This window comes from Sphaerodactylus townsendi, linkage group LG09 (assembly GCF_021028975.2).
Source record: "Sphaerodactylus townsendi isolate TG3544 linkage group LG09, MPM_Stown_v2.3, whole genome shotgun sequence".
Classification (NCBI taxonomy): domain Eukaryota; kingdom Metazoa; phylum Chordata; class Lepidosauria; order Squamata; family Sphaerodactylidae; genus Sphaerodactylus; species Sphaerodactylus townsendi.
The window spans coordinates 88,561,758-88,683,653 of NC_059433.1; the positions used below are offsets into that span (position 1 = coordinate 88,561,758).

At 44.5% G+C, this 121,896-nt stretch overlaps 4 protein-coding genes across 5 annotated transcripts in view; 2 read left to right on the forward strand and 2 right to left on the reverse strand.

Moving 5' to 3' along the window:
* NDUFAF6 (NADH:ubiquinone oxidoreductase complex assembly factor 6) overlaps window positions 1–6,450 on the reverse strand; it is a 19,345-nt gene extending 12,895 nt beyond the window's left edge. The window contains exons 1-2 of the mRNA XM_048507979.1: window positions 6,244–6,450; window positions 1,494–1,593 (exon numbers count right to left, since the gene is read on the reverse strand). Of these exons, the coding sequence (XP_048363936.1) occupies window positions 1,494–1,593; window positions 6,244–6,440 (297 nt within the window). The 5' untranslated portion in view covers window positions 6,441–6,450. The remainder of the gene's footprint in view (window positions 1–1,493; window positions 1,594–6,243) is intronic.
* A 43,409-nt stretch (window positions 6,451–49,859) lies between these two features.
* Window positions 49,860–67,725, forward strand: TP53INP1 (tumor protein p53 inducible nuclear protein 1). The gene is made up of 4 exons (XM_048508198.1): window positions 49,860–50,013; window positions 59,286–59,563; window positions 60,971–61,349; window positions 63,991–67,725. Exons 2-4 carry the CDS (start codon window positions 59,452–59,454, stop codon window positions 64,238–64,240), a joined length of 741 nt encoding a protein of 246 aa, XP_048364155.1. The 5' UTR covers window positions 49,860–50,013; window positions 59,286–59,451; the 3' UTR covers window positions 64,241–67,725.
* Window positions 67,726–74,540: 6,815 nt separating this feature from the next.
* Window positions 74,541–94,507, forward strand: CCNE2 (cyclin E2). 2 transcript variants are annotated; one of them, XM_048507858.1, is made up of 12 exons: window positions 74,541–74,611; window positions 77,450–77,487; window positions 77,581–77,683; window positions 81,303–81,356; window positions 82,727–82,878; window positions 84,354–84,489; window positions 85,429–85,575; window positions 87,090–87,185; window positions 88,553–88,687; window positions 89,671–89,782; window positions 91,828–91,982; window positions 93,001–94,507. In XM_048507858.1, the coding sequence occupies exons 2-12, from the start codon at window positions 77,474–77,476 to the stop codon at window positions 93,100–93,102; spliced, it is 1,206 nt and encodes a 401-aa protein (XP_048363815.1). In that variant the 5' UTR covers window positions 74,541–74,611; window positions 77,450–77,473; the 3' UTR covers window positions 93,103–94,507. The 2 variants fall into 2 exon arrangements, with proteins under 2 accessions (XP_048363815.1, XP_048363816.1); XM_048507859.1 differs by having other exon boundaries at window positions 77,584–77,683.
* INTS8 (integrator complex subunit 8) lies at window positions 94,423–121,666 on the reverse strand. Its single transcript, XM_048507857.1, has 28 exons — window positions 121,550–121,666; window positions 120,656–120,853; window positions 119,765–119,939; window positions 118,961–119,101; window positions 117,537–117,608; window positions 116,249–116,300; window positions 115,369–115,551; window positions 114,934–115,041; window positions 113,919–114,071; window positions 111,262–111,362; window positions 109,825–109,966; window positions 107,125–107,195; window positions 106,164–106,339; window positions 105,370–105,503; window positions 104,928–105,038; window positions 104,152–104,353; window positions 103,248–103,369; window positions 101,724–101,908; window positions 101,247–101,280; window positions 98,950–99,006; window positions 98,795–98,856; window positions 97,923–98,041; window positions 97,402–97,505; window positions 95,596–95,646; window positions 95,361–95,434; window positions 95,194–95,258; window positions 94,810–94,853; window positions 94,423–94,634 (listed from the first exon to the last, which is right to left on the reverse strand). The coding sequence occupies exons 2-28, from the start codon at window positions 120,783–120,785 to the stop codon at window positions 94,518–94,520; spliced, it is 2,985 nt and encodes a 994-aa protein (XP_048363814.1). The 5' UTR covers window positions 120,786–120,853; window positions 121,550–121,666; the 3' UTR covers window positions 94,423–94,517.
* Between the last annotated feature and the right edge of the window lie 230 nt (window positions 121,667–121,896).

Genomic DNA, 121,896 nt, shown 5'->3' on the forward strand with positions numbered 1-121,896 from the left:
AAATAAAGCTATAAAAGTTTCCTCTAAAAAGTGCAAACCTTGTTCAAATGGGAAAAAATAAATGTCCCAAATCCACCAAAGTGTCATATAATTTACAATAAAGCCACCCAAGAAGGAGAGCAATTCAGAAACTTTGATGGAGAGTCCTGCCACAACAGGATAGAGGAACAAAGAAATAGCAGAAAAGCTGAATGGATTTTTAACACAAAGTTTTCATCAATGGTGAAGTATGTGAACAACTATGTCAAAGGAGATAAATAATTAAGTTTCAATTGAACACATGAATTAAAAAGTAACAACTCTGACCATCATCCGCCTGGGAACACTTTAAAAACAAGACTTAACTGAGAAACAGTTAAACTATTAACCAGAATATGTAACTTATGAATGAAACCAGCCTACTTATGAGCAAACTGGAAGGCAGCCAAGGTGACATCAGGTTTTTTTAAAGTGATAAAGGTAAAGTTTCCCCTTCAGTCGTGTCTGACCCTGGGGTACCACTGCAAGCAGTGATTTCAAAGGCAAGCCTCTTTTGTGGGGTAGTTTGCCACTGCTTTCCCCGGCTATTCTTTACCCCCTAGCTATGAGCTAAGTACTCATTTACAGACCAAGAAATGGAAGAATGGCTGAGTTGACCATGAGCGACCTGCCAGGATATCTGACCCACAGGGGGCTCGAACTCCTGACCGTGTGAGTGGCAGTGCAAGCACTTAACCACTACACTACGCGGCTCCTTTTTAAGTGATATGGGGAAGTAAATTGCAGATCAATCAGACACCATTCAGGTGAACCAGTGAAAATTATTATTTATGCTAGAATTATTAAACTTATGAAAAAACAAGCCTTGCTGAGAAAAAAATAATCATCAGCTGTTTAATCAATGGGGTGATCCAATACTTGGCAAGTTGGCACATTGAAAAAGCGATTGCCAAAGGTTGCCATCGGTTGCCATCAAAGGCTTCTACACAAGCAGTCATGGGACAAGAGAACATGTCCTGTCATGGATCAGTACCTGGTCAAAATCCCAGCATTAAAAAAAAATCAAGAATAAGTAAACTAATTCAGCACAGTGCAAACAAACAGTGGAATACTCCACAGCTAGATATCGCGATAACTACTGCTGACCTTATAAATGTGCTGGAGCTAGAACCAATTAGGTAGCCAAATTCATAAATGATGCCTGATTATCCAGGGTGGTAAAATCTCAACCAACCTGAAGTTTTCCTTAAAGATCTCTCCAAAAAAGATTACTGTGTAACGGCTGGACATGAGAAGTCAATTAAGTTAATATGCATAAGAAATATCTGCACCCACACTCCAGTTTCACAAATAAATGTTATTGGTTGTAAGTATTTAAGAAAGAAGCAGGAGTACAAAGAAGAAATCCATAACTGAATAGGTAGGCATACTGTGGCTCAGAAAAAGGCAGAATCCAGGTTAAGGAACAAAAGTCTTCCATTCAAAGTTTCACCATGGAATATTTTAATACCTGCCTGAGCCAGTTCTACATTGAAAGCTCTCAGGGCAAAAACAGAAGAGCGCGATTCTGCTGGCAGTAGTAACGAACAGAGGAAGCCTTCATAGTCACGTTTCCTGGACAGGACAAACAAAAATAGAGGCAAGGTTAAGATTGTGTCACAAGCTCATGTAACAAAAGCCAAATTAAGTAAACAAAGTGTCTCCAGTTCAAGAAATACAGGATGTAATTTCAAGGTTCCCCATCACACAAACAAAAACACTCTGTGGTAGATGTTATGATGAAATACTTGAACTTCTATGGGAATGTTTGGAATTACGTAATCCCTAAGTGGAAACAAAAAATACCAATTGCTACAAGTAAGTGGTAAGACACCACTGAATTGTATTTATCACATCCAGTTTGGGATTTCAAACACCAAACTGTAACTATTTCCAGACAATTTCTAACAAGTATCAGAACATGTACCAGCTTCCTCTCTTAATTCACGAATTTTTAGAAAAAGTCACACTGCTAGTATGTCTCTCTCTCATTTAAATACTGTGCTCATATGGAACAGTAGAATCCTGTACTAGCTATCCTTGAACTTTGCCAGCTATCCTACACAGAGTCAGGCACACCTAGGACTCCTCATTACTTGTGGACTGTGTCCAGCCATTGTGAACTGTAACCTATTCCTATAGCGGCCTTCTGCAATCCTAAAAAGGCATCGCTGGAGGTCACAGGATCCCTATGTCCAAAATATCACTGGGGCGGCTACACTGAAGAATAGGATGCAATTACTGCACTCCCTCCTCCAGCTGAGGTCTTGCTGTGCCATTTTTCCTCTGCCAAGCTTTCTTTGGGTGGTAGACTGAGGTGGGAAAATTTCACTTAATCGCACCTTCCCACTGTGTCCCCTCCCATGCCTAGGGGCCTTTTGTCCTGCAACCCAGCAACCCCAGATCCAACATCATAAGTGCCTTCCAATTGCATTATTATGGGAGCCAAGCCATTTAAACCAAGATTACAACAATAATTTACAAAACTGACTGAAATATGAAAATTCAGTTCCTTGTACTACAGCTATGACCAACACACGGGATTAAGAGAAAGAAAAGACAGCTAGGTATGTACACACACTGTCACAGATACACCAGTTCATCAGAACACTATTACTCATGCTGATAAAAGTTTACCAAGGTGATTCCCTACACCAAATGAATTTCGTAAGCCACAAAGTCTATGGAAGTAGAGATTAAATTCAGCATTTATCACTGTCTGATCTGAAAAAAATGTCAGCATTTTCCTTCAAATTATTTTCATCATAACCTTAGGACACACAATATTCACCACTCCTGGTCAAGACAGAATGTACCACCATTATTTCATATCAGCATTGTCTCATGTACAGCACAGACATGAGGGAGACGAACACAGAAATACTGAAACAGTGTTGTGCAGAGTATCAGGTCCAGAATCCTTAAAAGAAGACAGCTAGTCAGAAAGAAACTGCCTGGTGGTAAGCCCATGAAAAATAAATAGTCGTACCCTCGTGTCCACACCAGGGATCCCCAACCTTTTTTGAGAATGTGGACATATTTAGAACTCTGACAAAGTGTAGATGCAAAATGGCTGCCACAGCTTACCCTCAGTCACACAGGGAAGAGGTGTGGTGGCAGCTATTGTCAAAAAATCTGCATAGCCGATCAAATGTCCAGGAGCACCAAACAACCAGGTTGGTGTGCAACATCTGGGACAGCAGCATTTTTTGCTTTAAGACTACATTCACACAAACATTTAAAAACAAAGGAACCCCCACCCCCCCCCGAGTTAGCTAATAGGATCTGAGAAAGAACTCATGTTCCACCCTGCAAATGGATAAGAGCAACAATTTCTCACACCTGAGTATCCCCAGTTGTGGCTTCCACAATGTGGAACAGTCTACCTGCCATGATCAGGAATGCTCCCACACTTTTATCATTCCACTGAACTGTTCAGGATGGCATTTGTTCTAGGGAACAGAAATGTACTATAAGGAAACGGTGGAAGAGGGCGCTTTTTATAGTGGAGACAGGGTTGTTGTTTAAATTGTCTGTGGAAATTTTAAGCCATTTTTCTTCTTTTTTCCTCCTTCTCCCTTTAGCTATGTTTAGAATAATGTTTACAATATATGACAGCTTTTATCCCGTTCTCCTCTAATGATGTGATCCAACTTTACTGCGTTGTTTACTGCTTAAATGCATAATCCAGTTTTATTGTACGTCTTATTATGGTATTTATTGCATTGTTTTTATAATTCTGTCGTTTGCCACATGTCTCACTGGGGAAGGTGGATTGTAAATTATGTAAACTAAAAAAATTAAACATTGTCTGTTTAGCTGTGTTCTATTTTATTGCTAATAAATATAACCGATCCTTTTTAAATCTCTTAACATGTTGATAATGACAACTGTGCTGAATTCCAGAGCCAACACTGTCTATCTGTCCATAGATATAAAAATAGATATAAAAATGCTTATGTTTTAATGGTGTCAAGCAAAAATTGGCACACGTATATTTTAAGTCTGACAATATTTGTTGATGGAAATATCACTACAACTCAGAACTCAAGTACAAGGGGGAAATGGGCACAATTTACCAGGGTCAGGCTGGCTGTAAATTCAAGGAATAACATAGAGGTTTCTTTCTTTCACAACATATGAGCCTGTACACTCTGCGTATTGGAATCAGGCAAGGCATGGGTTACAACAGCTCCCCCTTACACTTGAGCACAAATAGAAGATCTACTGCTGGAGACAGAAGAGGACTACTCCCTTTCTGGCAAGCACAGTGGCATTCCAGATTCAAATGAATATACGCCTTGAGTCTCAGTGATAAAGGCAAACTATAAATAAACAAAAGAGTAGAAATATGAACTATATGAACTATACTGAAGCAATAACTTCCCACTGCTATCAATAAGGCCATCAGAGAAAGGGAAGAAGGGAGGTGAGAATGTTTTTTTTATCATGCCTGGATCCAGCTTCACCTTCCAACTACCCATGAACAGATCCATCAGGAGAAGTGCAGGATAGAAATGCCACTCCACTATATCTGGAAACAACTCAGATTAGAATTTTCTTTCCATGAACATTAACATCATTTGTATTGGATTTTCTTTTAAGTTATTATTCTTGTGGCCCTGACCTGGATAGCCCAGGATAGCTTGATCTTGTCAGATCACAAAAGCTAAGAAGGGTCAGCACTGGCTAGTATTTCGATGAGACCAAAGGCAGAGACCAGAGGCAGGCTGAAAATGGCAAATTATCTCTTTCCTTGAAACCTCTATGAGACTGCCATGTCAGTTGTGACATGATGGCAAAAAAAATTCTTGTTTGCTACTTTGGGAGACAACTGTGGGCTGAAAAGGAGAACTAAAAATATGATGAACAATCCTATGCAGGTCCTTCCCCTGAAAGGGCTATAGCAAGCCTTTCTCACTAGATGGGGCTGCAACTTTTCCAGGTAAACCCCAACCCAGCTCCAGATGAAAGAGAGTATCAACATCATAGCTCAGTGGTGGCGAACCTATGGCACGGGTGCCAGAGGTGACACTCAGAGCCCTCTCTGTGGGCACACGCACATAGAGTTCATCATGTGGGGGGGAAATCGTGGCCCCCCCCCCTCACCAATCACACACATCTAGGCTGGCCTGGGCAGCTGGACTTGATGTGCGTGCACCTCAGCAAGCAGGGAGGACTCGGCTGCCTGGCCTGGTGCCTGTGCTCCAGGTGGCTGATGCTGGGGGGGGGGGGGGCGGCGAGGCGGCAGAGATGCTAGAGAGGCGCAGAGTGGCACATGTGGGACTTGCTGGAGGCTACAGCAGGCTGGCCCCTGCTTGAGTGTTATTCAGGTTAAATTGCTGGGTTGGCACTTTGCGATAAATAAGTGGGTTTTGGGTTGCAATTTGGGCACTCGGTCTCTAAAAGGTTCGCCATCACTGCCATAGCTGAAGGGGTCTGGACTCCCAAGGTTGAAGACGATGACCATCCCTTCATAAGTTACTCGTTACTAATTTAAGTACCTTGGCATACTGGCAGCCAAAATAGCTCAACAGACATTATTTAAAACCTGGAGTTTACCTGAAACCAAACTCCCATTCTTTAAATGAGAAACTATTACAAATTAAAAGCCCAGCTTTTGGAAAACAAAAATAGTTTTGGAGTTAAGAAAATTTTACTCCTGCATAGGTTTGCACTTCTTCAGACAGTGGATCGGGCATTTTATGCATTTTATGCAGGAATAAAAGGAGGAGCAGGTTCAACCAACGCAGAAAATACAGGGTTGAACATAATGACGCAAAAGTCAAACCCCAGATAATATGCACCAGTTTTGTAAGCTGGTTAACAACTGTACTTGGTAGGGAGTCCCAAACTCTAAAAAGATAAACGCATATAATGAGCCAGAAACTCAAAGTCTTTGTTCAAACGAGGCGACCCAACAAAACCGCCTCCTTTCAATATGGCCCCTTCTGTACATGCAGAATGCACTTTCAATGCACTTTGAAGGTGGATTTTACTGTGCAGAATAGAAAAAATCACCTTGCAAACAATTGTGAAAGTGGACTGAAAGTGCATTATTCTGCATGTGCAGAAGGGGCCTAGAAAGTCTCTGGCTCCTGCATTAGGAGTATTTTAAAAAGATGCAAATAAGGAGAAGCCATGCCCTGCCGGCGGATGCAGCTCCAGGCCAGGAAGCATCCGTCGCCCACCTGCCCTGAGCGCCAGCAAGGACGGAGGACTCACCGCACCAGCTCCATGCAGTAGCGCTCCTCTTCTGCGCGGCCCGGCAAGCTGGATGCGGCCGCGACTGCCGGCGCGCCGCCTCCACACATCACCGGGCTCAGCAGCCTCCCTCCGGCGCGCGACCCTGGAGGCTGCCCGGAACAGGGAGCCGACCGCAGCCCTCGGCCCACCATCGCTGCAGCTACGGTGGCAGCCATTTTGCCGAATCCCCACCCCCTCTCTTCGAAGAAACGCCCCCTGCTTGTCAATCCCCGCTTCGTTTCTGGTCTTAGCCAATCGCGTTATCATTTCTGTCCGCTCTCTGGTGTCAATCAGTGGCAGCCCAGGCCATAGAGGTAAAAAGTCACCTTGTGTGATAATGTCTTGTTTCTTCCGGCTTATGACGACTCAATGTCCTTCAAAGTGCCCTATCGCTAGCAGCCATCGCTTCAAGCGATTCGCTTGCAAACTGTGGCTTCCTTTATAGGGTTTCTAGAACAACACAAGCCCGCCTTTCCCTGACTTATTGGTTGGAAGGGAGAAATTCTTCTCAATGTTCAGAAAGGACTTATCAATATCATACCCCTACTTGCATTCTTTTGGCATAATTTCGACGTGGCAGTTTAATTAAATATGCTCATGGTTGCAACGCGAGGTTTGCTTTGTGGGAGATTTATTTTGCTGTGCTGCGTGTTTGCAATGTGATTTCTAATTTCCAGTAATGTATAGATACATTTCCAATATGTATCCTGTGTGATTGTTCCTCTTTGCCTATGTGTGTGCATGCCATCAAGTCACAGCTGATTTATAACGAGTCTGTAGAGTTTTCAGGGCAAGAGATGTTCAGAGGGGGTTTGCCATTGCCTGGCTCTGCATGGGCTGAGAGAGTTTGGAGAGAACTGTGACTAGTTCAAGGTCACCAGAAGGCTAGGTGTGGAGAAGTGAGGAAACAAATCTTGTTCTTAAGAATATAGTCCACTGGAGAATCGAACCTGATTTTCCAGATTAGAGCCTGCCTCTCTTAACGTGTTAGCTGAGCTCCTGATTTTATTCTTCATCTCATAAATTTTCTATTTCACTATTCATTGGTATGTCCAAGTACAGTTTCTGTCTGTCAGTCTATTAAAAATTCTGTGAATCTTCAGACTTCTACAGGTCTATTTTACTGAAAGCAGGACTGTGAATTAAAAAAACAGTATTATGGCTGACAGTCTATTTGTAATCAGACAACTCAGCAAGACTGGCAGTTTTACTTATAGCACTAACTAAACATGCCATGGCAAAGCTGGAGAAAGATGCCTCCCTGTAATACCTCACTTTTCTCCCCAATGGAGACCCAAACTGGATTACAACATGCTCCCCATCTTCATTTTATCCGCACAACAACCCTGTGAGGTAACATAGGCTGAGAGTGCCTAAGGTCACCCAGCAAGCTTTCATGGCAGAGTAGGGATGCAACCCCCAGTCTCCCGGATGTTAGTCGGAACTGTAGCCACTACACTGCACCATGCTGTATACCATAAAGTACTAAACAGAAGTAAAAACGGAAGAAGAAAAAGCACAGGTTGTCTTGGGAGTTTGGGGGCGGGGGGGGGGGTGATCACTGCTGCTTTGGAGTGACAATTGCTGTTTCCCTCCCCCTACTGATCTTGCTCATTAATTTTTATGATGATCAACAGATATAGGAAACATTCTCTTTGTGTGAATTGCAGATATACTTCCAAAAGCATCACAGTCACAACAAAAATTAAAAACTGCCATGTTTGTATATACCTGTAATGACAAAAATAAATGACTTCATTTTTAATCCTGTCTACATTCACAGAATTAGTGAAGGGCCTATGGCTCTGGGATAGAGCTACTCATGGGCAAACCCTGCAGATATTTTGATAGCGAAGGCTGGGAAAGATGTCTGCCTGATTCTTTGGAGAACTATTGCAGACTAGACCAATAGTGCACTTGAGCTGATCAGATGGGCTCAGTATAAATGTGGTATAGTGGCATTGTTGCTTTAAGGACAACTCCCAGGGGCAGCCTGGGATGTGCAAGATTCTATTGTGCCCTATGCTTGGTCAGGTTGTGGCTCAGAGACTGTTGCTCTCAGTCTGCACGTGCAATGGAGTCTGTTGGGGGTACTGAATTGACCCTCCGGTGCCTTCCGTTATGCCATTACTGTCTTGTTGGTGTTTCAGTATAATAGGACCATGGCTCTGGGCGTGGCTCCTGCTCCAGAGACTGTCAGATATAGGTGAGAAGGTTGCTCCCACCTTCTCCAATTTTCAGCAAGGTTCCCAAGCAAGGATAGGGGTGGGGGTGGTGCACAGCCTTCCGTAGGAAACAGAATGCAGTTTTCTGGTGAAGCTGCTTTACTTTCAGGCTAGACTAGAGCATATTTTATTGAGTACTCACTGCAGCATGTCTATGATGCCTGCAAACATGTGCCAACTTCTGACACCATTTTATTATGCCTTTGTGAAGGGAAAAGATTAGTTCTGGAGACAGTAGTGGTTAAGAACTGTGTTATTTGGAACACAACAGCCAAGTAACTGACCAAGCCACAACTATACTCTTTTCCACCAAAAGCTGAAAGAGCAGTCAGTAGTGTTGCAGCAGAAGAGAAAGTTGTGTGCTTCTGCAGTCGAAAATAGTCACCAATGTCTATGAACATTAAAGTTCATTTTTAAGCACAGCCTTCCTCAAAACCATAATTCTTTGTATTATTAAATGTGGTACAGCCCTCCCACAGAGGCTCCTGCACCCCCCATCAGTTGCTGCTCGCCTGCTGCTTCTGTTGCCCTCTCTCGCCGCGTCTGCCACTGCTTGCCCGCTGCTTCTGCCGCCTTGCCAGCCGCATCTGCCACCTCACCTCCCCTGTTTTCACCACCTCGCCTGCTGTTTCTGCCACCTTACCTGCCCCCTGCCTCTTCTGCTGTCATGGCTGCCGCTTCTGCCTGCATTTTTCAAGTTGTTAATCTTTTATCATATATATAGCAAAAGTACAAATTATTTTTTCAAATTCTGGTAGCTTAAATGTTGATCTAAGTTTAATTTTTTTCCCATTGAAAGTCATTAAAGATTGGAACTTTAAATATCATTTTCTCAAAACATCACACATTCAAAAGTTTGAGTTCTTGTCACATTTATTCCAATCTCTTTGCAGAACACTGTTTGGGAACCACTGCTCTATGACAATATACCGTAGCCCACTGAGTTCCCCTCCCCAAATTCTAGATTCCCCAGGCTCTACTACCAAATCAGGAATGACAAGCCTAGGACAACCGTATAAAGATTTGAGATGCTCAGGAAATTAGAAGGCATGTAAATGTTGGACTTTTTATCATTTAACCCCTCATCCTTGTTAGTGGAGAAAAAATGAAGGTTTTGCTTTCTTGTTGCCTGGAGTAACCCCAGCACAAACAGCAGACGGAATTAAAAGATAGTGTTTGCCATATTTCTGCCTTGTAGGAACATGAGATAAGAACACAAGTGTACTAATTCTAAATGCTGTTATTATATGTTCCCCTTATCTTGCACCTGTTACTGTTTATTATAAAAGGTTTCACGAAATGCTCAAAGGTGATCCTACCATCTTCTGGTTTCAGAGAATGTTGCAAAGTACATATGCATTGCAATATGTAGAAGGATCATTTTAATCCACTACAGAGGAGCAGATGCCAGGCAACCTCCTGCAGGTGGGATGCCATAACAGAAAATGTTATTTGAGATCTTTACGTTGCTTTTATCTTTATGTTTGATGCAGCAGCCCCTTGTTAGCCTAAGCTCTTTGGGCTGAAAATAACATAAATGGAATATGGTAAAAGCTTGGGGTGTTTACAAAAACACATACCTCACACACATACTGAGGCTTCAGCTTTCTGATAAATAATTTCCCCAAACTTCTCCTCCTTTCCCCAAACTCAGTTTGTTTCCCTACTCCACATGAACCCAGCTGGCTGACCTTGGGCTAGTCACAGTTCTCTCAGAACTCTCTCAGCCCCACCTACCTCACAAGATGTCTGTTCTGGGGAGAGGAATGGAAAGGAGTTTGTAAGCCTCTTTGAGATTCCTTACAGGAGAGGAAGGGGGTACAAATTCAAACTCTTTTTCTTCTTTTAAATGGGGGTATGGATAAGGACCAGGTGTTTGGTGGGTCGGATAAATAAATACAATTTCAACATGATTGCACAGTTAAGGGAAGCTGGCTCACAAACAGATCAGAAAATAACATAATGGAAAAAATGCTTGGAGAAAGAGAGGAAAGGGAGAAAAGTCCAGAACCAAACAGGAAAAAAGTGCAGAGTTAAAATTTTAAAAAAGTATTTGGTGGTAAGATATACTGTATAAACTTGTGCAGAAAAGGCCACAGTCATCGGCTAACTGATGTTTTCAAAAACCTTTCCCAGCATCATTAAAAGTATCCATACAAGAATCCAAGCATTGTCTTGTATTCACTAAGTGTTGTGGATGAACAGCCCTCCGAACTGCATGGAGTTAAAACATGGGGAAGGGAGGAGACGCTCAATAATAACCTAAATACATTGATGATAAAACATCCTTAGGGAGCGCAGTGGGGGAAGAAAGCATTCAAGTGAATGGTGATTTATGGTGTCTCTGGGGGGGGCTGAAACAAACAAATTATTGAACAGCCTTCAATGGGGAAAAGAGGTCTGACTGAAGATTGACGACTCAGAGCCACAGGGAAGTAATTCTTTCTTCTCCAGAATGGCAAAGTGTGCTTTTAGTCCCAGGAAACAGGTCAATACAGGTCAAGGATTGAACTGGAAATGCAGAACCAGGGAACGCCTGCGTCTCTCAGCCTCCTTCCTTGGCCATATTCTCAACTGACTGACATCAGTTTATTGTTCTGAGGGATGGTGGTATCCAGCCACAGGCGATGTTTATTATTCTCTGAGCCAAGCATAAGCTTTTCTAGACGGAAGCAAAAAAGACATCATTAAACCACAAACATATGTTTAACTTATGGTACTGGATTCCATATGCGTTGCTAGAAATTATAGGGTAACTTAATGAGGCAAAGAGCAATGATGGACAAAATGATCAAAAGGTGGCTTGCAATCTTCCCCTGTAAGTGGTACCTAACCCAGAGCATGCTGGGCACATTCTAGGATGTATTCTCAGTCTTGTTGTTTGAGTATCTTCTGCTGGCTGCAGTACCATTGACTCCTTCCCTTGGACCAGGGGTAGGGAACCTGCAGCTCTCCAGATGTTCAGGAACTACAATTCCCATCAGCCCCTACCAGCATGGCCAATTGGCCATGCTGGTAGGGGCTGATGGGAATTGTAGTTCCTGAACATCTGGAGAGCCTCAGGTTCCCTACCCCTGCCTTGGACCTTTCCCCATGGGCACATGCATCATACCCTTTGACTCCAGAGATCTCCATTCCTTGATCCTCATTGTCTCCTTTTAGCACATTGATCTAGGGGCAGAGGATCAGTATTTTGAAAACTACAGAGTGTTGGGCCAGTGACCTGTAGTTACAAATAGCAGATGGTGTCCCTTCCCAGGAACTTGGTCTGGGAATACCATCACACAAGTTGAAGCTGCCCTCAGCAATTTACACCCTGGATAAGCTGCTGGTGGAATCATCTGCTGGTGACCCCAGAAGACCAGAACCCAGTTACTTTGGATCCAGCGATGGAAGCACCTGGGACATACAAAGATAACAAAGCAAATCACTTACCCCTTAGCATCTTCTTTTAACAACCAAGGCCTGTGAAGACATTATGTTCATAAAACTGGGAGTCTCAGGAGTGTGCAGTCTTCACTATATACCCAGTATGCTTGATAATGTCCAAAATGGACAACATATGGATTTTTCATTGGTGTACTCCCCAGTGCAATATAGGCATTGCTTGCATCCCCAGTGTGTGTAGATGGTGAGATCTATACATTTCACCTGCCAAAAATGCACCAAAGTCCTCTTGCTTTTCCTTCTTCCTTTCCAATTAATGCCTGGTCTCCCACCAGCTGAAAAAGACCTGATCATTAAAGAACATCACATTTCCGTACCCTTGTGAGTGAAGCTGAATGCAGAATTAGCTTTCATTCTAAAATTACATCAGATCTAAATTACATTTCTTTCTTCTTCTTTAATTGCATGCATGTCCCAAAGAAAGCAGTGAACAAGACAGAACAAGATATGGTACCATTCAGATAAATATCAACTGAAGGTCTCTCTGCAATTAATACGGTATGTCCTTGGTGTACTTTAATTTCCTCAAGGATGAAGGGAGCCGTTATGAAGCTTTATTGTTATATGACTGTGTACTCTGTGTATGAGTCAGTAGGTCTTTTTTTTAGTTAGCTTCTTTGTTCCGAGATGTTCTCGCCAGCAACAACACCATATTCCAAAGAATTAAAATTGCTGCCCTTTACAGAGCAATCCTGAGCAGCTACACCCTTCTAAGCCCATTGACGTCAATGGACTTAGAAAACTGCTCTGTCTCCAAGATAATATTAGGAAGTCCAGCATGATATAATGTCAGTTATAAAATAATAATTTGATGTCTGGAGGGCTTAGAATTTTGGTAACCTGGTTTACTTAGGTGTAAGAGTGTGAGTGACTGAAATTCAGATTTGGGGGTTTGAGGACACTCTGGAAAACATTGGCCCAGTTCTGCAAACCAAGAACAGCCACGGATTGGTTAGACAACCAACACAGCCCTATCATAAGTAAAACAACCAAGTGCCTTTTTTCAATATTTTTTTCTCTCTCTGCATCGCACTCCTCCGCAAAATAGACAAGGCGCCTTGCCATTTAGACTAAATTGAGGATTTAGCTTTAGCTGAGTTGTTGGCTGAAGTTTAAAAGAAAAGAAAAACAGTTTCAAAACTGTTCCTACCAGTGCACATGCTTTTCTTTTTGCTCATGCTATTGACGTTATTTTAATATGGCCAACCCAGGTTTTTAGACATGGAAAATAAATTTGTTTGTTTTTTAACAAAGCACCTTCAACATTTTGCCATAATTAAGACAGGATGTTGTTTACAATAAAAGCATTAGGCTTGAGCACTAATAGAAAAATATTGGTAAATTTTGGGCTTGGGGTTTTTTTAGCCCAATTTTTTTTGGTAAAGCTGAATAAAGCCAATATACCATTGACTTTATTCAGCTATTACAGGGGCTTGGGAAATGGCAAGGGGGAGAGGACTGCCCCTGCTGGCACTTCTCAAGTCCCACAGGCAGGGGATAGATCTGCATGCAGGGCTGATGCAGGATCTGGCAGGCTCTTGCGCTGCCGGCACTTCTCAAACCCCACAGGGCTTGAAAAACACCAGCAGGGGACAGATTCTGCATACAGTGCTGAGCTTGCTCAGTGCCACATGGAGATCTCTCTCTCTCTCCCTCCCATCCCCCTCCACTGGATCCCAAGCCCACCTGGCCAAGGAGAATGGCAGAGGAGGGAGATTTAAAAGGGCAAAAAAGACAACTGTTGTTCTGCTTTTTTTGGACCCAGGTGTATTTTTTATTGGTAAAAGGAAAAACCTGAAAGGCCAATATAGCTTTTTTTCTGGGTGTTTCTGTGATTCAGCTTTAGTGAATCAGCAAGCCTTACTGTTACTTGCTAAAAACTGTTTCCTTGGCTAGTCAGAAGAGTTGTTGAATCTGTGGCATGGCCTCTTGCAGAGACTCATATGTAGTTGTGTGCTAAGTCTTCAGATGCAAAGTGAAGGTACCAACCAATACCTGGCTGGAGAGGAAATCCTGCAGAGTCATTGTTACCACTTTTCCTTCTGCCTTTCTCAGTGAACTCTGGAAACTCAAACAAGTGGCTTTGTAATGGATCAGCCAGTTTGGAATGGGGAAACCAAAATCAGTTTCTATCATCCTAGAAACCCTGGCTGATACAGGTCTTTAGCTCTGCCCAGTCCCACATGTGGTCAAACTCTGAGCAAGGGACTGTGGACTGAACGCCTACTGTTCTGCAGCTGTTTCACAATAAACACTTGGCTCCAACAAGCATCTGGTTGTTGCTGGGAATTTTTTCTCCATCTGGAACAAACACAAGAGATGGGGTGTACGTGACTGTTGACTTGAAATACAACACAATGTACAGCTTTGTAGCCTGTTCGTGAACATGCCAGAGTTCTGCAGTCCGCTTGACACATTCATAAATTGAAAATTAATGGCAAACACACATGGAAATCATAATGTGTGACTAGGAACTTTTTATTGTCTGTTCAGCAGGGAAATAGCCATTCCTATCATGAAAAGCACGTATATATAATCAGTCTATTATCAGAAAATTCCACATTATTCCCACCTAACATGGCCCAAAGTTCAAAGAGACTTACTTGCTGATAAGTATTCATGACAGACTTAAAATATTAATAATTAAACTAGCAATTAAACCAGCTGCTTTTAGAAACAAATGCAATTATGACTAATTAGGGCCTACCTGCACAATACCTTGTTCCTGGGTCCACCTCCAAAGCCACTTGACGGATGTATTCTGGGAACTCCAGGATCACAGAGGACCAATTTGGATCAGGAGGGAGAGGGGGCTTAGGCTTCCTGCTGTGCCCTTCCCTGACCTGAAAGGGCCCCACAGGACCAGTCCCTTGCCCTTCTGCGTAAACGTACAGGAATGCATCCTTCAGTACATACAAGTTTTCCCTGTGGGTTTTTTTTTCCTTCCCAGACTTACTTTAGCTTAAGAAAGTGGTGTATGCCATCATACATGAGGAACTCTCTCTCCTGCTACGTCCCCTGAAGAGCATTTCAATCTGGAAGCAGTAATCTACTGGTGACCCCTGACCTGAAAGAGGCACAATTAGCCCCAACCCGCCATTTTTTCAGCCCAGCCCCAGCCTGGTGAAACTCTATGGCCCCTTCTGCAAGGGCCAATAAATCCAGGCTGGGGATGGGATAAAACCCATTTGGGGCGGAGGGATTTTGCATGGCTCTTCCCCCTAAAACGAGGCTGCCCCATGCTATCTCCCCCAAAATGGGTTATTTGACAATTGCTCTATCCGTGATTCTCTTGTTTTAATGCAGGTTGCAGTCGCTCGCAAATGAACAGCTGCCCCGGGAAGCACTGTACACAGCCACGCTTCCCGTTTTTTAAAGGTCCCCACCTCGCAGCTGCGTAGCCATGCGGGGTTGCAGGGACGGCAGCATGGCTGTGAGGGCCTGTGCCAGCCTGCCCGTGCGGCTACGCAGTGAAGATTATAAGGGGGGGGGGGGAGAACCCGCGCTTTCATGCGAAGGCACGATAGCAACCTGCATTGTGTCCACGGGCTCTGGTCCTTGCCTGCATCAAGGCATGCAAATGGGAAAACAGGACAGCAGGTTACTTTATCCAGCTTGCAACCCGCTCTCCCTGTGCTGTGCGGAAGAACCCACAGTGTCTGAGGCCAGTCTCTAGATTTTAGTAGGAAACAGTGACCATGACTAATGAGTACAGAACATGGCAATTATTGCCTAAGAAAGTTGGGCAGTTTTTTTTAAAAAAAAATGAGAGTGGGGTTTTCCTTCTGCCAGCCTTTTTGTCATTAAAATACCCTCATATAAGCCTAATTGACACAGTTAAAAGAGCCCTTGCTCACAGATGTCTGTTGCTATAGTAGTGGGGAGAAAGGCAGAATGCTCTTCACACTTAGGGAAAGAATACACATTATCATATGTAAAGGCATTGTGTCTTTTTTGTAAGACTCCTCTTCAGAAGCAAAGCACTTGGTACACGTTGTAACAAGGACGAACCCTCATTAAACAGTTCATATAATTTTTTTTAATAATGCTGAAATTATACAGAGGCGGAATGAATTTAAATGTAAAGCATTATGTTCCTTCCAGGGCATGTCTTTGAATGCAGTGATCTCAACTTTGTTTCTTATTTAACACTGATGACATTTTAGGAAATTAGTACTCACTGGAAGTGAGAGGGGAGTCCAACTTTCCAGAGGGTAGCAATGAGGACATGTATTAGGTTCTCCTCCTGCTCTAAGTTCAGGGCAGCACACACACACCCTTTTAAATCCTCCCAGCCCCTGTGTGAGAGAATAACTGGATGGCAGTTAGTCATGGCAGAAGAGGAATTTAACTTGGGTCTTCCCAATTACAGCCTGACACACTAACCCAGGGGTAGGGAACCTGCGGCTCGAGAGCCGCATGCGGCTCTTCTGCTCTTGCACTGTGGCTCCACGAGCCGAGCCGCCGGCTTCATCCTCGCCTGCCCTGCAGGCAGCAGGGCGGGAGCACCAACTGCCCACGGTCAGCTGGGCCACGCCGCGGGCTTCCCCTCTTGCCTGCCCCGTTGGAGCAGGGCGGGCGCTTTCATGGTGGCCGGTGAGGCCGAGCCACCGGCTTCATCCTTGCCCACCCTGCAGGCAACAGGGTGGGCGCATCCATTCACTTCTCAGAATGAGCGGAGTAAAAGGTAAAAAAAACCCCCTATATATATAGTGTTATCTTTATTTTAAATGTCAAAAATTATTTGCGGCTCCAAGTGTTTTCTTTTCCCGCGGAAAACAGGTCCAAATGGCTCTTTGAGTGTTAAAGGTTCCCTACCCCTGCACTAACCAATACACCACACAGACTTTCTTACTGTGTTATCTTTATTACTTATGATATTTCAATCCTACCCTTTCTTCTAGGAATCCCAGGGTAGTATTCATAGACTTCCACACATTTTATGTTCACAATGACCCTAAGAGGCAGGTTTGACTCAGAGATAGTGGGCCATTCACTGAACCACATGACTGAATTGAGGCCCGTGTGGAGCAATGGTTAGAATGTTGTATTAGGATCTGGGAGACCCAGGTTCAAATCCTCCCCCGCAAAAAAATTTGCCATGGAAGTTTATTGGGTGATCATGAGCTAGTCATACACTCTCAGCCTAGCCTACCTCACAGAGTTGTTGTGAGGATAAAACAGAGGAGAATGATATAAGCCACTTTCTTGTCTCCTCTGGGGGGGTATAAATGAGGTAAATGATAATGAGCTGTTTCTCATGCTACAGAACCTTCAGGTCCTCCATGGGTCCCATTGACCAGGCACACTGTGAGAGTTCTGTACTCAGAAGTTAATTCTCAGATGTGGGCAGGCCCATAGCCAGACAATTTTTATTAGGGGGCAAATTAGTGCATCCGGGGAGGGGGGGCATCCATTACTATTTACTATATTTATAGAACCATTTTCTACTTGAGACTCAAGGTTGGTTACATAGTATAAAGGGGGGTTACCGACCTTTTTTCACCTGCGTACACCCTGGCAACCATAAATGGCCTCAGCCTCAACCCAGGCAAGTATTTGGATGGGACAAGGAATACCAGGGGTATAACACAGAGCCAAGCAATGGCAAACCACTTCTGAATGTTTCTTGTTTTGAAAACCTTACAGGGGCACCATAAGTCAGTTGTGACTTGAGGGCAAAATACACACTGTCTTATAAATTAATGCCTTAAGACATTTACCAATGCCTTGAGACATTTGCATTTAAAATGCCTTGAGACATCTGCATTTAAAATTGGAATCTGCATTTTCTTCTTTGTACCTAGCAGTTCTACAAGAAAATCACCTTCAATTATTGCTCAGAGTTCTGTAATGTAGTGCCTTTATCAAGCCCAGGTACAATATGTTCATGTTCAGTCTACACACAGATTCTTCGCTTCAGATACTCTTGATGTATTTTGACCTGACATTACCACTAACAGTTCATCTTGTTCTGATAGGGGAACATTGTTTGCTGTCTTTGCAGGTTTGGCAATTACATCTTCTTACTCCATGTCAGACTGTTATGTACTGTTTCACTGCTTTTGCTTTAAATTATGCCACAGGATAGGCCTTGAAATTGAAGTGCATTTTACATCACTCGTTTACCCAAGCCATCACTCCTCTGTTAGAAATGCATTTCCCCTAGTTAACAGAGATGCCATTTGCAAGCACTGCGAAGCCCTGACAGTTTTAATCGATAGGTCAGTCCAAAAAGCATTTGGTTAATGAAGCAGTAAGGACCACTTTTTAGCGGCGGGGCTAAAAGTTAGGGGCATATGTGAATGGTGGGTTTTGGAGGCTATGTTGTTTCAGGTGTGTTGCTTTACAAAGGTAGGAGGAAAAAAGGGACAAGGTACAAAGTAATTTACTAGATAAAATGAATGTAAGCAACTCTGAGCTCTTGGAAGGAAGGGTAGGATAAAAATGCATACATAAGATGTTTGTAATTGAGTTTGGTCCTACCTGGAAAGAATTCATTTAACCCTTATTTACAGTGCCAATGACAATGACTCAAATTTCCTGCCACCAATAACCTTGATTCTGGTTCATCATTATTTATTAATGTATTATCCTTAGGGATGCCAGTTCAAGGTGAGACCTAGTGATCCCCTGGAATAACACCTTGTCTCTAGACTACAGAGATCAGTTCCCTTGTAGAAAATGGGTGCTTCAGAGAGTAGACTCTGTGGCAGGGATGTCCAACTCTGGCGCTTCAGATGTTCATGGACTACAATTCCCATCAGCCCCAATTGGTCATGCCAGCAGGGGCTGATGGGAATTGCAGTCCATGAACATCTGAAGCACCAGAGTTGGACACCCCTGCTCTATAGCATTGTTCCTCACTGAGGTATCTGTCCTCCCCAGGCTCCATCCCCAAATCTCCAGGGGTTTCCCAACCTACCCCACCCCCACCTCCCATCAGTGGCCAGAGAGGACCTAACTAGAGGCAACCCTAGTTAGAGGAACATTCAGTTTTTATGGGAAGTAGTGTCAGCAGCTGCCTTTGCAGTACTACAAACAAACACTACAGGGGATGCTGAGATGCAGCACCAACCTGGGTATGTGCTTATCCATTTTTGCTGCAACAAATGGGCAGTAATACGTAGCTATAGATTTTTTTTATGGGGTGGGTTCAGGGGCAGGGCCATGCCCACACCTGCCCCTGGGGTGTGTGGCCACGCCTCCCCATGGCCTGCCCCCCCCCACCCTCAGTGCTTATAAAAGCAGCTCTCTGAGGCCAGGGTCAGCAGACTCCCCTGCCCCCCTCCGCCCCCCCCCCCAACCAGCTGGGGTCCCAGCCGGCAGCCGGCAGCCCCTTTTGCCCTGGCCTCCAGGCAGAAGCTTAGCTAGTGAAAATGGAGCCCGGTGCAAAATCTGAGTTTTGTGGGGGGGATGGCCCCCCATGGGTGGCTGCTGTGATGCTAGAATCCACCCCCAAACAGCATCACTTGCAATGGTGTTTAAACTAGGGAGCCCAGATTCTCCTTTTAAATGCATGCCAAAGGGGGTGGATTTAAAAGAAGAATCTGGGGAAATTTTGGGGGTGCTATCAGGAGTGCAGTTGTTAAGCTAGCAGCACCAAACTTTCAGGGTATCTTTAGGAGACCCTCCTGATGATACCACCCAGGTTCGGTGAAGTTTGGTTCAGGGGGTCCAAAGTTATGGACTCTCAAAGGCGTATCCCCCATCTTCTATTAGCTCCCATTGGAAACAATAGGGAATGGGGGACCCCCTTTGGGAGCCCATAACTTTGGACCCCGTGAACCAAACCTCACCAAACGTGGGTGGTATCAGCAGGAGGGTCTCCTAAAGATACCCTGAAATTATGGTGCTGCTAGCCTAAAAGCTGTGCCCCCTACACGCCAAAAACTAAAAATACAAAAACCCACAAATGGGGGGCGGAGCTTCGGACATGTAATGGGGGGGTTGAACCGGGGGGGGGGGGGAACCCTTGCCTACATCCTTGATACACAGGAAGGCGATGGGTGAGCTGATAGTGATTATCACTGTCACTGAAAGGTCTGGCCTACAGGCCCCTGGAAGGCCAGCGGGGTTGCTGGAGCTAGATCAGCTTGCACAGGGTTGCAGCAGCCCAGTGGTTAATTTCCTTGGAAGTGAAACAACCATCCACCTTCAATAGATATAAGGATGGTGCTGAAAAACATAATTGGGGGAAGTACAAGGTGGTGTTATTGACCCACATTTTGTACATATTTTCTCTTTTCTGTGTTTCTGTTTTCTCACTGCTGCTACTCATTGCTTGTTTGATTTAATATTTTGCCACTGGTTTTTTTTTTCCTGATGGTGCTCCCTCTTTCTAACTATTCTTGATCTGGCCTGCTTTTAATCTGCCCTGAGAACTCTGTTGAAGGAATGGTATAAAAGGACACTAAACAAATCAATACTGTGAGTCATCAAGAGGGAATAGGGACAGCCCATTCACTTTTATATTTATTTATATCATTTTACATGGTGGATGCCCAGTAGCAGCTGAAGTAATTGTTTCATTCGCATCAGAAATTGTATAAGTAGTTTAACAAATGAAATGGAGGAGCAGAAATTGACATATATGAAAAGCCCTTAGGCCTCTGCCACATTTATGATGATGATGATGAAGAGGAGGAGGAGGAGGAGGAGAGGAGGAGGATTTATATCCCCCCTTTCTCTCCTGTAAGGAGACTCAAAGAGGCTTACAAACTCCTTTCCCTCCTCCCCTCACAACAAGCTGAGAGAGCTCCAAAGAACTGTGACTAGCCCAAGGTCACCCAGCTGGCATGTGGTGGAGTGCACAAGCTAACCAAATAAACCTCCACAGCTCAAGTGGCAGAGCGGAGAATCAAACCCAGTTCTCCAGATTAGAGTGCACCTGCTCTTAACAACTACACCACGCTGGCTCTCCACATATGCAAATGTGAATGTTGTCAATGTGGGTCAGTAATTCTGCATCAAGAAAATATATTTATTCAAGCTCACCTGTGATGTATATGGTGCTTTGCCGAATCATATCAATTAAGTGACAGATCCTTGCACCGAGGAGCTCACACTCTTAATTTCACCAGATGAGAGAAACTAATTCAAGGAAGGGAAGAAAAAATCAGGGTAACATGAGTGGTTTCCATATGGGGGCTTTTCCCTGCATGGAACAGAATGAGCAGGACTGAAAATAAGCATGACTCCAGGGATTCCTGAGGTTTTTTTCCTGCTGTGCTCTGGATAGTCCAAACTCTTCAAATTGTGAAAGCTAAGCAGGTTTGGTCCTGCTCAGTTTTTGTGTAGGAGACCACTGAGGCAGTCCAGGTTCTCTGTGCAGAAGAAGGCAACGGAAAGCCCTCTGAAAGTCTCTTGTCTTGAAAACCCTATGGTGTAGTTGACCCACGCGGTCAGCGTAAGAACGAGACGAGACGCGGAGATAACATCTGGTGGAGATCGCCAGCAGCGGGAGACCGGAGGTCCGTGTTCCTAGCGAGTCTCCCGTCTGCCGGTTCCTGGCACCTTTTATTGTTATCCTATTGGGGGCGTGTGGGAGGGAGGACCGGGGGGAGTTCCGGGAGAGCGGGAGGTCGGGAGATCATCATGTGATGCATGATCTCATCTGGCTACGTGCGGAGAGGAGCGTAAGCGTCTGAGCCTAATCCTCACCTGGGGGCAAGACCATTGTCCCTGCGCCCGGTGATTGAGAGCCAGGCAGTTCATGACCCGTGACTCATGGGGAGGAGGAGTGGGGGTGCGGTGCGACCGGCAAGGCCGCCGGTCAGTTGGCGTCCCAAAGTTCTACTACGGCACTGCTGGCTCGGCAGTGCACTACTACATCTCCCTCCTTTACATTTTAGAAAAGGGGGACCGAAATGCTAAGGGCGATTTAAAGGGACGCTTGTCTCCTCCGCCGTTTGGTCAAGTTGACCAAGCTGCTTGTGTAACATTAGAACTTGGTTGCGGGGTAAGGGAAATTCGAGGGGCTTCTTACACACGTTACAGGCAACATTAGACACGCATTGAACGAAACAAGATCCGATAATGAGGCATACAATTAAACCAATGCAGAGCTGTACAATAGCACTCAACCATCCTCCCGGCAGCCAGCTCCAGAGGGCTGACCACCACTGGGGCAAAACATCATGCTTCAGATTAGATACAACTTCTTGCAGCTCACGCACTTTCATGTGAATCAACTGGGAATTATCAGAAAGATTAAAACAACACATATTATGTACATTCTCACAACCTTGGTGGTGTAACAACAACAAGTAATCAATAGCGGCACGATTGTCTAGGGTCGCTTGACGAAGTTCCTGCTGCTCGGAGGCCAGAGCGTCCAGAGCAATGGAGGTAGAATTGATGGGCTTCGCAAGGGCACAGGCCAGCCGGCCAATAGTCTTGGTGTTACAGGAAACAAGTCCGGGGCTCCCACAAGGGAAGTTGCGAGGGAGACAGGCTCCGCCTTGGAGAGGGCGACCGCGTCGTTTCGACAGGAGGGATCGAAAGGCAGAGCGGAGCGGCGGCGGCGGCCGGGCTCCTGGGGTGGAGCTTGGGGTAGCAGAGAGTCCCGGCAGACAGACAGGCGGAAATGCAGCAGTAACAAATAACATAACTTCAAAAAATTAGGGCATGCAATAAATTCAAACAATAAAACATGGCTAAACGATACATAGGCTGGATGATGTACGGAAGGAAGGCAACCCGTGGTTGCATAATTGTCCAATGCATGGCTCTTGCTGTTTGACTACCAAAGCTACAGAGCGATGGCGTTAGAGTCCATGGATTTCTCAAGAACGTAGGGAGAGCTACTGATAGTCTTTAGCATTGCAGGTTCAGTGATTCTCACGAGCAAGGTTGTGAGAGAAGGCGTGTTCCAACAATATTCAAGCGGCTGAGAACAGCGGAGAGTTCCAAGGGTTAATCTATCAGGAATGTCCCTGGCTGCAACTCCAAGCCTCAGCCAGGGGGCGGCAGAGAGGGAGAGAGAATAGCGATTGTAGATGAGGAGCAGCAACACGCTGCATCAACCCTCTGAGCCACAGCTGGCCCAGGGCTGCCGTTCCCCAGGGGCCCCAGCGGGGGCTGGGAGCCTTGTGGAAGAAGGGGTTGGTTGGCTCCAGAGAGTTCCCTCCCAGCTCGCCCCGGGCGGGGGGGCAATCGGGCCCTCTCGACAGGGCGGCGGGGTCGGATCCTCCAGGGAGGCCCCGCTCCATCTCCGGGATGGGGCTGGTCTGGCATGGCGAGCTGGACTCCTGTATGGAAGAGAAAAGACAAGCAACGCTTTTCCCCTAGGGGTTTTGCGTGCTGGCTGAGTTAGTCCTTATAGATGACAATGGAAGGCTCGAGCCCTGAGTGGGGGGGGGCGGGCAATTTTTGATAGAGAATAGAGAAGAGTACTTTGGATATGGTCTGCTGGATGAGACCCTTGATTGGTTCAATAGGGGTGGTAACTACTCCCCTTTTTTTCGTTTGTTTTGGCTAAGCTTTCGTTAGGCGCAGTTGGCCCATTCCGACAACGATCATTTGCAACATTCAAGGCGTTAAGAGATACAAGGCAGGGAATTGCCCGAAGGCTTAGGAGAAGGGAGAGGTCAGCCCATTAGAAAGAGGGAGGGTGTGCAGAAAGGAAGGCAGGGGGGGGGAAGGGTTTGGAAGTCAGCTCTACCTTCCCCTCCCGTAAGGGGACTTTGGCCGGGTTGAGCTCGGTTCCGACTTTCACAGCGGTGGTTGTGTATGATAGGTGTGGCCGAGAGACCCCCTTGGCACTGTGACTAGCCAGGGAGCCCCTCAGCAGAGAATGTGGGAGCATGAAAATGATTTTGGCTTCATATGTAAACTTGCCACCAATGTGGCAGTGTAGGCTCAGATGGGACGAAGGAAACGGTTCTCAAGGAGAGGTTTGAAGAAAAGTTTTGAAGGTTTAAACTAAGATGGAGGCGGCTTGAAGCAGGTCCCATCGGTATCCTGGGGAGCACGCACGAGCTGTGTCCCGTTTAAGGCGGATGCTGTAATGGGCGAAGCCTTTCAAGGCATTGGCACACATAATCAGAAGGAGAAAAACTTTAATTGAAGCACAAGAGCATAGCTTAGAAGCAATGGAAAAATCCCCCCTATGAGGGGAAAACTTTAGGGGTTCCTTGAAAGGGGGCAAGACATACAGAACATACATAGGCATACAGAGCACATATAAAGTAACGAGGAGGATTGCAACTCTGATTTTGGATTTTGCTCTCTCTGAGGTGCTGACGATTTTGCTGCCACTGGGAGCTTTGAGCTTAGGGCTTTGCACAGGCTCAGAGGCTATGAGATCTGGTTTGAACCTTACAGCTGGAGAGGGCCAAGGGGGCTTCTTCTTCACGAAGGACTTTTGGCTTAAGGCCATTGTGCGAGCATCTTCCCCTTTCCATGCCTCATTGTCCTGTAGATTGGCTATGGGGCATTCTGAGGAGGGCTCAAAACGGCAGTCCTCTTCCGTCAGCATTCCTTTCTGCTGCAATTCAGGGACTGGGCACTCTGCAGAGACTTGGAAATGCGTGCCATTCTGGGGCACTGGCGGAGGCATGTGTACTTTGGAAGTAGAAGGGGCTAGCAGAGCAGGAAGTATAGACGTAGAGGGGGAGCGAGCAACGAGATTTAGATTAGCTGAACTTAGATTAGACTCCAGTGAGAGTATAGAGGGAGGGTGTTCAGGTGATCTTGGCAGTTCCTGCAGGATGTTTGTCCATAGTTGGATGTGGATGGCTCCATGGTGCATGGGGGGTCGATGACCCTGGGATGATGAACAACCCCTGTTCTAGCGGCGGAAGCTTTGGCAAGACCCAGCCTAATGGTCTCCCGTGGGGATGGGATCACTATACTGAGCTGGAGCAGCGAAGATCTCATGGGGAGCTCCGGGAAGGGTTTGAGGTGCGGATCTTGGTTCCGGGCTGGGAGATGCCCGGGCGCGGGCCTCCCCAGCTGGCGTTGGGAGTGCCCGGCCCTAGACCTTTCCTGGGGGTCTTCGCCCTCTGGGGAGAGACCCTCCTCCGTCAGGGTTGTAGGCCCCCCCGCCGGGCAGCCTACAATTCCTCCGGAAATGTCCTGGCTTGCCGCAATTGAAACACTCGCCTCGGGCTGCCTCATGGCCGCGGAGAGGGCGGCGACTAGAAGGCTGGCTTGATGGGCGAAAGACCCGATATCCTGGCAAGCTTTAAGCATGTCGGCCAGCTCGGGGTTCCTTCCTAGGCCTGTGATCGCTTGGCGGCACTCAGCGGAGGCGTTCTCCTTGGCAAGGCGCTTAAGGAGTTCGCCCTGGGCCTCCTCGTTGTCAACCTGCCTCTTGAGGGCCTCCTGGAGCCTGTTCACAAACTCGGCATAGGGCTCTTGGGGTTTTTGCCGGATGGTGGAGAAACTCTGGGTTGGCTGGCCGGCATTGGGGACTTTGATAAATGCCTTATAGGCGCACTCAGAGGCGACCGTAAGGGTGGCCTCAGGCAGGACAATCTGATCGTTAGGGTTGGCGAAGCATCGAAACCGTAAAGCTGAGCGGCTGTGTAGGCGCCGCCAGAGGCGGCTGCTCTGTTGAAGCACTGCTGGCGGAACTCACTTTCCCAGACCACAAATTGTGCAGGGCTCAGGAGCATGCGAAAGGTGGTCTTCCAGTCGTCTGGAACCATTAGGTGGTTCCTTGCGATGGCCTCCAGCATGCCTCTCAATGTAGGGGCTAGTGACTCCCACGTCCCGCATCGCCATGGAGCTCAGTGAGGATGTTATAGCTTAAAGGGCGGTCCTGGACAACGCGCCGAATGACGCGGCCGTCCCCCTCCGTATCTGTGAAGTGGACGGGGCACAATGCAAGAATCTCGGCATCGCCTTCCGTCAGGGTTTTCTTCTGCAGATCGTGGCTAATACGCTCTGGCGAGAGTTTTGAAACCCGCGCCATTACGCGGCGCTGGACGGAGGTGCAGTGGCTTCGGAAAATGAAGGCGGAGCAGGAGGGGCGGCTGAGCCGCGGGAGAGTTTGAATTGGGTGAAGGAGCGAGGGGGGCAGAAGGAGGACAGGCGTCCAATTTAGTGGATAGAGAAAATTCCGGGGTTGAAATTGAAGGTGAAAGATCGAAAGGAGGGCGGCCTACAGCAAGGGAGCCATAGGTCTGTAGGCTGATGGCGACATAACACTGTCTCCACGTCAGTAGCAGCGACATCGGCGCGCGAGGCTCTGTGCGAAGAGTGCGCCCGATGTTTTCCCAGTCCTTAAGATTCACCGTCCCCCCTCTGGGTACCATGGACACTGAGCTTCAATCTCCTCAACCAATTTGGCGCGAGCTCCCTTCTCTTTACGGGACTCCTGCCGCATTTCGCTAACGCTTTCAGTTCGTCAACGTGCTTGTCATAAGCCCTGCTTTTGCAAGCTCCCATACTCACCGGTGTTCCGTCGGACGAGAGAGTGTCCTAGGACGCGATGTCTCTGGATCGCCCGATCCAGCGGACCGGCGATACCGAAACGGTTGTCCCGGGATGCGCCGATCCAGCGGACGTCGGTATCAGCTGACCCCTTCCCAGGCGACGGTGAGCAGGGTGGAGGTTCGAGGATTCCCCGGTTTCGGCACCAGCTTGTAGCTGACCGCACGCGGTCAGCGTAAGAACGAGACGAGACGCGGAGATAACATCTGGTGGAGATCGCCAGCAGCGGGAGAACGGAGGTCCGTGTTCCTAGCGAGTCTCCCGTCTGCCGGTTCCTGGCACTTTTTATTGTTATCCCATTGGGGGCGTGTAGGAGGGAGGACCGGGGGGAGTTCCGGGAGAGCGGAGGTCGGGAGATCATCATGTGATGCATGATCTCATCTGGCTACGTGCGGAGAGGAGCGTAAGCTGCCTGAGCCTAATCCTCACCTGGGGGCAAGACCATTGTCCCTGCGCCCGGTGATTGAGCCAGGCAGTTCATGACCCGTGACTCATGGGGGGATGAGGAGTGGGGGTGCGATGCGACCGGCAAGGCCGCAGGTCCGTTGGCGTCCCAACGTTCTACTACGGCACTGCTGGGTCGGCAGTGCACTACTACACTATGGGATTGCCATATGTCAGCTGTGACCTGACAACAAAACAAAGGGAAAGAAAATCCTCCTTTGACCCTTTTTGAAGGAGGAACTGTTGAGTAGCTGAGTGTCCAACTGATCCCACCATGCACAGCCATTACAGGGAGGGGCTGAAGCCAATTACTCCTCCTCTCCCTTTTTGTCCTTTAAAGCAGTGTTTCTCAACCTGTGAGCCCAGACCCAAAAGTGGGCCACATAGCCTCTAAAAAAGTGTCACAGGCCACCCCCCCCCCATGGCCGTTCCTGCCCCTTGTATCTTCTCTTTCTTTCCCCCACTCCAGTTTCTCACATTCTCATCTTCCCCTCCCTTTCTGTGACAATAATGACAGGGGGAAAGCCATAGGGCAATTCCTAATGAGTAAGTTCACAGTAGGGACTGAAAGGAGGGTGAGGGTGGGAGACGGTTAAAGAGTAGGTGGGGGCTGTTCAGCATGCCATGACAAAACCAGAGAAGTATAGAAAGAGTTGTGTGCCATGTGGGCAGGGAATGCATTTTTACACCACCATGGAGTGGCAACAAAAATATCTGTTAATGCAATTGCATGTACTTGGTTTTCATTTCCTTATGGAGATAAGAAGGGCTAAGATAAAGGATGTGTTAAAAGAGCTTGTTGGCTAATGCTTGGGAAAACATCCATAAACTCTGAGGGAAGAAAGGATTCTCCACAAATTCCAGATAGCAGTGAATTATTATCATTACCTCATGAATTTGAATTAGACTCCGGGCAGTTTCCCACAGCATTTATTCTGACAGTGGACAGTGAAGCTCTTGTATGTTATCACAGCAAGCCAGAAAGCCTCAAATAAGTACTGGGGATTCCCCCCCCCCCTTTTTAAAAAACCCGTCACACATGTGTAGTTGTTGAAAAAGAAAGGCAAAACCAATCAGGTGGGCTACTGCCAGCCTTGGAGAGCCATATTCAGCTGGTCGTTTCTAAGCCAACAAGAATGTACATACAAACTTCTAGAAGAACAAACTGTTTGCCTTCGCGACCAGCTTGCCTCCGCTAATGTTGCCTTTATGGAAATTGAGAATATCCATCCACAGACCCGCAGGGGTGGTAGCACGCATAATGGAAACAGGTGTGGAATGGGACAGAGAAAGAGATTCCAGACACAACTGTTTGTGCCTGGGAGGTAGGTTAATTGTCTCCTTTGTCACTGTGCACTGCTTAATGGACAGTTGATGGGGGAGGGGAAGCTCCTCAACAGGAAGAAATTCAACAGGTGCTGATGAGGAAAGATTTACATCTGTATGTTGGAACAAGTTCCAGGGCGGGGGGGGGGGGAGTTTTGTCTTCTTAGACATTTCTCAAAGCATAGGTGATCCTGGCCTCCTAAACAAAAAATAGCACCCTTCGTTATAATGCTGAGACAGTTCATTCCATTGATTTTTATGGGCGCCGGATCAGGGAGATCTTTTCTAAACAGTGGAACAAAAACACAGGCCAGATGTGCAGAACAAAGTATTCCACACATCCTGTACCCAGCTGCCACTTTTTCCCCGGTGCCATTCCCGTGCATAGAAATAAAACAGTTTATGGCCCAGGCTATCCTGATCTCCTCAGATTGTGGAAGCTAAGTTGGGTCAGCCTGGCTGGTACCTGAATGGGATACCACTGAGGAAATCCATGGCTGCTATGCAGAGAGGCAATAGCAGACCACCTCTGTTCATTTCTTGAAAACCCTACTGGGTTGCTGAATGTTGACTGTGACTTGATGGCACTGTCAACCACCAAATACAAAAAAGTTTAGCCACCGTTCCTACTAGCGTGGCCTTGATGTTTATCTAATAATGAATCTCAACATTTATATGCTCCTTTTCTCCCCAAAGGAACTCACAGCAGCAGGCTACACACATTTATAAAAAGAACACAAGATTGTACAATACAATTTTTAAAAGACAATTAAAGCAAACACCTCCTGGGCAGGTCTTTGTTCACTGGGCTGTCTTTTGCAGACCCCAAGGACAAGAGGTCACAGGTTAAAGTCCTCCAGCTCAAGCCATGCGGCTATTTTCTTGGGGCTCATGCTGCTGGCTGCACCCAGACTTATGCTCACAGGCTCTTCCTAACTTCTTCTGATTGCCAGAGCTCTTTCTGTATTTATTGCCAGCATCCTAAGGGAAATCTTTCCACCAGCACGTGTCCTCAGCCTCCAGTGCATCTGTCCAATTAGGCTGCTATTTGTAATTGGGATGCTTATTTGTATGAGTTTTTCATGTCCTCTTGAGACCACCAACTGTTTTTGGAATCATTTCCTTTCCCAAATTCCTTGTTCCAAATGAGATTTCTAGATAGAGTCACACAGTACAATCCTAAAGAGAGCTACTGCAGTCTAAGCCCATTCATTCCAATGAGCTTAGACTGGAATAAATCTGCACAGAATTGCACTGACATACTTCAGACTTGGATGTATTTATTTATTATATTTATACCCTGACCTTATTTATTATATTTATACCCCACCCTTATTTATTATATTTATACCCCACCCTACCCCCAAGGGGCTCAGGACAGCTTACAATGACATAAAGCCTAAAATCATACATAATGGATTGATGGAACAGTTTGTTCAATACATTAATATAATCATACTTTCTAATGAGAAATGCTCAGGGTGGTTTGCAATAAAATACAGCTTAAAAGCACAACTGTTGTAATATGGCAAGTGCCAGTCACACAATCCAGTAATGAAGGAGTTAATATTGTGCATGCTAATTAGTTAGTGAGGTCAGAAGTCAGTGATCAGGTAACTGACCCTCTTTGGTCAAGAAGAAGAAGGTCTGCACGTAGACGATAGGTATATCTCCTTTATTATTCTCTGCACATGCTCTACAGTAGTTTTTTAGTCATGTAATAGCAAGGTAGGAGCTAGCAGAGCTATTGCAGCTAGCCTGTTAGAAAGATACTTTCTTGTTTTGATCCCAAGTTTCCCCTCCCTTCTTTTATAGTCAGTAAACTCTATATTTCAGTAAGCAACTGCCTCTGCCTCTTTATTGCGCAAACTCTGCATTTACAAGGTTTGTGATATTATTATCACAACTAAGAATCCCAACAACAACTTGCCAAGGAGAATCTGTAGCATAGGGGTAATGGCTCCATGGCAGAGCATCTGCTTGACATTTAGGAAAATCTTGGTTTCTGTCCCTGGCATCTCCAGTTAAAAGAAAGTATGAAAGACCTCTACCTAAGACAGTGGAGACCCAATGCCAGCCAATCAGTATGGACAATACTAACCCTGGTAACAAAACAAAACAGAACAAAAAGAACATTACAGGCATGAAAATGCATATAGAAATCAGAAGATAAACCCAAGCAGTGTATGGTCAGAACCACTGAAAAACCCATGCAGAAAAATCCTAGGATGGAGCTGGCACAAAGATCGAGGTTACAGAGTAGCAAGATCCCATCGCACAAAATCCTTTGATACTCTGCACACACATCTGTTGAGCAAAAGTGCTGGCTTTAGTCACAACTACACAGGTTTTTCCTAAACAGCACAGTAAGGTAATCAGTAGTAAATGGTTGTCTGGACTGTAAATGGGGGATGTTTAATTTTTTTTCTTGGTAATTCATCATAATCACATTCCATATCCAGGTGATTTTTTAGAAACAAATGAACTAGTTACAGGTGTTTAGTCTACACATTCTGAAACCATCTTTTCATTCAAAGAAGGGTTCTTCTGTAATCCACTGATTATATAATAAGAAATTACACTACTTCCACGGAGGAATGAAGGAGAGAGACATTTTTACTGTTACTGTTTTTCTTTTATTTACAAAAAAGTATATCTCATTTTCTCTTGAGTGAGGAATGACTCACTAGAAACTTGACAGATAAAAACCACTGAAATCAAGAAGCAATTAAAAATAGTCCAACTACAAGCTTCAAAAGAGAAAACTGAATCAAATTAGGCATTAAATACATTTCAAAAACAGCCTCAGTGCCTTCTCAATCTCCTCCAAAAAAACTGTTCTGCAAAGTTGCTCCTACAACCAACCAAGTATGTGCCCTGAATGTAACAACAATCCCACCAGTTAAACAGAAGCATCAGAAGGGTGAAATATCTTAAGCAGGCACACAGGTTCCTACCTGGAAAGGAAGACCTTCTGAAAAACAACACCAGAGGAACAATCTTACCTGAAATATCTTTGTCTTTCCCGTGGGATCCAATGCGGGGAGGATTTCTATCAAGAAACCTGCAGGCAGAATTCCCCCTCATTCTCAGACACATGAACAACTGCTTTTAAGTAAGTTAAAGACATCTGGAGATCTGGTCACAGATGTAGTGACATCTAGCTGCATTCTCAAAGACAGCAGGGCTAGAATCAACACACTCTAATGTTACCAGAAATGGTGGGAGTTTGCCCCTTTCGGAGTTGGGGAATTAGCAAAAGCAGACTCTTTTGCTTAGTAAGAGGTCAGGCAAGCTCGAGATCTTCGTTGCCTTTGTATAACAAGGTCAGCTTTCACAAGAAATCAGCAGGAGAACAAAATAAAGTTGAACAAATTTTATTAAGGGACAATAGGGGTACACAAGTGGGTGGCTCAGATGGGTGGCTTGGGTGAGTGCTGTAGCAGCAAGCCAGCTCCTGCTCTCCAGGGGGTGGGCTGCCACCGCAGTGCCCGCCTGGGCCACCCGCCTGAGCCACCCGCCACCAGACTCTGTCCTCCCTGCCCTCCCTGGAGAGGGCAGGAGCTGGCCTGCAGGGGGCAGGGCTCAGTGGCAGGCAGCTCAGGAGGGCGCCATGGCAGCAGGCCAGCTCCTGCACTCCCTGGCCTCCTGGGGGGAGGTGGCCTGCAGCCGCAGCACACAGCTCAGCCAATGAGTGACATCATGGGGTGAGTTGTCGGGTGCCAGCCAGTTTGCGTGCCATGGGAGAGGCCCAGCAGGGAGACTGGCTGGCACCTGGTGCCCCCCATGTGACAAAATGGTGTGTGCCTGGGTACATGGAATACCCCATGTTCCCATGGGTGGTACGCCCCTGTTCGTAGATATGCCATTCAAAACAAAAAGCAAAAATTACACATGCATAGGATCACTAGGCAGAACAAACTTTATTCATCTACTTCTTTCACGGAAATTGGGCCAGATGAGCTGCAACCAGAAGAAACCTCTGTGGGGAACCTTCACAGAGAATCTCTGCTGCAGCACACAAAATGGCGAACAGCGAAAATGAAAGTAAGAGAAATAAAGTGGGAAAATAAAGCAGTTCTTGCCTGCTTTTGTTCACTTGGCAGGCAGGAAACATGGTCAACACTGGTTGGGAGAAAAAGATTGCTAGTTTAGCGATTTTTGGAAAAAAAACAGGTTGAGAGAAATAAAAGTTTTGAAGACATTTGGGGGGAGAGAGCTGTGCGAACTTATTTCCCAAAATGGTTTTTAAAACATCGTGAAGACATTTTATTTCTGCTATATGGAAATCACCACTGATGCAGACATAGAGCCAGCATGCTTGACCACACCCCTTCCTTCCCCTGGGCTGTGACAAGTGTAGTGCTACATCCCCAAGCATGCTGGGCCCAGATTGGTTCTGACTGCCCTGTACATCATGGCTCAGCAGTCACAACACAATACCAGATGGGACACTATAGCACAGATGTAGTTGCAGCATTGACAACCCAGCTACAAACTCTTTTTCCTGCTGACCAGTTACTAACCAAACCCTTTAGGAAGCAGACGTGGCACCCCAGTTATACCAGTGGCTGGCCATTGGAAATATAGCACTGTCTGACATGCAGCTCCTCAAATTCCCCTCTCCACTACTCTAGCTGAAAACTGTAGCAGTTTTCAAAGAAAGACCTTTTTATAGGAGCATAACTACTGCAATTGCATCCCACTAGGCTTAATAATTTGTGCAAACATCCTATATTGCAACAGATGGTTAGAGGTTGTAATAAATTACGATCTTGGTTCCTACCTGTCACTTTGCAACAGGGTCACAGATGTGCATTAAGAGTAGCTTGCAGTATGTGTTCTGTGAACTAGCAATCCTGACGCATACAAAGACTTTTATTTTATAAGATGTGTTCTGTTCCCCAAGTAAAATTATCTTAAGGCGCCCTGTTCTTGGCTGTAACAGAGTGAAAGACACATAAGCAAGCTGGAGCAGTTCAAAACAAGGTTTATTGCTTAGATAAATGAGACCCCAACTCCTCCCAGGGTCTAACTAAGATAAGGTACTTGCTTGACTGGTGGACAAACTTGAAGCTGTAGACTTTTATTCTTTCTTGTTTCCTTTCAAGAAAGTCCACTTGTCTTGCTTCTTCTGGTTTCTTCAGACTTTTGTCTGGATTCTACTTTCTGTTGACTTTATGTTCTCTAGACTATATACACTTTAGTCTATGTACCATAGACGTAACAGATTTTTGCAGCCTTCTAACTCACTAGGCACCTTACACTGACTGAACTAAACAAGGTATTGCTGGGTAATTAAGGAAGACTGCCTCTAGGGAAATTTCTTAAAGGGACAGGATCTAACTCAGATTACCTTCTTTAGAATCCTAATACAAGGAACTAAACCATTATAGCTATAGGGATAACTGATGCTTAATAAGGAAAATAATAATAGCTTCTCTGGGGCCATAACAAGCTGTGATCAGAATTTATGCTACAAAATATGTATCTTCTTAAATGTCTACCTATCTATGCATATATCTTTAATTCTCAGCCTTTTTTCAGGTTTATGTTTATTCTGAAGACAGACACATATTCCTGGAAAATTCATGAACCTTTGCTTTCTCGTTTATGTTTTGGATCAGCCTATCTAAGGAAGGAATGCATGAGGGGTTTTTCAATTATTATTTGCAGCTAAAGAGCTCTTCAAACCTTTTTTTTTGTCTCCTGCACAGAAATAATTTCTGTGTAGGAAAATGAGTGCTTGTACAGAGTTTGCTTGAAGTGGAACACAAGAGTGTGTGTGTGTGTGCGTGTGTGCGTGTGTGTGTTTAATTCTGTTCCAGATATAAAGGTTATAATTGAAAGTCCACTTGTGCATTGGCTTCCCATGGGGAGAAAACACTGCAAATGACAGGCTGGATTAAGCTGGGTTTCTAACTCACCCTTGCCCAGTGTCAATTCTTGTTATGGGCCCTGTCATATGTGCATCTGTCCATGAAGGTGCCTTGCTTTTCTGTACAGTCTACTTTGGTGGGCACATGGGATCACCTCCTCCCTTTCTCATTAGCAGAAAAGCTAGTTGGATCCAACTCAGTATAACACATTACACAAATGAAGGGGAGGGGGAAGTAATGTTAGAAATGGCGTAAAGACTGTCCATTAATGCAGGTGGACGGAAATATTCCTTATTTTCAGAGGCATAGCAAGGGGGGAAAGCGCCCGGTGCACTGGTACATCCCCCGCCCCGCCCCAGAACATCCCTGTTTCACCCTGAAATGCCCCCACCACGTCCCTGGAATGCCCTCACCACACCCCCACAGGGGCACGTACCTGGTGCATAGCACGCGCCCCCCTAGTCCCCTTGGAGCTACTCCTCTGCTTATTTTGCTCAGATAATAGCTAGGATCACTAACCTTCAGGTGGGATCTAGAGTTCTCCTGGAATTACAATTTATCTGCAGCCTGAAGAAATCAGTTCCTCTGGGAGAAACTAGTTTCAGAGCAGACACTGGCGTTTCCCCCATGGCCAATATATCCTGGGATAAGGAGGTGAAACATTCTGGTTCGGCCATGATTTCCACATGACTTCTGGGTCTAACTTGGGCCTGCCCTGTAAGATTTTCCTTATCCCGACCCTTTCCAAAAATGATAAAATTGGGGGTTCTTTTACAATAACCTCTCCGATCCCGCTTCCATGCAAGCACTGTGGAAGATGAACCGGTTTACTTTTCCCACCTCGCTGACTGCAGCCAATCAGAACGGTGGAAAAACAGGACAGTTTGCTCATGCGCAGCAACATCAGCAAGGAAAATGAAACTAAACTGGGGCCGTGCATAATCACCTGGAGTTCTTCCTCCCGGCCTGAACGTACTGATGGGCTGCCATGCGGAGGGAGAAACTGAGATAGAAACATTCTGGTATGTATGATCCTGGTTTCCCCCCAGGATATTTTGGGCATGGGAAAATGCCAAAATCTCATCACATCCTGGCTGAGCTCTACTCCCCAAATTCTACTCTTACTGGGCATTACAGCCAAATCTCCAAAGTGGAATTGGCAAGGGTAGTGGCTTAAAGAAGAAATATTGTGCTGTGTGTATTACACATAGGTTCAGTGAGCCTCTTTGTAAACAGAAGGAAAAGTGTGTACAGTGCAATCCTATGCCATCAATTGGCTGTTGTGGGTTTTCCAGGCTGTGTGGTCAAGATCTGATTGTTTTTGCTCCTAATGTTTTGCCCACATCTATGGCAGACATCTTCAGAGGCATTTCACTGTAAGATGTGTTTATGAAATCAATGGGCTTAGAATAGAGTAAGTCTTCATAGGATTGCAGTAATATTTTTTTTAAAAAACAATAACTATACATACATCTTCATGCAAGGAGGCGCTCTGTATGAATTCAGATGAATTTGTGTAAGTCATGCATAGATCTTGCTACCACACGGCCATTTCCTGCTTCACATGCATGAGTCTTTTATCCCCTTTGTATGTCTAAAGAGAGCTCATAAAACTTTTATGTCTGCATTAGCACAAAGAATGCAAGCCTTGTGTTAAAAATACCTTCACTGCTGAAAACTTGTTACTTGAGATCAGTGTGCATGAACAAGGACTAAACACCATCTTCAAAGCTGTTTCCATTTCCAGTTCAGGTTTTGTTAGGACGCATCCTCCTGCAAACCTTCTTGCTGCAAAAGGCTGATCCTTACAAAGCAATTTAGAAATACTACTGCGGCCTGAAGGCACAGATTGGTGGACAAAACAGCCTCCCAAAAGTGTCATGCTCTGCCATGTACACAAGGACATACGGTAGGTAAGGGAAGTGGTGGGATCCAAAATTTTTAGTAACAGGTTCCCATGGTGGTGGGATTCAAACAGTGGCATAGCGCCAATGGGGCTGGGCAGGGCATGACAGGGGCGTGGCCGGGCATTCCGGGGCGGGGCATTAATAATTTCTCTGTTACTGTAAAAAACTCTTACTGTAAAAAAAAAGTTCCTAATTTCCAGCTGGTATCTTTCTGTCCATAATTTAAACTCATTATAGCAAGTCCTATCGTCTACTGCCAACAGAAACAACTACTTCTCCTCTAATTGACTGCCTGTCAAATACTTAATACTTTCAAATACTTAATTTTGTTTCTAGAAATCAAAAGAAGGATACTTTCCTTAAACAAGGAACTTTACCATATTACTAAAACATGTTTTTAAAACAGTCCAACAGGGAGAATTATCCCGTTTTCTACCTTCGCTAACCAGCCACATAGGAAACAACAGGACTTTATGATTTTTGGACCTAATGGAATTTCTAACGGAAAAGCAGACCCAATTAGTAACTCCCTCTCGACACACACAAATAATTAGTAACCCGCTCTCCGGAACTGGTGAGAATCTGCTGGATCCTACCTCCGGGTAAGGGGTTTTTTTTACAAGTTCAACCCTGCTCCCCATTGCATGTCTGAAGTTCTCCCCCCTCCCACCGGCTAGGACGGCAGTCCCTTCTTCCCTCCCCTCTAGGGAGAGGACTGCAGTTCCCAGCGTGGGAGAGTTGCTTTTATAAGCACTGAGTGGGGCTTGGGAGGCGTGGCAACCCTACATATCCATTCTCTTCCTTGCTGGACATACCTTGTCCAGGCCAGCAGGATGAAACCCTGTCATTCTTCTTCTTGGCAGAACCACCATGAATTTTTCCAGTAAAATAGCTGGCTAGTTGACTCCTGAAAGACATCCCCGTTCCTCAGAAATCTCCCGCACATTCTTCAGTGGAGGAGATCAGTCTTGCTACTGGACCTATATTTTATAGGTTCGAGCTATTAGTCTTCAGCTAAATGTATTGTGTAGTCAGATAGCTTTGACCACTTATTAATTCTGACAGTTTTATTGCAATGGGTAGCAGATCAATTGTAGATGATGCATAGATTGAAAGTAGCTTAAGGCTGGGATGCCAGTTACGATGAGAGGGGAGGGTCATTGGTGCCCTTAAACCTTCCTATGTTTCCAGAAGATTTTTCCCTCCAAACATCTAATGGTCAATTATGGTTGGACTGAGCTGCCCTTTTGTTAGTCAATATGCAATGCAATAGCATGCATGTGGGAATTCAGACTTTGTGTATGCACTTTGTGTTTTCCCATTTTTACAAATTATCAGTAAGAATGGTCTTTAGTTATTCAACTAGGGCACTTTATAGTCAGGAAGATTAGCAGCTCTGTAGGGACACCAAAATAATATTTTCCTTTCTGTCAGAAAAATATGATAAACTGGCACTAGAGGCTTGAACAGTTTAAACAAAGAATCAAAACATTTTTATTTACAAGAAATAAAATCAGGAAACTTTTCTGGCAAAGGATAAAATTGAAAGTATATACAAGAAGCTGGTTTCTGTATGGCCGTTTCCGCACGGCCCATTTATGACGGCCTGGGGGCGCCAAAAAAGGCGCCCCCAGGCCGCCGTTTGCACAGGCCGACCTGACTCTTCTTCCCTCCCCCCAGGGCGGCGTCAAGCCGCCCTAAACAACAACCCTTTAAAGGGTTGTTGTTAGAGGGAGCGTTTCCCTGCGGCGCGCTGCGAACCGGTCCGCCGGAAGACGCTGTTTTCGCTCTCGCTCTCACGGTGTTCCTCTTCGCTGCGGGTGCCGCAGCCCCGCCCACACTGTCCTCCGACCTCCAGGGGTCGGAGGGCAGCGTGGGCGGGGCTGCGACGCCCCGCAGGAGACGAGGAGGACACCGTGAGTGGGGCGGGGGAGGGCGCAGAGGCGGCTCCGTGCGGAGCCGCCTGCCGTCTGCCGGCCTCCGCTTCTCCCGTTCGCATGCTTGCATGCAAACGGGCTTGCGCCCCCACGCCGCCCGCACTCTTGACGGCGTGGGGGCGCAAGGAGGCCGTGCGGAAACGGCCTAAGGTTACTCTTTTACGAGTTGTTTCAGTATCTTTTAACAATTGATACAAGGCTCACATAAGTCACACTATCTTTACTGCCTTCAAGTTGTTACAGTCACTTAAATTCTCCACAAACTAAGGACCCACAAGAATAGGTGTTCAGATTTCTGTTTGCCTGTTTAGTTAATGTGCTAACAAAACCTTAATTTCTATCTTCAGGTGAGTGTAACCTACACAGTTCCTCAAACACTCACTCTAAGGCCGTTTCCGCATGGCCACGATCGGGGGGTGCGTCGGCGTATATGGCCGTTCGCATGAACGGTCCCGGTAGGGGCGGGGAAGACGGTGCAGCACTGCACCATCGCCCGAACGCATTACCTTCCCTCCGACCTTCAGGCCCGTCTCCCAGGCCAGGGGACACGCCCCCTGCCCTGCGCAACAGCTCTGGAGTCACAGGGCAGGGGGGCATGTCCCCAGGCCTGGACAACGCGCCAGAAGGTCAGAGGGAAGGTAAGGCCTTCGGGAAAGGGGGGGATGGCACCTTCCAGCTGCTGCCGTTCACACGGCAGTGGTTGGAAGCCGCTGTTTCCGAAATACCTCACCAAGGGACCAAGGTTCAGAAACAGTAGCTTGTTTGCAGTGGCGGCAGCTGTGCGAACCCCTCCCCAGGGACGATGCAGTGGCAGCAGCCGTTCAAACCCCTCCCCAGGGACGCTGTTTTTAGCGTCCCTGGGTCACTGTATTCCACCCATGCAGAAACAGTCTGTCCTCTAGAGTGTCTTTTTCATATGGTGTTTATCAGAGAAGAACTTGCAGCTTTCCTCCAGGAAACCTAATCCTTTTTCTCTTTAAACTCAACCACCCTCAGGAGTTTCATTGCCCCATATCTAGGTGGGTTCTCCTTAGAGAAAATCAACAAAGCCACCAGTGTGATTAATCAGTGTTACTGTGTTATGGTTAACTCCAGGACCTTGTCACAGATTCCCTAACCTAAATCTGTCCTTCCTGGCACTTTATCAGTAGCTCAGCCCACATAGAACTAGCCCTCAGCCTCCAGAGAACGGAGCTACAACAGAACAACTGTTCACTCTCACCTCAAATCAATTCTCTCTTCAAAACTCTCAGTGCTCTGACTAAGAATGCTCTGCAGTTCTCTCTAGCCAATCACATGGAGTGCTATGTTAACCCTTTGGGCTCTCAACATTCTACTGCTTAAAAGTGCCTATGTGTCTGTACATGTTACACCATTCAATAGATCACTTTTTATTTGACTATGGTCAAATAATCCTTTAATCAGGAATTCCCTTTAGTAAATGGCAGTCTCTCCCTCATTCTCATTGCATTAAGAGTTTGCAAAAATGGCACAGGGGAGAATGCTGAAGCCAATCCCCCCCACAATTCACCTGGAAACTCAGAATTGTCAGTGCACCTGTGATACAACGACTTTGTTGTGGTTCCCCTGACTTTGTATCCTGTAAATACAGCATGTCATGAAGTTGCTGACATGGAACTCTCATGCAAATTTAACAATAAATGGCACAATCTATGCTTTAGGCGCCATCAAAATACTTCCAATGTATGGCAACCCTATGAATTCCAATGTATGGCAACCCTATGAATGAATGTCTTCTCATAATCAAGTTTTTTAAACCAAAGGCAGTCTCTCCCTCAATAAAGGCATCCTTTATTGAGTCAATCTATCTCCTAATGAGTCTTCCTCTTTTCCAACTGCTTTCAACTTTTCTTGTACTATTATCTTTTCCAGGGAATCTTGTCTCCTCATGATGTGACCAAGGTATGATAGCCTCCGTTTTAGATACTTTAACTTGTGGTAAAAAGTGCCATCATGTTGCAGCAAACTTATGGTGACCCTGTTGGGGTTTTCAAGCCACTCAGAGGTGGTTTGCCATTGCCTGCTTTTGTATAAAATACCCTGAATATCCTTGGTGGTCTCCCATCCAAATAATAATCAGGGTTGACTCTGCTTAGCTTCTGAAATCTGACAACACTGGGCTAGCCTGGGCAATCTAGGTCAGGAATGGCTTTGAAGGAGGCACAGTGGAGAGTGGAAATAGCTAGCCCACTGTGGAAAATAATTAGTTCTCTTGCAAAGTTTATGCATATAATGTATCTTACTTTGCCAGTTCATCACTGGTTGGGTGCGGTCCACACCCTCTCTGACTCGATTGTTTGCTCTTCTTTTCATCTGTGTTTTGCATAATGCTATTATAAACCGGTCTCTTTATTGTCAGGAACACTGGCCCTCACTTCCCCCACCCTTCTTGTTTGGAGACACACGTACAAATAGAAAAGGTATGGAAGAATGTTATTACATATACACTTGGTGTGCTTTTCACGGAAGTAGGGTACTCTTAGCCATACCAATTAGGAGTACATATGCAGAAGTGGTCACTAGATGTCAAGGACATGTGCCATAATCAGTCTGTTAGTCTTAGGGTGATGCAAAATATTTCTGTTGTTCTAGACAATTTACAACTGTTTCTCCAGCTGTTCATTTGAATAGTCCCTCTCTGCTCAAGCCCTGTATTATAAGTCATTTTGAGTACTCATAGGTGAGAATTGGAGAAGGGGGTTAAATCTAAATACTGGGACCTTAGCAAAAGTCTTCAGTTTAAGTTTCACTGAGCATATTCAATGCACAAACCTTGAAAGTAGTAACATCAGAACTACTGTATTTTATGGCTAAGAGTTTCTGGGGTCTACTAAATTATGTTTCAGCATGTATTATCTACACATAACAGTGTGCTTAACATACAAGTTACACGTCAGAAGAAAATTAATATTGGCATCAGTCTTCTCTAGGAATTGCTGAAAACATGGTTTTACCATAAAGTTTTAGCTAATTCCTAGAGAAGCATGATAACACTTCTGGGATTTCCCAGAAGTAATGTCAGGCTATTGGCTAATGGTCAATTTTTTTAAAAAGTATTTTTCTCCCACCACTCCTGAGAGTGGAGGCAGGAAATGTACCTGGGGGTGAAGAATACCCTGCATACACTGGGAGACTGGCAATCTCTGGTGAATGAAGAAGTATTTCCTATTCTGAACTGATTTTCGTATAACTTAACTGTGTGCTTCCAAGTTATAGTATTATGGAAGAGGAAGAAATAGTTCTTTTTATCTACTTTATCTACCCCATTATGTATAAATATCCATCATGTCCCCCTTAAGTTACCTATTCTAGCCTGAAAAAATCCCAGACTCTCGAGCTTGACCATCTTGTTTTCCTTTTTGGATACCTTTTCCCAGCTCTACAATACCCTTTTTGAAATATGGCATCAAGTGAGGCCACATAATTAGCTTATACAACAGCATTACAATATTATCTAAGGGCATTACAATTAAAACTTTGGTCATTTTATTTTTAATCCCTTTCCTGCTAAATTCTCACAAGTAGTTCCCTGTTTTTCACCACTGCTGCCCATTGAGTCAACATTTTCATCGAGGTTTGCCCTACAATGCCAAGATCTCTTTCAAGCTCAGTCAGTTCAGATCTCATCAGCACAGCTACCTTTCTAGGTATTAAAAATTATTCAGGCTGACAGGCAATATTAATATTCTTTTTCTTAGGCACTTGTATCATTTTGAATGGCTCATTTTTGTGCATGCGTGGAAGGCTTCTGCAGACGTACAAGAGGTGAGTGAAATGTATAGGAATGCTTAAATCAAATGTCTGAATAAGATATTTACTGTTCAACCCTACCTTGTAAGCCCCATTGAGTTGCACAGGGTTATTCTCAAGTAGGCGTGCATAGGATTTCAGTGTTAGAGATTTAGAGACAGAGTTGATGTCACAGATGTGAATAGATGTGAAAAGCAGACTAGCTCTGCCTGATCAAAATTCTGAAGGCTTCTTTCCTACAGGCTAGGAAAGCCCTCAGGGTCTTCAAGACAAAGGGAAGGAGGAACCAGGAGCCCAGTTTTTTCCAGCTCTCTTATAATGCCTCTTACGGAATGTGTATAGAAAAACAAATGATTGAACTGAAGCTGGTAAATGATTTTTTTAAAACTGATCAACTCAGTGTGAAAGACAACCCTTTGTTCAGACAAAGAAGTATGACTGGGCAGACAGGAGTGTGTTTCCCTGACGAAAAATCCTTAATTTACCCCAGCTATTAAGTATTTATGATCTGAGCAACCTTTGCTACCTGCTATTTCAGGGCAAATACTTGGGGCAATCTTATAGAATGACAAGATCAAGACTCCCCCCCACCCCCACCCCCAAATTGTTTTGCTGTAGAGAAAGCTTATTCTGGAAAAAAAGTGTGTGGGGGGGAGGGGGTGTTAACCGATCAGCTAAAGTTTTAACATCCCTGTATAATGGAGAGTATCTATGCAATATTCATTGCAAGCATTCCCTTTATGGCTACAAAATCCACTGCTTGAATCCAAAAGCAGGAAGTTATAGAAAGATGCTACATTGCAGAGGGTCTTTGTTCTGAAAACAGAGACATTTTGCCAAAACTGGAATTATACAGGCCAAAATTAGGTGTGGAAAGCTCCAAAGATAATCTTGTCCATCTGTCTAGTAGTCTAACCTTTACCTAGGGAGACCACAGGTTTGTTTTGTTCAGTTGATGGGCTATTTGTCAGTCCTGGTTCTAATTAAACATTGTGAGTGTCAATCACATGCATAATCTCCATAATAACCCAACAATGGCTTGGGATATTCCTGGAGGTTTGTGGGTAGTGCCTGGGAAGGGCAGAGTTTGGAGAGGGGAAGGAGTTTGAAGGGACAAGGCAAGAGGAAGCAGGTTTGAGTGAAAGGGGTGGAAGTGATGCCACACAATGCATCACCATCACATCCTGATGAAAACCTGGATATGATGTCAGATGTCAGTGGTGGTTTTCACTTGGATGCGATGTTGACACATTGCACTATGTCATTTCTGCCCCCCCCCCTCCCGTCCCCAGACTGTTTTCCCACTAGCCCAAATAAAAGGGCAGATGGGAGGACCCCGCTGGTGGGGGAGCGCCCACCTGAAGTGGACAAATCCCAGGGATGTGATGCTGTAGAATCTGCCCCCAGAAGCTGCCATTTCCTCCACAGAAACTGACCTCTGCTGTCTGGAGATCAGTTGTAATTCCAGGAGGAAGCCAGGCCTCACCTGAAGGTTATTAAGCCTAAAACATATCCGTGGAACATCCCAGTCAAGTGTTGATCTCAGTAGCAAAATGGCTGCCTGAGAGTTTGGTCCTTGGGGCTAAAAACTCACATTCAGAGAGACATAAGACATTCTTGCCCCACTACCGTGTTTCATCTCTCTCTCTGTATAACCTGACTGTGGCAAATAAAAAGAAGCCTGTATACAATCTGATTGCTTTAAAACAAAAATGAACATTTGACTTTTACTAATCACAGAAAGGAGCCAAAAATGTACAGGGGCTGTAGCCCCAAATCTTAACCACAAAAAATCACGATTGACCCTTTTTATACACACACATCTTTTCTCAAGCTTTCACTCAGAAATGTGAAGAACATAGGGCCATCTCCACGTATGAAAATGTAGTGGTCACTTAAAATCATAACAGATTTATAGCATCCAAGTTTTGAATCTTCCATTTGTTAGGTCTGGGTAAATTTAGACAATGTGTTTGTTGATATGACTTCTAACAATCTGGGACAATGACATTCTCTTGGACAAGCTAGTTCCTTGGACCACAGCACACCCCTATGAATCATCAACACAGATCCATCAGACATTTTCTCAGTCAGGTCCTTCTGAGGTAATTTTTGATGACTCAGATATTGGCATCAGAGTCTGCTGATGTAATCCTGATGAAATGAATACGCAGTGAATCGGTGCAGTCTCTTTAAAAGCACTAATAAAATCCATGTAATATAAAATTCCAGTTCATAAAAACATTTTTAACAGGTGTTGCCTCCTCTGTCCAAAACTTAAGCACATGCGTAGCAAATGTTGAGAGATAATTAATTCAAGGATTGCCATAAATCGGAAGCAACTTGGTGGCACTTAAAACCCACACATACCCATGACCCATTTATTCATATAACTTTTAAATAAAGCAGACTTGCTTGGTTGGCATCTATTAATCCCATTATGTTTAATTATTTTTATTGCCTTGATTGCAATCATTCATATGCATGTTGACTACAGGCACTAATGTACATTTTCTCACAAATAAAAGGAAATAAATATCAAGATACCCAGTGCTAGCCATGAAAGTCATTGTTGTGAGTTCCACAATTGAAGATGGCCTATTTGTTTCAGCTGATGAGTAGACAATCCATGGCAGGTATCCCCCAAGTCCAGTGACTCTGGAAGTTGCCTGGCTTGTCTGACGATAAATTCAGCCCCAGCTGCAATTTAGCATATCACTTCAGATATGAACTGAGCTATTGTTGTAGGTATAGTATGTGGCATGATAAGTGACAGTGTGAAAATCTATGTTTTTGTATTATCCAAACAGTTCTAAGCTGTTGTTTTACTGCTTTATAATGAAAAAAGAACCACTGCCTTGTGTATTAGAGAATATTTCTTCATTAATTGCAAACCGCATGGTTTTGTGGCAGGAGGTTGGAGTTGTCTGGTTAAAAGTTTGGATTGCTTACTGTGTATGGACTTGAATGCCCAATAGCTTGTGTATGTTTTTAAAAGGTTTTTAAAAGGGAGGAGGAAGATCCAATAGGCCACATGCCTGTAATAGGTCTCTCAGTTCTCACTTTCAAGAAAGAATACATAGATCAGAGGATACCAGCATTGTGCCCACAGATGCCATGATGCTCGCCAACAGGGGCATATATAGCTAAATTGGTACCTGCCCCCCCAGCTGCAGGAGACACCCAGGAAGCTCCCCCCTCCAAGAGCATGCAGACTTTGAAGCAGAGTCCAAAAGGGCTTGAACAGGAGAGGTGGGAGGGGGCCGATCTTCCCCAGCCTTTCCTGTCCAAGCTCAAAAGGGCTCAAGCAGGAGAAGGGGAGGGTTGGGGGGGGGGTGCAGGCTGGCTGGAGAGTCCAGCTGGGGAGAGAGAAGGGAGCCAAAATGTCACACACACCCCGCAAATGGCATTTGCGTGGTCTGCCCCCTCTCCCCCCCCCCATGCTATTGCTCACCAACACCTTTTCTGATGCCCGCCAAGTGTTTTTAGGAAGTGAGTGGAGCCAGGTAAGGCCTCTGCATCACAAGACTTCTGGTTTACTATTGCTTGGCTGTTGTTTTGGCAGCAGCTGCCACCACAGCATAAGAATCTACCCTGGGTTACTGAAGTTCAGATTTGGCAATCTTTTTGTGGCTGGCTCCATCTCCTATGGAAGACCTTTTGTGGCAGCGATTTTGTGGCTATACCATCCATGCCTGTCAAAATTCAAAATGTACTCACAGGATCAGAAAGGTTGGAGACCCCTGAGAGCTGCAGAATGTTAATGTAACCTCAGTCAAACTCGCGGCTTTCCAGATGTTATGGACTACAGTTCCCATCATCCCCTGCCAGCATGATGGAAAGCCGCGAGTTTGACACCTATGGATGGGTTCTGTAGGACAAAACTTGAAATGAATGAACAATTTAAAACAAATTTGTACTTTTCACTTAACATATCAACACAGAATTTAGTAATACAACAAAACCATTATCTTATTCAAGTTTAACAATTAACTTTCCCCTTTTTCACAGATTGCCAACCCCAAGTCCATTTCTTTCCTCTTATAGGTGGCCCAGGAAGTCTCCAGGTGAACTCCAGGTGACTTCTAAAGGTGAAGGTCCCAAAAGAATTCCCACCAAATAAACACAATCCTGAAGCAATAAATTCTAAAATTTACAATTCAGAGTAATACAATTCAGAGGAGCAGCAGTGGCGTAGTGGTTAAGAGCAGGTGCATTCTAATCTGGAGGAACCAGGTTTGATTCCCCGCTCTGCCGCCTGAGCTGTGGAGGCTTATCTGGGGAATTCAGGTTAGCCTGTGCACTCCCACACACGCCAGCTGGGTGACCTTGGGCTAGTCACAGCTTTTCGGAGCTCTCTCAGCCCCACCCACCTCACAGGGTGTTTGTTGTGAGGGGGGAAGGGAATGGAGTTTGTAAGCCCCTTTGAGTCTCCTACAGGAGAGAAAGGGGGGATATAAATCCAACCCTCCTCCTCCTCCTCCTCCTCCTCCTCCTCCTCCTCCTCCTCCTCCTCTTCTTCTTCTTCTTCTTCTTCTTCTTCTTCTTCTTCTTCTTCTTCTTCTTCTTCTTCTTCTTCTTCTTCTTCTTCTTCTTCTTCTAATAGCCTCCCCCACACTAGTTCCCATGCAAAACATCACAGTTTTCTTGAACAAGGCGTTAAGAGCCTATAATTAAATTTCAAACTCCCAGCCCAGCAACTTTGCTTCCTTCTTCTGCTTTCCATACATCCTGCACCTTTCTGCCTCTAAAGTCTCCACCCGTTCCTGGCTCATTCCATTAACAGGAATGAGATTGAATGTATAAATATTTAGGGTGTTCGTAGGAAGAAGGTGGATCAAAGCATACTGCAAAAGCAACAGGTACATATCATGTGGAGGTGAGGGGAGAGATTCTCTGTATGGAAGCCCCCCAAGAATGGATTACACAAATAAGCTAAAGTTTATTTGGAAGAAGGCTCTCTGCAGGGGCACAAGAGGAACGGAGAGAATAACTGCATTAGCAGAAGTTTGTGGTGCTGTCTGAATGAATCCCAATATTTCTTTATTCCTGTCTGCAGAAATGCTTGTTGTGTATTTGTGTTGATCTTCAACTAACATTCAGATTGGTCACTTTTATACTGCTACAGTAAGTGATGGCATTTGTTTAAATGACATTGTATGTTGTCAATATGAAAAATTAAATCCAACCTTAAGTAATACCAAAATATCTTTGTACACTGGAATTGCTTACTCCAGGTTGGTAAATTCCTCAAGATTTGGGGGAGCACCCTGAGGAGGGTTACGTTTGATGAAGGGGGGGCTCAGCATGGTATAATGCTATTAAGCTTACCCTCCAAAGTGACCATTTTCTCTATGGTCTGGAGATCAGTTGAAGATCATTGGAGATCACTTGAGGAGATTTCCAGGCCCCATCTGGAGACTGGCAACCCTAACTTTACAGTAGTAACTACTATTACTGTGGCCAAGTTAAAGTTGCAGTCTTGTACACACAGGTGCAATTAAACTCTGTGAGACTTTTAGTCAGCAAGCATCGGAGCAGGCCATACCCTTAAGCAGAATAAGGCAACCCACTTCAGATGGGATACAATTCATAGAATCATAGAGTGGGAAGGGGCCATAAAGGCCGTCTACTCCAGTCCCCTCATCGTGACAAAGGCCTTTGCTTCTAGCTGGGACAATTGTTGTGGAAACCTTTTCTCTATGCCTGCTTTAGATTGGCATGCATATTGTTGGGGGGGGGGGGAGGAATGCTTAAGTGAAATGCTTTTTATGGAAAAAGGGGGGGCATCCATGTTAGGCCTGCAGTGTCTCCATAAAAAGGTCAGAGTTCAGCAGCTTCACAGGCCTTTGTTGACAGAAATCAGAGCAGAACTTGAACAGCTCAAGCGTTGCTGGCTTGCGTTGCGTTTTGAAATGTGAACTGTGTTATCACTGTGGGAACTGAAATGATAGGAAAGAACAAGTGGGCCTATTTACTTTCATTATTTATAAGCTCGTTAACATCCCACCTTTGTATTTATAAATAATAAATACTCAAGGCAGCTTATGATGATGAAATCCAAGCAAAACAGTTTAGATAGATAGCAGCCATTAATAACTTACAAACACAGGGGACAGATACAACTTCAAAAAGGCCTTCCAGAATAATATTTTTTAAAAAGTTTGCTGCTAACATTACAAGGCCTTCCTACAGAAGCTACCATGATGCACAGTCCAGGGGGAGTGAGTTATAAACAGCTGGGGTGACTGCCAAGATAGCCCTCAAGAGAATTCTCACGGATGAGACTTCTCCAGTAGTGGGTTCTCACAAGAAGGCTTCCACACAGTGCAAGCCAGTAAATATGGATGGAGGCTATCTATAGCCAATTAGACCACCTGGATCCAGGCTACTGTCATGTTGAAGCTAGACTACTGTGACACATTAGACATAGGTCTCCCCTCAAAGTCTACTCAGAGAGTCCAGGTGGTGAAGAATACTGCAGCTCAGTTATTATTAGGAGCTATACCCTTTCCAGGATAAAGATGAGACTCGATGGAACATCAATCTGTGATTCCTTCCTGGACCTTCTGGTAATTGAATACTGCACAGGGTCCTAGTCCTGGTGAGTGCCACCAAGGCGTGGTGTTTGGGAAGGGTTGGAGGGGCTTGGGAGTAGCAAAAGTGGTGTTGGGAGCAGGTGGCAAAAGTGGCAGCGACAGACAAGCTGCGGGGCAGTTGGGGGTTGCAGAAGTGGGGTCAGCTGGCATTGCTGGGGCCGTGAGTGGTGCCACCCCACAGATCCTCATAATGGGCTACTGCGGCCTTGGGTGACCTGGCACTTTTCTGGCTGGCCTGAGAGCCACCGGACCAGGGCAGTGCATCCGTAGGTGGTTTGGGGTGGGTTTCTTGGTGCCAGAATTTTCTGCTTTAGAAGCAACTGACATGCATCAAAAAGTTTGGCCTGTGTACTGTGTGACCTGATAGGAAATTTAAAAGCATCACAAGCAGTGACAGAGATACTGATCCACTGGGATCACACACATGCTTAAAAGGATTGTCCAGTAAAAGAGCAAGCGGACTGGAAGTCTAACTGACGAAGTGGTAAAGCTACGCCACGGGACATTATCTAGAATTCCTGTCTAAATATGAATATCATTGTGCTTTTCGGCTGAGTACTTGTTAGCAACAGAGAATGCAATATGATTGGACTTTGTACATAATACCTATTTTGTTCCTATGTTTATGTATGGCCTCTGCTGTTCAATGTTCTACACTGTGTTATTTTTTGTTCCTGTAAACTAGGAAATAAGTCTGAGCACATGTTCACTTTAATTGCACTATAAAGAAATGTTCTACTCAGTGGTCAATGTCCTCCATAACCTGGGTGTAGCAGGTTTGGATATATTTATTGGCTTTTACTCCACTACACCTCTCATCCTTTGATAGATTTTGAAGTACTGTCCTGGCTGAGGTTATCTGGATGGCGTAGTTTTGTCCATCTCTGTCAAGAACTAAACAAATGGCAATCCTTTGTCTTCCTCATGGCCACCTTCTGAACTTTTCTCTCCCCACACGCTTTCCAGTACTTCTCTATTCCTTAGTCAAATTTATGTCCCAAGTGGGAGCTGACAGTGGGATTCGAGAGTGCAAAGTTGTGTGAGGCTGCGCGCCCACCCACGGCTGGGATACTGCGCTAGGGCTGTGCGACAGCAAATCGTCAGGGTTTGTTCCCGTGTGAACAAAACAAGCCAGCTGGTAAGGATTGCTGTGGTCTCTTGTAACCACAGCGCAAGGGTGCAGAGAAACTCGGGGCTTCCGTGTGCTCTGAAATCCTCATCCTTGCAGGGGAGTTGCAATAGTCAGCCAGCGACAGTGGAAATAAACAAGAGCCGTGCGTTTACACCGGCTCATCTCCTCCCCCTTTATCTTCCCGTTTCCACCCTTCGCTTCACTCCAGTTATTTTTCTTTGCATGTTACACCCCCCCTTCCCGCTCTCTCTCCCCCCTCCCTGCTTCCCTTCGCTTCTTTTGTTGCCCGGGCTTGTTCGCGGCTCCAGCCTCGTCTTGCTGGGTGCTTTAGGGCCGGATCACGTGCGTTAGTGACAGCCTGTCCCGGCGCGGTCCCGAGCACCGCCGGGCTCGCATTGGTGCTGCTAGGGCTCTGGTCCGGCCCCCCCGGTCTGGAAGGAGGGAACAGGGCGGGGCGAGGGGCGGCCGCTGCCGATCAGCTGTTCGCTGGAGTCTATAACAACAAAAGACTCGGTGCCCCGCGCAGACTGGCCGATGCAACAGGGCTTGGGGAGCCCCGAAGCTGCAGCTCAGGCCAGCATCGCCGCCTTCCTTGTATCTACCTCACTAGTTGCCGTCCAGGCTTGGTTGGTTGCCCCAGGTAAGTCAAGGCTTGCCTGCCTTTGGCACTCAAGCAGTTGCGAGTCCTAAATGCGCGGTGCTGCGCTGGGCGTTAAGAGGCGCGCCGTGCCTGGGCATGTCCTGCTAGCGCGGCCGAAGGGAGGGTTCTCCACCTTTGCCAAGTTGGACGAGCCGGCCGGGGATTTCCATCACCGCCTTTTTGTCAACTTGGGTATTTTTGTATTGAAGAGCCAGGCTGCTTCTTTTCCAGACCCCCACCCCCCCACCCCTATTTTCCCCCATAGACTTTTGTGAGTCCCACCGTCTCTTTGCAAAGTTGCGTTTATAACGGGGAATAAAGAGCTGGTAAATCTGTCTGATAAAAAGACCCCCATCCCCGCTTAAAGGGAAAGCCCACTCCGAGCTTGCTTGGCGGTGCCTTCCTATCGCGTTGCACAAACCACTTGTGGCGCAGTTTTGTTAGCGCCCAGATCCTAAACGGGCTTCCGCAGGCACAATCGCCGCTAAATACGGTGAATTTTACTTCCTGGTGAACACGTTTGGGATTGCAGCCTGCAGAGCTCGCGTTACTTTCTCCTGAGTAGCGTCGCTTACATCAACGGGATTACTGTGAGGATTGGCTCTTAAAAGAGTCAGTGTTGGCGCTCCGTTCGTGTGCTTGGAAATAAGCCCCGTTCCAATTTCCGTAGAGCTTTTTATTAAATAAAGGAACTTCGGGGGGAAATATTTTTAAAACGGCGAAACCGGATTGGGGCTCAGTTTCCTAACGTGAAGCTGCTTGCGGATCTCAGCGTCGCCCCGTCTTGCAGAATAATAGGGGCAGATTTTATGTCTGGCATAGAAGGAGAAGAAGGATGCCGAGTTGAACCCCAGGCTCTTAACAGGGGTTTCTGCTGGCAGCTACAGGGGCTGGCCTGCAGGGATAAACCCCCTTTGCCTTGACTAGAGATCATGGGGCGAGGATCGCCCTAAAGCTGGAAGCAGAGCACGCTCTTTCCAAGTCCGCTTGCCGACCCGGCCCACGCAGGATCTGGGCCCGACTCCAGCGGGATTGGAGTGGATTCCGCGCAGCATATTTATAACGAGTTGCAATCGTTATAAATGTGCAGTGCTTAATAATCCTGTGGCGATGCGTGGGTTTGCTTTGGAGCCTCCGCTCCCTCTGCCCAGGAGCCACCGGCTGCGTTCGCCGTTTGACCCCACTTTTGTGTCTGCCCTCGCCCGTCCCCAAGAGGGGGCCGGTCGAGGAGGAGCCCGGGGGCTTGGTCCGCCCAAGGGGACTGGCAGGAGATCGGGTTGCCTCCTCCTTTGCATATCCTGTTTTGGTTGCCGCGCCGAGGGACCGCCCTTCTGTTTTGAATCTCCTCGCTTGTTTTCCCGGGAGGATCTTGGACACTCCTGCAGGTGTGACTAAGCTCAGCCAGGCGCCGCCGCCCAGGGAAGGGCCGCCCTACGATCCACACAGGAGCGGTGACTCAGGGCTTCCCTCCTTGGGGGCAAGGGCACGCCGGGTCGCCGCGCTCCTGCAGAAACGCTGCTGTGGAGTGAGCAGGTTTTCAGACAGTAACCCAGCAGTGTCTTTTGAGAATCAAACCAGACCCGGGCTAGCTAGTAATCTGCGTTCCTATTTAGAAGCAAGTCTCACTTGGTTAAGTAGTTTAGGGTGTAACTTGCATCCTTTTCCCTTTTATCCCAATAACATTGTTGTGAGGTCAGTTAGGCTGTGCCCCTCCCCCACATGCAAAATAATGTACATTCAATCCACTTTCACAATTGTTTGCAAGTGGATTTTGCTATTCTGCTCAGTGAAATCCACCTTCAAAGTGCATTGTTCTGCATGTGCGGAAGGGGCCAAATAGCATGCAACAGGCTCAAGGTCACCCAACAAGCGTCCATGGAGAAGCAAGTTCTCCCAAACCCTGGTCTCTAACCATTCTGCTGCACCAGCTGCCAATCTGAAGAATGCTTACCTGGGAGAAAGCAGGGCGACTTATCAGTGAAGATGCATAGTGGCGCATTGTTAAATTAGCTTAAGTTCAGTTCAGGCTTATTTCCTGGTAAGTATGTGTAAGAGTTCATGCTTAAGGCTGATTGAAACATAAGAACATAAGAACAAGCCAGCTGGATCAGACCAAAGTCCATCTAGTCCAGCTCTCTGCTACTCGCAGTGGCCCACCAGGTGCCTTTGGGAGCTCACATGAGGCAAAAGAACGGACGTTTGAGAGTTTGCACTCCAACAGGGTGCAGGGCCTTTTTCAAACTGCAGAGCAGCTACTTGTTCTTAACTAGCCTGGCAGCACAACACTTAGGAAGGGCATTTGCAGGAGGATCCACATTCAGTCTCCTGCATCTCTGCATGCAAGTTCTTTGGCCTTGCATTGAACTCTGCTCTTAGTCTTAAACACACTTGCCTGGCAACAAACCATGTTGAATAAAGGAACAAAGCAGTCCTGTGACTCAGAATCCCTATTGTATTTGCTGGGATTTACTTTTTTAAAAAAAATGAGGGGAAGCCAGAGACGTAGCAAAGGGAGAAAGTGCCCAGTGCACTGGTGCGTCCTCCGCCCCTGCCATGCCCCCCCAGAATGCCCACGGGAGGTGGGTGGGTGCATAGCACCCCCCCCCCCCTTGGAGCTACACCTCTGGGAGAAGCCCTGGTGATGTCCTCCAACTTAAAATATCTCAGCCCTGCTTCAGGATAAAGTTGTTGTGCAAAGTTCACACATACAGAGGTGATCTTTCAGGTACAGGCTGTGAAGGAAAACTGCTGCATCCAGCAACCAATTAAATCAATGCTGCTTTCATAGAATGAATCATTTTCTGTAGGAGGAATTGAATGGGACATTCAATGAAGGTAATTGTTGGACTAAGGACATATGTTTTGGGATGCCGCCAGAGGAACCTGTCTTTCTGGAGCCAGCTAATGAGTGACCTGGGAGCATAAATATGTTGTTGTTTGGGTGAGTGTCTTTTATGGGAGCTGCCATCCAGCCACTGGGGTGTGTATGCAGGGCTCCTGTACCACCTTACAATTTTGATGCAATCACCCCAGGCAGTTGCATCCATTGTTTGGGGGGGAGGGGGCTAAAAAGTATCCATCCTTCCTCTAAACTTTAGCAGGTTATTAGTGCGCTAATTAGCAGAATGGAAAGAGTTTCCTGCATTTCCCCTAATTGAGTTTTCAGCCAGCTACTTTCCCCCTATTCTCTTAAGGGGAGGGGAGTGGTCAGACGGTAATTATCCTTTTGCATTTCACAAATATTTACTTTTACACAAGTTTGTGCTGTTAGGCAATTGTTCCTGTGTGTTTGTTTTTCTCCAAATCTGATTTACCCATGAGCAAGCCCATACACTTCTTAATCTGGCGCAATCTCTGAGATTCTTTGCCTAGAGAGAGTTTTTGTGAGTGGAAACTTTTAATCTTGTCTGAGAAATTCTATGGGATGCTTGCAGGGTGTTTTTTTTTAATTGTTTACCCAGAACAAACTCTATTTCATATTCCTAAGAATAGGCCCTCTAAAGACTGGTTTAAACATGTGGTAAGGTGGTAAATCCATTCATGCAAAAAACCAGCAGGCCAGACAGAAGATGGGGAGACTTAGCCATTTACTAGCCCCCTCAGTAAAAACTCTAGGCGTGCTGGACACTGACATGTCTTCTACATGTATGGAGGTTTGTAGTGTGTGTGTGTGGGGGGGGGGGATGAAGCATTAAACATTCAAACCTTTCTATGCATTCTGTCGGAACATAGCTGGAGGAGGACTGTACCAACAGCTTTTGTGAAGGTATAAATCAATTGCAAGTGATATAAGGCGGTTGGGAGAGCCTTGGCACACCTGATTATTCAGGCTGTGCTTCCTTCACTGTGCCTTAACCTCACTGTCTGTAGTCACTGGGCATCCTCTTTGCGATGGGCCTATCTGTCCCTGCAGGTGAGAATACCAAGGACACTTCGAGCCAAACCATGATTGATGATGGGGATCTAAATGAGGATTCCTAGACATGAATTTAGCTGCAAAAAAACAGCTTTGGAGGGCAGGCATGTGGGGTGGGGATGCATCAGTGGGAAAGGATGGGTGTGTTGGTTATGTTGTTACCCCAGTGATTTAACTTCTTTTATAGTCTGCCCTTTTCACTGAGACTCAAGGCAGGCCACAGTGTTTGAAAAAAAATATTTATTTTATTCACTCCTTCCCCATCTTTCTCCCCAAAGTAGCTTACATTATTTCCCTCTCAATTTTATCCTCATAATAGCGCTGTGAGGTAGATTAGGCTGAGAGATGACTGGCTGAGGTAATTCAGTGAGCTTCCCTGGCACGATTGGGTATTTGAACCTGGGTTACCCAGATATTGGTCTAACATTCTAACCACTATACTGGAGCAGCTCTCATCAGGCAGCAAAGACCTCCAATAAATAAAGCAATAGGACCAGGATTACAGAACTGTTCTGTTCAGTGATCAGAGAAACATCAAAGGGGGGAACAGTTGAATTCCCCTTCCCTTGTGTCCATGGGCCCTCTTCAGTTGCTCTTGGCCACCCTTGGGGATCCAGACATAGATGTGTGTGAAGAAACCCTGTTAGAAACAAGACAGTCACCATTTTTGCAGACTGACTCTTTATATCTACCGCCATTTTTATTCACAGGGTCATTCTCTGTCTTGTATGTGCATATCAGGCTTCACAGAAGGCAGCAATGAACAGCTGCATCACCCGAATGGGAAAAGATTCTGCTTGAGGTGCAGCTATGAAAGGCAGGGAGCCGCTGTCTCTCTAAAAAGGAGGCCACCCTATATAGAAAGGCATGCAGACAGCTGGCACAGTCCATGGGAGTATTTTCTCCTGGGGACTCACCCAAGCCTGAGAATCTTTCACAAGTGTTAACTTTTTGCATGGGCTGTTTTTTTTATTTACAGGGCAGGAAGGGCCAGAGTTTGAAAGCTGGGGAAGTGTTTGGGATCAGAAAGTGGGTAATGATATTGGGAGTGTTGGGTGGGTAAGCAGGCCCCCACTGCATTAATGGGTGAGCAGGCCCCCACTGCATTAATAAATGATTTTAGCTCTCTTGGTTCCTTCGAGTGCTTTGTGGTTCTGCTCACTCCAATGGAGGCTTTAGTGGCACAAGAGGAACAGGAGCTGTAGAGATCCAAAATATATTATAAAGAGATTCTGCTTGTCCCGTTGTGTAACAGGCTAAAGTGTTGGTCTTAGTCTCATGATGTAGGGATGAGCCGCTGACCCAGCAGAACCGTAGGCAGAGCGCTGGAATGCCGGCCCAACTACGGCCTTCTGGTCGCACCCGCTCCCCCATCCTCCACCCCCTGATGAGTCACAGGTCATGAACTACCTGGCTCACAACCACCGGGTGCCCTAGACAAAGGGATAATGGAGCCTTCGCCCCCAGGTGAGGATTAGACTCCAGACGCTAACACTCCCCTTCCCCGCCACGCGGCAGGCCAGATGAGATCATGCATCAGCATGATGGTCTCCCTCGCCTTCTCCCGGTCTCCTCCCACCGACATCCACCCCTTTGCACGCCCCCACTGGAACCCTAATAAAAGGTGCCAGGAACTAGCACGCGGGAGAGTTGCCAGGGATCAACCGGACCCCCCAAGCGCCCCGGGCTGCTGGCTTCCCTCTCCACCAGATGATATCTGCCCGCCTCTGCCTCGCTCTTGGCGCTTGACTTCAGCTGTGGGCACCGGACTACATCATGAGATCTGGGTTCAAATTCTCATTTGGCTGTCAAGCCTCACCGAATTTTTCGCTTGGTCTTTCTGAGTCTGACCTCACAGGGATTGTGGGGTAAAGTGGTAGGATGAAGCAGAGCATCTTAGAGGAAGTTGGGGATGGAGAAGGAACAGTGAAACTCAGACCCCTTTCGTTCATGCTGAATAATGCACTTTCAATGTACTTTGCAGGTGAATTTTACTGTGCAGAATAGCAAAAGCCACTTGCAAACAATTGTGAAAGTAGACGGAAAATGCATTGTTTGTATGTGCAGAAGGGGCCATAAGGGTGGCTTGTGCCTCTTTTTTCCTTGTTCTGAGGCTGGATTCAGGTGGTTCAAACAAAAAAGTTGAGAGCTTGATCCCTACCCCCACCCCAAGCATGAGCAATGATTCTGGTTTTTAGAGTCCTGGTTTGTGGGAAGAAACAAACTCCAAATGGTTCAGCTGTTTGCGTTTGGCTCTCACAGAAAAAGTGGACTGAAACTTCCTGGTTTCTGAAGTCTTCAGTTACACGCTGCTCATGAGAGAGGAAGCTTGTGAGCATAACAACAAGAAGCTGGTGGTGTGCCCAAAGCTGACTCTAGAGGGAGGAGGGAAAAAAAGACTCCCCTTAGCATGGCGAATTAACACGGGGTGACAAAAGGACTACGCATGACAGTGAGACTGTGTCTGAGAATTTCTGTCAACACATTCAGAGGGGAATACTCCTCTCTGGGACAATCTTGCTTTTGGCATTTGTTCTGCTTTCACACAGCATGCCCATCTCCTTGGCTTGAGGACTGAAGCGAAAGAAAATAAAGTTTGCTTTGTTGAGCAAACAAATGTACTGTGCAGTGGCAGAACAGCAAGAAATAAATGATGAAGAAATAACAAATAAATCAGCAGGTACTTCAAATAAATGAGCGAAGGCTCCCAGCAGGCCAAACCATCTGCCTTGAAAAAGGCTACCTACTGCATCTCCATAGGAGTTCAAGGCTTGCCCTGGCCTTTTGTTTTTATAAACAGCCTCTGTTGAGGTTGAGCAATGTTGCTACCGCTTATATATGCTTATATATTCATACATCAGATGTAATTTCATCAGTCAGCACCTTTTCCTCAGACTTCCTTTTGACTCTGCATGAGCCATTGCTGTGGGCTAACTTATAAGAAAAGACCTGTTGGATCAGACCAGCAGCCAACCTAGCCCAGCATCCTGTTTCAAAGAGCAGCCAGCCGGTTGCCTGGGAGAGCCAACAAGCAGGGCTGAGAGGCCAAGACCTTACGCTGATGTTTCTTTCCTAGCCCTGGTATTCATGGATTTGATACCACTGATCATGGAGAACCCCTTTTGTCGTCATGACTGGCAGCCATTCGTGGATCTCTCCTCCATGAATCTCTCTAACCTGCTTTTAAAGCCATCCATAAGAACGTTCCTTTCTAATTAGGAAGCACAGTTAGAACAGTAACTTGTGGAAATATGGGAAAAAAAACCTCCTTTTTTGCAGCAGGCAGTTCTACCTTTTTAAGTGTGAAAAAATGTACCCCCCCCCAAATTTAATTATGAAAAAGCTCTGAGAAATTTGGAACACAACATTATTTCAGCTAACACCTTTTGCTTTGCAGTGTGTAAGTACGCATCTCTGGCTACAGTATGTTTTCAGTTTGAACTCCCATGTGCATCTGTATCAACTACCACTTCGATTATTTTGAAGCAGCCATTCCCAACTTTTTCAGCATGGTGATCTGCAAGTCTAAATTTACTTGTATGGTGACCCATCCAAGGCTGGACCAAGTTTCTCTTTCTGGCATCCTAAGAATACTATGACCTTGACACCCATCTAGTTCAGCATTCCATTTTTTTACAGGGGCTTGCAAGATGTTTTTGAGAAACGTTGCAGGAAGGGCACAGCTGCTTCCACTGTGAACCCCAAAGAAGTAGCATTCTGACATACAGTCTTTGCATATGGAGGATACATTCCAGCCTTTGACCATCCTCTCCTTCTCCATTTGATCCTCTAATAATTCCTAATATTAAAAAAAACTCATTCAAGTAACCATCATGATCCATTTTATTTGATTGACATGTATATGCAGTGAAGAAAAAATATGAACTAATGTTATGACATGGAAGATGGGGTTTCCAGGGTCAGATCTGGGTTTCCAAACACAGAAGAGAACAATGGAATGGGCAGGGTAGCCATTATGGAAGGGTGGTCCATGACCTACTTTTGGTGCAACCCACAGGCTGGGAAACACTGTTTGAAAGCAATGTTATTTGTGCAAAGGAAGACTGCTCTAAAGTGCCCCAGCAGATAAAAAGATGGTGAGAATTCTAGTTTAAACCTTGCCCTTCTCTGCCCTCTGCTGGTCTCATCAACAGTCATGTTGCTAATGTATGAAACTGTGATGTTAAAATTATGCAGGAAGGGGTATAAAGCAGCAGCTTCGAGAATGTTAGGACACTACAGTAGAACACGCTGTATTGCCAGCAGCAACTAGACTGCCCTTTCCTCTTCGACCAGAACATAGATATTAGTACCCAGTGCATGTACTGGGGCTTGCTTGTATCCAGCCATGCTTGTTACTGGTTTCATAGTAAATGCTTTCTGTTGGGGAGGAAATGAGATGTGTTTGTTTCACATTTATTCTGCTGCTACTCCTACATTCTGCAAACGAGGATCGACTGTTGTTTGACGCAGGCCCACATCTCATGCTGAATTTCACAATCATCACCTTACCTAGCCAGCTTCTAGCCAAAGATCTTTCAAACAGGGATTAGGGTTTTTTTTCTTGTTTTGGTAGAAAAGTATGAGGCATACATGAGGAAATCATGCTCTGTATCTGGCAACAATTCAGGACATCTTGGCCATGTACCTGCAGTAGCCAAAGATAAGACGATTAGTGTTTGAGCAGTAAGGAAGAACATGTTGCTCTGAGCAAGTGAAAAACTCATGTTGATTGAGCAGAAATACTTTTATGTAAACATGATAAGTAAGCATTATGAAGTAAGCTTGGGCCTATTCACACATTATGTTATCGGGTTGTGGCCCTAAACATATAGTGTGAACAAGTTACATGTGTATTGTCTAGGTCAGGGATCCCCAACAAGGTCCCGTGGGTGCTAAGACACCCATAGACACTTTTTCTCATGTCTGCCAAGCATTTAGAGGGAGTGAGTTGGGTGGGTAGGGATTTTGTCCAGCAAGGCTCCTGATTGGCTATTAAAGTTTTGATTGGCTGTGCAGATTTTTAAAAAATGTTTTGCTGCAGTTGCCACCACAACACAAGGATCTATCGTGCGTTACTGAAATTAATCTGTGGCAATCATTTTGTGGCTGGCTTAACCTCCTATGGCAGCCATTTTGTGGTAGCCATTTTGTTGCTGCACCGCCATGTTGCGTCAGAATGCCAGGCATATCCTCAGACTCATAAAGGGGACCCTGCTTTGGGTATATCCTTGAAAACTGCCTGCAGATTTCTCATAAATATACTGTTGATGGTGCTTCCAGTTTTGCCACAGTGTAATATATGGAGTGCTTGTCTACATATATTGTTAAGACTTTCCTGTCTTCTTTTTTGCAGGGTTTTATGGTGGCCGTTCACAAATCATGACTCCCCATATTCCATGCCTAAGCTGATAAAGCCTCTTTGCACTTTACTCTCCTTGGTGTCTCCTTGGCTTGAGCCCTGTACCTTAACTCTTAGGTACGAAGAAGTCCTCGCCAGAATCTTATTTATTGCCTGACTAATGTTCCAGAGGCTGAATAATATGTTTGTTGGAGAAATCAATAATTTCCCCACCCAAGAGCCAGAGTTCAGTGAAAAAGAAGAGGAGGAATGGATTCTGGTGGACTTCATAGGTAAGATAGCTGCCAAATATAATTTTTTAGAGCATGAAGTAATAACCACAGATCATCATATGCAGGGGTGGTTGTGGGCAAAATGTGAGTTTCAGCAGGAGAAGAATGAAACATGGAATGTTCTGTGTTTAAGCTGGGACAGTGAAAGAACTTCCATCTTTCAGAAAGCTCATATTGTAGAGATTGGCAGACCGAGTCGCACGCTGGCCTTTGTTGTGAGCTTGCTAAAGGCATTAGGTAACCCACTTCATTGATGGTTTCTATCCTTTGCCTCTAGTATAGAGATGACGATAATACCGACTTACATTGCAGGATCCTTGTAAGGATTACACAGAGAAAATGTATGTGAAGCACTTTGAACATTCCGTTGTCTTCTTCTCCAATCTGGTTCAACTAGTATAGATTATAAACTCTCTGGGGTAGGGATTGTCTGGTGTAGAGACTAACCCAAGGCCATTTTGAGGGAGGCGGGGTGAGCTTCACTGAGAGAGCAGAAGGGACCCGGTTCTCCTAACAGTAGAACCTCCCTCTTATCTTGTGCTGGAGAAACTTCACCCACTAGAAGCATGGAACCTTCAGATTCGGTCCAGAATTTTTTAAATTGGGTAACCATCTACACAAAACATCCAGGCAGAGGTTGAACAGTTCCTGTATTCTGTACAATGCCTATCATGCCGTTATCCCTATGTATGTAGTCATAGTACTACACTTGATCTTAGCCAAAAGGCTGAACATTTTGATAGCCAGCCCTTAGAAAAGCTTTTACTTTAGCCAGGGTGACAGCAGTATTGGAAGACAAAGAGAATATCTCTGTCAGACAGAATTTGCTCTTGTGAGTTGGCGGAAATAGACACCATTGGACACATTCTTTTATGCTGCCCTCATCTAAAAGATGTGAGAACAAAGCTGCTAGTTCCCTTCCTTAATAAATTTCAATATTATCCAGAAGGAAAATGTTTGGAAAAGCTGCTGGATATTAGAATTGAAAATCCTAATATATCAAGGTCTGTGGCTAAATTTAGCACCTATGTTGTCAAAGTCACCGACAAGTCACTTGATGATCTTTTTATACGATGTATTGGAAAATATGGGTTTTTTAAGGTAAAAGCTTATCTGGTATATATTTAGTATTACATTATTACTATAAATTGCCTTTTTATATATTTATTGGCAAATATGGTTTTAGTTGGAATTTTAAAGGATGGTTTTGTATTTTCTGGTCTTTGACTGTTAATAATAAAAGTCTAAGGTGGACCAGAGGTAGTCATAGTAGTATAAGGTTCTTCGTTGGGTTGATTCTCTCTCTCTCATCCTATATTATTGTTTGCTGTAAACCATCTAATCTCTGGCCGCTTCAATCAACCATTTTCCACTTGAACTACTCATCTGTCTTTGTGGCTTCACTAGACACCTGCACCAACTTCTCGACAGTTGTTGAAGAAGAAGAAGAAAGTGAGATCCTGGACGCCTCCTCAGTTGACCATTCTCCTGTCTTCTCTTGTCTGCCTACTTCACTGGAGAGTTTGGCTGATGCCAGTGAGTCATGTTTTATCCAGTTTGATTCATGTCCCATGGAAGAGAGTTGGTTTATCACACCACCTCCATGCTTCACTGCTGGTGGCTTGACTGCTATCAAAGTGGAAACCAGCCCAATGGAGAATCTTCTGATTGAACATCCAAGCATGTCTGTGTATGCAGTTCACAATACCCTCCACAGCCTTAACAAGGCTAGCTGTGGTGATGAGGAGGAAGAAGAAGAGGAACCTCATGATGCAAGCGATCCTAGGTATGTCTTCTTGATAGCTAAAGGTGACAACATGCAGAGTGTGAAATCTTCTTAATTTGGACAAGTCTGGTGGAGATGGCTACTCCAAAAGCAGTTAATTGAAAAAGACTAAGTATTTGGAGTGAATATACTGGAGCAGGACTGTAGTTCAGTGGTAGAACATCTGTTTTGCTTGCTGAAGGTCTCTGATTCAGTCTCTCACATCTCCAGTGAGAAGGATTTGGTAGCAGATGGTATCAAGGATCTCTTTCTGGAGACCCTGATAGTGGCTCTCCAATAAGAGTAGACAGTACTAACTTGGACTTGGTACAAGGCAGCATCATTTGTGCTCATCTAATGAGGCCTATTGCTGAATTGTTAGATTGAGGCCTACAGCTGAATTATTAGATCTATTTCATCTAGTATCCACCTGTTCCCAGGTACTGTGGGACTCTACTAGGAACATACAGGTCAATTTCCTATGTACTACCTGTAACACTAGTGGGAGAAGGAGGCTGTAACAGTTTGGATTGGGATACTAGCCTTGCATCCCAGACTCTTCCTCATTCTGAGAATCCTACTACATCAATCCCATGCCATTGCCTACCATGTGTCTCTTAAATGTTTGTTGCCCTTCTTCTATCTGGTGAGGGTTTATCAGTGAGGGAAAGCCCAAGGAATCCCCTTGGTGTCTGTGGTTGCTGCTGGCCCTCCCCTCTGCTTCAGGAGCTTGTCATTTCCCCAGTTGTTGGATTCTGGTTCTCCCCCAGCACTTTGACTTGGAAGGACAAACTTCCACTAAGCAGAAGGGGTCAGCAGTAGAACTGCCTTGCCAATTCACAGAGTTTCTGCAACTCCAGGCAAAGTACCTAGCGGAGAAACCGTGAAATGCTAATGTTGCATGAATGTCTGTGGTGACTGTTATTAGACTGAAATGGAAGAAGCTTCTTCATGGCCTACAGCATAATACCAAGAAAGGTCCAAAGGCCAAAATCTGAATTCATGTGTTAACAGTTTCAGAAAATAAACAATAACTGGCAGAAAATAAACATGCCAGTTATTCAAAGCTTCCTCCTTTTACTTTGTTACAAAACACATTTTCATTAGAATGTCTCAGTCCAGCCACCCCAGTACACTATAGGACAAAGCTACAAATATAAATGGTACAATCAAAAAGGGGCATCATTGTATGCTCAGTTGTTTTCAGGGAGCTTGTTTCTTCACTATAGAGACTTTTTGTGTCTCGGATAGTGAGAGCCTGTGGCAGCCAGCCATGAGAATGCGTTGGTAGAGGATGCCGTTACTCAGGAATATGCAAGTGGCCGTTTCAAGTGAAGAAGTAATTTTATTCAGAAAAAGCTATGGTTACAAGCTTCCTTCTTGTAGCAGGAGATCTTCTGCCTACAGTCAACTAAAGTCCTGACAGGAGGAAATTGGTCTTGCCCGTTTCCTCTCAGCCTCCTTTTTAGAAATGCTAGTACAGGTAGCAAGAGGTAATGGGATGGGTTAAGTCCCTCCTCCTTCCAAGCAGGTATCAGAGATCTGGAGGTTCCAAATGAATAGAGAGGACTCAGTAATAGACTCCAGGAAAAAGTTATTTGGCCCAGGCTGACCTGGTCAGTGGGGGAGAAAGAGATTGAATAAAATTCCTGTGATCAAGGAGGAAGGTTCTTCTGGCTGTGACCATCAAAGAAAACAGTGCTCTTGCTGGTGGTCTAGGGAAGGTAACCATCTTGGCCATGTATTATCCCAAGGAACTGGTACAATCTTCCAGGTAATGGGAATTCTGTTAGATCTGTAATAGTCAAAGCTTAAGAGCCTACTCTGTGATACCATCTGATAGGGTATGTGTAGAGGGAGGTACAGAGGAATTGTGTTTATCTCTCATTTATTTTGCATCCCTTGCTCAATTTGGTGCGTTACTAAAAGTACGCGTGTAAACATTTTCTTTTTAATAAATACTTTTTTTACATTGGATGCTGGTAACAGTTCTCTGTACCCCATAGACCTCCACCATCTTAGACATGCTGTTTTACAGAGGGGAGAAGGGTGGCAGTTGGCAAGCAGCTATTCCTTCAGGGGTGCACCAGGCCATAAATTGTCCCAGTGGTGCTCAGGAGTGGGGAAGCCAGAGACACTGAAGGAAGGCCTCAGAGTTGGTAAGGAAGCTAGGGGTCCTGACCCTCCCCAGTGGGAAATTCCTACAAAGGTCAGGTGGAGGAGCAGATACGTGCCTGAGAGAAGCACTCCAGGAGCAGTGGGAACCCCTGGGAAAGGGCTGGGTGTAAGCTTGAGCAATACCGAAAACAATCAGTAAAATTTGGATTCTGCTTTATTGGGCTTTAAAATTATCGTTAAAGCTGAATAAGCCAAATATCTGAGTTGGTAAACCCAAACAATTTTGGATTTTCCAAAAAATCCCAAAAAAATCGGGTCCGGTTGAATTTTTAGGGGGGTTTGTGTGTGTTTTGGTTTTTTACCTGTAGGGGGTGCATTTTTAAAGGTAAGAGGCGCCAAACTTTCAGGGTGGCTTCAGGTGACACTTCTGGCAAGAACACCCAGGTTTGGTGAACTTTCCCCCAGGGGGTTCAATTTTAGGGACCCCCAAAAGGGCAGGGTTCATCTTACACCTTAACCTCAGTGCTTGTTCTTTGAATTTTAGGACAGAAGCACCAAATGAACGGGACCAACATGTTCGTTGTTTCATCACAGCATTTTCTACCCACTCAAGCTTTCTGGAACAGGCCAAGAGCTTTCGTTCTGCCCAGTGGATAAAAGAGCAGAGTGAACGGCAATATCTGAACAGAAACTGCCTCCGTCGCCAAAACCTTACCAGGGATTGCTACTCTCGGCAAATCAAGAACAATGGATTGTTTGTTCACCAGCCTTGCCAGCGCCAGTATAATTACTGAGGGGTTTGGTAGTGGGATTTTCTTCCCTTCCTGCAAAAACAATATTGGTTAAATGTAGCTCTATTATTATTTGTAGGTAATGAAGGCAAGATCAATTTTAGTCTGATCATCAGTTCTTTTCTATACAAACACTAAGTGTTACATTAGGTTGTAACCCATGTTAATGTAACAGCGTATCACAGAATGCCTTTGAAATATTTTAATCGTGGCTTGGAAACATATCAGTTCAATAGTCTTTGTGTGATTGGGGTTGTTTTTTCATGTGTGACTTTTTAAAGATTTTTTTTCAATGATGATGTTTGGATGGGTTCTTTTTGTATTGGTATTTTTAACCAAGATGGAGCAGGCAAACTTCAGTAGTATTGTAATCCAGTTGCAGTTATGAAACTTCTCAGGGTCAGCCCTACCAAGTGCAGGTACCTCTGTACACTGTATAGCCTCATACACAACTGTTTTGAAATGTGAGGGACCATAAGTGATTGAACTGTTGATGTGGGGATAATTCTGTGGGTGGGAATAGAGGGTAAGAGTCATGTACTCCCCTCCATCTCACACGCTTGTGTTCCACTTTTTGATTCAGAGTGGTTTACCACATACCATACACAAAGGAGGTACCTCACAGGAAAGTGTGAAGTAATCTTGCAGGTGAATTAGTGTAGTATGTTCTCTTTACCAGTTGTGAAGGACAGCAAGAATCTTTCCACGCTTCCTTCTCTGAAGGGTGGAAACCACATCATAGCTCCTGAAAGTATTCTATACCATGCCCTTAACCACAGGTGGAACCATCTTTTTAAACACACTAGTAACAATTTGAAATGAGCCTTGTTATGGAAGGGTTGGATGGATGAAGGTATGAATCCTCTCATCATAACAGTCTACATAGAAGGCAAGAGGGTGAAGGTGGTATCACCCAGTTCCCCTTTCCTTACTATAGCTCTGGGTACAGTAGTTTGCTTCACCTTAACATTTCAGCACGTAATGCACAACAATTTCTGTACTATCTGTCAGTCCTTCAAGCATCACCAGTACCTTTATTCTTACTTGAAAATCTGATTGCTGTCATGACAAGTTCAGTCATCAGGGCTTGATTCCCTCCAACCATAGAAATGTGTGTCAAGGTATCCTATAAGGTATCTGCTTTTATCTTTAAAAAACCTCTTCCAACTCAGGAAGTAGGAAGTAACAGTATTTGGACAACTTGTCTTCTACCTGATTATACTTACATTGGGTTTGATCTAAAACGACAGTGATGAAACTATTTATGAGCATAATTTGTCATCTCAGAAGTGTTCCTTAATTAACCCCCTTCGTAAAAATATATTTGATGTTAAAAGAAACAAAGTCATAGTTGCCTTCTCCAAATGCATGGCTGAAGTAGTCTTTATAAAAGAGACTGATGTTTACCTCAGTAGAATGTGTTGGAAGTCAAATAGTTCACTGATTCTCTGTCTTGTGAACAGGTGGTTTCAGTGGCAAACAAATGTTAAGTCTAATGTGTCTCTCCTTCCATCGTAACCTCACTTCAACTACTACAGGTTTAACAAATATTTCTACAATTTTCTGATTTTTGTTTGTTGGCTACTTTTTCAAAAGGAGAGCCTAAAGAACACGAAAGCAGTGTAGAATCCTAGACCTTTTTTTTTTCATTTGGTCCACAATCAAACTCACTTCCCCCCCTTTATTTCTGTACCTGTCCCATACATCACACACATTCTGTGAAACTCAGGAATCTCTCAACATTTGACTATGAACCTAAGCATCTGTATGTGGAAGCTGAGTTCCACCAAAATCAAGAAGCAACAAGTAGGCATGCCTAGGTTCCCAGCCACCTCTCCATAAACCACTTTATTTTGAGAAATCTCATAAATGGTCATTGTCCCGTCCTTGTTTGTACAGGTCCCTAGCTAGTGAGCATTTGAAGGTGAGACTTCTCCTAGTTGGGAAATGTGTTTTCTCACTTTGTTACTGGCTTACTTCCCTAATGATGTATGTATCTTCTATGATAAATGCAGGCTTAATGCATACATATGAGATTTTCAGTTCTTGGTAGTAGAAATACTGTTCTTGTGGAAGGAATGATTGCATATACAACATTGCATCTGACTTTTTTATTATCTTGCATATTTATGTTACTAGTTCCGTCATGTGCCTCGAAGTCTCAGACTATTAGATTTCAAATGATGTGTGTGTTAGTGAATAGGTCTGACTTTTTATATAGGTTTGTGAATAGGCCTGACTTTTTTATATAGGTTTCTTTTTTAAGAAAATGTATTAAATTGTTAAGGTGGGGCCTTGCACTGTGTTGAATAGTAATCCATTAGTTTGCAGAAACTGTTCTTTTTATTCACTTGTAATGTAAACAAAACTGTGCCTTTTTAAAGTAATGTGTACACTGCACACTTGAACTTGAAGACTCAAAAAAGGGACTTTTCCTTGGGATACTGTATGTCAGTCTATGCATTAACAATGGCAGCTTCTTTGGGGAGCCATTATTCCTTTATACATGTAGCAGTACTTTAGATATTCAAGGTTTTCAGCATAGTCCTATGCAGAATTACTGGTATCAAAGTCCACTGAAATCAGTAGCTGTAACAGCATAGGTTTGTACTGTTTGTTGCCCTCATCCTAATAATACCTGTAGCTGTGAGGGTTCAGAGGGCTTGTTCTTTTAGGAATTAGAGCTGCAAGGAAAGAGAAGGTAGGTCCATCCTATTATGTTACCTCTTCAAGGCTGTCCCATTATTGCCGTATGTCGTGTCTCTTCTAGCATCAGAATAGCTGCACCTGTAGGCTCTTTGCATATAAAACTAAGCTGTGTACTTTGGAGAGGCCACCAAACTCTCTTCAGGTCTTTCAGGCCTATTCTACCACTTAACAGCAAGCAACTTGGTTTCAGCTGTTCCCAATTGTGCCATTTGAGATGACAGCTGGGAGCTTGCAAATATGAAGACCACCTCCATGCGCCAAATACCTCTGGGTCTAGAAATCCAAGTCTCCGGGAACTAGGATTTCAATATGGCAATCTTCAATTTGAATGTAGAGGGGTGCCTGTTTCAAACTGGTGTCTGCTCTAGAGATATAAATAGTCTGTAGGCCTGCCTCTGTGAGGCCTGTTTATTTGGTCACATTATGGTTACAGGTGTTAACACCAAGCTGCCATATAACTCTAGCTGTGATGGTCTGCCATCAACATGTGGTGTTGCACTCTCGTGACTTTTGTGGGCCGGTAACACCAACAGATTGTTGTGGTTCTATTGATCTTTGTACTTCAGGGGCTTGTGAGATGAGTCTTGAAGGATTTTAATGGTTTCCCAAAGAAAGGGACAGTAAATAAATACAGTGCTTTGCTTCTCCTGACAAGGGGGAGGGAAAGTTTTTTCTTTCTTTTGCCAAATGGAATTACAGTCTCTGGTATTTGTATTTCATGATGCAGCTTGAAACTCTGGAGAAACAATCAATAAACAGGCCTGTTGGGGGGAAAAAAATCAGAATCTTGTTTTCTGCTCTCTACTTCTCTTCATAAAACTACCGTGTTGGAATAGGATCAAAGAAACTGAGGTTCAAATCCCGCTCTACCTAGAATCTTGCCAGGTGACCCTGGGCTGGTCATACAGACTCAGCCTAACTTACTTCTCAACATTATTGTGAGGATAAAGTGGAGGAGAAGAGAATATTGCAAGCCACTCTGGGTTGCCATTGGGGAGAAAAGTAGGATATAAATATGCTGAATAAAAATGCAGAGCATGGGCATGTTACAAGGTCACATAGATGCTTTGTCACTCTGGAATAAAATTAGTAGTTGCTAATGATATCATGTAGTGCATTTCAAGGGTTCAAAGAGCTTATATCCTTGCTGTAAGCTAAACTTTTGGTAAATGGTCATTCAGCCACCACCAATGCAGCATTTGCTCATGCCACAAACTGAAGGCTGTGCAGCATATAAAAATCATAAGCAAATACTCAAAACACAGCCGTTCTCTCCTCTCCAGGTTACATATTTATTCTGCTTATTACAAGTTCAAATATACACCAAAGCAGGATAACAAACATTTGTTTATGTAAGTGTTTACTTCATTTATACCTCTGCCTATTCCACCCTGCATCACCTCTTCACGGCCTGCTGGTTACATAGCACAGGATTGGGAGGAGTGGCGTCAGAGGTTTCCAAATTGCCATCTAGGGTGGCCAAGGGCAGGGAGCCAAGAACGTCCTCACCAGCCACCTCCCATCTCCTTTAAAACAAACTTATGTTGGAATAAATGTTAGCCTTTAAAGTATTGCTGAATTCCTGCTTCTGTTGCAATACAGCACACAAACTAAAAATGCGCAAGTCATTCAAGATCATCACAGATATCACTGTTCTTGGAACTTTTTAAATCCTTTTCTGCAGCAGTGCCACAGTTTTCAGTCACAGAGTTTTTTGAAGTTGCACATTTTAGTAATGTTCTTTTAAAGATTAACCAGACCTATCCCTTTATCCCAACGTACATCTCCTATGCTAAGTCAAGAGAACACACACAAATATTGCTTGAAGTGGGCCTTTCTTGGTAACCCAGACAATTTTGTGGTGGTTGAAGCTTTAAGTATAGAAAAGAGAAAGTCCCAACATCAGATGGGTTGAATCAATCAAGAAAGTCATGGCCTTTTGTTTGCAAGACCTGATCGGCTAATGTTGTAAGTGTTGTCAAGTCACTTCAGACTTCTGGCAGCCCTATGAATTAATGACCTTCAAGATGTCCTAAGTCATGCAAATAAAAAGCCATGACTTCCTTGATTGAGTCAATCAGCAACTCAACAGTGCATTTCACTCACTAGACGCATCTGAAGAAGAGAACTCTGACGTGCCAAAACTGACCCAGGAATACATTTTGCTAGTTTTTGAGGTGCCCTTGGCTTCCTACCACATTTTCCTGTTGCAGATTGACATGGCTGACCTGGAAATACTGCATGGTTTGCGACAGAAGGGCCAGGCTTCCCAGTCAGTTTTCTCAAATGGGAATTAACTTTCACTGGCTGCTTCAAGTGAAAATGCCCCCCCCCCTTTTGTTTTACAAGAAATACATTTTGAAAAAGTAACAAAAGGTTTAGATTAGTTCAAATCTCGGTTTCTGAATAATTAAAAGAAGTGTCCCCATTCATATGGCAGGCATCACATTTTACATAGCGAAGATTGGTGAGCCTCTTCTTTTGGGATTCTCTCCCGCTTCAAGATTATATCTTTTGAGTGAGTTGGGGTAGCAAGGGAATTTGCAAAACTACTTGGTTTGCAAGATGTATGAAAGAAAGGCTCTGAAATCAAACTCTCCATGGTGATCTATGCCTTCTGTATGGTCACATGACATTTGAGCAAAGTAGTGTTGGTTTTTTTAAGTCACACAACTGTTTGAGACTAATGCTTTAGCTTGGGCAATCATTAGTATTTCTTCTGAATGCCAGCCTTTCCTGTTATGTCTTCCTCATGCAACCATGTAAGCTATCCTTTTCTCGAGGCTAGTTAGACTATAAGAAATCAGGTTTTTCCATGCCTCTTCTCTCTGGAACAGCCTTCCACAGGCTACTCCTCCAGGTTCATATTTACTGGCTTTTAGAAAGGCCAGTGGATTTCCAACATGACGTTTCTCTTTATGGGATACCTAGGTTGTGAGTCACGGTGGCTCTTTGTAGGCAGAAAGGTGGGACATAAATGTCATATGTTTTTTTCTCAAATAAGCAAATTAATGGTTCTAGTCCTAAAATAGACAGAGATGCATAAATGGGGTACAGAAAAACATCTGTATTTCTGGTTTCCAAAGCATCATATTGTGAGTTTCCCATTCAGACTTTTAATTGTGTTCTGTTCAACTAACAACATCAGCCTGTGCCTAATGCTATTAAAAACTCAGGTGGAACATTTCTTTCAGAGAACTGCAGTGATAGAGTTAGTGCTGAATGACAATGGGTGTAATCCACATACCCCACAATGGCAAGACTTCTGCTGATTGCATCTGCAGGGCGGCTCATGCCTTAGCCAGTAAACCAATTAGTGTTTAAGATGCTACAGTACCTTTTGCCTTGCTGCTACAGACTCAATGCCCCGTTCATATATACAATATTTTTCCTATTGTGAGTTCACTTCTATCTGTGAGTGGCTTCCCAGTGTATGTCCATGCTACATCACAGATGTGCAATATTTTTGTAAGGAAAAAAAAATAACCACTGAGTAAACATCCTCCTTCTCTTTGCTTTCATTTTTGTTTGCTCTTTTCAGATCTGCTTCACTCAGGGTTAAGTTAAAATGATGTGTGAATAATTCATTTCCTCCCAAGTTCTAACTGCCCAATTGTCCAGTAGAACCATTTTAATTAACTCATTCAAAGCTGTGAACATGTAGAGCCGTTTCACACTTTAAAGTGTGTTTGTTGCAGTTATTTGGGTGCTGTAACAGTTTCATACGCACAAGCCTTATTAATTTAGTCAACCCTTATTAATTTCATTAGTTTTAACATTGCTTTCCTCCCTGGTAGGGGCCCAAATACAAGCAGCTTACATCATTATCCTATCTTCCATTTTATCCCCACAACAATCCCCTGAGGTGGGTTAGGTGGCTCAAGATCACTCAGCAGTCAACCACACCTTTGCATAGCAAGTTCCACCCAAACACTTATTGACTGATTCCCCACCCTGGGACATGGACAATATACTGCGGGTGGGGTTTTCAGTCCATTTAAATTCACCCAAAAGTCCAAGAAAAACCCAGAGGACTGAGGAGAAACAGCCCCCCAAAGGTAAAATATTTCTACCATACATCAAGGGAATCACAGATCAAATAGGGAAACTGATGAAAAAACATAACCTACAAACAATCTTCAAACCTACCAGAAAAATTCAGCAGATGCTACACTCACCAAAGGACAAGAGAGACCCCCTCACTTCTGCAGGAGTCTATTGCATACGCTGCAACTGTAGAAAAGTCTGCATAGGAACTACAAAACGCAGCATTCAGATTCTCTGTACAGAACTCAGAGGCACTCTTCACATATTTCTGATTTGAACTCTCTCAGATTCATATTAAACTCAGATTCGTATTAAAGAGCATGAAAGACACTGTTGGCTTAAGCATCTCAAAAAACTGCAGTAACAGAACATGCCCGGAATGCCCACAACAACCAGTCCCAGATTGTACTTTGACATTCTGACCACGTCTTGACATTGGCTGCTTCCTCTAAATATTCATGGTGCTGCTGGTCTCCATTGGAAAACTTATGAAAAGCTCTATTCCCTGCTCCCAAGCATCATCCTTTTCACTGGCGTAATGCCCATTGGGCAAGGTGGGCAGCTGCCCAGGGCATCACCTTGTGGGGGGCATCAAAATGCTGGGTTCGTTTTTGGGTATTTTAGTGGTTTTCCATTTTTGGCCTGCAGGGGCGCAGTTTTTAGGTTAGCGGCACCAAAATGTCAGTGTATCATCAGGAGACTGTCCTTATGCTGCCCCCCAAGTTTGGTGAGGTTTGGTTCAGGGAGTCCAAAGTTATGGACTCCCAAAGGGGGTGCCCCATCCCCCATTGTTTCCAATGGGAGCTAATAGGAGATGGGGGCTACAGTTTCGAGGGTCCATAACTTTGGCCCCCCTGAACCAAACTGCACCAAACTTGGGGGGTATCATTAGGGCAGTCTCCTGATGAGACCCTGAAAGTTTTGAGACTGTGCCTTCAGAAATGTGCCCCCTACAGCCTGCAACCCCCATTGACAGCAATGCAGAAAACTCAATGCAGAACAAAGATTCTTGGGCAAATTTCTGGGATGTTCCTGCAGGGGGTGCATTTTGGATGTATGGGCACCAAAATTTCAGGGTATCATCTGGAGATGATGGCACCCCCCAAGTTTGGTGCAGTTTGGTTCAGGGGGGGCAAAGTTATGGACCCTCAAAACTGTAGCCCCCATCTCCTATTAGCTCCCACTGGAAACAATGGGGGATGGGGCACCCCCTTTGGGAGTCCATAACTTTGGACTCCTTGAACCAAACCTCACCAAACTTGGGGAGTAGCATAAGGACAGTCTCCTGAAGATATGCTGAAATTTGGTGCTGATATGTCTAAAAATGCACCCCCTGCAGGCACCAATGTCCTGGTGCAAAAAGAAATTTGGTTGTGGTGGAGTGGCCGCCCATGGGGGTGGGGGGGCATCCAACTCAGGTTTTGCCCAGGGCTACAGTTTGCCCAGGGCTGCCTCGTTACGCCCCTGATCCTTTTGTTTATGAGAACTCTGTCTTCCCAATCTACCATTAACTCAAATTATACTTACCTGAGGACTAAATGAAAAAGAAACTGGCCTATTGATCCTTAACACTGGGTTTATTTATAAATCTGTTTCCTCATCACTTGATAAGAGAGCATTATTTGCATTCTGCAGTCATATAGCTTTCTGTCAGATTTCAAGTGTAGGATTCATAAGAACAGGGAGCTGATCTTTATTCCATTGTATCTGCAACCCAAAGGCAGAAATGGAAAGATGTAATTGACAGATGTAAGGAATGAACCATGTTTCAGTGTAACACCCCCATTCAGATTTAAACATAACTAACTTCTAGAATAGTAGTGCCAAGATTAAATCAGATCTGGAAATCACAACTGATCTGTTAAGATGGGATGTGTTGATGCTGAATGCCTGGCCAGTGAATGAAATGAATTCTGTACAGAACTCAGAGGCACTCTTCACATATTTCTGATTTGAACTCTGGCATTCAAAATAGGAGATGTAAACACGGATGGAATATGAAGAAGCCTGATGCAGACTCCCCATTTGTTAAGGCCTCTGGAAAAATGCTTGCCCGTGCTTTAACTCCATGCACTTCTCATTATGTTCAAACCCACTTACCACGTGTGCCGACCCAGTCACTTGTGTTGTGAACATGTCAAAGCCTGGCGGGCCAGGAGGGTGCGCCATTTACATGCTAACGCGACATGAGAATGGGCCAGGAGGACCTCTGGCAAATGCATTGTAAAGCATATTGGGGCGATCGGGAAACGCTTAAACGGCCGAGCGCTTTTCCCGTGGGCCTGTTTCAGTAGCCACTGAGATCTTGCGCGAGTCCCCCCTCGAGATGTTACACTCACTCATGCGATTGGGTCCCTCGCGCGAACAGCCATTTGATTTCAATTAAGTCGCGGCAAAGTCTGAATGGGTGGAAGCGCGGAAACACAATCCTAAGATTTTGGGGGAAGCGATTATTTCTCCCCCTCCTTCCACGGCCGCCTTTGCAATTTCTCGCCTTCCTGTTCTGACAGCTTGGGACGACTGTGTTTACATTTTGCCAGCAGCTCCACGCGGTCGGGCCTCTCGCCCCCCTGATTGGCTAGGAGGCTGCCTCCAACTCCGCCCAGGGGCGGAGCTCGACGTGCCAACCTGTCTGCAGCGCATGTCGCAATGGGACAGTGAAGAGCAGAAGCAGACCGAGTTGTCCATTGCGCGGCTCGCCCAGCAGCCCCTGATTCCTGGACTCTGGGGGGCAGAGGCGGGGGGGGGGAGAGAGGAAGAGTGTGGGCCCTCGGTTAGCAAATGTGGGGCTGTTGGCACCGGTCAGGCCGCTTCTGTCACCACCTCAGGCTCAGGCTCATTTGCACAGGAGAAGCTTTGGGGTTCCGCCAGCTGCCTGCAATTGAGCCTCAGCCCTGAAAGCATATCGAGGCGAGCGCTTCGTTGACGGAGCCGGAGGAACTCCCCGAGACTCTGTCCCGAAGAGTTTGGGATGTGCGTGGTATCTGGACCGTGGAGACAGTCCCTCCGTAGGCTTTTGGGCGGGACGGCGTCCTCCCACCCTCACCCTTTTCGGGGACCCGTCATGGCCCCCACGACAACTTGGCTGCAGGGCTCACCGGCACGACAGAGCTGGGGGGAGCCCGGCTAGTGGCAGGCAATGGCGCTCGGGAAGTGCATTTGGCGGGCTGAGAGGGAAGCGGGACGTCCCTGCGCCGGGGTTGAGCAATGCGCGGGGGAAGCCAATGCAGCTTGCGGGGATGGGGGGTGGGGGCTGCAACGCTGTGTGTGGTTGCCTGTGTGTGTGTGGAGGGGGGGAGGTTCGCTGCCAGCCCCACATTCAATTGGGGCGGCTGTGCAATGGCCCTCCTTTGCACCCCCATCCCTTTCTCCAAGGAAGTGACAGAAGAGGCGAGGCGCAGGAGGGCTGCGGTGGGCTTCCTTCCCCGGCCCTCCCAAGGGGCGAAGCGGGGGGCGCTGAGCTTTGGGGTTGCAAAGTGGGCGGGAGGATTTGCAGCCCGGGAACCCAGCGAGGGTGACGGGAGGGACGAGCCGGGACCCACGCCGACGCATGCGCAGCCGCGGCCCTATATAGAGCCTTGGCGCCGGCGCCAGCTGAGATCAGTCCCGGGCTGGGCGGTAAGAGCAACTGAGGGGGAGGGGGGCGCTTTGGGGGGATCCGAAGGGGGCGACCTGCAGCTTCGGCTCTGGGTGTGTGGAGACGGGAGTATAAGAAGGCGCGCGCGCGGGGGGGGGGGGGGGAGGCGATCGGTGCATATAGGTGTGTGTGTTGGAAGGGGGGGGGCTGTGGGGTCGCCCGCGTAGGGGGTGACCCCACAAGTTCTGAGGCGCCCCATAGAGGAGGCTGTGGTTGAGGGGCTTGGATGCCACCGCCAGGGCTCCCTTGCAGGAGGAAGCGAGAGAGAAGGCGGGATGCCCGCCCGCCAGCTCAACTTTTGGAGGGAGAATCAGGCGGGGAGGGCAGAATAACAGGGGCCCCCGCCGCCATCCGGCCCGGGGGAGTCTCCCTGGCGTCCACTCGGGGGGTGTCAAGGCAAGGGAAGGGGGTGTCTCCTCCCCAGGACGAAGGACTGCTGTTGTAGGTCTCACCCCCTCCCCCCTTCTCGCCCTGTGCATGGAAGGGGGCATATTGGGGAGCCAGCGGAGGGTTTGGGGGTGTCCTGAACGACCTGGGGGTGGGGATCGCCCTTCATCCAGCCCGATTGCCTCCCCCCGAACCTGTTTCTCGATGGTGGTGGGGGGGAGTGAAGAAGGCCGGCCAGCCTTGGCGGTGTCTGAGCGAGACTTTTTGGAGGGAGAGAAGCAGACTCCCTCCTTCGGTGCTTGGAGGGAAAAGGGGTGGGGAGCCCGCCTGGCAGCTTCCCGGGCTGGCCCTTTACCTTCCCCCACCCCATAATATATAGGGTCGGGGAGAAGACAGATGGGGTGCATGCAATCTTTTTTCCAGGTGGAAGAGAAAGAGGGTGGGGGTGGTGGGGTTTAGTCATCCAACCTGCAGAATCCCCTATACTGCAGGGTGGAGGAATAACTGGGTGGTCAGGAATATTTTGGGGAGGGGGGATGGGAGGGTGTCAGTAGGACTTTGGCGTTTTTCCCCGGGGAGGGAAGCTGGCTTAAGGCCAGGGCCAGGGGGGCAAACCAGGCTCCTAGTCCTTTTCTCTGCTTCTTTTTCTGAAGGATCCCCCTTTTTTATATATTGGGGTGCAACAGTAGGGCTTGTCTTTCCAGGATGTGTGGAGGCGGGAAAGAGTTATTGGGGAGGGGGCTGTTTCCCCCCACCCCACACACTTTGGGGGTGTCTCCCGCCAGTCTGTTGGGCAGACTCCTTGCAAGGCGGTTGCGTTGCGTTGCACCCCTTTGGGGACACGAGGAGCTTTGCCCGGAGTGGGGGGCCAAGAGTGGCGGCAATCGGGGAAGGCGCCCCCGGAGTCCAGCCTGCTGTTGCCGCCGCTGCCGCCTTTTCTTCCCCGCCCGCTGCAAATTTGGCGCGGGTCGGAAAGCCTCGTCTAGGCGGCTTGCCTGCGGGGAAGGGAGGGGGGAACCCCAATTGCAAACCCCCCCCCCCCACGGGTGTCTAAAGCAGAAAAGAGGAGAGAATGAAGCCTTTTTGCTTTCATGTGAGGCAGATCTGTAATATTTATTTCTATAATAATCAGCCATCATAACATACAGTAATGTTCTGGGGCGAAGTAAATATTGACTTTACTTGTACATACATTATTGGTGTGCATGAAACATTCTTGCACGCCAAAATGCTTTTTATGCACATACAGGTTGTCTCAGCTCCTAGCAATGGTGTTGGGATGGGGACTCTTTATAATGTATGTGGTGAGTTTGTGTTTCAAAAACAGCCCCACTTAAATCTCTGACAGATAGGCAGATTATGCATGGGAATCAATATGGTAATTAATTAAGCACAAAATGCCAATCTAATATACATCTGCATGTTCATGGCACAGTTTTCAGTAGAAGCAACTAAAGGTATTGTCGAAGGCTTTCACGGCCAGAATCACCCCCCACTAGTGTGGGGTTGTCGGGCTGTATGGCCGTGTTCCAGTAGCATTTTCTCCTGACGTTTTGCCTGCATCTGTGGCTGGCATCTGACTTCAGAGGATCTGAAGATCCCAGCCACAGATGCAGGCGAAACGTCAGGAGAAAATGCTACTGGAACACGGCCATACAACCCGGAAACCCCACAACACTCCAACAAAAAGAGTGCTCAAATTAAGGCTTTTAAGATGCAGAAGAAAATGGCTACTTAAAGGGATTTGCTGGAGGCAACGGATGGAACAGTAGAACTTGAAACTGACCAGCATGTGGATGCGATTGTGGGAGTCTGATCACCAGTCCTACCTCCTGAAAGTGACATTCTTCCTGTTTATGTAATCAGGGTGTGTCTAGAACAGGGGTAGGGAACCTGCGGCTCTCCAGATGTTCAGGAACTACAATTCCCATCAGCCCCTACTAGCATGGCCAATTGGCCATGCTGACAGAGGCTGATGGGAATTGTAGTTCCTGAACATCTGGAGAGCCGCAGGTTCCCTACCCCTGGTCTAGAAGGTGCTAACTGGAGATGTTAGGGTGGGACATTCTGGCAATTCCACCCCCCCCCCCTAATTCTAGGGGACAGTAATTCTAGGGGACCTTAGACATCAGTGTAAAGAGTTTGTCCAGGATGACTTTATGGTCCAAGCACAATCTTTGTCAAAATGTGACGCAGTTTTAGTTTGGGGTACTTCTGTGTTCCTGGTCCTACATTCTTGTACCCAGATAGGGACTCAGATAACTTCTGCTTGTATGCCCCATGGGGTCATGGGTGAGTTCTTTAGCTGCACTTTTGCAGCAGTAGTTGAGGATATATTTGGTTGGTGTATAAATACTGGGAGTCGAACTAAATTTATGCTAAATAGCATTTTATGCCTTCATGCAATAAACACAGTCTTCTTCATGTTGCAGGAAAGGATCTGGAGTCTTAATAAGATGTCAAGACGCAGGTATCTTGTCATGTTTATTACAAGCTACAATGTATGTATAGCAATACATGATGCTACTGTTTTGATGGAACACATTTCTTTCACTTTCTACAGCAGTCGCTTACAAGCAAAACTGTACCAGCCCTGCCAGGATACGTCTCCTCAAGAACTGCAGCTGCCAGAGAGTCTTCATACCAGAAAAAGAAAAGCAATAGAGGTGGGTAGGGGTGGTCAAAAGGTCTCTCGAACCAGGTAGTGGTTGGTGGTTACCATAAAGTTGGAGTTTCCTGGCTAGTCCCAGATTCACTGGGGATTCCTAAAATATCTCATTGCATCAGCATTGCTTCTGTGATCTTTTTTTACTGTCAAGTCACAGCCAACTTATGACAACCTCACTGGGTTTTCAAGTCAACATAGGCCCTTTCCACGCAGCAAATTCTGAGCGGGTTATAGCCAGGATTAACGAACCCAGCCAGTCCATCGGCAGGGGCACGCTCCTTCATACAGAGGCGCGCTTTTAAAAAACTTCCCTGCCTGGCTTTTTTGCGCTTTGCAGGCAGGCAGGACTGACACACCCACCCCCCCATATCATGGCCCGTTTCCCCTGCATAGCTCTGCAGATGCAGCCGGGGAAGGGGGTTTCGAGAATCGCATTATGTGCGATTCTCTTGTTTTAACACGGCTCACACAACACGATTGTTGAAAAACCCAAGTTTGGGTGGGTGCAGAGGTGGGATCCAGCAGGTTCTCACCAGTTCCCGAGAGTGGGTTACTAATTATTTGTGTGTGCCGAGAGGGGGTTACTAATTGGGTCTGCTTTTCCGTTAGAAATTCCATTAGGTCCAAAAATCATAAAGTCCTGTTGCTTCCTATGTGGCTGGTTAGCGAAGGTAGAAAACGGGATAATTCTCCCTGTTGGGCTGTTTTAAAAACCTGTTTTAGAAATATGGTAAAGTTCCTTGTTTAAGGAAAGTGTCCGTCTGTTGATTTCTAGAAACAAAATAAAGTATTTGAAAGTATTAAGTATTTGACAGGCAGTCAATTAGAGGAGAAGTAGTTGTTTCTGTTGGCAGTAGACAATGGGACTTGCTATAATGAGTTTAAATTATGGACAGAAAGATACCAGCTGGAAATTAGGAACTTTTTTTGCAGTAAGAGCTTTTTACAGTAACAGAGAAATTATTAATGCCCTCAAGCACCTGGACTACCGTCCAGCCATCAGCCTCCCGTTGTGCCTTGTGTATTGGCGCTCACATGCCATCACTGTTTGAATCCTACCACCATGGGAACCTGTTACTAAAATTTTTGGATCCCGCCACTGGATGGATTCAACTGGTTGTGGTGGGTTTTCCAGGCTGTGTGGCCGTGGTCTGGTGGATCTTGTTCCTAATGTTTTGCCTGCATCTGTGGCTGACATCTTCAGAGGTGAATCACAGAGGGAAGTCTGTTACACACTGTGTCCAGTGAGAAGGGAATGTTTAGTGGCGCATATGTTGTCCATGTCCCAGGGTCGGGAACCAATCAATAAGTGGTTGGGTGGAACTTGCTATGCAGAACTTGCATTCACCAATATTGCTGCTGCTGCAGGGCATGAAAATGTGAATCACTCCCTGGACTGAAAAACCCCACCCGCAATACTATACTATCAACCACATCTTTTCATAGCAGTGACCCACTTACTGATTGGTTCCCCACCCTGGGACATGGGGACGAGGTACAGGATCCAGCAGGGATTCTCAGCAGGTTCCCCGGTAGAGTGGGATTACCACTAATTGTGGGTATTGTGCCGAGAGGGGGTTACTAATTGGTATTTGATTTTGCCACGTGATTTTTATGGCCTTAGTTACGCCCTCCTCTCTCAGCGAAGTGGCCAGCGCAGAATCTTGAAGCCAGCTCCAGCAAAGAGGTGCGAACTGGTAGGGCGTAGGGCAGCCTGCGCCTGCAGCGCAATAGTTTCCCCTTGCCTGGCGACGGGCGCAAAGAGCTGCTGGCTGTCCTTGCCACAGCCCCGCCCAGGAATGCCCCGCCCCTGGAATGCCCGGCCATGCCCCCGTCGTGCCCCGCCCAGCCCCATTGGCGCTACGCTACAGTTTGAATCCCACCACCACGGGAACCTGTTACTAAAATTTTTGGATCCCACCACTGGGTGGGTGGGGAAAATGCGGAGCAGATCTATGTTAGGATTGGGATCCATGTGAAGTTCCCTCCCAACCCAAGTTTTTACTGGGTTTATCCTGGTTTAATTGGCCTGTGTGGAAAGGAGAGATGCTCTAGTCTAACCCAAATGGCTATTGTGCTTCCAACCAGCTTGGCTCCATCTGGTTGGAAGCACAATAGCCTTTTGGGTTAGAGCAGCTCTGTGAAGAAAGAAAAATAGAACCCCTTTGGTGGCTGACTAAAATATAAGAATGTTGTTTGACTGATGAAGAGGATGCGAAAACGCTGTTAAACGCGCGTTGCGTTTTCAAGTTGTATGACAGACAGGCATCACACCGGAGCTCTTTCGATGCACATAGGCCAGAGAGACCTCTGAATCTGACTTTTAAGGAGCCCTTGATACTAGACTTCAAATCCAAATCCAAAAACCTTTATTAGGCATAAAACCAGTGCCAAGAATTTCAAATACAATAAAAAGATCATTATTGCTCAACTTGCAGTACACCGAGCAAAAACATAGCAACAGCTTCAGATATTTCCACACTAGAGCTATTTAGAAGCTTAGCCATTTTTGTTTTATCAGAGAGGAGCATAAATCCTGTTGGTAACACAGTTCTCAAATTGGTTCTGATGTTGTTGTACTTTGAACAATGGAGCAAAATATGAGAAAGTGTTACAGTTGTATCAGGACAGAATTGACAGCGACGCTCATCTTGTGGAATACCAGAGAATCGACCTTGAAGATGTGCTGACGGAAAAGAGTTACACCTTGCTCTGGTCATGACCCATCTGCTATTGTAATTAATACGTTGTTGCAGATATATAGCAGGGCTAGTTTTCTGAGGGATAATCCCAAAATACTAGACTTCAAGAAATTGATTGGACACTGATAGAAATATGGATTATATGGACACGTGCCTACAAAGAAACTATGTATGGTGATATTGACAAGATAGAGTGATCCTGGTTTGGATATTATTATTATTTACATTTATAGTGAACATTTAGTAAGCATTATATGGAAAAATTGTTTGAGAGAAACTGATGTACCATTGACAGTTATATTAGTAATTGTGATTATATAAAAATTGAATATACAGTGTTGACTACTAAGCATCAGCCTGAGATGTGCAATGCGTTTTTGATACGTTCCTTGTTATATTGCACACTATTTGTTGTGTGGTTACTGTGTGGAAAGGGCCATTGCTTGCCTATTCTTAGCAGTTCTGGATTTTCTTGGTTATCTCCCAACCAAATGCTAACAAGGGCAGACTCTGGTAAGCTTCCAAGATTACCAGCTGATTTGGTAATGTAAAGGTAATATTTGCATACCATCTTGCAAGGGTGGCTGAAGTCTGTGGGCATATGTGTGTGAAATACACGCACACATATAAGAGAGAGACTTTATGTATCTTTGGAGAATATTGTTGTGTTGATTGTAAGAACCTGATTCTTTCTTATTGCATCCTTATTAAAAAAATGTAGAAAATATTACCACTCTACGGTAATACTCTAGCAACAGCTACCAGTATGCTGTTTTACTGCATAGATATTGCTGTCAGAAATTAATAAAGGGTTCTCAAAGTACACTGTAAACGCTTCAGGTTTTAATAGTACTATCAGAAGGAGAGAACTTCATAGGTGAGATTTTTCAATATGTTTTTCTTTTGCTTTCAAAGGATACCAAGGGACAAGAAGAAAACACCAACACGGGACATCAGTATGAAATTAAGGTAGTATAGTTCTCCATGGAACTACACTGAAACTGGGTCAGCCTACCTACTGCCCTTGGTGTGTGTAATACTTTAAATTAGGGCTTGGTTGGTGTTCTACATGAAGTCTTCTGACTCAAGAGGAAAGGTGCTTTATGAAAGTACCTTACCATTCACTTTTTAAAATCCTTCCTTGCCTCTTTGTGGTTTGGCTGCAACTATATTCCCTGCTGCTCGGTATCTTTTTGTGCAGCACTTCACCATAGCAAGAGCAGAGAAATGTTACCATTGTTGTGGTTTGCATTTGGCTGTTCTCGCATGACTGACTTTGGTTCCCCTCCTTTGGTGACAATGCCAGGCAACTAGCATAAGGAAAATGCTTCCTGCCTCACTCTGAAGACACCATGAGTCAGAAAAAATTGCTGTGAAGGACAGAAGCATATCTTCTAAAGGGGATGCCAAGGGCAAGCATTAAGCTGCCCCCCTCCACATGGAATTGGGAGGGGGTGCAATTCACATGTACTTCAGAGGCAGAGCCACCAGTATAAAGCTGGACCTTGTCAGGGCAGAGCCTGCAGTTCAACTCTGACCTTTGCCTGCTGAGTCCAGCTTTAAAATACAGGCTTTGGAGATGGACCCCACAATTTAAAGCTAAAAACCTGGCTGAGTCCCCCAACTCCACATGGAGTTTGAGGCGGGGACGCAGTTTGATGGTGGGGGGCAGGGCTTGTGGGTGCGCCTTTGGGATGCCTGGCACTCCCCTCTGGCAGTTCCCAGGGCTCAACCCCAGGCTTGCCCCACCCGAGTTACACAATTGGCTAAGCATGACTGCCCCAACCAGTAGGCTGACTGCTTTCACAGCATTCCTGAAAAACCTACCAACTTGTTAGCAGAATCCAACTTCTAAAAAGCTTGGGGAAGCATTTTTTGGCTCGACTGTAATTCAGTATACATACTGCTCAGATGTGCACAAAGTGGTCAATGTAAAGGCGTTCTGCACGTTTAGGATGCAGAAGGAAAAGTTGTACTTGTGTTTATAAAACAGCAGGACACATGCAAAATTGGACACACCAGAAATACATATGAAGCTTGTGTAGTTATCTTAATTATTCCAGACAAATTATAGAAATTGGTTGCTTAGACTTGTGCTTTACAGTTGCATCTGCATTGTAGACTAACAAGTATATTCTGTTAAGAAAAGTTCTTCCCAAGATGTATAACAATGCAGTTGTAAATGTTCTGAGTAAAGTTATAGTTAATGTCCAGGATGCTGATGATAGTTTTCTGCTGCAATACTAGTAGTCCAGCATCTGATAAATGGATAGCTAGGGTAGCATTTTTTGTTTGTTTGGGTTTTTTTCCTTAAGCTGTCACTTAATATTTTATTACAGAGCTGTTGGCCACCTATGATATCTGGAGGTGTCTCTCCTTGCATATTAATAGAAACCCCCCACAAAGAAACACCAACTACCGACTTTTCTAGATTCAAAAAATACAGATTCAGAAACCTCTTCATAAATCCATCACCTTTACCTGAACTTAGGTAAGTTGACCATAAAAGCAGTCGCAAGTTGTATGCCAATAAAGGCCCCCTAGCACCAGTCGCCAGATTGGTTATACTTTGATACATTGGCTTGGAGAACAAGGCTCCAAAACCGTCTTCCTGAATTATTTACATCTAGAGAATCTTTGATTTGTTCTCCTGGGCAGCGCAAAGGATCAGCACAGTAAACAGTGTGAGATCAGGTGGGGCTGAATATTTTTACGGCTAATAATAAAAACTGAGATTTGAATTTATTTGTGAAATGTTGCTTAATTTACCTTTATCTGATGCCAACCAGAAGGAAGAAACACTACCAATGGTGGGCTAATACGATATGTCGTTAGAAGGTCAAAGCTACAATTCACCAGTCGTTTTTGTTGTAAAGCCATATGTGGGCAACTTGTGACTTGAACTGGAAGAAGGGGGTGAGATCTAGGAATCTCCATGTTCTCACACAGAACATGTTGCTTCCAGTTCCTTGTGTCTTTTCTCCTCACAGTGAAACCGACATGGCTTTTAACAAATGTTGTGACTATTGGTATGAAACTGACAAGTGCAGTCTATTTTTAAAATCCATGTTAAAATAAGCAAACTGAATGAAATAGAACATATGATGTCTAACTGGAGAGACCAGGGTTCAAATCTCCACGGTTATGAAGGCCACTGGGTGACTTTGGAGCCAGTCACTTACCTCTTAGCTTCACCTGCTTAACAGAGTGGTTTTAAGAAAAAAAATTGTGCTCCTTGAACCTTGAGCTCCTTTGAGGAAGATTGGCTTGGGTTTCTCCCCCACCCACCCCAATCAATGGTTGAACTGCTTAACTTAAGGCATGGAACTGCCAGAGGAGGTGGTGATGGCCACTAACCTGGATAGCTTTAAAAGGGGCTTGGACAAATTTATGGAGGAGAAGTCGATCTATGGTTACTGATCTTAATCCTCCTTGATCTGAGACTGCAAATGCCTTAGCAGATCAGGTGCTCGGGAGCAGCGGCAGCAGAAGGCCATTGCTTTCACATCCTGCATGTGACCTCCCAAAGGCACCTGGTGGGCCACTGCGAGTAGCAGAGTGCTGGACTAGATGGACTCTGGTCTGATCCACCAGGCTCTTATGTTCTTATGAACTCTTGTGCTTTGGAATGATTACAATTAAAAGTGCAGGAATACAATTTATTAAATGGTTTCTGTGCTATTGGACTTTCTAATTACTTGGGTATTCACCATAGGTTTATGGTTTCTTCTTGCATGCTCATTTTCTCACTCCGCAAACTTTGGCTGATGAGTCCAATAAAGACCTTTTGAATTTTTTGAAATGTTCATATCCACAAGACTTGGTCTGGCCAATCCTTGACTAGTTTCTGAATCAAAGTGTCTGGCTTCTAAACCTGGCACCCTTTGAGTTCTTACCCATATGGTATGTCCTACTGCCCTGAGACAAGCTTCTAAGACAACTTAATTTGATATGTCTTGTTTCTAGTTGGGGAAGTTCTAAAGATGTCTGGTTCAACATTTTAAAGAAAGAGAACAAATATGTTCACTGCAAACATTTCACATCTCTACACCCGAACCTACAACCGCACATGAGATCAATTCTGTTGGACTGGCTTCTAGAGGTGAGTACAGTGCAGGGACTTGTGCTTGAGAGGGGGCCTGCCTCAGAAGCGGAGCATCTCTTTTGCGCATAGAGAGTCCCAAGTTCAATCTCTTACATCTTCAGTTTAAAGGATCAGGTAGCAGTAGGTGTGAAAGACCTTATAAAAAACCTTGGAGAGCTGCTTCCAGTTAGACTAGAAGGCCGCTACATGTGAGACAGAAGTCTGAAGTATTGGGCCAAAACTCAGCCACTTCTTTAATTTTAGACTGATTCTCTCGCTGTTCCTTGGTTGCAGCATTAACCTTAAGTACAGTAGGGGACTTAGTGCTCTTTTAAAGTTACTGATCCGGGGGTGTGTGTGTGTGTGGCATTGAGAACTTGTCAAACTAAAGTAAGTTGCAGTGGGAGCAGCAGTGGCGTAGCGGTTCAGAGCAGGTGTACTCTAATTGGGAGGAACCGGGTTTGAGTCCTTGCTCTGCTGTGTGAGCTGTGGAGGCTTATCTGGGGAATTCAGATTAGCCTGTACACTCCAACACACGCCAGCTGGGTGACCTTGGGCTAGTCACAGTTCTTCTGAGCTCTCTCACCCCCCCCCCCCCACCTACCTCACAGGGTGTTTGTTGTGAGGAGGGGAAGGGAAAGGAGTTTGTAAGTCTCCTTGCTTTGTGTCTCCTTGCAGGACAGAAAGGGGGATATAAATCCAACTCTTTTTCTTTTTCATTCTAAACGCATATATGTTTGCAACCTCAGTATTCCCTCCCAGCATTTATGATACTGTGAAATAACATTTCAGTGGGTAAATTGTGGAGAGACAAGGTACAGAGTTGATCTCTGCTCATAGGATCAGTAGAGCTGTTTCTTCAATTTAAGAATTGCTTCAAAAGCAGTAGTCTGCTTGGCTATGGTCTCTTGTTCTAAAGTGAGGCTAGCCGTAACCATGGGGTTCCTTCTCTTACAGGTATGCGAAGTCTACACACTCCATAGAGAAACTTTCTATTTAGCACAAGACTTTTTTGATCGATTCATGCTTACTCAAAAAAATATAAACAAAACCATGCTTCAGCTCATAGGAATTACAACCCTGTTCATTGCTTCTAAGCTTGAGGTAAGTGAAACATTTATTTGATGATTTATCCAGGTTACTTCCTTTTTATAGCTGTCCAAGACAACGAAGGCCTTCCTTGGTGACTCAACTAAGAAAGAGGCCATTTAAACCAGCAGATCATAATAGCTTTAATTTAAACAGCAGTGAAAGTTCTAACCGGTACAGGTCAAAAGTAAAAAACTATCCTGAGGAATTTAGTTTGTTCTTGCAAATGGCAAATATTTAGATGTTTATAGCGATCAAATCTAAACTGGTGGTGTAGTGGCATGAACTTTGAGAAGCATTTACCCACAAACATGGAAACTGCGTACTTTTTTAGCCACTTTATCTGGAGCTAGCTCCATTTTTGAGTAAATCGATTGATCTGCATGCTTCCTGGTCCTTAAACAATTATTTGGGTGTTTGCTTTTGCACCTGGGAGTTCGAGATTAGATTATTAAGAGAAGGGAATCTGAATAGAAACTTGGACAGCTTGCTTAAAGTTCTCCAGGTTGTAGTAAAATATATGGCTTAGAGACCCACGTGCCAAAATAATTCTACCTCCTTAATTACTTTGTAAATGGAGCCGTGTCGTCATGAAGATTTGTGAGAACTTTGTGTAGCAGAATTAATACTGACAAGCTGCGGTATTGAATGGCTGTTGTGCATTTGTTCCGTTTTTTTAAAGGAAAGAAATTCGCCTTGTTTTATGTGCATCGCATAAATAGGAGGCAGCGCATCTCTTTCAATGGTTGGTTGAGCTTCTATAAATCTATAGAACCAGCGTGGTCTCTAGATAGTATAACCGACTTGATCCTGGCTGTACTTGCTTCATGTTTCAGTTCTAATTCTTGCTCAAGACTACCTTGAAAAAGACAATGGTCTGATTCAGAACCTTTTAGCACCCTTTCCTACATTCCACTATTTATTCATGAGAGTGTTCAGGGCTGCTGTGGGGTTGCAACGTATCTCAGATTGTGTGGAGGTGCAATTGTCTGAACTACATGGGTAATGCTACCAGAGGAGTGTGTTTTCACAATGGCTCTCCAGTAAACTGGCATCAGCTTGCCCATTCTGTGAGCAGCCCAGGCTCATACAATCCATGTGCTCCATGTGAGGGCTACTGGGTCACAAACCTGTCAGTGTGTCTGAGCATCTAAAGTGAACCTGAGTTTATTCTGTACTGATGGTCTGCTTAATAGGATGTAAAAAACAATGTTAGAAACAGTAGTCTTATATATTGTCGAAGGCTTTCACGGCCGGAATCACTGGGGTGTTGTGCAGTTTCCAGGCTGTATGGCTGTGTCCTAATAGCATTTTCTCCTGATGTTTTGCCTGAATATGTGGCTGGCATCTTCAGAGGAGCTGAAGATGCCAGCCCTAGCCAGATCCTCTGAAGATGCCAGCCACAGATGCAGGCAAAACGTCAGGAGAAAATGCTATTAGGACACAGTCGTACAGCCTGGAAACCACACAACACCCAGGTAGTCTTATATCTGTCCAACTATTCTCTCTCTCTCTGCTTCTTTCATTAGGAGATATATGCTCCCAAGTTACAAGAATTTGCGTATGTTACAGACGGTGCTTGCAGTGAAGAAGATATCATAAGGATGGAGCTCATTATATTGAAGGTAACAAAGATATTGATCATTGGGACAGAATAATGTAGTGGTTAGTGCCAAACTAGGCCCAGGGAAATAAAAATTCTATTCCTTACTCAGCCATGAAGCTATCTGGGAATCTTTACACCAATTAGACTTTCCCAACTTAACCAGCCCAAGTGGCTGTTGTGAAAATAAAATGGAGAGGAAACTCCTAAGATAGTGATGGCAAACCTTTTCGAGACCGAGCGCCCAAACTGCAACCCAAAACCCACTTATGTATTGCAAAGTGCCAACACGACAATTTAACCTGAATGCTGAGGTTTTAGTTTAGAAAAAACGGTTGGCTCCGAGGCGTGCATTACTCAGGAGTAAGCTTGGTGGTAGTCGGTGGCTTTGCTTTGAAGCAACCATGCAACTCTTCCAATGGGTGAATCACGGCCCTAGGAGGGTTTACTCAGAAGCAAGCCCCATTGCCAGCAACTGAGCTTACTCCCAGGTAAAGGATTGCACTTTAGTTCTTCGCATGAAAATCAGTTCTTAACAGCGCTTAACAGAGTTACCTACACTGCTTCCCCAAAACTAGGTCTTAGGTTCAATGGTAATAATCGATCAAAGCGGCCCAGGCCAGCTTAGATGTGTGTGGGGGCACTCTGTTTGCATGTGCCCACAGAGAGGGCTCTGAGTGCCACCTCTGGCACCCATGCCATAGGTTCGCCACCACTGTCCTAAGAGCCTGGGAGCAGGTAAAAGAGGTGTGGCTGTTACTAAGTTGGAAAATGAACACACCTATTATCTTCAAAATTCTAACTGGTTCAGGAGGAAACAGTGCGGAATGATATGTATGCAGCCCTGAATGGCATGTTACAGAGTGCGTTCTTATAATTTAAAACTTAGTATATGAGGGAAGATAACTCTGATTCTACATGATGTAGAAAGAGGGTTACTAGTTAAGCAACCAGTGGCTTGTGCTACTATAGAAATGCTCCAGGGGTCTGCAACCTCTCCAGATGTTCATGGACTACAATTTCCATCAGCCCCTTGGCCATGCTGGCAGGGGTTGATGGGATTTGTAATCCATGAACATCTGGAGAGCCACAGGTTGCAGACCCCCTAGCCATATCTTAGGTGTACAGCGGGTAATATGCCAGTTTATCTGCTCAAGTGAACTAGCTCTGTGATGCATATCCCCAAGTCCTTTCTAGAAGCAAACTGAGTATCCAAACTCGAGCTGAAAGTCCCATTTTGATGAAAAGACAACCCCATAAAAACAAGCAAGCAGATCCATAAGTCCCACGCAGTTTCATCATCACCCAAGATACAGTAAAATGTTGCATTGTCTCAAACTGCACACAGAGAGGGCTAAAGCATTTCATTTTTGCCTTCATGGAACACAGGCTCTAAAGTGGGAGCTCTGCCCAGTCACGATAGTCTCCTGGCTCAAACTTTATCTCCAAGTGGATGCTCTGGAAGATATCCCAAAAGTCCTGGTACCTCAGTATTCTCAGGAAATGTTTATTCAAATAGCACAGGTGAGTACCCTCCCCTCCCTTGCATGCCACCTCTCACTCACTCACTCCCTTCCCTCACTTCTCTTCCCTTGTATGGCACCCCTTCCTCCACTAGGGTGGGTGGGCCATGTCAAGGTGCCAGGCCCCTCCCCTCCCCTCCCCTGCATGCTACCCCTCACTCACTCACTCCCCTCCCTCCCCCTTTCTCCCTCCGCTAGGGTGGGTGGGCCATATCCAGATGTTGGGCCCCTCCCCACCCTTGCATGCCACCCCTCCAGATGCCAGGATGTGTGGTTTGTGACAGTTAAGCGACCAATGCATTCCTAGCACGGATACCACTGTCAGTTGGAAATAGATGGGAGTGACTTGAGGGAGGGAGACAGCTTGCACTGCTTGTCAGTCTGTATAATGTGAAAAGGCTGGCTTTGGGATGTGGGGCAAGAAATGTCCTAAGCTCTTCATCATGCATAGCCCAATCCTCTGCAGATACCTCTCAGTGAAATCAGTGGGCTTAACAGGGGAATATTATTATTCATACTGGAGAATAATATGTACATTGTGCTTAAGAACCTGTGTAATGTGTAGGGTATGAAATGCACCTACAGATTCTCTTGGCTTTCATGCTAAGATGTTCTCCGTAGCAGTGGGGCACCTACATGTCGGTCTTACTCTTACTTTCCTTGTGGTTAATCTTATTCTCAAAGCTCAAGGTTATGAATATTGTGGCTGTATTGCTCAAGTAACATGAGCTTACTGTGTGGAACAGACATAAAACACTGACAGAATTTGGTGTACAAAGCAAAACAGACCACTGCTATTTCTGGAGCTTTAGCAAGAGAAGGGTACTGTTTTCACTTTGCCGGGAAATGACATTGTAATTGGCTGAAACGGAGACACTCCATATAGTTAGATGGTTCTCTCACACAGGTGGTTCTGCATTGCCCCATTTCAAAGACTGATTATAATCAGAATCTTTCTTACAAAATCATTTGCTTCCTTTACAGCTCTTAGATCTCTGTATTCTAGACATCAATTCCCTGGATTTTCAGTACAGGACATTGGCAGCTGCTGCAACTTGCCATTATACCTCAGTAGAAGTAGTGAAGAAAGTGTCAGGTATGGTAATATAACATTCTTGTGCCTCTTCTTGGAAGACTGTAGTTAAAATTAGACTATAGAAATGCTCTCCTTTAATGTAGAACATGCATCTTCAACCTATGGCCCTTTCGAATGTTCTTGGGCTAAGATTCCCTTCACCTCTGCCAATTGGCCATGCTGGCAGAGGCTGATGGGAGTTCTAGTCCATGAACATCTGGAGAACCATAGGTTGGAGACCCCTGATTTAGGGTATTAGAGTATACAGTGGCCAACTTCCAGCTACCCAGCTACAGCAAGTTGTAGCATTCTGGACTATGAACCTACTGAACTTTTTATTTCTTCCACTTCTCCCACCCCATCTTCATCCAGTCATTGGATACCAGCAGGTTCCAGCAACAAAATCCTAGCCCTGCACTAACTGTTTTTCAAAATATATTTCATCCACTCTTGCTAAAAGTACTGGAACAAGGCAGGGAAGGGACATTTGTGCAAAAGAACTCAGAACTGTGCTGGTGGATGCACAATTTCTGCCTGTGACCTACCTGTTGAGAGCTAGTGTGGTATAAGGGATTGGTGGGTCAGATGAGAATCCTAGGCAACCTGGATTCAAGTGCCCACTTCTACCTTGTAGCTCCCTGGGCATGTCACATACTCTCAGCCTGACCTACCTTGTGAAAAAATAGAGGAGGGCGAGAAGGCTGTTCTAAGCTGCTTTGACTAACAACTGGGGGAGAAAAGCAGGATATAAATAAATGCAAATACAGCTCTTCCCATGAACCTCCATGCGGAAAAGGTAGATGGCACTTGAAAGTCCTCGCCTCTTTAGTGATGGAAGCAGAAACTCCAGCAGAACCTGCAGGTGGTGCCCAGGCAGCTCTTCACCTCTGCTGGCCTTGCCTCTCCGTGAGCTGTTACGGTGGTGGAACTGTGAGCTGTTCTCTCTGATCTAGGATTTTTGTGCAAAAGGACAATGAAACTGACTTTTTGCAATAAAAGCGATTCTATTAGCCAAGACCTAAGTTGTCAGTCAGGAAGTTATTCAAATCTTCTCTGTCATGAAACCACCAGGTGACCATAGGCCACCTACTGTGTCTAAGCTACAAGCCCTGGCTACTGGAATATTGGCCTTACAAGGCTGCTGCAAAGACTACGCGGGTAATCAGTGTGAGGTGCTGAATATTTGAAAGTGGTGTACTTTAAATGAAGGAAAAATCTGCTCATTATAGAGAATTGTTCATTAACCAGGGCCCTGTGGAACCTACAGAGTTTCCGCAGGACCTGTAAAATGGACCTGTTCCGCCAGGCTTTTGGCCAGCCGGCTTAACCATCAGACCCTCATACCATCTAAGCCTCCCATGGGCGGGGTTGGGAGGGGAGGGGAAAAGTCACATCAGCTGTTATTAAATTGTTGTGTTGCAAATTTAATTCATTGTTTTATACTGTTTTTATGCTGATTTTACTGAGATTATATATTTGATGTACACCGCCCTGAGCCCTTCAGGGGAGGACGGTCTAAAAATGTAACGAACAAACAAACAGGAATTGGATCTGGTGGGTTTTCAGGGCTGTGTGGTGGTCTGGTGGATCTTGTTCCTGACATTTCGCCTGCATCTGTGGCTGACCCAGTGTGTAACAGACTTCCCTCTGTGATATACCTCTGAAGATGCCAGCTACAGATGCAGGCAAAACATCAGGAACAAGATCTACCAGACTACGGCCACATAGCCTGGAAAACCCACCAGAACCAGTTGAATCCAGCCGTGAAAGCCTTCGACAATACATTAAGTAGGAATTAATTAAACAGGACAATCATATTTTAAATTCCATCTCTAAAGGCACACGATCACATGTGCTGCTGATATAGTATAATAGATGTTTCAGGCTTCCATAAGGCTCATTAGGTGACATTAGGCTAATCACTCACATTCATTAGGATAAAATGGGGGTGAGAGGAACAAAGTACAACCCCCTGGGCTCATGGAAGAAAGGGCAGGGTAGCTTTGTACAACCTTGTGTCAGAATTGATTATGCAACTTAACTAGATTTCTTTTTTTGGTTCTTAGGCTTAGATTGGAACAATATTTCAGAATGTGTAGAATGGATGAGACCATTTGTCAAGGTAGCAAATAAAGCTCCAGTAAAATTGAAGAACTTTAAGAAAATTACAGGAGAAAACAGACACAATATACAAACCCACACCAACTACTTGGAGATGCTGGTAAGACTACCTTTCGCCTTGGTCCTAATTTTGAGGTGATGGCAGTTAGTTTTTGCTCTGTTCGGAATGTTTAAAAGATGCTACTTGAAACATAACCAGTTAAATGTGAACCAGCAACCCTTGTTACTTCAGGAATGTTGGAAAGCTAATGGCTGCCACTGTGAAATGGCTACCATAGAGGAATGCAACCAACTACAAAATGCCTTCTATAGTCGTTAAGGGTGTTCTCCTGTAGCGGAGACAGCTGTGTCTGAATGGGTGCTACCTAAAGATTCAAAGGGTATCGCTTCCTAGGTTCTTTGAAGCGTAAGCAATTAAATAAAGTGGAGGGAAAGAGGAAGCAGCGTTTCTGAAATAACCCTTGGGAGCAGTTTCCGAAACAAAAGGCTGAGAAATCAGTTTATAGATGTGTCACAGAATCTCTAAACCCTGAAACTAAAGCTTCTTAAGGGGAGTACCAAAATACAGCTTGTGGTTTAGAAGCTGGGTAGTCTTCAGCATTAAAAAAAAAACACTCTTCCCCACCCCACTCCTGGATCTTATAATGGCAGAAAGTGCTGTTAGCTGTGGAGCTTCCTTGCATTACCTTCCCCATTGCAAATTTTCCTGACTTTGGGAAACTTTACTCCTGTGTGACCCAGGAGCCGAGGAAGGCAGACATCAGCACAGGAGAAGGGTTGAAATCACCCTGTCTGTTCAGTATTCCAAGGGGTCTGAAAAAGCTGCTCAGGGGAACTTGGGAGATTTCTGGATGCCAGGATTCAACAACGTTTTTGTCAAAATTTACGAATGCGCCTGATGAACAAATCCCTAGCGAACATATTGTAAAACATGTTTGGAGTTGGTGGTGTACACAGCTATGTGGAACTTCCATTTAGAATAGAAACAAGAACGCCACCTTTCTGCCCTGCTGGCAAACTGCTACTAAACAAGCTAATGGGATAGTTTTTCAGGTGTATGACTATTATCACTGCTACCTTTGATGAAAGTAATAAAACCACTTCATTTAATTGAATAGGAAGAAGCTAACTTTGAGGCAGCTGTTGCGGTGCCAGGTCAGTTGTCACCCATGTCTACTGGTGGAATAATCACTCCCCCCAAGAGCTCTGAAAAGAAGTAAAATGCCAGAATACATCTGTATGAACTCTCTATACCTTGTAAGACTCTAAAAGAAAACCGAACTGTTGGGGAAGATATCAAATAAAACAGAAGGGCGTCTTAACTGGAGAAGGCCTGAAGCTATTAAATTCACTGCCTAACTTACCGGGCTACGGAATAAAGATGGATTTCTTGAAGTTATTCACAAACAATGGATTTTTTAAAAACCTGTAAAAACAGCCTTAATTTATGCTTCGTACATTATAGCTATAGTTTGGAGAGGGCTTGGCTCTAGGGTGCTCTTAAACTCAACTGTATTGTAACTGTCAGGAGAATGAATTTATTTGTTTAACCCTAATACAAGATGTTTGACCTGTTCCAAAAGGCAATGTTATGCGCTATTTGAATAGGATTTCAGTCCAGATAGCCAGGGCCAAGTCTGCAATTAGAGGAGTTGATGCAGGAGTAGCTTCTGCCTGGAAGCGAGAACAGCTGATGCTCCTGCTCTCCTTTGCCCCAGCCTTCTTTCAGAAGCGCACACCAAGGTTGCAAATGCCTTGTAGGGCTTCCTCAACTACCATCATAGTTACCTCAACAGAGTCACTGAAGCATCTAAAACTGGCTGAACTGGTGAACGGCCTTCAGCATCAAGCGCCTTAATTTGTATTGCTACAGGTAACATTGCTACCCCATAGCAACAAAGCAGAACTGCCTGCTTAAGAATGGAAAGAACCTCAGGTGACTAAATTCAGTGATATATATATATATGTACCCTATGCAGCTCAGAAAGCAAGAATCTGCATGTAGCTGGAAGAATTGCTTTTTCACAGACACGATTTGGCACTGAGCATCTCTCCACCACCATCCCTGGTGAAACGGCTTTGTGCCAATTGAGCATTAAACTATTGTCTAGAATCCCAGGCTGGAAAATAGAAAACCATCATTTGGGTTCAGATGTAACATGACTATTGGCCAGGGAAAGCAGATGATATCCATCAACAGGTTGTGCACAAGCACGAGGAGCAATGGTTTGTAACACCTGAACTATCCAGAGGGACCAATTAGCCAATAGTGACATCCTACCTCTTTTCTCCTGAGCTGATACGTTTCTGCCCAAGAAGAAACAAGGGCAGAAAACGCAGACTGGAGAAGACTAATGTTGCAGACATCCTAGCAGGACGCTCTGAATGCCACAGAGAGCTCTATGGTGTCTATAATGGTGCATTCCGCATTCTCTTGCATCTGTTTGAAATGCATTATGGAAGATCTCACATATTCTTCTGTACAGGGTTGTAAAATACAGAGGAATTTTATGTTTTTTAAATAGGAAAATACCACGCTGTATTGTTTATAAATATGTATTGTATGAAAATCTCACATGTAATAAAATGTTGGAATGTCATGAAACTGACACCCTCTCAACAGTGTCAAAGGTCTCTAGAAGTAAAGTTGTGCCATTGTTTGCAGAAATTTCTTTTTTCGCCGTTGAGCAGCGAGCTGTAATACTTCTTCTGGGTTACTGGCATTCAATTCAGTCTGGCCAATAGCTTTAATCTAAACAAATAACAGTCAATTAATTCATGTTCGTTAACAAGCAAGTTCAAATTCACACTTTAAAAAACGGAACTGATCACACTAAAGACGAAGTGATGAGGTAGACACATGGTTGCAGCATTTGTAGTAGCTGCACAAAAGTGGTACAATCAGCAGAAACGGAAAGGTGACTTACGGCTATTTGTCTCTTGTCTATTTCTCCTCGTTTGTGATGAAGATCTGCAAACCTCTTAAGGAAATATAGAACAGTTCAGCAAGCGTTTGATAGTTGCATATGATAATTTTCACATAATGACCTTGAGATCTTCCCCTTGGCAAAGATTAAAAGCCACTCTGATGTACAGTTTGCTGAGCTGCACTGAACAGTGATCAGCAATGGGTCACATTCAGGCAGTGTGGTCCATATTTTCAGCACAGTACCTGAGGCATTAATTTTTTTTACCAGCAAGGTGAGCTGGTTGTTCTATTCCTTAGCTTAGGTAGGTGGCCACTTCAATACCTTTCGAAAAATAATCACAAGTGTATAAAAACCTATTTTGCCTGTTTTTAATAAGGATACATGTCAAGTATTCCAAGATGGTAATATCCCAGATATAGTCATAGTAAGAGTCCATAGCATCGTGGCTGAAAAAAGAATATTGGGCATAAATTAATCTTGTTTCATGTTTCAAAAAATATTGGGCACAAGGTAATAATTCCATTTTATTATTTGAAAATGCTATTTACCTGTTTTGCTCTTGAAGTGCCTTAAATGCAGTTTTATAATCTACTTCCCGCAGGAACTGGCATAAAATAGCCACCTAAGTAGGAAAAAGGAAAGGATAAAATACAGTCTTTGCCACAATACCGCCTCGACAGAATTTTCTCTGTTACAGAAGAATGCAGCTCTGCATGCATTCCAAAAGAAACATACTGGCAAATTTTTATGCACTGGGCTTTCCTTTTAGATATATAGTCTTACCTGCGTGTGGCAGTTGAGTAGAGAACAACATTTTATCATCCGTTTTATCACCTAGAGAGAATGACAGTGGAAGCAGCATTTCTATAATATATCCAGTTACCAAAGATAAGTCATACAATACTCAGGATACAATTCAAATCCCCTTAATGCTACTCTGCTACTTTATTATTCCTGGACTTCACCAAAAAAAAAAAAAAAAAAGGAACACAGCAGCTCATATTCAGCAACTATGAATTAACCCTTTGATCAGGATTTGATCATTCCTCTGCAGGCTCCTTGATTTACCTGTGTGTAGGCTGCTGGTTTCGGATCTGACTAGGAAAGCTGTCTGAGACAATGCAATTGTCAACAGTTACTACACGCTTTTCCACTAAAAGAACTCAGGAGATGTGTGATTAAACCGCCACATCTTCCTGGACTTTCTTCATGGTGGAATGCTCCCCCAGGGCCCTAGGGCATGCCACCCTTCTTCCGATTCTCCGATAGTGTTTATAATGTTATTTAAGCACCACTTTCATCCAAATCATTATTTCCTGCACTTGTAAACATAAAACTTGAAAAAAACAGCATTTATACTACCCTGGATGGCTAGTAGCAAGACTTGCTTGTTTTTATAGTTGTGCACACCAGCAGCACGGAGCCGACTGTATGGGTAGAAAAATGGTGAGCAAGATAAACGGCATCCAGGGTGTTATTATGCTATTTTTAGCCATCTAGGCCAATATAAACACTATTTTTTCAAAGTTTTTGCTTACTAGTGCAGGAAATAAATAAAACTATAAACCCTCTTGAAGAATCTGCACTACTTTAAAGCGCTGAAACATGCTGTTGTGACTTCTGCTGCAGCATGCATGACCACACGTACTTCTTTCTGTGGAAAACGGCATAGAAAGACAATGCTGCATAAAAGTCTGCATTTTTTGGCCATTACACACCGCATCTCATTGGGACTGTATGAAATTTTGCCTGGATTCTGAACAAACACAGGCAAAATCCATAGACAAACTTCAGACTATTCCAATCATTTTTCCTGCAGAAACTCTGAAAGGGAGCTCAGTGTAGTCCAAATTCAATTTACATTTTTTATCTTCAGCAACATGGGGCCTTGCCTGATTGTAGCAGAGTTGGTATTAGTTTTCTATACGAAGAACAGCTACATCTATCCTCCTTTCATGGAGACACATTGAAGAAATAGAGGCAAGAAGAGACCTACTCAGGGAGTGGCAGGTGCTGTGCAAGTGCGCAAGTGCTGTGAGTATCCCTAACCCCACATGGAACACAGTTCCTTAATCTCATTTTCAATACACAAATGTGTATTGTACTTGACTTTTTATAAAACAACAACATAATTTACATCACAAGGGCTGGTTACTGTATAGCAACTGTACCATATTTCTGGACGAGAATATCTTACAGCATTTCCAAAAGTTACTCCGGCTTTACAAGATGATAATTCTGACCTCAGGGTCACTTAGCAAGAATGTACATGCGTACAGATATGATTTGGCAGTGTGTGTATACTTACAAGTGATCCTAGTCATATATATGAGGGGGCGAAGGTGTTAGCAGTGTGATGATACACTGTTATTCAGAGACTGGTTGAAGTATACCACAAATTTTACACAGGGTTTCCAGCACTGACAGAGAAGAGGCAGGGGCTAGGAGGCGGAAACTATGGGAAGCCAATGAATTCAGATATTGGGCAAGTTTAGAGTCTCAGACTCAATGTCCTACCAGACGTTGCTCCTCAGAGCCGTGATTTATGCTTGCAAAGTGTCACATACGACTATCACTCTGTTGACTCACCTGATCAGTATACACATCAGGTGGTACCATCTTAGTGAAGAAATCTGAGCACACAGCTCCTGCCTGAAGGTAGTAGTGAAGAGCTGCAGAGTACTGATTTGTTGCTACAACAGGAGGAAACAAAATAGTGGTTAATGCAAAGGTTACGTAATAACTCTTTCGTTCAGTTTCTACTCTTCCTATCCAAAACAGCTTGAATTGGTTCATGATGATTTAATGGGAAATCCCCATTCCTACAGTCAGCAAAAACAAACAAACGAACAAACCAAAAATCAACTGAAAAGAAACTGGGGGAGGGATGGCAGTTCAGTTTTGATAAAATTTAGCCCCAGACAAGGTATTTCTCACAAATATACAAGAAGTCTGTCCACTTATAATTCCAGACACGACTTTCACAGTTTTAGAAATCTGCTCCCATCCAACACACATATCATAGCTGTCCTTAAAATATAGAAAAAGTAGGTCTGAAGAGTGCCAGCGACAGAGCCACGGAAATGCCAAAAGCGGTTCATTCTACTTACCAAAATAAATGTCCGCCTGAATTATTAACCAGAAATGGTTGTTTGAGTTTATAGTCAGTGCATAACTGACTAGCTCTTTGATAGTAACAGCTACAGCTTCAAAATCCACTGACTGCAAACTAAACAAAAAAATAGGATGTTTGTAATATTAGCCAATAAATAAATATACTAATTCAAAAATCTATTCCTTGGTTGTAACAATTCTGCGGACTGACAAGAAGAGCAGCTGTGCTTTATTTTCGCCTGCCACCAGCAAAAGGGGGAGGATAAGACCACAAACTGAAAAGAGCATCCACTTACAGGGTGTCTAAGTACGCACAAAGAGCACCTATTCACCAGACTATTCTGTATTATCAAACCTTCCATTGTCCTCACTGGTGTGATCAACCAGGGTCATGAAGTGCTTTCTCTGACTACTCAGAGACAGCACTGCACAAGCATGCCAACAAATGGCTTAAATGGATCCCACATGGAATTCTCCCTTCTACTCTAAACCTACATAGAACAATTATCCTATCAATCATTAACTTGGCTCACTGGTGGGACGGTGAGGAGTTGCCCTGCCATGTTCTGCAAATCTCTTTCCCGCAATTTCAAGCACATTCTAATCGGGAAACATTAGAGCACCTCTATAAATATTAAACTGCCATTATCACAGCAGCGGGGAGGGTGTGGTGGTGAGACCTCCTGGGCCCCTCTCACTTTATTCCTAAACTGCAGAGGTGCCTTAAAATAAAACCTGACAGAACTAATAGAAAAGACAAATATTCTAACAACGGGAAACACAGGATCATCTGGACATACCAGGAGAAACACATGTGTCACAATTATGATAGCTGAAGCTCAAACGTATGAGTAATTGATTTCCTTACTTTGGAATTGATGATGGCCAAATAGAGATGTGCTCTGCAGTGATATCATTCACGATGTCCTCCTGAAAGAGTAACCAAACAGTATATATGAAATGAGTCACAGAGGGCAGGCATCAAAGTGAAGCAGATATGAATGAAGAGGGTAATGCACTAACCCGAACATTATGAAGCTTGACAAACAAGGACAGCATGGTCGTCAAAACCAAAGGTTCCTACAAGAAAAGCAGAAAAGTTAAAAGGGTGCCCAGGGGAAGGGAGCCCGTGCACGGAGGAGATGGTGCCAGCAGCCCACTCACTGAACGCACAGCATCCGTTGTCATAAGAACATAAGAACATAAGAACTAGCCTGCTGGATCAGACCAGAGTCCATCTAGTCCAGCATTCTGCTACTCGCAGTGGCCCACCAGGTGCCTTTGGGAGCTCACATGCAGGAGGTGAAAGCAATGGCCTGCTGCTGCTGCTGCTGCTGCTGCTCCTGAGCACCTGGTCTGCTAAGGCATTTGCAATCTGAGATCAAGGAGGATCAAAATTGGTAGCCATAGATTGACTTCTCCTCCATAAATCTGTCCAAGCCCCTTTTAAAGCTATCCAGGTTAGTGGCCATCACCACCTCCTGTGGCAGCATATTCCAAACACCAATCACATCGCTGTGTGAAGAAGTGTTTCCTTTTATTAGTCCTAATTCTTCCCCCCAGCATTTTCAATGAATGCCCCCTGGTTCTAGTATTGTGAGAAAGAGAGAAAAATTTCTCTCTGTCAACATTCTCTACCCCATGCATAATTGTATAGACTTCAATCATATCCCCCCTCAGACGTCTCCTCTCCAAACTAAAGAGTCCCAAACGCTGCAGCCTCTCTTCATAAGGAAGGTGCTCCAATCCTTCAATCATCCTCGTTGCCCTTCTCTGCACTTTTTCTATCTCTTCGATATCCTTTTTGAGATGTGTGACCAGAACTGAACACAGTACTCCAAGTGCGGTTTCGCATTCAATTGCTTTTATATAAGGGCAAGACAATCCTTGCAGTTTTATTATCAACTCCTTTTCTAATGATCCCCAGCATAGAGTTTGCCTTTTTCACAGCTGCCATGCATTGAGTTGACATTCCCATGGAACTATCCACTAAGACGCCCAAATCCCTTTCCTGGTCTCAGACTGATAGCACTGGATCCCTGTAGCATGTATGTGAAGTTTGGACGGTCTCTATGTGCATTACTTTACATTTTGCTACATTGAACTGCATTTGCCATTTCTTAGCCCACTCACCTAATTTATCAAGGTCCGCTTGGAGCTCTTCGCAATCCTTTGTGGTTCTTACCACCCTACATAATTTGGTATCATCTGCAAACTTGGCCACCACATCACCCACCCCTACTTCCAGGTCATCATTTATGAATAAGTTAAAGAGCACTGGTCCCAAAACGGGATCCTTGGGGGACACCACCTCTTCTACATCTCTCCACTGTGAGAACTTGCCGTTTATACCCACCCTTTGTTTCCTGTTCCTCAACCAGTTTTTAATCCATAGGAGGACTTCCCCTCTTATTCCTTCATTGCTGAGTTTTCTCAACAGTCTCTGGTGAGGAACTTTGTCAAAAGCCTTTTGGAAATCCAAGTAGACAATGTCCACTGGTTCCCCTTTATCCACATGTCTGTTTACACCCTCAAAGAACTCTAGTAAGTTTGTAAGACAGGACATGTCTCTACAAAAGCCATGTTGACTCTTCCTCAGCAGGTCTTGCTTTTCTACATGTTTAATAATTTTATCTTTAATGATAGATTCTACTAATTTACCAGGAACAGATGTCAAACTGACTGGCCTGTAATTTCCTGGGTCCCCCCTAGACCCTTTCTTAAAGATTGGTGTGACATTGGCCATCTTCCAGTCTTCAGGAATGGAGCCTGATTTCAGGGATAAGTTGCATATTAATGTGAGAACATCAGTAATTTCATGCTTGAGCTCTTTAAGAACTCTTGGGTGAATGCAATCTGGGCCAGGGGATTTGGTAGCATTTAGTTTATCAATGGCTGCCAGAACTTCTTCCTTGTCTACCACTATTTTCGCTAGTTCCTCGGATTCACCTCCTAAGAAGCTTGGTTCAGGTGCAGGAATTTTCCTCACCTCCTCTTGGGTGAAGACAGATGCAAAGAATTCATTCAGCTTCTCTGCAATCTCCCTGTCATCTTTTAGCACACCTTTTGTTCCTTCATCATCTAATGGGCCTACCGCTTCCCTAGCTGGCTTCCTGCTTTTGATGTACTTGTCACTGCACCCCACCCTGCTTCCAGCCTGGCTCTCCAGATTGTAGCCAGCTCGTTAACATTACCATATTGATTTTACTATCAGTTTATGGTTTCACAAAGTAATGAAAAGGAAATAATTAACCTATGCAACACTTTTCTTTGTGGGAATGTATGCGCTGTTATAGTCCTGGCTGAAAAAAGTCACTCACCTGCAATTTTTTAATAAAAGACAGCAGTTCACTCCTAAGTAAGAGAAGAAACTTGTTTAAGGCATTTATTGTTAAACTATTTAAAGCATCTATGTATCTCTCTCTGCCTGGAAGCCCTTGAGGGCACGCACAAGTTTTAAGCACCATACATACAGCAGCTAACCATACTAGCACCAACACAAAACACAAGTAATTGCTGCTGAGCCAAATAATAAAAACACAGTTCAGAACCATCATGCGAAGCACATATGGCTGTTATCCAGATGTGTTACAATTTGCTTTCTGTAGCGTAGTGCTTTTTATCAATTTCTCTCAGTGGCCCAACTTTGAATTCCATTCTTCATATTCAGTAACTACCATACTAACGATTAGACAAACCACTTTTGGAGTAGAGTAACATCGTAACTACTCCAAATGCTGGCCCACATTTATCACATGTGTAGATGTACACACACAGTCCAGAACAGAAAACCTTACCTGTACATAATGCCCAGTGTTGATTCTCTCTGCTTTATCAAGCTCACCCTGCCATCACTCCCTCGTTTGTGTTGACTGGATACACTGCAGATCTGTACCACCACCTCCCAGAGGTCTTTAGCTGCTCGTCTACTTTCTTTAGGCCCGGGAAGATCTTTGCATGTGGCAGCCAAAAGCTGTCCTAACTAAGAAAACACAGAACAAAGAATGAAGGAGGAATTTTTAAAGGTACAAAGCTTCATCAACAACATACACATGGCTAGAACTGGGAAAGAAAATACTGTGGCAGAATCTCTTGCTGCTAGTTCAGAAAGCTACTTCAGGGTGACTTTTAGGTTTGGTTCACAGCAAACCTTTGATAAGAACATAAGAACAAGCCTGCTAGATCAAACCAGAGTCCATCTGCTACTTGCAGTGGCCCACCAGGTGCCTTTGGAAGCTCACACGCAGAATGTGAAAGCAATGGCCTTCTGCTGCTGCTCCCGAGCACCTGATCTGCTAAGACATTTGCAGTCTCAGATCAAGGAGGATCAACATTGGAAGCCATAGATTGACTTCTCCTCCAGCTCTTCCCACAACGGAGTCTTTAGTATAATATCACAATCACACTAGCTCATTTTGTAAACTAACGCTGTAATCCAGATTTTTTAGGGGGAGTGCAGAGGTGGCCAGGGATGGCACCGCAAAGGTAGTGCCATGCCACCTCCACAGGGGCTTCACACGGAGCAGAAAGGAGGGAAAGTTTAAATCCCTCCAACCACCTCTCCCAAACATAAAAGGCAAAAGCTATGCTCGTCTGTGGATGGAATTTCCTCCATTCCCAGACAGAACAATTTGTAAGTGTTGTGCATTGTGCCATGGGAACACAGCCCACACCTACATTTTCATTGCTCCTTTATTTTCCAGCACTCTGGAGCAACTGACAAGGTGCTCTGAAAAGCAACTGCAGCTGCAGCAGTGAACAAGGAATGGGCAGATGAGTGTAGCTCCATTCGCTCCAGCAGCAGAGTGAGCAGCAGTTGTGGGTGGGGAAACTTGGGTTCAGTGCTGAGGTAAACTTTGTGAATGCTTGAGATCCCGTATGTGTGATGTACAATGATCATGGAAAAGAATTGGCCAGCACATTTTAGTGTGCACCACAGTCAGCTTCTGCTCTTCAAGCAGGTCTCAAGCCTTCCCAGGGCACACACACTATACAATTTATTTGAGTCTTGTCCCGTCTGACCATGTGTGATTTTTTTAAAGTAACACAGACCTTTACTAAGTATCAACAGACCTTCATTTTTCAAAAGGTCACTAACCAGTCACACTCCATGTCATAGTACAAGAACATACATAGGAGTCATATTTTATATTTTAAAAATCATGCCACAAGTTCAAATGCTAAATTATAGAGGGCAACTGCAAAAACATTTGAGAAGTTTTTACTAACAAACCTAACAGTTTGGTAAGAAGGGGAGATAAGTCAGATAGTATTGTAGTACTATGAAACTTCAAAGTATGTCACACACAAAAATGCTTTACCTTTACATAAGGATTGGTCTGGACTAGAGGGAGAGGAACTTGCATAGTTAAGTACTCATTCTCCCTCCTGTTTAACAAAAAGGCGACGCACTCCTCCGCTACAACTTGCCGAAGAGGAATATCTAAAAAAAAATGTTAAGACAGTGACTGATCAGAATTTTTGATGCATTACTATCTATCATGACGTACCAACTTTCATTACCCAGGCATGAACTCCAATAAAATATTGCACCCTAAAAACAGAATGACATCTCTGGGTTGTAGTTTGCTCTGACTGATTATACCTTCCCACCCAATTCTACTTGCAAGAAAAACAGGAGGTTGTGATGTATCAGAAGGTACATTGGTGGGATTCTAATGTACACTCCTGCAACATCTTCTATTTTGGACAAGAGGATGAAGAAGACAGTATGAAAACCTTGTAATTAACCAGTTTCATGCCAATCCAAAACCAGCACCATTTATTTGGGACACTGAACTGAGATCAACTTTTGACTTATGGTGACTGCACAAGGTTTGCAAGAATGCATGATTGGCCCAAGTGTGTGATTGGCCCAAGGTCACAAAGCAAGCTTTTATGGAGTGAGCGGAGATCTGAACTTGGGTTTCCCAGGTCCTAGTCAGACACCTTAACCACTACATCATACTGGCTTCTCAGGGGTGATTTAGGGAGGCTCATTTGATGAATTTTGAGAAATTCTAGAATCCTCCTGCAGGATTTCCACCATCTGCCAATGGAATGGAGACAGCTGACATTTGCTGCACTTTCTCCATCTCAGTTAATACTTAACTTTGTTTTAAGTAGCTAGTGGGCACTGAAAACCTGATGCCTTTATTACTTTGACTTTTCTAGGAACTTAGAACAGCACCACTTTTGATTCACAGTCAAACCCAAAGTTCTTACCAGGTACCCTCATTTCCAAATACCCTCGAACTCTGCTGATCAAGTCAGAGGGAGGACGTTCTCCTGAAAGCGCTGCTCCTGCTTCATGGGTATAAATGTCTAGAAGTAGCATCTCATTCAGCATGACCTGGCGCAGCTTTGGAGAGAACTCGGTAACAAGTTCCAGGCAAGCAGCAAAGAGCTGTTTTGCATGGACAAAATCCTGTAACAACAGACACCACACTCGTAAGCAACAGTCATCAGCTGGAGTAAAAAGCATGCCTGTTCTCTTGTCACAGTTACAAGAAAGAAGTCAGATCCATCTGTTCAAAGAGAGTGGGTTCCACAAACCATAACATGCTACTTCTTTTAGACTACTAAAGCTCTGCTAGTCTTATGGTACAACTGGGGTGTTACATCTTTTGGTGTGCCTTTCTGTCCACATGAAGACTCTACACAGCAAACCGTGTCAATCAGCACGCTCGACACGAGCAGTCCTTAAGGGAAGAGAAAAATACAGCAGTCTGGACAAGGCAGCCTACACTCTGTTTCTCAGAATGGCAACTCTTTGCCAGCTACCTGCCTGAGTCAGGCACTCACTAGACTAAGACATCTGGCATCCCAGTCAGGGGAACAAATGTGCAAATATCTCTGGCTTACTGATCTCTAGCAAGGGTATGTTATATTCTGCACTGCTTTGGACAGATAGGCATATTGTTCTGCAGTAACCTTTCTAACAATACGTTTTGCTAAAACCTTTAATCAAAGAACCAATAAATTCTATTGGGCTTCCTCACCTTAATCGCACTGCAATGTAGACCTTTTGCCATCAGGATGTAGACCAAGTCCCTGGTTAAGTTGTCCTTAATTCCTAAGATAACATTGCCATAAATGTTTGGTACTTCCCACTAATAAAAAGAAATATACATATCGTTAATTGTACTAGGAGAGATCTAGTGGCATTGTTCAAATTATTGTATCAGGAATATCCCCAAACAGGTTCTCGGAGGCAGAGTTTTATTCATATTTAAAGTGCATTCTATTTTTAATCAGCATCTCATATCAGATCACAACGCTCAAACTCAGCAGAGTTTTGCAGTTTGTTGAAGGCTCTGATGCGATTTTAAAGGAGTATTTTTACATTTTATAATGAGTCAGCAATGCTGAGTCCTGGAAGCAGGGAAGACAATGCACTGAAACAAAACACAGCAGTCACAGTCTTAACAGAAAATAAGGGACCTTATTGGAAACTGTCCAGAACTGGCGTTCTGACGTCATGCCGTGCAGCTCAATTAAAATCTGACGAATTCTCCAGGGGTCCGTCGACAATATAAGCTGATGTTCCAGCTGACCAATATTCACACTTGCTGAGGCTGGAAGGAAAATAGCAATGTTGGTAAATGAGCAAACTATAACTTGTACCATGGAAGCTTGCGGAGTGACCTTGGACCAGATATAGTCTCTCAACTTAATCGACCTCACAGGGTTGTTGTGAGGACAAAACAAAGAATGATGTAAGCTCCTTTGGGTTTCCATTGAGCAGAAAAGAAGTGTATCAATAAGTAAATACTGCTTTGTTATGCTGTTTTGAATACACTGACCAACTCTTCATGATAGGTCATAAAAAGACTATGTAGATGTATAATGAATGTACTATGGGTCTATGAAGAGACTCCTAGTCATACCCCTATTTCAGATAATGCCAAAAAAGGCATGCCTCTTATCTGCTCTGCCTTCTCCAGCTTAATCCCAATGAGATTAAGACAGGTAACTTCAGTTGCAGCCTGGAAAAAGAAAAGAAGTGACCAATTCTCATCTGCCCACCCACAATGAAGCCTAAAGTCCTGGTGCCAGGCTAAGAGGCCAGATGGCTCATCCTCTTTTCTTTCTGCCACGAAACCACTACGTGGAAGCATGGTCTATGGACTCATTCGTTGGATCAACACTTACAAACACTTACATATGATTACAGGAACGGCCCCCAACCCCCCAAAAATATTTACAAATATTCTGAACAGTAGGAAACAAATAACCTGGAATGTCATAAAATGACGTTATAAGCTTAGTGCCTAGGTTGATGCGAGGTGACCTTTTCCTCATCTGATCGATGAGCAACTTTCTTTCGTCATCTTTCAAGAGGGCTATGAAGAGCTCGTGGGAGGAGATCATGAAGACAAGCTGAAGGTCTTCCAAACCCAAACACAGGTGCCTGCAAAAAGTCCCCAAAAGATTGTTAAGAAAAACTCAGTGTGAAGAAAAACTATAGCAATTTTATTTCTGCCGTCTGCATTGTGATATCTGAGGAGAACCTTTGATTTTAACAAAGAACATAAGATCCAAGGGAATGAGTACTGGGATGAGATACTGAACACAACAGGACTACCTACAGAAACAGTATAGATACAGGAGGAAGTGGAAGAAAGCACCTTCAAGTCACAGCTGACTTCTGGTGACACCTCAAAGGTGTCTCAAGGCAAGAGATAAGCAGAAACAGTTTGCCATTGACTTTCTCTGCAGGGCAACCCTGGACTTCCTTGGAAATCTCCCATCCAAGTATTAACCAGGAGTGACCTGCTTAGTTTCCATGCTTTGGTGAGATCAGACTAGCATGGGCCATCCAATCAGGGCTTGATAAATATTAGGGGGTCTTAACTACAATGTCCCTTTAAGTAATACAGGTAAACTAGGCTATGACTGATTATTTGTAACGCAGCTTGTGAATGATCAATGACTGTCAAATGGAAAGGTCCTGAGTAGACATCATCACTTTTCTGGTAATACACTAGTTCCAGTGCTCAGAGTGAGGAAAGTGAAGAGGCTGGAAAGGAGACCAGGCTGAAACTTCTGCACTTAAACTTCGAAGCACACTTCAGGCTGCTTAACTTATACTCTGCCAGAAGCAAAATTTGACCCGCATCAGCTAACAGCCTAAACCTCTAATACTCCCATCAGGTATTTGAAAATCTGCAGAGAAAACGATCTATGATCACTTACTTCAGAAAATATGCCATTTTTCTCTTTGAACATTCCGAGGCACTTTCTACATTTATTGACTTTGAACATACCTGGAAATTAAAAATATTGAATAACCTTGTTTTTAGTTATAACCAGTATAGCTTTTCCCCTATAAACACATACGTGCATAAAGCCTCAGGGAAGCAATGTCTTTTTCTGCATGCTGCTTTCAGCAGAATAACTTTTTTTAAAAAAAAGAAACGTTAACTTCCCTTCAAAATGTGAGAAACAAGCAGTAAAAATGACCTGGACAGCAGGTGGGAAAAAAGCATCACACCACCCGGATAATGGAATATATAACAACCAAGTATGATCATGTTATGATGGTAAAAGGTAAAGTTTTCCCTTCAGTCGTATCCGACCCTGGGGTACCACTGCAAGCAGTGATTTTATAGGCAAGCCGTTTTTGTGGGGGAGCTTGCCATTGCTTTCCCTGGTTATTCTTTACCCCCTAGCTATGAGCTAGGTACTCATTTACCGACCAAGAAATGGATGGACGGCTGAGTTGACCATGGCAGGATATCTGACCCACAGGGGGCTCGAACTCCTGACCATGTGAGTGGCAGTGCAAGCACTTCACCACTACGCCACGTGGCTCCTTATGTTATGATGACAGGCAACAAAATTAGAAAGAGTCAGGATAATGTGTCCATACTTCTGGGTCTAAACTCAGGGGGAGCTACAGGAGAACAAGCGAGGCAGACACGCTCTGCAGACGGCTTACAACACTGAAGACTAGCTTGGGATTTTAGTTCAAGGAAGGAGCCAGTCAAGAGTAGCTTAGTGACATAAGAGGAGCCATGCTGGATCAGACCAAAGGCTCGTGTAGCTCAGCATTCTCATCACTCAGTGGCCAGCCAGATACCTTTAGGAAGCCGACAAACAGGAAGACGGCAACAACATCAACCCGCCTGCCTTCCCCACCAGCTGACTTTAAGAGGCAAACCGCCTCTGGCACAGGAGGAAGCAGATATCCATCAGGATTAGCAGCCTCCATGAATCTGTCCACTTCCCTTTTAAAAGACTTCCACACTGGCGGCCATGGCAGAGAGTTCCACAAATTAACTATATGCCAGATGAAGAAAGACTTCCTTTTGTTTGTCCTGAATCTCCCACAGCTTCCAGTATTATAGGAGAGGGAGAAAACATTTTCCGCATCCACTCTCTCTGAACTAGACAGTGGGGTGGCTCACACTCAACAGTGGCTTCCATATAATGTATCAGGAACAGCACTAGGCTATGTATATATAGACATGCTATTTGGGCAAACTGCTTCCTCTGCACAGGGGTTGCACATGGGAACATCACAATTTGTAGCGGCTGGAAATCCTATCAGAAATTGACAAACCGCCATAGATGCCTATCCAGTCCAAGCTGAGCTACTGATTCACAAACAGACCCCGCCCCCCAGCTCCAGTATGAGCCCAGACTGATTAGGTACAGGAGGGGGGCGGGGGCAGTAGAGCTGCTGCATTCTGAACCAAGCCCTGGGCAGTTCTCTTCGTTCTATAGTATCTCTCTATATGCTATCCATTAAGGTACTAAGGTACTCAACAAGTACACAGAAGAAACAGTAATAAAAATGTTTATGTTACAGAAAGAAATTGAAGGATCACGAGACTTTATGCGACTCATCCCTACATCTTAACCGCCAGGAGCTTCTTTTGCTAACTGGCTGGGAACTTAGTTGTCAACACCATGCCTGATTCCAGGCTATTCTGAATAATAAGCAAGTAGTAAGCAGACAGATTCAGCCACCAAGAACTCCACTGGCAGCATGTTTAAATGGGTTGGTAACTGCACCAGTAGAGTAATAAGAAATGTGAATAATAAAGTTAGTATGCTTATTAAGTTACATGTAAAAGGCCTAAATGCAGAATGCTACAAAATTTAAGGAATAGACTTCTGCCACTCTGCACTTACAATGCTCCCTGAAAGGCTACTGGGAGTCAAATGGAGGATGTAGCATGGGGGGTGGGGGGGCTGCAGTTGGAAGAGGAAATAAGCAGAAATCCACCCCTCCTCCCACATACACAGAGTCCATGAACAGAACAAATGGCCATGCAATAGGCAAGAAGGGTATTCATTGAAAATGCTGGGAGGAAGAATTAGGACTAATAAAAGGAAACACTTCTTCACACAACGTGTGATTGGTGTTTGGAATATGCTGCCACAGGAGGTGGTGATGGCCACTAACCTGGATAGCTTTAAAAAGGGCTTGGACAGATTTATGGAGAGGAGAAGTCGATCTATGGCTACCAATCTTGATCCTCCTTGATCTCAGATTGCAAATGCCTTAGCAGACCAGGTGCTCAGGAGCAGCAGCAGCAGCAGCAGGCCATTACTTTCACCTCCTGTATGTGAGCTCCCAAAGGCACCTGGTGGGCCACTGCGAGTAGCAGAATGCTGGACTAGATGGACTCTGGTCTGATCCAGCAGGCTAGTTCTTACGGTTAATTCCCCCAGATCCCTCTTTTCCTTGAAGTTTCCTCCACAGCAGCTTGAGAAAGGAAGAAGAAAGGGAAGGTGGCAAAAATTCATTCCATGAGCTTTACTCATGAAACTCTATAGATCCATGACATAAGACTGACAAAGTTGGGCAAGATGTATAAAAACAATCCATTAAAATGCAGCTTAAGTTTAAGGAGCTATGCTCAGGCAGAGGGCACAATTCCTTACCTCAAGGAGAAAATCTATCTTTTCTTTAGTAGGTTTAAGGAAAAGCTGGTTAAACTGGATACCAACTGGTTGACCTTGCATTACATCACAAACGCTATTGCACGCACATACTTTGAAACATATTTCATTCAGGGCATCATCCCTAAATAAACGTAAAAAACAAAGTTTTAACAGCTTTTTAGGGACAGAAAGAGAACCAAAAGGTCCAATACAAAGCCATACACCAGATTACCAGCTAATCACAAGGTCGCTGCCAGGTCATATAGTGGTGGTGTAGTGGTTAAGAGCAGGTGAACTATAATCTGGGGAACGGGGTTTGATTCCCCACTCTGCCACTTGAGCTGTGGAGGCTTATCTGGGGAACCAGATTGGCTTGTGTTCTCCAACACATGCCAGCTGGGTGACCTTATGCTAGTCACAGTTCTTTGGAGCTCTCTCAGCCCCACCTACCTCACAGGGTGTTTGGGGGGTTTTTTGGGGGGGAAGGGAAAGGAGATTGTAAGCCCCTTTGAATCTCCTTGCAGGAGAGGAAGGGGGGATATAAATCCAAACTTTTCTTCATATACAAAGTATCTGACCCATCAGGTTCCTGTGAATCTTAGGCCCCTTCCGCACATGCAAAATAATGCGTTTTCAAACCACTTTCACAACTGTTTGCAAGTGAATTTTGCCATTCCGTACAGCTTCAAAGAGCATTGAAAGTGCATTATTCTGCATGTGCGGAATGAGCCTTAGAGTTGGTTGGTTGGTTCTAAGAAGCAAAGTCTACAATAGCTTCTGTGCTGGGGATATAAACCTGAAAAAAAATGCCACTATAAGCAAACAGAACACCAACCACCAGAGCACGAGGACCTTCATTACTGCAACCAATACAGATTAAAGGAGGCAGACAGCAGATATCTATTTTATACTGATGCAAGTACTATTTTTCTAGCTGCCCTGAGCACAGTAATAAAAAGGCAGAACAAAGAATTATTGAAACAGTTCAAACTCTAGATTTAGCAACTTCTAACTGGTTCTCTAATTCAAGTTCCCTCATGAACCTGCCCGATCATTACAATATTCTTTGGAGGCCCTGCTTCAAGTGAGATTAGGTGGCTGGCAAACCGGAAGAGGGTTTCTCAGTCATGGCACCATCTATCTGAAGCTCTCTCCCCAGGAATTGTCATCAGTCACTTTCCGCCAGCAGGTGAAGACTTTTTTGTTTCATTTGGAATTCCCTCAATTACACCTTCTTCCAATGTTTTACATACATTTTAACAGTTTTTAATGCTTTTTAAAGTTGTTTTATGAGGTAAAATAAGTTTTTATTATAATAATTTTACACTGCAGCTTTATATAACCTTTCACTTGTTGGCCACCTTGCCAGCCTTCGTAAAGGCAAAAAGGTGGGATATCAATTTTGTAACTAAATAAAATAAATAAGTTGCCTCTCACCCTTGCTGAGCTTTCCGGAAGAGCTCCCTCAGTACTGATTGCCTGAATTGAACAGGTAAATTGGGTGCCTGGTTGTCTTCAAGGAAAATCCTTACTAGTTCCTGAAACCCAAGAACAAGCAAAGGTGCATAGCTTTTAGCACAAGTATTAAATAGCTCTAATCAATATCATCAATATTTTATTTCGGTCAAAGACCAGAAAATATCAGATATAAAACATAAAATCCAGATAATACATTTCCAGACCAGATACAAAATAAAATTGAGGTAACCAGTTTCCAAAAACTGTTTGTCCAAACCTTAATGTAAGTTCAAGTTAAAAAACTGGAATAAAATTGAATAAAAGATAAAATCATTAATCCAAAGTTCCTATTTTTTATAGTCTGCCCTACTTTTGGTTCCACTTTTAACCAACCATACAAGCACTGAATTTTATGCCAACCTCTCTGGTTATTATATTACGGGATTGGCATCTTCTTAATAGTCTTTCCATGGCACAATCCCCACTCCAGGGCCAAGAAAAATTGATGTTGGAAGAGAGAAATCAAACAAAGTTTTGCCCCCTCATTTCTTTATGAGTGGGGCATCCCAAGTAAAAAAAATATGCGTCAGGGTCTCTATTTCCCCCATATCACATGGACAAAGCCTGTCGATATATGGATTTTTTTAATATCTGCCCTCAAGGACTGCTGAGGGAAGAGCATCACATCTGGTGAGTGTGAAAGCTCTCCTAAGTGACTGGCTGTCCAAGTTATATAGATAGGGGGAAGGGCCCAAAGTGTATTTAATGGATGGTTTGAGATTAAATTTGGGGAATGCTGTTATATCTTGTTGACGAGCCATATCTTGAACTCTCAGCTTGACTATAGTCTTAGCTGAGGACAAGTCTTGTGTCAAGAGAGCACTAGGTGATATGCCTCTCTTGTGCAGGCCATCCCTAACTTCACACATCCATCTAGGTTGGAAAGAGTCTTGGGCTATTAGGGGCCAAAGTCCTTTAGGGTCTGTATAAACATTAAGCCATTGATAAACTGATAGTAAGAAAATTCTGTCAGCAACTTTCATTTGACCAGTCTCTAACCTTACAAAGGTATTCGGTACACCAGGCGGAACCTCTAGAATGGCTCTCAAGTATTTACTTTGGGTTCTCTCTAATGATATTGTTTGCCACTGTTTTTTGTTTCCTCCGTAATGTAGCACTGTATCGTGAAAGTTGTGTCAGAATCTTTTGCTTGGTATAGTTTAATGGCAGCTGGGTACATAGTGCCCTCCCTTAGTAAACTTAAAAAAAACCTTAAGACTGCTCCCTGCTGTCCGGCTTCATGGCGCTTCCCATCACCATTTTTATATGCTCCACATTCCTCCGAGCCTGTTGGACTGGAACCACAATCCCCAGGTAGTTGAACTTATATCAACTTGTTTGATTTTTCTTTCCCTCTAACTTTCCATAGATCCTTCTTTTTAGGTTGATTACCAAAAGCTGTGACCTTGGTTTTGTCAAAGTTAATTGTCAGCTCGTCTTTTTCACAATATGCTGCAAAAGAGTATAATGCTCTTTTGAGACCTACAGGGGTTCTGGCCAAAAGGACCGCATCGTCAGCATATAACAATATAGGGAGATGTCGTGTGGCAAGCTTAGGAGGGTGTGTGTCTGTTTTCCTTAAGTGCTCCACTATACCATTGATATAATAGTTGAACAGGGAAATAGCTCTAATAAAGAATGTCAAGGCTTGGATGTGGGAAACTCAGCTTAAATTTTCCACTCAGTAACAAAACCCATGGGGTAGCCTTGTAAACCACGATTTTTTAAAACTTAGGAATCCTCATGAGGCAATTGTGAAGACAATCAAAGAAGACCATGGTTACTACACAAGGCAGGAAATGGCAAACCACTTTCTTGTTTTGAAAACTCTGTGGGGTCGCTGTAAGCTGGCTGCGACCTAAAAGCACTTTTCACCACCAGTGTTACCAGACAGAATAGCCACAGCATAATAGAATCATAGAGTTGGAAGAGACCTCAAGGGCTATCAAGTCCAACTGCCTGCAATGCAGGAACACACAATCAAAGCACTCCTGACAGATTACCATCCAGCCTCTCTTTAAAAACCTCCAAAGAAGGAGACTCTGCCTCACTCTGAGGTAGTACATTCCACTGTCGAATGGCCCTTACTGTTAGGAAGTTTTTCCTGATGTTTAGGTGGAATCTCTTTTCCTGCACCTTGAACCCATTACTCCTGGTCCCAGTCTCTGGAGAAGCAGAAAACAAGCTTGCTCCCTCACCAACATGACATCCCTTCAAATATCTAAGCATGGCTATCATGTCACCTCTTAACTTTGCTTCTTAAGAATTACATGTTAAACAGAAACATCGAAAGAGCTTCCCAGAAAAAAAAGCTATCCCTGTTTTAGGAGTCAGAAAAAATCCCTAGACTTAACCATAGAAGCATTTTCATTAATACCACCAAGCACATATTGACTAGTTTTAGACTTCCAGATTTCAATATAGCTTCTTGAACATGTGAAAATCATGAACATTCACTAACATCAATAAAAATCCTATGAACAAGGCAGCATTAGGCAAATTGGGGTGTGTGAAGGAGCCATTAGATGAGATGGCAGCAAAGATCGGCAAGCATCTGCTTTTTGGCTGAAGTTTACCTGGTAATTTCCAGACCTTAAAAAGCTATGGATCCGGCTGTAAGGAGTTGCTGGTTGTGATGCGTCATCAGAAGAAGGTGAAAGAACTCCACATGCTTGACAGTAGCCAGCTAACCTCTTTTCATCTATGGTGTAATGAAGGGATGAACCTAACTGTTAAGATAACAATCACATTTTACATTCTCAGTCCAACTGCTGTATATTATATTGATGTAAGATAGGTCACGGATCAAGAAAACTCCTTCAAGGTTTATAGTCCTTGCAACGATTTCAAATTTCACAATGAGAACAAATGTACGCAAATTATATATGGAATAACTGGACACAAAGTGTTCTTAAGTGTGCATTTGACTAAATTGCTGTTAGACTTGATGGGAGAACACTGACTGTAAGAACTTTAATCTTTACGAACATCCCTGTCAAATGTTCAAAAATGTGTAATGGACACTTAATAATGGGAAATTGACAAAATATATATGTACATGTGCTCACTTACACAGGCTCCGATCTCCTCCATGCCAATTTATGCCCTCGCCCAAAGCTTATATTTTTAAAGCAGGTCAATGTAGCTGCTACAAGAACAGGCCTCTGAATAGCAGGTAAGTTCTACTCAGAGCCTCTTTTTCATAAATTATTCTTCCCTATCTTCCATAGCAAGATTTTCTTACAGGACTGACAGGAAGTGCAGTCTGTGTATATACACACACACCACAACTGAATAAGAAGGCCAAAAATAAAGATAAACCCAACAATATAGCAAGTTCTGAGCATGTGCCCACACAGGCTACCAACTAACTCCCTTTGTGTTGATGAATGCAACATTTGAAGATACAAATATGCCTGAAATATGGAACAGTTTAAAACAACATGATTGTACAGGCAGTTCTACTCAACCTAGACCGGCACAGGAAGCAGTGTATCATCTGCAAAGCTCACTGCGTTATTAATTAGCATCTTTTTACAATTCAGAATAAACTTAAACATATCTATTATAAGTTATCATAGAATGACCCACCTTTGAAAGCAGTTCCTTTGTTCTAAAAAACTTCTCTCTAGCATTTCCATATAAAGCTGAATTTGTGGAGCCTTGCTGAAAGTAGATGGCTCCTAGATCATAACAGACCTGAAATATTAAAATGAGTTAATATCATGGTGAACAGGATATCTATATCTTCTTCTGTCAAAAAAAAAAAGGGTGTTGATACGTATCTGAAACCCTGGGATTATGTTTCTGTTAGAACATGCAGAGAGAATGTATTGCCAGATTGGAAACATTTAGCTTCAGCTATAACTGGAAACAGAATACTGTTCTAGGGAGTTTGCCTGCACAGAAGGCCAAGAAGCCACACATGCTACTACCGCAATAGCTTCAAATACAGAATATCAAGCATCAGATGTCTAATCATTAGGATGTGTATGGCTGTGCTTTCAGTTAAAGCAACTGACATACCTGGCACTGCATTTCCTCAGTACTGATACTCAATCCAGCAGCTGAGCTCTCTGTTTCTCCATTCACCATTCCAGGCTCCATGGCTAGTAAATCCAGTGTTCTTATCGTGTGAATGTAAAGATCTTTATTTAATTTGAGCGCTCCCTCTAACACCAAAATGGAATCAGCAGCCTGTTCTTTCAGCTGTAATGGCCAAACAAATGTATATAGTTAAATATAAATTATTTACAAATGTATATATTCAATTATTCCCAGCTATGAAAAGAAGAAAGAAGAGGCTTAAAACCTATATTCGGCTTTATTAGTATTTTAAAGGAAAAGAAAGTATGTTTTTAAGAGACTTCATCTTTGGTCCTCTAGACTGCTAACAGGTGGGGGGGAGGGGGCTGCTTTCAAAAACTCTCTCAACCTTCTATGCGTACCTCCAAGGCAAACAGACTTCTAGACTTGCTGGAGTCATCCACCTATGTGGCATATGGTAAAGGTTGTATAAATAACCAAGCCACAGGCACAAAAAGAACTGATAAAGTGACTAGATGCATTTCTCACAAGGCTGAGAAACAGTGCATTATGTCACGTCCATGGCAAGCGACAAAAAAGTCAATGTATTGTCGAAGGCTTTCACAGCCGGATTCAACTGGTTCTGGTGGGTTTTCTGGGCTGTGGGGCCGTGGTCTGGTGGATTTTGTTCCTAATGTTTCGCCTGCATCTGTGGCTGGCATCTCCAGAGGTGTGAAACAGTGTGAAACAGACTTTTCTCTGTGATACACCTCTGAAGATGCCAGCCACAGATGCAGGCAAAACATTAGGAACAAGATCTACCAGAGCACGGCCACGCAGCCCAGAGAACCCACCAGAACCAACAAAAAAAGTCACTTACCACTTTCAAAATATTTTCTGTTACTTCTTTTTCTTGCTGAATCTGATTCATCCTAAACCAAGGAACAAAAGCAGTTCTGAGCTTGCCTGTCAGAGTAATGTTAGACAGCTATAAATGTACTTTATGTCTAAAATATTATACTTTTATTTATTCATGTTGTTTATAGTCTGCCTTTCTCAAAGGGACTCAAAATGGGTAACACAAAGTCAATACAGTCAACAAAATGGGACATTCAATAAACAACACATTGAGGTTATAGAAGTCTAAAACCAGCCAGAAAGAACTGAAGTATAGCATGAGTATTAATATGATCCACTAAGTGGTGCAAACCTACTTGCTGTATACGCAGCAATATAGACCAATACACAGCAATATAGTCCCTAATCACTTATCCAAGTCAGTTTGAACACCATTGTGTATAATGAAACTCTATTACCTGTGCAGGAAAACCATCTTGAATAATTCAGTTTTGCATAGGTTTAGGGAAAGCCAAGAGTGTGGGAGGCTTCCCGATCTTCTCCAGCAAGCTGTTCCAATAAGGTGGGAAACCATCTTTATGGGCAGTTGCTGATTTTGCCCATATACAGGTTGGCACCTGCTTGCTGCCCTGCTGATATGAATGAAGCTGACGTGGCAGAGTACAGGGGGAGAGACAGTCTCACAGGCAAGAGGGACCAAGGCCACGAAAGGCTTCGTATATGTTCCCCAATACTTTAAATTGACATGGAAGAAGCTAAAGATCTGAAATATTTCAGGCTCCTAGTTATTTTTTTAAATCCATTTTAGGAAACGATAAGGCATGAGAATCAGCATGATATAGTGTTTTGATTGTTGAACTATTATCTGGAAGACCTGTGTTCAAATCCCCACTCAGTCACAGAAGCTTCCGGAGCGACCTTGGGCCAGTCATTCTCCCTCAGCCTCGCCTAACTTGTAGGGTTATTGTGATGATAAAACGGAGGAGAGAAGAATAATGTAAGCTGCTCTGGGGCTCTACTGAGGAGAAAGGCAGAGAACAAATGAAGTAAATCAATAATTTTGAAATTAGTTATTGCAACTGACCAGAACTATTCTCAGATGCAACACTTTAAATTACATGAACTACACTTTAAATATCTACTAGCATGCACCATCAAACATTTTTTTCTGAATGTACAGTAGAATTTCAATTGATTAATCCTATTTGAATGTACTGTAACGCTTATTCTGAACAGTACTGATTCCAAAACATCAACACAACTCATGGAATATTAAAGTTATTTGGCTAGAATTGTATCAGAAAACTTACACATTTAACTGAGGTGGACCAGGCTTCACTCGTTTAAGAGGAAAACTACTTTTGATTATGGTCCTAATAGCCCTATTAAAAAAAATAAGGGAAAAGAATTAGCACAGACCTTCATAATTTTAACAGCCTAATCTTAAGGCAGCTTTTCCTAGTGCTATTTAAACAGAAATTTGTGCTAGCAGCCAAAGCAAAGTAAAGCAGAAACAAAAACATTAACCAAAAAGACCATCAATACCTTTTCTCCAGCACATCCAAATCCTACTTTAAATGGGCAGCAACTTTCAGAGCAAGTAGTTTTAAAATTTCTCTTGTTATCAGGTTGGAGGCTGAATCCTTAGTATCTAAAGTCTTAGGAGTTCTTCTACAGATTTGTGCATTGAACTACCAGCTTTTTTTTTGTTTTGTTACCCTGGGAACATGACAGTGCTTTTAACATTTGCTTGAAAAGAAGAAATTCGGTATATAAAGCTTTTCCCTTCAGTGGAGATAAATGCTGGGGTGTTACGGCACAGCAGCCTCTGCATAACAATAGAACGAGTTCTATCTAATTTCTATGAGAAAGCTGTGTGTTTAAACATGCAATGGACAGCAGCAATCAATGTTGCTTTATATTCAAGAACCCCTTAACACTGGGGTGCTAAACTTATTTGTTACAAGTGCCGGATATGACAAAAATGTGACTTAGTTGGGCCAGACCGGGGGGTTGGGGAGGAGGAGTGTTTGGCTGCCTTGGCTGGTGAGCACACAGCAGGCTTGCCTGCCCAAAGTGGCACCGGGGAAGGGGCATGGCTGCCTCGGCAGGTAAGACTGCAGCAGGCTCACCAGCCCAGACTGGCATAGTGGGGTAGCTTGTCAGGTCAGATTGGGAGTGGGTGTGTGTGTGTGGCATGCCAGACTAGGAATGGGAATGGAGAGTTGTCACAGCTAGCCTGCAGGCTAATAAACCCTCTCAAAGAGCTGAATCTGGCCCCCAAACCACATGCTTCACACCGTGCCCTAACATAACATCCTGAATACCAGCACACTGGCTAGAAAGTGGATCAGCAACAGGGTTTAAACCACTACCACGAAGCCCGCTGGGTGGCTCCAGCTAGTCACTCCCTCACAGCCTAGCATACCTCACAAGGTTGTTATGAGGACAAAATGAAGAAAAAGTAAACTGTCTGTGTTGCCTTAAGCTCCTCAGAAGAAAAGGAAGATAATAATGCAATATCATGGAATAACAATAAAGTTAGCAGATTTGGATACAATTAAAAATGTGTAGCAGATAGTAATGGTTTAAACATGATCGCCAAACGGAACATTCTGGAACCCAAGAGAAATAGCCCAATTTGCTTTAAATTTTGTGATGAGTGAAGATTAATTTAACATCTCTCTCCATCCCTGAACTATAGCAATGATACCAAAAGCAATTAAGGCCTCACCATCTGTTGTACAGCAATATAGCCATTGCAGTGGTTGGAGGTAAACTGGCCAGATCCACATCTACATGCTTGGTTCCCGGAGGTACCTTGCTAACACACAGCAGCTCATTCAGGAGCATGTTCAATACAGGGACCGACAAGCTAGAATAAAACACAGTTCGTATTCATGTCATACAGAGGACAGTTTAACTAGTAAACTTGGAATTAATCAGAACTGAAGACTTGGTTTTACTACTGACATTGTGGAAAAAGCAGTTCTGATCCTCTAAGTGACCGACTATCCACCGGTGCAGAGGCATGTGGTGGGACAGGAAGCATATCAGGGCAAGACTTTTTGCACCACAGCAGGGCAAGGCCAGGGTACGCAGGCAGTGGATAATAGATCAGTGACAGCTGATCACTAAACAGATCTACAGATATTTGTACTTCTTAAAGTACTAATTTAAGAGACAACTGACCTTAAATGGTCCAGGAAACCAACACCATTAACATACACATACTGACAGTGTCAATATCATTAAAACATTAACACTAGTTGTGGTGGGTTTCCTGGGCTATGTGGCCGTGGTCTGGTGGATCTTGTTCCTAAAGTTTTGCCTGCGTCTGTGGCTGGCATCTTCAGAGGTGTATCACAGAGGGAAGTCTGTTACACACTGTGATACACCTCTGAAGATGCCAGCCAGAGATGAAGGCAAAACGTTAGGAACAAGATCTACCAGACCATGGCCACCCAGCCCAGAAAACCCACAACAACCAGTTGAATCCAGCCTTCAACAATACATTAATGAAGCAGGTCATCAGTACCTTTTCTCCAACACATCCAAATCCCACTTTAAATGTGCAGCAACTTTCAGAGCAAGCAGTTTTAAAATACGGTTTCTCTTGTTATCAGGTGGAGGCTGAACCTGATTCTGCTCATTCACCAGAGGTTTGGATGCCTGTTCCAGAAACTGAACTATCAGCTGAACAGGGGAAGGATCTATTAAGCAGAAAAAAAGATATAGCTTAGAACAATGTTTAGCTAAAAAGACTTTCACCTGCACATGAGGAAGGACTGCCCTTCCATCAGTAACTGGAATCACAGGCTAAAACCTAACGTCAACAGCAACATTTCCAAGTTCACACATCACTATGTCTTTTGCTTGGAAAATATCTCAACACGGTGAACATTACTCAGTGTTGACTAAAACTGTAATCCTGCCAATCATCAGTTTCTCATGAGCAATATGGATGCATACAAATAAATGCATTTGCAAATAAATATTTAGGAACTCTATTTTGGTAAAGGCAACACCATTCTCAACATTTTAAAACAGATATTCTGCAAATTCGCATACATAGAGCAACATGATCCAGTTGAGTTACACTGATTGAACTGAGGTTAGTTAGCAGCAGCCCACAGGATTTCAACCTTGCCCATCTATGAGACATTGTGTAACATTAAGATAACCACAGGAGTATGTGTTGCAGCAAAAATAAACAGGAGTCTATAGCAGCACCTTACACTTCATTAGTCTTCTAGATACCGCTAGATTCCCATTTCATTACACAACATAAATTCACTCTGCTACAAAAAAAGACAAACCACACAACTCCAGAGAAGCCCAGCAGAGAAGCCACCTGCTCAAGGCACCTGACCCTCTGCAATTTGTTCACAGGGATAAAGAACATAGTTTAGATCATGGTGGTACTAACCAGGGGAAACCTTTTTCAGATGTTTCTCCAGCAGAGATTCCTCAAGCAGGAACTCAAACCAGGAGGTCTGAGGAGGTGTGCACGGCCTGCTGGAAGTTGCAGCTTCCCTGTCGGCGGCTTCCGCACTCATGTTCTCAACAGAAGCTTCCTTTGACTTGTACGAGCGATCTCTTATTCCAGCAACATCCAGGACTCCAGCTGCCCATGATTTTAAAAACATCCTTTATTACCAGAACACAACTGCCCCACAGAGCACTTTTAGCCCAAAGCATTCCATCCCCACTGACCTGCACATCACAGATATACCTAATGCAAAGATAGACACATAACAGCCACAAACCTCCCAGTGTCTGCAGTCCACAAGTTTATTTGAGATAAAACAGTGTTAGTCTTTAAGGTGCCACAAGCCTCTATATTTTTTTGCTGCAACACATTTTGCACATCTGGTGTAAAGTCACAGCCAATCCCCGCAGGATTGTCAAGGCAAGAGACGTTCAGGGCTGGTTTGCCATTGCACATTCACTTGTTTGCAACTTAATTTCTGAGCAGACCTGTTGGTGTCCAGGCCAGCAGCAAAAAGGACGCTGTGGCTCTCGACAACTTGTACCCTGGAAAATCTTGTTGGCTTTTAAGGCGCCACTGGACTCGAACCTTGCAGTCTAGAACTAGAATCATTATCCTCCATTTGGAAAATTTTGTTTTGGGCATGCGGGCACGCAAAAGATTCTTGCAGCAAAAAAAAGTTTTGCAGCATCTAAAGGAAATATTCATTGGCACCCACCAACTGCTTATCCCGCCCCTTCTCACCCTCCTCTTCCCCATCATACCGCTAATCAAAGCAACCCACCCTTTCAGAGCCCAGTTAAAGACACACACACACCCCTCCCCAATTACCTTCACAGGTCCCTTGCGTTAATTCATATGTGCATTTCTTTCCTGCCCCGTCCCTGCCTACGGGGCAACAGCAGCCGCCCTGCTCCTCCTCCTCCGACCCAAAATGGCCGCAGTATAGAGCTCGCCCCTGGTGGTGAAAGACAGGCGGGGGAGGAGCGAGTTTGTGCCCCGCCTCCTCAGCTCTGGCCAATCAAGAGACGGCTGCCAGCGAGCCTGGAACCCTTCGTCACCGGCGAGCGGGGTTGCTTTCTTTGTACAAATCCTTCACCGCAAAGGCTCAGAAACCGGTTTCCTACCGAGCGTGGCGTCGCAGGCAGAAATACAACTGGTGGAGCTTCTCGAGCCGT

What these genes read in the sequence shown, in the direction of transcription:
- TP53INP1 (XM_048508198.1), top strand. Translation starts at nt 59,452, where the DNA reads ATGTTCCAGAGGCTGAATAATATGTTTGTTGGAGAAATCAATAATTTC. An exon ending in GATTCTGGTGGACTTCATAG is followed by an intron (nt 59,564 to 60,970) that starts GTAAGATAGCTG and finishes TGGCTTCACTAG; the next exon opens with ACACCTGCACCAACTTCTCG. An exon ending in CATGATGCAAGCGATCCTAG is followed by an intron (nt 61,350 to 63,990) that starts GTATGTCTTCTT and finishes TTTGAATTTTAG; the next exon opens with GACAGAAGCACCAAATGAAC.
- CCNE2 (XM_048507858.1), top strand. An exon ending in GACATCAGTATGAAATTAAG is followed by an intron (nt 81,357 to 82,726) that starts GTAGTATAGTTC and finishes ATTTTATTACAG; the next exon opens with AGCTGTTGGCCACCTATGAT. An exon ending in TGTTGGACTGGCTTCTAGAG is followed by an intron (nt 84,490 to 85,428) that starts GTGAGTACAGTG and finishes CTTCTCTTACAG; the next exon opens with GTATGCGAAGTCTACACACT.
- INTS8 (XM_048507857.1), bottom strand. Translation starts at nt 120,785, where the DNA reads ATGAGTGCGGAAGCCGCCGACAGGGAAGCTGCAACTTCCAGCAGGCCG. An exon ending in ACACTGGGCATTATGTACAG is followed by an intron (nt 101,281 to 101,723) that starts GTAAGGTTTTCT and finishes TCTCTTACTTAG; the next exon opens with GAGTGAACTGCTGTCTTTTA. An exon ending in TCAAGCTTCATAATGTTCGG is followed by an intron (nt 98,857 to 98,949) that starts GTTAGTGCATTA and finishes TTACTCTTTCAG; the next exon opens with GAGGACATCGTGAATGATAT.